This window comes from Saccopteryx leptura, chromosome 5 (genome assembly GCF_036850995.1).
Source record: "Saccopteryx leptura isolate mSacLep1 chromosome 5, mSacLep1_pri_phased_curated, whole genome shotgun sequence".
Classification (NCBI taxonomy): Eukaryota; Metazoa; Chordata; class Mammalia; order Chiroptera; family Emballonuridae; genus Saccopteryx; species Saccopteryx leptura.
The window spans coordinates 172,763,117-172,907,295 of record NC_089507.1 but is presented as its reverse complement, the minus strand read 5'-3'; the positions used below and the strand labels follow the sequence as shown (position 1 = coordinate 172,907,295).

The 144,179-nt window shown below is 44.7% G+C and overlaps 1 protein-coding gene across 1 annotated transcript; it reads right to left on the bottom strand.

The window, feature by feature from the left end:
- Positions 1 to 53,741: 53,741 nt before the first annotated feature.
- On the bottom strand, positions 53,742 to 143,935 carry ABHD12 (abhydrolase domain containing 12, lysophospholipase). Its single transcript, XM_066386927.1, has 13 exons — positions 143,628 to 143,935; positions 89,178 to 89,302; positions 81,047 to 81,152; positions 77,279 to 77,398; positions 74,624 to 74,654; positions 72,708 to 72,753; positions 69,170 to 69,299; positions 67,860 to 67,897; positions 67,288 to 67,367; positions 66,296 to 66,378; positions 56,482 to 56,560; positions 55,254 to 55,381; positions 53,742 to 54,385 (listed from the first exon to the last, which is right to left on the bottom strand). The coding sequence occupies exons 1-13, from the start codon at positions 143,792 to 143,794 to the stop codon at positions 54,346 to 54,348; spliced, it is 1,173 nt and encodes a 390-aa protein (XP_066243024.1). The 5' UTR covers positions 143,795 to 143,935; the 3' UTR covers positions 53,742 to 54,345.
- Between the last annotated feature and the right edge of the window lie 244 nt (positions 143,936 to 144,179).

The following is a 144,179-nucleotide window of genomic DNA, read 5'->3' as shown; positions in this document are numbered from 1 at the left end:
ATACGAATAAGTGGAGGCATATACCGTGCTCATGGTTAGGAAGAATAAACATCATTAAAATGTCTATATTACCCAAAGCAATTTATAAATTCAATGCAATACCAATGAAAATACCAATGACTTACTTCAAAGACATTGAACACATATTCCAAAAATTTATATGGAACTAAAAAAGAACACGAATAGCCTCAGCAATCCTGAAAAGGAAGAAAAAAGCGGGAGGTATCACACTTCCAGATATCAAGTTATATTATAAAGCCATTGTACTCAAAACAGCATGGTACTGGCATAAGAACAGGCACATAGATCAATGGAACAGAACAGAGAACTCAGAAATAAACCCACAGCTCTATGGACAACTGATATTTGACAAAGGAGGTAAGACAATACAATGGAGTAAAGACAGCCTCTTCAACAAATGGTGTTGGAAAAACTGGACAGCTACCTGCAAAAAAATGAAACTAGACCACCAACTTACACCACTCACAAAAATAAACTCAAAATGGATAAAAGACTTGAATGTAAGCCATGAAACCATAAGCATCTTAGAAGAAAACATAGGCAGTAAGCTCTCTGACATCTTTCACAGCAATATATTTGCTGATTTGTCTCCACAGGCAAGTGAAATAAAAGACAGGATAAACAAATGGGACTTTATCAAACTAAAAAGCTTCTGCACAGCTAAAGACAATAAGAACAGAATAAAAAGACAAACTACACAATGGGAGAATATATTTGACATAGCGTCTGACAAGGGGTTAATAACCAAAATTTATAAAGAACTTGTAAAACTTAATACCAGGAAGACAAACAATCCAATCCAAAAATGGGCAAAAGAAATGAATAGACACTTCTCCAAAGAGGACACAAGATGGCCAATAGGCATATGAAAAAATGTGCAACATCACTAATGATTAGAGAAATGCAAATTAAAACCACAATGAGATATCACCTCACACCAATCAGAATGGCGCTCATCAATAAAACAACACAGAATAAGTGCTGGCGAGGATGTGGAGAAAAGGGAACCCTCCTGCACTGCTGGTGGGAATGCAGACTGGTGCAGCCACTATGGAAAACAGTATGGAGATTCCTCAAGAAATTAAAAATCGAACTGCCTCTTGACCCAGCTATACCACTGTTAGGAATATACCCCAAGAACACCATAGCACTGTTTGAAAAGAAGAAATGCACCCCCATGTTTATGGCAGCATTGTTCACAATAGCAAAGATTTGGAAACAGCCCAAGTGTCCATCAGAGGACGAGTGGATTAAAAAGCTTTGGTATATATATACTATGGAATACTACTCAGCCATAAGAAATGATGACATAGGATCTTTTACAACAACATGGATGGGCCTTGATAACATTATACTGAGTGAAAGAAGTAAATCAGAAAAAACTAAGAACTATATGTTTTCATACATAGGTGGGACATAAAGATGAGACTCAGAGACATGAACAACAGTGTTGGGGTTACAGGGTGGGGGGAGGAGAGGGAGGGGGTTGGGGGAGGGGAGGGTCACAAAGATCATGACTTTTCAGCATTTGCCATATTCCCCCCTTAATCTATAGACAGACAGCAAATATTTACATATGGTGTTCCCACTACAAAGACTGCTGTCTTAGGGACAAATGCTGATAAACTACTTCAGCAGTTCCTCCTTCTTCAAAGACTTATATGTAAACATAGAGCTCCATGTTTCATAGGACATACTCAAGCTCACTCCATGCTCCCTGGAGCTTTAGCACAAGGGAATGCCCCCTCCCTTTTTTTTCTTTTTTTTTTTTTTTTCTTTTTTTTTTTTAGTATTTTTTCTTTTATTTATTTATTTTTTGTATATTTCTGAGGATGGGGATGGGGAGGCAGTCGGACAGACTCCTGCATGCGCCTGACTGGGATCCACCTGGCATGCCTACCGGGGGGAATGCTCTGCCCATCTGGGATGTTGCTCTGTTACAACCCGAGCCATTCTAGCAACTGGGGCGGAGGCCGTGGGGCCATCCTTAGTGCCCAGGGTGGATTTGCTCCGGTGGAGCCTTGGCTGCGGGCGGGAGGAGAGAAACGAAGAGGAAGGAGAGAGGGAGGAGTGGAGAGGTAGATGGGCACTTCTCCTGTGTGCTCTGGCCAGGAATTGAACCCGGGAATCCTGCACACCAGGCCAATGACTCCAACGGGTCTACCATATCATGCTTTTTACTTAAAAAAAAAAAAAAAATTTACATTTCTTTTGAATGCTGATGAACAGGAGGCACCAAATCTTTTTCGCCTGCAAACTACTACCTTCTTTATTAGATCTAGCTAATAACACTGTTCTGTCTTTTTTCCAAACAGCTCCAGATATATGGAAAAGATTTATATAGGCGGATGGGGATCCTCAAACCCCTCAGCGAGATCTTCTGAGAATGGCTTTTAAGATACCTAGAGGCAGAAAAAGCCCAATAGAGATCAGGGAAACTACCAGCTTTTAGGATACACCCTTAAAGGCTCCAACACCCCAAAGGGGTCTCATAGGATGCCATCTGGGTCCTGCTTCAATAGTGGAAAGGAAGGTCATTGAGCTAAAGCCTGCCAGGCTTACACGCCTCTGCTGTGAGGAAACAGGGACACTGGAAGTTAGGCTTCCCCCTCGCTCCTCTAAGGGAGGGATCAGTCTCTTCCAGTCCTGCTCCAGCCACCTATGACCTAACCTTGCCCAGAAAGCTGGGGTTTGCCACTGAAGGCTGAAGGTGCCCAGGGCCGTCGGCCCCATCTACGACACTGTGGACGAGCCTAGGGTATTTCTTCCAAGAAGCAGGTAAACTGATCTCATTCGCACAAGGGCCACTTAACTATGTCTTGCCTGAATAGTCAGGTTTTTTATTCTTCCCTCAAAGATCTCTGTTGTGGGTGTTGATAGTCCTGTTTTCTGCTGCTTTGCTTAATATATAGTGTTTCCTTTATCCCTCCTACCTAAATGCCCCACTCATATTTCAGGCTGGGACCTACTCCTAATTTAGAGCTCTCTTTCCTCCTTTTGCCAACTTGTATTATGAATTTACCTTTGCCACCCAGCTTAGTATATCCCAAGGCTCTCTTTACCATGCCACAGTCGCAGAGCTCCAGGGAAGAGCAACCTGGTCTCATCTCTCCAGGCAGAGGAGAACAGAAGCTTCATATCCACGCATGCTGCAAATGGCTTTTTCCAGTCTACCTGAATCATTACCAGCTAGAAGCAGCGGTCATTGGGACTTGGACATGAGCTGCAAAGTATAGAATGGTGACAACAATTCCAGTGCCATGCGGACTTTTCCTGTGGGGAACTTTCCTGGACTCCTGCTCCCTGTGACAGCTCCTAACAGACTGAACTGTGGTTGGGTTGCATTTTTCAGGGACTTGGCATGGTGATGGGGCCAACTTGGACTTGGGGAACATGTTAAGGACACTACTCTTTTAGGGATTCTTGCTGTATTGGCCAAGAGTTTGCTTAAAGGCTTTTAATCACTGTAAAAAAAATAGAGGACTGGATGAAGAAGATGGGGCACATATACACCATGGTATATTATTCAGCTAGGAGAAATGGTGACATTGGATCACATATAGAGGAATGGTGGAGTCTTGGTAGCACTGTGCGGGGTGAAATAAGTGAATCAGAAAAAAACAGGAACTGCAGGATTCCATACATTGGTGGGACATAAAAGCGAGACTAAGAGGCATGGACAGGAGTGTGGTGGCTATGGGGGGGTGGGGGGAGGGAAGGAGGGAGAGGGGGAGGGGGAGGGGTACAGAGAGAACTGGATGGAGGGTGGCAGAGGATGATCTCTCTTTGGGTGATGGGTATGCAACAGAACTAAATGACAAGATAACCTGGAAATGTTTTCTTTGAATGTATGTACCCTGATTTATTGATGTCACCCCATTAAAATAAAAATTTATTTAAAAAAACAAAAAACAAAAAAAAAACAAAAAACTAAGCCATAGGCTATAATAACTTTGCCGTCTCATAGCCTGTCTCCCACACCCAATGCAAACTATAAGTGAGCAAATATATACAGTGGTACCTTGAGATACGAACAGACCAACATATGAATTTTTTTTAAGATACAAGCTGCTCAACATCAGTAATCATTAGAGAGATGCAAACTAAAACCACAATGGAGATATCACCTCACACCAGTCAGAATGGCTCTAATCAACAAAACAACACAGACCAAGTGCTAGCATGGATGTGGAAAAAAGGAAACCCTCCTGCACTGCTGGTGGGAATGCAGACTGGTGCAGCCACTGTGGAAAACAGTATGGAGATTCCTCAAAAAATTAAAAATCGAACTGCCTCTTGACCCAGCTATCCCACTTTTAGGAATATTCCCCAAGAACACCGTAGCACTGTGTCAAAAGGAGAAATGCACCCCCATGTTTAAGGCAGCATTGTTCACAACAGCGAAGATCTGGGAACAGCCCAAGTGTCCGTCAGTGGACGAGTGGATTAAAAAGCTGTGGTACATATATACTATGGAATACTACTCAGCCATAAGAAATGATGACATCAGATCATTTACAGCAACATGGATGGACCTTGATAACATTATACTGAGTGAAATAAGTAAATCAGAAAAAACTAAGAACTATATGATTCCATACATAGGTGGGACATAAAAATGAGACTCAGAGACATGGACAAGAGGGTGGTGGTTACGGGGGTGGGGAGAGGGAGGGGGTTGGGGGAGGGGATGGGCACAAAGAAAACTAGATAGAAGGTGACGGAAGACAATTTGACTTTGGGTGATGGGTATGCAACATAATCAAATGTCAAAATAACCTGGAGATGTTTTCTCTGAACATATGTACTCTGATTTATCAATGTCACTCCATTAAAATTAATAATAAAAAAACATGAAAAACTAATAGCAAACAAAAAAAATTTAAAGCTGTTGTTTCTTTGTTGATTTTGTCTGAAGGATCTATCCATTGATATCAATTGGATGTTAAAATCCCCTACTATGACTGTATTGCTGTAGAACACTCCCTTTATGTCCAAACCTGGTTTATGTATTTAGGTGCTCCTATATTGGGTGCATAAATATTTACAATGGTAATATTCTCTTTTATATTTTTCCAAAGTGAGAAGGGGGGTGGGGAGGCAGACAGACAGGCTCCCACATATGCCCGACCAAGGTCCACCCGGCATGCCCACCAGAGGGCGATTCTCGGCCCCTCTGGGGTGTTGCTCCCCTGCAGTTGGAGCCATTCTAGCACCTGAGACAGAGGCCATGGAGCATCCTCAGCGCCCAGGCCGACTTTGCTCCAAAGGAGCCTTGACTGCAGAGGGGAAGAGAGAGATAGAGAGAAAGGAGAAAGGGAAGGGTGGAGAAGCAGATGTGTGCTTCTCCTGTGTGCCCTGGCCAAGAATAGAACCCGGGACTTCCACATGCGGGGCCAACGCTCTACCGCTGAGCCAACCAGCCAGGGCCAATATCCTTTATTTGATTGTTCCCTTTATCATTATGTAATGACCTTCTTTGTCCCTTACTAGGAACTTTGTTTTAAGGACAATATTGTCAATTGTAAGTATTGCTACCCCACTTTTTCATTTCCATTTGCATGGAATATTTTTTCCCATCCCTTTACTTTTACTCTATGTGTATCTTTTGTTCTGAGATAGGTCTCTTGTAGACAGCATATATATGGGTCTTGTTTTCTTATCCATTCAGTTACCTGGTGTCTTTTGATTGGAGCATTTAATACATTAATATATAAGGTTATTATTGATATGTACTTATGTGTTGCTATTTTATTCTTTAAGCCTATAATCCTTTTTTTCTTGATTTTTTTTCTTTCTTCTTCCAATAGCAGGCCCTTTAACATTTCTTATAATACTGGTTTGGTGGTAGTGAATTTCTTTAGCCTTATTTTGGTCTGGAAGCTCTTTATTTCTTCTTCAATTTTATTTTACTTTATTTTATTTTTTAATTAAAAAAATTTTTAAGACTTTATTCATTTTATAGAGGAGAGAGAGAGAGAGAAAGGGAGAGAGGAAGGGAGGGAGGGAGAGAGAAGAGGGGGAGAAGCAGGAAGCATCAACTTCCATATGTGTCTTGACCAGGCAAGCCCAGGGTTTCAAATCGGGGACCACAGTGTTCCAGATCGATGCTTTATCCACTGCACCACCACAGGTCAGCCTGTTTTATTTTTAAAGATTTTATGTATTGATTTTGCTGAGAGAAGAGGAGAGGAGTGAGAAGTATCAACTCATAGTTGCTTCACTTCAGTTGTTCATTGTTTGCTTGTTGCTTGTCATTTGTGCTATAACTGGGCAAGCCCAGGGTTTTATACTGGAAACTGCAGTGCCACCACAGGTGAGGCTTCCCTAAAATTTTAAGTGATAGCTTTTCTGGATAGAGTAGTCTTGGTTGTATATTCTTGTTTTTCATCACTTTGAATATTTCTTGCCATTCCCCTCTGGCCTGAAGTGTTTCATTGAGAAGTCATATGACAGCCTTAGAGGGGTTCCTTTGGAGGTAATTTCTTTTTTCTTTCAGCTTCATCTTTTAGAATTCTTTCTTTGGCATTTTAATATGATGTGTCTTGCTGTAAGCCTCTTTGGATTCATCATGAGTGGGACTCTTTGTGTTTCCTGTACTTATGTGACATTCTCCTTCACCAGATTAAGGAAGTTTTCAGCTATTTCTTCAAACAATTTCTCTATCCCTTGTTTGTTCTTTTCTCCTTCAGGAACCCCTACAATGACGATGTTGTTTTGCTTGATGTTGTTGCAGAGACCTCTTTGAGTTTCTACAGCCTTGAGCCTCTTCTTTTTGCTGCTCTGCTTCTGTGCTTACATTTATCTTGTCTTCTATGTCACTGATTTGATTCTTCAGTTCTTCCAACTGGCTATTGATTACTTCTAGTGTTACATCCCAGGAGACAGACCACAGCAAACCCAAAGTGAATTTTATAAGTTTTATTGCAAACCTGCACAGGGACTGCAGGCAACCCACTCAAGGGAACACTGCAGCCCCGAGCTTCTAAAATGGCTCCTTTTTATAGGGTGGCTATCTAGGTTGAGCAAGCAAGCAGCGTTTACAAGGGCAGAGGAGGTGTGATTAGCTGACCTTATTCTTGGCTAAGTCTCTAGGGTAGGGGCTTCCTTGATCTGGGTACATAGAGTTCAGTGGAAAATATTGCTACATTTCTAATGGTTGTTTATCTTTTGCCTCCAGCCATGTACTGGATGTACTCAGTTTTCATGGCTGGTGGCCTGCACCACTTGTCCTAAGATGTCACATCTAGTGCAGTCTTCATTTCATATATTGTATGCACTGTTTCTTACTGGTTCTTTTCTATTATCTCAATGTCCTTTTTAGTGCTTACTATCTCTTTGTTTAAGTTCTCACTGAGATCATCCATTCTTACTAAGATCATTGAGCATCTTAAAAACCTGTTTTAAATTCTACGTCTGGTAGTTTGGTTGCTTCCGTTTCACTTAATTCTTTTTCTGGTGATTTCTCTTGTTGATTCATTTGGGGCATATTTCTTTGGCCATTTTGACTGTGTATTAGGTAGCTCTGCTCTGACTCCCATATTTGTTGTGATGTCTTTATGAAGAAGGTGGGCTCAGTAATACTAACTTCCAACAGCCCTTTTCACATCTCTGCCTTTCCTACCTGCTTCAATGTGGCTTCCTCTGTGAATTTAGTCCTGAGTTGGTTTTTCAGGATGATTGTTCTTAGATTTAGATATAGTCCCAGTTTGGTACTAGGTGGAGGTGAGTGGAACATCTGCCTACGTCATCACCATCTTGGCTCCTCAACAAATAGGTTTTCTTAGCTTTTCAATTCTACAGATTTTAAAAGTTATTAAATAAAGCATTTTTAATGTTTACTGAAAAATCTCTGAATAAATCTCTACTTAATATTGATGTAATTTATATAAACCACTGTCACCTTTTTATACTCCAATTTTTTCTTCAAAATTAGAGTAAATTTGCTTGATTTTTGATGGTGCAGTGGATAAATCATCAACCTGGAATGCTGAGGTTGCCAGTTCAAAACCCTCAGCATACCTGGTCAGGGCACATATGAGAAGCAACTACTATGCTTCCTATTCCTTCCTCCCCTTATCTCTCTCTCCTTTCTCTAAAAACATCAATAAGTAAAATCTTTTTTAAAACATAGAAGAGCCTGACCAGATGGTTGCACAGTGGATAGAGCATTGAGCTGAGATGCTGAGGACCCAGGTTCAAAACCCCAATGTCACTGGTTTGAGTGCGGGCTCAGCATCGTGAGTGAGGTGTTGCTGGCTTGAGCGTGGGGTCATAGATATGACCCAATTGTCACTGGCTTGAGCCCAAAGGTTGCTGGCTTGAGCAAGGGTTCACTGGCTCAGCTGGAACCTCCTGGTCAAGGCACATATGAGAAAGCAATCAATGAACAACTAAGGTGCTGCAATTATGGGTTGATGCTTCTCATCTCTCTTTCCTTTCTTGTCTGTCTTTCTCTCATGCAAAAAAAAAAAAAAAAGAATAAATTTTAATTCTAAAAAGATAATAATTTCAATGAGTGTAGCTCTAATTCATGAGATTTAAACTTATTTATTTAGTAAATATTTAATTTAGTAAACAAATTGATGTGTATCAAACAACCATAAAAAACCTTACAAGATTATGATAGTTTAAATATTCATGTTGATTACAGATTTGAAGGCAGTTTTTCTTTCTAAGGTTACTGCATGTAGTCTATTTAACCCACTAAATTAACATCTGAATATCAAGAAACCCAAAACAAGAGATAATACTTTTTTTTTTTTTTTTTTTTTTTTTTTCATTTTTCTGAAGCTGGAAACAGGGAGAGACAGACAGACTCCTGCATGCGCCCGACCGGGATCCACCCGGCACGCCCACCAGGGGGCGACGCTCTGCCCACCAGGGGGCGATGCTCTGCCCATCCTGGGTGTCGCCATATTGCGACCAGAGCCACTCTAGCGCCTGGGGCAGAGGCCACAGAGCCATCCCCAGCGCCCGGGCCATCTTTTGCTCCAATGGAGCCTTGGCTGCGGGAGGGGAAGAGAGAGACAAAGAGGAAAGCGCGGCGGAGGGGTGGAGAAGCAAATGGGCGCTTCTCCTGTGTGCCCTGGCCGGGAATCGAACCCGGGTCCTCCGCACGCTAGGCCGACGCTCTACCGCTGAGCCAACCAGCCAGGGCGAGATAATACTTTAAAAAGAAAAAAATGAGCTTGACCTGTGGTGGTGCAGTGGATAAAGCATTGATCTGGAATGCTGAGGTCACTGGTTCAAAACCCCGGCCTTGACTGGTCAAAGCACATATGAGAAACACCTGGGAGGTTTGTGTGTGTGTGTGTGTGTGTGTGTGTGTGTGTGTGTGTGTGTGTGTGTGTGTGTGTGTTTTACAGGAACAGAGAGAGAGTCAGAGAGAGGAATAGACAGGGACAGACAGGAATGGAGAGAGATGAGTAGCATCAATTATTAGTTTTTCTTTGTGACACCTTAGTTGTTCATTGATTGCTTTCTCATATGTGCCTTGACCGTGGGGCTATAGCAGACTGAGTAACCCCTTGCTCAAGCCAGCAACCTTGGGTCCAAGCTGGGGAGCCTTGCTCAAACCCAATGAGCCCGTGCTCAAGCTGGCGACCTTGGGGTCTCAAACCTGGGTCCTCTGCATCCCAGTCCGACGCTCTATCCACTGCGCCACCACCTGGTCAGGCAAGCACCTGGGAGTTGATGCTTCCCACTCCTCCCCTCACCCCCACCTTTCTCTCACTTTCTTTCCTTTCTCTAAAATCAATAAATAAAATCTTTAAAAGTTAAAAGGAAAAAAACAATAGTTCTAAAGTGAAAGTGACTCTTCCCCTTATTTTAAAACATAAGTTTTTTTCTAAAATATCAAGTAGAAAGGGACATCACGGAAATGGCGCTGTGAGCAGCGTGTCCGACAGATCTCCCCAAAATCTCAACAAATTTATCAACTAGAAACAGAAAAATATATCCTCGGAGCATCCCGGAGTTCCACACACACACTGAAAGCGAAAGGACTGTTGCCGAGGAGGGAATACGCCTGTGGTGAGTCAACCCACACATGCAGCTGCCCGCGCCGTAGTCCGGAGAGTCCCGGCTACCGGCGTGCACTGAGAAGCCACGCGCATGCCCCGTGCTGCGGTCCGGGGAGTCCCGGCCACCGGCATGCACTGAGAAGCCGCGCGTGCGCCCCTGTGCCGCAGTCCGGGAGGGGCGCCAAACCTGTCTTTCCTAGTCAGGAGATTCTCTCCGTGGGCGGGGCACCTCACCCAGCCATTCAAGCTAACAATCAAGCATTGGGGGAGGGGCGCGCAGGCAGCCTGAAATACTCTCTGGAGCACAGCTGCGGATCCAATCACTGAAATTAGCTTAACCCACGAAATCTGCGCACCAACGGGGTTCTAATTGATAAGATCTCTCCCAGTTCAGCGATCTAAGACAAGAGGCATAATATTTTTCAGTGCCGTTCACTAAAGGGGCAGGGGCAACTTCTGATTGACAGAGCCTCCATATTCAGGGATATACCTAACAAGAGGGACTTGGCAGATATTAAGATCTATACAGCAAGCAGCGAATAGTGCATCTTCTTCCCAGCCAAAACAGGCTACAAAGTGTGGAAAGCCTGGGTTGAGTGGTCCAACTGAATGGTAGGCGCTGAACAGTCACCTTGACAACAATTGACTCCCAGCCCCACCTGATTACACTGGAGGCTCTGACTGCCAGAGCCTTACCCAGAGCCTTGTGCTGAGTGAAGATAGAGTGGGGATTTCCCAGCTCTTTGAGCCTCTTACTCCCCAGACAGAAGCAGTGGCAGCCTCATAGCTGGATCACCAGGCTGCTAATTCAGGAAGGGGAGACTAGGGGAGAGACTCCAGGAAAGCAAACTCTCTCATTGTTGGACTCTGCAAATGCCAACAAGCCTTGACTACCAGCGAGACTAAAGCCAATTATATGACATTGCCATAGAATCCCATCAACTGCAAATCCCTACCTAAGCATGACACAGGGGCAAAACCTGGGGTACAAAGTCACCGACCAGGAAGAGGGAGAGAAAAGAAAAAGGAAGAAGTTAACCTCTCAAAATCAAGAAAAATCCACAGACTTTATAACTTGTTCCACTAATTCTTTGGTGTTGTTGTTTCTTTCTTCTTTCTTATTGCCTTTATTATTATTTGTATTTCCTCCACCTCAGTCCTTTTATTCTCTGCCCATCTTATGCTACCCTTTTCTTGAACTACACTACCCATGAGTGTTACATTTTATTTATTTTCTTCACCCTTACTACCCTTTAGGGTTACACTCCAAAACCCTTAACTCTCACTCTCTCCCCTTTTGTTTTCTTTTGTTTTTTTTTCCCTTTCCTTTTTTTTCTTCGTTCGTTTCTCTCTTTTTCTTATTTTTTCCTTTCTATTCATTTCTTCTTTTCTCCTTTTACTTTTCCTCCCAGTTAATCCTCAATCATGAACAAATTATTTAATTTGGGACTCAAGTTTTTTTTGTTTTTTTTTGTTGTTTCTTTTTTTTTTTCTTTTCTGCTTTTGTTCTTGGTTTTCCTTTATTTGTTTGTATTTGTGGCATTTTGGGTACTTTTTACATTGCTTTTTAACTCACTAGCATTCCTCCCAACCCAAAGTCTCCATTGTATTTAGTCTTCGCTCCACTTAATACAACAGATTTTTACTTATTATTTTTTTTCTTCTTTAAATATTATTATTTTTTCTCTCCTTTTTTCTGTTTCCCTCTTATCCCTCTCATTATATATCTTAGTCGACGATCACTTACAAGCAAATCATTTTATGCTTGTCTAAGATATTCTCCCTTTTTTTTTTTTGCATTTAGTAGGTCCCTACTCCCTTTTTTGCCCCTTGAACTCTTCACCCCAAATCAGGCCCTCAGTTATAGGCAGTTTTTGTTCCATTTAGCATAATATAATTCACAGGTCATCACGATATTTCCCTAAAGAGGTGAGAGGAGGAGAGGAGAAGAAAGAAAAAAGGGGGAAATAATAAATTATTATTTTTTGTGTGTGGGGAGTGTTTTCCCTTTTTTTCCCCCTTTTTATTCTTTATTAATTCTAATTAACACTATCAACAAGACCACCTTCAGATGCCAATAAGAAAAAGGAAATCGAATATTATGGATACAAAAGATAGAGGTAACACAAATAGATGTGGAAAAATCTATGGAGAAAAGATTTAACATGTTGGAAGCCTTGGAGCCAAATGACAGAGAATTTAAAATAGAAATCTTAAAAATACTCAGAGATATACAAGAAAACACAGAAAGGCAATTTAGGGAAATCAGAAAACAACTCAACAATCACAAAGAATATATTACCAAGGAAATTGAAACTATAAAAACAAATCAAACAGAAATGAAAAACTCAATTCATGAACTGAAAAACGAAATAACAAGCTTAGGTAATAGAACAGCCCAGATAGAAGATAGGATTAGTGAAATAGAAGACAAGCAACTTGAGGCACAACAGAGAGAAGAAGAGACTCAAAAATAATAAAAAACGAGAAAGCCCTACAGGAATTGTCTGACTCCATCAGAAAGAATAACATAAGAATAATAGGTATATCAGAGGGAGAAGAGAAAGAAAATGGAATGGAGAATATACTCAAACAAATAATAGATGAGAACTTCCCAAGCCTGTGGAAAGAACTAAAGCCTCAAATTCAAGAAGCAAACAGAACACCGAGTTTTCTTAACCCCAACAAACCAACTCCAAGGCACATCATAATGAAGATGACACAAACCAATGACAAGGAAAAAATTCTCAAGGCAGCCAGGGAAAAGAAGAATACAACATATAAAGGAAGACCTATTAGATTATCATCAGATTTCTCAGCAGAAACTCTACAAGCTAGAAGAGAGTGGACCCCAATATTCAAAGCCCTGAAAGAGAGAAACTTTCAGCCAAGAATACTATACCCATCAAAGCTATCCTTCAAGTACGAAGGAGATATAAAAACATTCACAAATACAGAAAAGATGAGAGAATTTATCATCAGAAAGCCCCCACTCCAGGAAATACTAAAGGGGTTTTTCCAACCAGATTCAAAGAACAAAAGAAAACAAAACCACAAGTAACAGCTCCACCAAGAAAACAATAAAACCAAACTTAAACTGTGACAACAAAAGAAAAAAAAAGGGAGAAAAGATGAAGATTAACAGTAGCAAAGGACGATGAAGCGCAGAAATACTCATAAGAAAGGGTACTACAATGAATATGGTAGGTACCCTTTTCATTACTTAATTGTAACCACCCTTGAAAAAATCACCACAAAAACACTTGACTTTAAAAAGGTAGCAGCAGAAGAAAGAAGTATGGAATACAAACAAACAAAAACAAACAATAGAAAAACAAAAGAGAAGAATCAAACAAGATACAAAACTAACAGAAAGCAATTTATAAAATGGCAATAGGGAACCCACAAGTGTCAATAATTACACTAAATGTAAATGGATTAAACTTACCAATAAAAAGACACAGAGTAGCAGAATGGATTAAAAAAGAAAATCCAACTGTATGCTGCCTACAAGAAACTCATCTAAGCATCAAGGATAAAAAAAAATTCAAAGTGAAAGGCTGGAAAACAATACTCCAAGCAAACAACACCCAAAAAAAAGCAGGTGTAGCAATACTCATATCTGATAATGCTGACTACAAGACAGAAAAAGTACTCAGAGACAAAAATGGTCATTTCATAATGATTAAGGGGACACTGAATCAAGAAGACATAACAATCCTTAATATATATGCACCAAACCAAGGAGCACCAAAATATATAAGACAGCTACTTATTGACCTTAAAACAAAAACTGACAAAAATACAATCATACTTGGAGACCTCAATACACCGCTGACGGCTCTAGATCGGTCATCCAAACAGAGAATCAATAAAGATATAGTGGCCTTAAATGAAATACTAGAACACCTGGATATGATAGACATCTACAGGACACTTCATCCCAAAGCGACAAAGTATACATTTTTCTCTAGTGTACATGGAACATTCTCAAGAATTGACCATATGTTGGGCCACAAAGACAATATCAGCAAATTTAGAAAAATTGAAATTGTACCAAGCATATTCTCTGATCATAAAGCCTTGAAACTAGAATTCAACTGTAAAAAAGAGGGGGAAAAACCCACAAAATTGTGGAAACTAAACAACATACTTCTAAAAAATGAATGGGTCAAAGAAGAAATAAGCGCAGAGATCAAAAGATATATACAGACAAATGAAAATGAAAATACGACATATCAGAATCTATGGGATGCAGCAAAAGCAGTAATAAGAGGAAAGTTCATATCACTTCAGGCCTATATGAACAAACAAGAGAGAGCCCAAGTAAACCACTTAACTTCACACCTTAAGGAGCTAGAAAAAAGAAGAACAAAGACAACCCAAAACCAGCCAAAGAAGGAGGTAATAAAAATCAGAGCAGAAATAAACGAAATAGAGAACAGAAAAACTATAGAAAAAATCAATAAAACAAGGAGCTGGTTCTTTGAAAAGATCAACAAAATCGACAAACCCTTGGCAAGACTCACCAAGGAAAAAAGGCACAGGACTCAAATAAATAAAATCCAAAATGAAAGAGGAGAAATCACCACAGACATCATAGATATACAAAGAATTATTGTAGAATACTATGAAAAACTATATGCCACCAAATACAACAATCTAGAAGAAATGGATAAATTCCTAGAACAATACAACCTTCCTAAACTGAGTCATGAAGAAGCAGAAAGACTAAACAGACCAATCAGCAGGGAAGAAATAGAAAAAACTATTAAAAACCTCCCCAAAAATAAAAGTCCAGGCCCAGACGGTTATACTAGTGAATTCTATCAAACATTCAAAGAAGACTTGGTTCCTATTCTACTCAAAGTCTTCCAAAAAATTGAAGAAGAAGCAATACTTCCAAACACATTTTATGAGGCCAACATAACCCTCATACCAAAACCAGGCAAGGATGGCACAAAGAAAGAAAACTACAGACCAATATCTCTAATGAATACAGATGCTAAAATACTAAACAAAATACTGGCAAATCGAATACAACAACATATTAAAAAAATAATACATCATGATCAAGTGGGATTCATCCCAGAATCTCAAGGATGGTTCAACATACGTAAAACGGTTAACGTAATACACCATATCAACAAAACAAAGAACAAAAACCACATGATCTTATCAATAGATGCAGAAAAGGCTTTCGATAAAATACAACACAATTTTATGTTTAAGACTCTCAACAAAATGGGTATAGAAGGAAAATATCTCAACATGATAAAGGCCATATATGATAAACCACCAGCCAACATCATATTAAATGGCGTAAAACTGAGGACTTTCCACCTTAAATCAGGAACACGACAGGGTTGTCCACTCTCTCCACTCTTATTTAACGTGGTGCTAGAAGTTCTGGCCAGAGCAATAAGACAAGACAAAGAAATAAAAGGCATCCATATTGGAAAAGAAGAAGTAAAGGTATCACTTTTTGCTGATGATATGATCCTATACATCGAAAACCCAAAGGACTCCACAAAAAGATTACTAGAAACAATAAACCAATACAGTAAGGTCGCAGGATACAAAATTAACATACAAAAGTGCATAGCCTTTCTATATGCCAACAATGAAATATTAGAAAACGAACTCAAAAAAATAATCCCCTTCACGATTGCAACAAAAAAAATAAAATACCTAGGAATAAACATAACAAAGAATGTAAAGGACCTATATAATGAAAACTACAAGGCATTGCTAAGAGAAATAGAAAAAGACACAATGAGATGGAAAAATATTCCTTGTTCTTGGATAGGAAGAATAAATATAATTAAAATGGCCATATTACCCAAAGTAATATATAAATTTTATGCAATTCCCATCAAAATTCCTATGAGATTTTTTAAAGAAATGGAACAAAAAATCATAAGATTTATATGGAACTATAAAAAACCCTGAATAGCCAAAACAATCCTAAGGAAAAACAATGAAGCTGGGGGCATTACAATACCTGACTTTAAACTATATTATAGGGCCACAATAATCAAAACTATATGGTATTGGCAGAAAAATAGACACTCAGACCAATGGAACAGAATAGAAAGCCCAGAAATAAAGCCACATATATATGGTCAAATAATCTTTGATAAAGGGGCCAACAACACAAAATGGAGAAAAGAAAGCCTCTTCAACAAATGGTGTTGGGAAAACTGGAAAGCCACATGCAAAAGAACGAAACTCAACTACAGCCTGTCCCCGTGTACTAAAATTAATTCAAAATGGATCAAAGACCTAAATATAAGATCTGAAACAATAAAGTACATAGAAGAAGACATAGGTACTAAACTCATGGACCTGGGTTTTAAAGAACATTTTATGAACTTGACTCCAATGGCAAGAGAAGTGAAGGCAAAGATAAATGAATGGGACTACATCAGAATAAAAAGTTTTTGCTCAGCAAGAGAAACTGATATCAAAATAAACAGACAGCCAACTAAATGGGAGATGATATTTTCAAACAACAGCTCAGATACGGGCCTAATATCCAAAATTTACAAAGAACTCATAAAACTCAACAACAAACAAACAAACAATCCAATAAAAAAATGGGAAGAGGACATGAACAGACACTTCTCCCAGGAAGAAATACAAATGGCCAACAGATATATGAAAAGATGTTCAGCTTCATTAGTTATTAGAAAAATGCAAATCAAAACTACAATGAGATACCACCTCACCCCTGTTAGCTATTATCAATAAGACAGGTAATAGCAAATGTTGGAGAGGCTGTGGAGAAAAAGGAACCCTCATACACTGTTGGTGGGAATGTAAAGTAGTACAACCATTATGGAGGAAAGTATGGTGGTTCCTCAAAAAACTGCAAATAGAACTATCTTATGACCCAGCAATCCCCCTACTGGGTATATACCCCAAAACCTCAGAATCACTGATACGTAAAGACACATGTAGCCCCATGTTCATTGCAGCACTGTTCACAGTGGCCAAGACATGGAAACAACCAAAAAACCCTTCAATGGAAGACTGGATAAAGAAGATGTGGCACATATACACTATGGAATACTACCCAGCCATAAGAAATGATGACATCAGATCATTTACAGCAAAATGGTGGGATCTTGATAACATTATATGGAGTGAAATAAGTAAATCAGAAAAAAACAAGAACTACATGATTTCATACATTGGTGGAACATAAAAACGAGATTAAGAGACATGGACAAGAGAGTGGTGGTTACCAGGGGTGGGGGGAGGGAGGACGCAGGAGGGAGGAAGGGAGAGAGTTAGGGGGAGGGGGAGGGGCACAGAGAAAACTAGACAGAGGGTGACGAAGGACAATCTGACTCTGGGCGAGGGGTATGCAACATAATTTAATGACAAGATAACCTAGACATGTTTTCTTTGAATATATGTACCCTGAATTATTAATGTCATCCCATTAACATTAATAAAAATTTATAAAAAATAAAAATAAATAAAAATAAAAATAAAATATCAAGTAGAAAGGGTAAATACTTGGAAACAACACTTTATGAAAGAAAAGAGAAAAAGAAACACTTCACACCTTAAGTAAACAAACTTGAAAATGTTTACTTATGTGCAGAACTAAAATGAATCAATGCAGAGTTCTAAAAATTATAACCACTTTTACCTTTTGTCTTTTAATTAATATATATTTTCTAATATATGTTCAGGAAAGGTAATACTTTCAAAGGATATAACATACAGTGTGTTCATAAAGTCATGGTACACTTTTGACAGGTCACAGGAAAGCAACAAAAGATGATAGAAATGTGAAATCTGCACCAAATAGAAGGAAAACTCTCCCAGTTTCATACCTATTAAGTGCAGTTCGATGTGGGCTCACGCACAGATTTTTTAGGGCTCCTTAGGTAGCTATCCCGTATAGCCTCTACAGACTCATCACTGACTGATAGCCTACCAGAACGGGGTTTCTCCACCAAACTGCTGGTTTCCTTCAACTGCTTATCCCACCGAGTAATGTTATTCCTATGTGGTGGCACTTCGTTATAAACGCGCTGATATTCACATTGCACTTTGGTCACGGATTCGAATTTAGTGAGCCACAGAACACACTGAACTTTCCTCTGTACTGTCCACATCTCAACTGGCATGGCCGTGGGCTGCTCCGCTGTATACACAGTGTTATGTCATCATCTGTATATGCGCACATGCTGCCACATCATCCTACAGAAACTGGGAGGGTTTTCCTTTTATTTGGTGCAGATTTCACATTTCTATCATCTTTTGTTGCTTTCCTGTGACCGGTCAAAAGTGCACCATGACTTTACGGACACAGTGTATAAAGCAAGATCAGTAATTTCTCCTAAAGGAAGCAGAAGAAAACATAAGGTATAATACTACAGAGAAACAAAACAAGTTGTGAAGTGAAGAATAATCACCATGTTCTCAAAGTAGAAGTGTGTGACTTTAAACTAGCAGGCTGCCTAATTAACCCAGACAGTAGGAAAAGCAGCCTGGGGCAGGCAATGACAGCTGGGATAAAACAGAATAGTAAGACTAAAGAATAACTGCTATGAAGATAACCTGCCTTGTCCTCGGTTTCTGTTTTGACTGTTCAGAAAGTATAATGTCAAGGAATGACTACCGATTTCCACTGCAGAGTCATGAAGAATAAAATGGAAAAACTTACCCTCACTATATTCCACTAATGTTTTACCCATAAAAACCGAGAAAGAATGTATCCACCTCTGCACCTCTGTTTTCTTATATTTAGTATGTTTTAGGGAAAAGTGGACAAGGCATTTTTGCTCTTCATTATTCCAACTGGAAGTATTCTATTTTATATACAACTTCTATTTTGCTGTAATCTGTCAAATTTTTGTACTATTTTTTTTGCTAACAGCTTTAATGTGGTAAAAGTCACATACCATACAATTTCCCCATTCAAATATACAGTTAAGTTGTCTTGGTATATTCACAGAGTTGTGCAGACATTGTCACAATCAGTTTTAGAGATTTTCATGATCCCAGAAAGAAACCCCACACTTTTAGCTGTCACCCACACGAAACTCCCTATCCTCCCAGCTCCAGGCAACTACTAATGTGCTTTCTGCTTCTATAGATTTACCTATATTCTGTATAAATGGAATCATACAATATGTGGTCTTCTGTGACTGGCTTCTTTTTATTAGTGTAATATTTTCTAGGTTCATTCTTGTAGCAGATGTCAGTACATGATTCCTTTTTATGGCTGAATAATAATATCCCATTGTATGGATACACCACATTTTATTTATACATTTATCGACTGATGGACTTTAGACTTATTTCTATCATTTGACCATTATGTACAAGTTTTTGAGTGGACTGAAGTTTTAATTTCTTTGGGGTATATGCCGAGGAGTGGAACTGCTGGGCCAAATGGTGACTTGATTTAGAGGAACTGCCAGATTGGTTTCTAAAGTAGCTGTACCATTTTACAATCCCACCAGCAGTGTATGAGGGTTCTGATTTTTTCATTTCTTAGCTAACATTTATTATTATCTGATGACTTTCTGATGATAATTGTCCTACCAGATGTGAAGTGGCATCTCATTGTGTTTTTGTTTGTTTGTTTGTTTTAGTGAGAGAAATTGAGAGAAAACGGGACAGACAGACAGGAAGGAAGAGATGAAAAGTATTAACTCATAGTTGCAGCACCTTAGTTGTTCATTGATTTCTTTCTCACATGTGTCTTGATGGGGGGGGGGGGGCTCCAGCTCAGCCATTGACCCCTTGCTCAAGCCAGCAATCATGGGCTCAAGCCAGCAACTTTGGGCTAAAGCCAGTGACCATGGGATCATGTCTATGATCCTGTGCTTAAGTTGGCCACCTCAAGGTTTTGAACGTGGGTCATCAGTGTCCCAGGCAGATGCTCTATCCCCTGTACCACCACCTGGTCAGGCTCATTGTATTTTTTTAATGTTTATTAATTTGTTGTTTTTTTTTTAAAAAAGAATAATCCCATTACATGTTAATGTCAATAATGTTATTACAAAATAACTATTATTTTAACTCTTTGTGTAGTGAGTTTTTTTCATGCTCGCTGACCCCTGGGAGTGAGTTTTTTTCAAAAAGTGAAATTAGTTCCAGTTCCAGTTTTATTAACTTAAAATCATGTTTGTTTGATAACCAATTTTTGGAAACAAGAAGAACATACATTTGCCTTTTTTTAATGTTGCCCTACACATTTTTAAAATAAAAATTTTTGTACGATCATACTCTGGATGGTCAGGAGGCACTAGGGCATATGAACATTCGTACTACTCAAAGGGTTAAACCAAAAGTAAATTAATGAACAGTTACATTTTAAAATTTTGAAAATATTTAATTTTTAAAATTATTTTTCAATTACATTTGACATATACTATATTAGTTTTAGGGTACAGCATGGCGGTTAGACATTTAAATAATTTACAAAGTGATGACAACAATAAGGCTAATACCCATCCGACACCACACATAGTTATTACAGTATTATTGACTATATTTCCAATGCTGCCCTTTATATCTCTGTGACTGTTTTTATTTATTTATTTTATTATTATTATTTTTTTTTTTTTGTATTTTTCTGAAGATGGAAACAGGGAGAGACAGTCAGACAGACTCCCGCATGCGCCCGACCGGGATCCACCCGGCACGCCCACCAGGGGTGAAGCTCTGCCCACCAGGGGGCGATGCTCTGCCCCTCTGGGGCGTCGCTCTGCTGCGACCAGAGCCACTCTAGCGCCTGGGGCAGAGGCCAAGGAGCCATCCCCAGCGCCCGGGCCATCTTTGCTCCAATGGAGCCTTGGCTGCGGGAGGGGAAGAGAGAGACAGAGAGGAAAGAGGGGGGGTGGAGAAGCAAATGGGTGCTTCTCCTATGTGCTCTAGCCGGGAATCGAACCCGGGTCCCCCGCACGCCAGGCCGACGCTCTACCACTGAGCCAACTGGCCAGGGCCTATTTTTATTTTTTAATTACAGTTGACATACCACAGTATACTTGTTCCAGGTGTACAGCTCAGTGATTAGACGTTTGTATAATTTACAAAGTGGTCCCCCCAATAAGTATACTACATATCTTTTATCATACAAATTTATTACAATATAATTGACTATATTCCCTATGTTGTACCTTACTTCCCCGTGACTATTCTGTAACTACCAATTTGTACTTTTTTCTCTTTCTTTCTTTTCATTCATTTATTTTTTAGATTTTTAAGTTGATGTTTAAAAGAGGAGACACAGAGAGAGGGTTGGTGGGGTGGGAAGCATCAATTCATAACAGTTGCTTCTCTTATGTGCCTTAATCTGGCAAGCTGGTGGTTTTGAATTGGCAACTTCAGCATTCTAGGTCAATGTTTTATCCACTGTGCCACCACAGGTCTTTTTATTTATTTAATTTTTTTTAGAGAGACAGACAGGAAGGGAGAGAAGCATCAACTCATAGTTGCACCACTTTCATTATTTACTGATTGTTTCTTTTTTCTTTCTTTTTTTTTTTTGTATTTTTCTGAAGTTGGAAATGGGGAGGCAATCAGACAGACTCCCGCATGCGCCCAACAGGGAGCCACCTGGCATGCCCACCAAGGGGCGATGCTCTGCCCATCTGGGGCATCGCTCTGCCGCAACCAGAGCCATTCTAGCGCCTGAGGCAGAGCGGAACCAGAGCCATCCCCAGCGCCCGGGGCCAACTTTGCTCCAATGGAACCTTGGCTGCCGGAGGGGAAGAGAGAGACAGAGAGGAAGGAGAGGGGGAGGGGTGGAGAAGCAGATGGGCGCTTCTCCTGTGTGCCCTGGCTGGGAATCGAACCCGGGACTCCTGCACGCCAGGCCAACACTCTACCACTGAGCCAACTGGCCAGGGCTATTGATTGTTTCTTATATGTGCTTTGACAGGGGGCTCCAGCCCAGCCACTGACCCCTTGCTCAAGCCAACAACTTTGGGCTGAAGTCAGTGTCCCTGGGATCATGTTGATGATCCCATGCTCAAGCCAATGATCTCATGGTCAAGGTGGCAAGCCTGCATTCAAGCTGGCAACCTCAGGGTTTTGAACCTGGGACCTCAGTGTCCCAGTTTGTCACTCTATCCCCTGCACTACCATTGGTCAGGCCCAATTTGTACTTCTTTTTTTTTTTTAAGTGAGTGAAAGGGAGATAATGAGACAGACTCTTGCATGTGCCCCCTCCAGAATCCACCCAGCAATCTCTGTCTTGGGCCAATGCACAAATCAATCAAGCTATTTTTAGCGCCTGAGGCCAACGCACAGACCATCCAAGCTATCCTCAACTCCTGGGGCCAAAGCTTGAACCAATTGAGCCACTGACTGGGGGAGGGGAAGAGAGAGAGAAGGGGGAGAGGAAGGAGGAGAGAAGCGTCCATATACTGGCCAACACTATCCACTGAGCCAACCATCCAGGGCCTAATTTGTACTTCTTAATTCCTTCACCTTATTAATTTATCTCCCCGACTCCCCACCTTCTGGCAACCCTTAAAATGTTTCTGTATGTATGAGTTTGTTTCTGTTTTGTTTATGAGTTTACTTTGTTCTAAGATTCCACTTATAAGTGAAATCATGGCATTTGTCTGTCTCTGACTTAATTTACTCAGCACAACACCCTCTAGGTCTGTATCCATGTTGTTGCAGATGGCAAGATTTCATTCTTTTTTATGGCTGAATCATATTCCATTGTAAAGACGCACCACTTCTTTGATGGACATTTAGGTTGTTTCCATATCTTGGCCATTGTAAATAATGCTGTAATGAAAAATGGGTGCATATGTCTTTTCGACTTAATGTTTTGGGTTTCTTTGAATAAATACCCAGAGGTGGAATCATTCGGTCCTGTTTTGTCTCTTGTTATAGCCTTTGTTTTAAAGTCTATTTTGTCTACTATAAGTATTGGTACCCCAGATTTTTATTTGTTTGTGTCCATTTTCATGAAATACCTTTTTTAATCCCTTTACTTTTAATCTGTCTGTGTCCTTTGATAGAAAATGTGTCCCTTGTAGGCAACATATAGAAGGGTCTTATTTTCTTATTCATTCAGCTACACTATGTCCTTTAAGTAAAGCATTTAAGCCATTTGCATTTAAATAATTGTTGATAGAGCCTGACCTGTGGTGGCGCAGTGGATAAAGCGTCGACCTGAAATGCTGAGGTTGCCAGTTCGAAACCCTGGGCTTGCCCAGTCAAGGCACATATGGGAGTTGATGCTTCCTGCTCCTCCCCCTTTCTCTCTCCCTTCTCTCTCTCTTTCTCTCCCCTTCTCTAAAATGAATAAATAAAATCTTTAAAAAATTAATTGTTGATAGACATATTTATTGCCCTTTTATTCCTTATTTTAATTTTTTTTCTTCTTAAAGAATACCATTTAACATTTTATGTAATACTAGTTCATTGGTGATGAACTTTTTTTGCTTTTTCCTGTCCGGGAAACTCTTTATCATTTTTTTTAAGATTCTTTTGCTTATTGATTTTTAGAGAGAGAAAGAGAGAAAGAGGGAGAAGCAGGAAACAACTTGTAGTTGCTTCTCGTGTGCGCCTTGACCAGGCAAACTCAGAGCCTCGACCAGTGACCTCAGCATTCCAGGTTGATGCCTAATCCACTGCGTCACCAGAGGTCAGGCTGTCTTTAACCTAATTGATAACTTTGCTGGGTAGAGTAAGCTTGATTACAGTTGTCCTTCACCATATAACAGTTCACTTTTCACAGTCTCACTGTATCGCGGATTTTTAAATTGTATATATCTAATTTTGTATTGTGGATTTTTTCGCTATATTGTGGGTGGGATTTTGCAGTATACAGTGGTACCTTGAGATACGAGTTTAATTTGTTCTGTAACCAAGCTCGTATGTCAGTCAACTCATATATCACACAAATTTCTCCCATTTAAAATAACTGAAATAGATTTAGTCCATTCCAGCCCTGTGAAACATCCCCAAACCATCCTACATTATGAAAAAAGACATGTTTTTAATTAAAAAACACACATGTATACTTTACCAATGCATAACAGAATATATGAAATAAAAGAAAAAAGTGTTATTTAGTACTGTATTCTTACCTTGGAATCAGACAAGTGCAGCTAATGGAGGTGAATGGCGGAGGAGGGGGGAGGGAGGGATGCAGGCACTGTAGACACGTAAACTAAAACTGCACTTTCTTAACACTAAATGTAAACTAAAACTGCATTTTCTTTACTTTAAACAAAACTAAAACTTCACTTTCTTTGCTTAAAATGAAACCACAAAAACTTAATTGTAAAAAAATGCACTTTCTTAACTTTAAACTTAACCTAAGCTTAACATTATGTATTTTTCATTTAATCATCACCTATTTTTACCTTTTTGGCTACACTTTTGGCACTTTCACTTGCAGGACTTTTGAATAAAAATCTATCCACAGAGGTTTGCTTTTGCCTGCTTTTAAAATGTTGCGGAAATGTGACAAACAAATGTCATTAAAAAGTGCTGAAGCATAACCAGTTGAAACTTTTTCTGAGTGTTTCTTTTCAATGAAACTTGCAAGCTTCTCCCACATTGCCAGCATGTCTTTAATTTCACTTGTAGAAATCACTTCCTCCAACTCTACCTTCTCCTCACTACTAATCTCTTGCAGAAGCTCCGTATGTTGCATCATCTGTAGCTCCTTCAACTCCTCAGTTGAGAGTTCCTCCTCATATTCCTCAACAAGCTCATTTACATCACCCTCATCTACCTCCAGACCCATTGACTTTCCGAGGGACACAATCTCCTCCAACGCTTCTACCTCGATCTCGGTCTCTGGTTTGAATCCTTCGAAGTCCCTGTCTGCAACAACATCAGGCCATAACTTTTTTCATGCCGAGTTTAAGGTTCTTCTTGTAACCTCTTGCCATGCCAAGTCAATAATGCATATACATATCATGATGTTTTAGTGATCTTTCCAAAACTCTCAAAGGGATAGAATTATATTCTCAGTCACCTCAAAGCAGCAGCGAAACAAGTGCTTTGTGTAAAGCTTTTTAAAGTTGGAAATGACCTGCTAATCCATAGGTTACAAGATTGAAGTCGTGTTGGGTGGAAGGTAGAGGACTTTCACAAATTTGAACTCATCAAGAATGTCATCTTCAAGACCAGGTGCGTGGGCTGGAGCATTATCAAGGATTAGTAATGCTTTCATTGGGAATTTATTTTCTTGAAGATATTTCTTCACTGCAGGACCAAAGATGAGATATACTCATTCAATGAAAAACTGCTGCATAACCCATGCCCTAGCATTGGCACGCCACATAACCTGTAGTTTTTCTTTAAGAATCTTGTGAGTCTTAAAGGCTCAAGGATTTTTGGAATGATACACTAGCAGCGGCTTTACTTTACAGTCACTGCTAGCATTTGCACACAATGGAAAGGTCAGACGGTCCTTGTGGGTTTATGGCCTGGCAGCTTCTTCTCCTCTGTGGTGATGAAAGTCCTCCGGGGCATTTTTTTCCAAAACAATCCTGTTCCGTCACAGTTGAACACTTATTGGGGGATGTAGCCTTCCTTTGTAATAAGCGCAGCAAAACATGCGATGTACTCCTCAGCTGCCTTAACATCAGCACTCGCAGCTTCACCATGCCTCACCACCGAGTGGATGTCAGATCTCTTCTTGAAATTTTCAAACCAGCCGTGACTTGCCTTAAACGTATCTTCTGCTGCCTCTTTTGAGGTTGATGATTCTTTCTTCTTCAAGTCGCCGTAAATAATACGTGCCTTTTCACATATTACAGTCTCTGTTACTATATCTCCTGCCAGCTCTTTCTCTTTCACCCACACCAGCAGAAGCTAATCCATTTCTTCATGGATATTTGTCCTGAATTAGGACAGAATTATAGTTCCTTTCATTGGATTTGTGCTTTTGATGGCATCCTTTTGTTTAAGGATGGTACAGACTGTAGATGTATTGCAGTCGTACAGCCTTGCCAGTTCAATCACTCGTACACCACGCTCATGTTTTTCTATTACTTCTTGCTTTACTTCTATCAACATCTTTCTCTTCTTCTTCTCACCACTGTTTTTTACACTCACTTTCTTCAGCTCCATGATAGCACACAAAAAAAGTTAGTAAAAAATGCAAAAATGATGCAAGAACAAGTACAGCACACGAGATTCGACTTGATTCTGCGGGTAACACGTGAGAAAGAATAAGATGCTAGTGTTGTGCTGCCAATACTGGACCTGTGTGCCAATGCGCCAACTAGCAGCAGCTTCCCGAATCAGACCCATATCTCAGAATTTTGCTCAAATCTCGAACAAAAATATGGACAGAGTTGCAGCTCGTATCTTAAAATATATATATATATATTTATATATATATAAATATACATACATATATGTTGGTCTGCTCATATCTCAAGGTACCACTGTATGTGGCCTTGATTAAAATTGGAAATCTTTGTATTGTAAATAGGCTGTAGTTCTGTTTCAGTGTTGGGGAGCTGAGGAGAGTCATCTCTCTCTCTCTCTCTTTTTTTTAGCAAGAGAGACAGAGACAGAGAGAGGGACAGATAGGGACAAACAGGAAGGAAGAGAGATGAGGATGAGAGATGTCAATTCTTCATTTGCAGCACCTTAGTTGTTTATCGATTGCTTTCTCACATGTGCCTTGAGGGGGGTGGGCTCCAGCTAAGCCATGACCCCCTGCTCAAGCCAGCAACCTTGGGCTTCAAGCCAACAACCTTGGGTTTCAAGCCAGTGACCTTTGGGCTCAAGCCAGCAAAACTGTTGTCATCTCTTTGACCCCACGCTCAAGGTGGTGAGCCCATGCTCAAGCCAGCATCCTTGGGGTTTCAAACCTGGGTCGTCTGCATCCCAGACTGATGCTCTATCCACTGCACCACCACCTGGTCAGGCCTGGGGAAAGTTATCTTAACAGCATGATTAGTTCAGACCGAGGACAGGGTCAGCCTGGTGCCAAGGACTGTCCTTTCCTGAGAACTCAACATGCTGCTGGCTGCATTCCAGGTGGAGGAGGCGGATGACTGGCTGCGCTACCGCAACCCCCGGGAGAAGGCCTGGCCAGAGTGCCTGCTTCCTGTACACTTCTACGGAGCACTCCTCTGAGGGCGCGAAGTGGCTGGACACACCGGAACCCACCGCAGTTTCCCAGGAAGCATAAGCTGAGTGCAGTGACCACTGGGTTTCGTTGCTGAATTGGCTTGCTTTGAGGAGTGGGAGGTATGCACTCCTATGAGCCACCATAAGCTTTCCTAGAAGACCTAACTCAAGGCAGAAGCCTGGAGGTTTTCTTTTCATGTATCTGATTTCTTAGTTTTCGTCAAGAACTTTTCAGACAGTAGAAAATGCCACATGTGAAGTACTGTGTTGTTTACCAGGAGCTGCGTGTTGGGGAGAGACTAGCAATTGTTTAATGGCAAGCAGGACAGTGTTGTGATGGGGACAGGGCATTGGTCCCCTGGGGGATGTGAGCAGCTGCCCAGCAGGTGCTCAGTATGCTCTCCTGCCACGTGCTACTGGTTCCAGGTGTGGCCCCTGGCTGTCAGTGGTGCCCATGGGTGTAGGGGCCTCAGTGGGTATCCTAGAATAGGCACAGGCCCTCTTTCCTAGCTGGTACCTGATAGTGGACCAGGGCAAGAGCGTGATGTTCTTGGCAAAATGTGGTGCCAGTCATGGCAGGGTGCGATTGTGGAGAGACCATTCAGTGTTCAGAGACAGCAGAGAGCACACATCTTGGTGTTTGATGGGGTCGGGGGATGGGGGAGAGACCTCGTGGGAGGGAGTGGTTGCTATGGTTAAGACACAGACATCTAGTGGTGTGGGTAGGCTGAGATGGAGACTGGGGTAGTTGCGACCATGCAAAAGTGAGTCCTCAGATTTTCTGAAACATGAGTTTTAAATAGAGTACTGAGGTTAGAACTGGCTGGAGGCCTGAAAAGTCATAGTAAGTAGTATTTAATTTAAAAAGGCAGAGAAGGGGATTTGGTTTTCTAAATGTGTATGCTCGTAGAAGATGAACATGTCTGTCTGTGTGGAGGTCCAGAGACTGTTGGGGCGCCCCGACTGAACGTGATGGGGGCCTCTCTCCAGAGGGCTGGCCCTGGCGAGGGCAAGAGGGGAGTTGGGGGTGCCTTGCAGGGCTTGTCACATGCTCGGACAAGGCGTGGGTGGGCAGGGAGCAGATCGGGAGGGATAGATGACACTGGGGCTTTAACCCGGTGGCACCCTTACCCGGTCCTGTGGTCCTTGGTGGCTGCCGGAGCCGACTTCGTCTTGTAAAGCCATACAGTTGCACTTGTATGAGTGTGAGAAGCCCCATTGGAGGGGCTGGGGGCTGGAAGAGACCTTCAGATTTGTGCACTTCTTGAGCTTCCCAAGAGCAGAGCTGCCAGGGAACTGGGAGGGGGTGCGCGGCTATCCGCTGTGGGCGGAGAGCAGGGCTTGTATTTTCTGTTGAGAGTGGAGCGTGCGGGCTGGTTTGCTTTGGCCGAGAGTTAGATTATCAAGGTACACAACAGGAGGACCCTCACTGCAGATGTGGGACTGGAGTTCAGAAGTGGAAGTCGTGTCTGGGGGAAGTTAGTTGAGTGAGAAGAGGGAAGGTGTGGAGGGCTGTGGACGAGGGCATGGGAGGAAGGTGTGGCTGTGGATCGAGTGTGAGCAGGTTAAGGCAGCAGCCCCTCAAGGAGCTGAGCTGGGGAGAATCCTTAAGTGGTGTCAGCACTGAAGCAGTGAAGCTACCGAGACAGGATGACCTCGGGAGTGTATTCGGGGGCTTCCCTGTCAGCCTAGTGGAGGAAGATGTCTGTGAGCGGGGCTGCAGGGCGGGTATGGTCCGGGTGGAGAGAAGACGGGCAGGCGGCCTTCAGCAGGGAGGTGGTGTCCTGGAGGCTGGTGGGGCTGCGTGGTTGGGCCCGGGCCTGGAGAGTGCGTCTGGCTGACTCAGTCCTCACCACAACCATCTCTTCCTCGGCCAGGTGGTGCCGGCCATGCCGTACGACACCCCAGTGCCAGTCTACAAGAACAACGCTGTCAACACCATGAGGCTGTGGTCCGCCAAAGCACCCAATGGCTTCAGTCTCCACAGCTGTGCATTCTGCCCTTTAGTCTCTGCTGGGTGACCTCCCCAGCCGTGCTTGCACAGCTCCTGTCCCCTCTCTGCGCTCTCATTGCTATGGGCAGAGGGCAGGCTCCTTGTGAGCAGGGGACTTCCCAGAGACAGCCCACAGGAGGCGCCACTACTCCATGCCCGGCCCTCAGGAAAGAGCGATGGGCCTGGGCCCTGCAGGGTGCCTGGGGGGTGTGGCACCCAGCACCGGTTTGAGTTGTCCTGCGTGGGGCCCGCAAAGCAGCAACTCTGTGGCGCCTTCTGTTCTGGAATGCAAGTGCGACCCCAGGCGCCAGGGCACACGGAGAGGGGCAGGTCCTGACTCTGCCGTCTCTTCTCTGCGCTCAGTCAGCACGGCGGCTACATCGAGGCGTCCGGGACAGGAGTCTGGCCGAGAACGTCTCCAGGTCCTGCACCCAAATGACAGTGTGAGTAGGGTCCATGGTTGTTTGTGTCTGTGCCAGGACCTGTTTGCTGGTGAGACCGTGGAGCTGACGTCCAGGCAGTTTCTGCTTTCTCGATGCCACCTTCCCAAGAATAGGTGACCCATTTGATCAAGTGGGGACAGCCATCCCTATTTTACAGTGACCCCTTGAGACACCCGACAGTGTGGTTTGAAAAGTTCTTTGCCAGCACCCACCTCACTAAATGAAGGCCACAGCCACATTCTCCATTGCAGTTGAATTTAGTGTCTTTCAGTGAATTTTCGTGGCTGCCAGAAAAGTGCCCTTGAAATTTGCCTTTCTCAGTGGGTTGTGTGTCTTTTTATTTTACCAAAGAAATATGTACACATAGTAACAAAGGCCACTGGTGTTTAAAGGCTCACAGTAAAATGCCTCCTCCCCCGCCCTTGAGATTTTGAGCAGATTTCTGAAGTTTCAGGTGCAAGAGAACGGACTTTGGAGGCTGCAGTTCTGGGTGGCTCGGTGTTCCTGGCACTCAGCCTGTCACAGTTAAGGGTCCTCACTCGGGCCTTTTGCTAGCTGCCCGTGTGCTCCCGCCCTCTCTGAACATCACATGCGGTTAGGCAACTTGTGACCTTCTACCTGTGCCCTTGAGCTTCAGGTCACCGACATCTGGGCCCCAGGATTGTGGGGTTCTGGCCACCAGCACCATGTTAGCACTCTTGGCCTCTCCTTTCATCCACACACATACCTCTGCAGCCCCTGGGGCCAGACCTCCCCACACCCCGCCTGCCCGGGGTCCTAGGGGCACCCTGAGTGGTGCCCTGCCTGCCCTGGGTCCTAGGGGCACCCTGAGTGCCTGTGGTGGCCCAGTGGCTGAGCTGGTGCTGGGGCTACTGTTTCCACAGTTCTCGAGGGGAAGGAGCTCCGCCTGAAGCAGGAGTGTTTTGTGGTGACCGTCACCCCTCAGGACACTGTCCGCCGCTTTAAGTCCTCCAAGTTTGGCTGCCAGGACCCAGTGAGAACCTGTTTTGAGACATTCCCAGACAAGGTTCGTTTGTTGACTTGGACTGAGCTCAGTGTGGAAGGACAGGGTGTTCTCAGGCTTGGTTTCTTCCTCAAGGTGGGGCGTGGGTGGGACAGCAGCATCCCGTAATCTTGGTCTCCTCGTCATGATTGGGGGGCCCGTCTTCCTCCTTCTCCAACCAGGGTCACACTAGGCCTCACTAGGGGTCAAGGCAGCAAGGATACTGTAAAAAGGCTCCCGTGGGCAAAGTTGGATATGTTTGACAGGTTCAGCTCAATGATTTTAAATAAACCCAACATATCCTCGGCGAGAGGGCCTTGGGCAGTGGAGGCTGGGCATCCTGCAGCTGCTGGACCCCCACTGCAGATATGCTGCAGGACCAGCCCATGGGGTCCTCCTGGCCCCCCTCTGTGGTCCTTGGACCATGCTCCTGCTTCTCGGCTGGTTTTCAGGCTCGGCCTAACATCTGTGCAGTGCTGTCTGCCCTGCTGCCAGCCCTGGGACTCCACAGGTGGGCGGCTGAGACCTCAGGCCTGCACAGGCCGACCACATGGGACCCCCAGCACAGGTGCAAAGTGGTTGAAGGTCTCACCCTGTGTAAACTCCATGTTGCCATTCAGCTCAATGACACCCACCCAGCCCTCGCCATTCCTGGGCTCATGCAGATGCTGGTGGATGTGGAGAAAGTGGACTGGGACAAGGTGAACATGAGGACAAGGGTGTGAGGTAATGGCATCTCCTGTAGAGCTGGACATGAGGCTCACTCTCCCCCTGCAGAGCTGGACATGAGGCTCACTGTGTCCCCCTGCAGAGCTGGACATGAGGCTCCTGTCCCCCTGCAGAGCTGGACATGAGGCTCCTGTCCCCCTGCAGAGCTGGACATGAGGCTCACTCTCCCCCTGCAGAGCTGGACATGAGGCTCACTATCCCCCTGCAGAGCTGGACGTGAGGCTCACTGCCCCCCTGCAGAGCTGGACATGAGGCTCACTCTCCCCCTGCAGAGCTGGACATGAGGCTCACTGTGTCCCCCTGCAGAGCTGGACATGAGGCTCCTGTCCCCCTGCAGAGCTGGACATGAGGCTCCTGTCCCCCTGCAGAGCTGGACATGAGGCTCACTCTCCCCCTGCAGAGCTGGACATGAGGCTCACTGTGTCCCCCTGCAGAGCTGGACATGAGGCTCCTGTCCCCCTGCAGAGCTGGACATGAGGCTCACTCTCCCCCTGCAGAGCTGGACGTGAGGCTCACTCTCCCCCTGCAGAGCTGGACATGAGGCTCACTGTGTCCCCCTGCAGAGCTGGACATGAGGCTCCTGTCCCCCTGCAGAGCTGGACATGAGGCTCCTGTCCCCCTGCAGAGCTGGACATGAGGCTCCTGTCCCCCTGCAGAGCTGGACGTGAGGCTCACTGCCCCCCTGCAGAGCTGGACATGAGGCTCACTGTGTCCCCCTGCAGAGCTGGACATGAGGCTCCTGTCCCCCTGCAGAGCTGGACATGAGGCTCACTATCCCCCTGCAGAGCTGGACATGAGGCTCACTGTCCCCCTGCAGAGCTGGACATGAGGCTCACTATCCCCCTGCAGAGCTGGACATGTGGCTCACTGTCCCCCTGAAGAGCTGGACATGAGGCTCACTGTCCCCCTGCAGAACTGGGCACATGTGGCTGATGATTTTCCCTACAGAGGTGGGCATGGGGGGACAGTATCGCCCTGACCTTGGAGTCTTCCCAGCAATGGTTGTGAGTACTAAGCTAGTCCTACAACACTGAGGGAGGCTTCTCCCCTGCAGCCTTGACAGAAAGGAGGGACGTTGTCCCTGAGAAGACAGGGCCTGTGGGAGGAGAACAAAGTTCCAGGAGTAGGTTTGGTGTTTTCCCAAGGACCTGGACACAGTGAGTGGGAACAGGGGTGTAGGGGCACAGAAGAACAATTTTTAAGAAGCCAAGAAAAGGATTCTGATGCTTGTTAGGGCTTCTAATATATATTATCTTATCATAGTTTAGTGGAGTACATCCTTTACATCTTAATAGGTGTATTTTCATGGCTTATTTTGTTCATAGAGTCTTTAGTGATATATTTTTCACCTACTCTAATCAGATCAATGTGTGAAACCATAAAACAGAACTTACCCTAGTTTTTAGAACCCAGAGCCTCTCTGTTGTCTTGGGGTGCACACAGAGGGACTAGGCGCCACATCTGCGATCCTGTCCACGCCCGGCCAGTAGAGGGCAGGGCCATACAGTTTATGAGTGTTTTCCAGACCATGAGTGTGAAGTCAGTTTAATGGAAATAAAACCGAAAACTCCGAGTTCTGTTTTGTTCACCAATAAAATACAGTTTACAGAGAAACCTCATGCACTGTTGGTAAGAATGCAGACTGGTGCAGCCACTGTGGAAAACAGTATGGAATCACCTCAGAAAATTAAAAATGGAACTGCATTACAACCTAGTTATTCTACTTCTGGAAATATATCCAAAGAAACCCTTAACACCAGTTCAAAAGAATATATGCATGCCTGTGTTCAGTGTAGTGTTATTTACCATAGCCAATATTTGGAAGCAAACCAAATGTCCATCTGTAGACAAGTGGATAAAGAAGAAGTGATACACACACACACACACACACACACACACACACACACACACACACACACAATATAGTCTTACTCAGCCATAAAAAAGAATGAAATCTTACCATCTGCAACAATATGCTAAATGAAATAAGTCAGAGAAAGAGAAACACCGTATGATTTCACTTACTGTGGAATCTAAAGAACAAAATAAGTGAACAAAGATTTAAAATTGAAATAGTCTCATAGACACAGAGAACAAACTGATGGTTGCCATGGCGGAGTGGGGTTGAGGGACTGGGCAAAAAAGGTGAGGGGATTAAGAGGCACAAATTGGCAGTTATGAAATAGTCAGCAGGATGGACAGGATAGCACAAAGAGTATAGTCAGTTGTAGTGTGATAACTGTGTACGGTGTCAGGTGGGTGCTGGAAATACCGAGGGAACGCTCTGTAAATAAAGTCTATAAAGTCTATGGCTAGCTAACAACTGTGCACACCTGACACTGATACAAAGTAATATTGAATGGAAACTGTGAATGAAAATTCAGTAGTTTACAGAAGGGAAATGAGGTGATTAGGTAGTAGGGTAAGCTTTATTCATTTGTGTGTGTTTGCTGGGTCAGGATGAAAGGTGTTTGTGGATTGTGTCAGGAAGGTGGAGGGCACAGGGCTCATTTGCAGTTTTGAGAAGGTTTTAGACAGGCCTTGGGTGGCAGAGGCCCCTTTCTGGTAAGATCTTAATGTCGGTCTTTGTTCCTAGACTTTCCCCTTGCTTAGGCATCTGGCAGGAGAGCTGCTTATTTCTGAACAGAACAAACTGGACTGTTCTGGAATGTTCTAGGCCTGGAAAATCACAGAGAAGACTTGTGCGTATACCAACCACACCATGCTGCCAGAGGCCTTGGGGCGCTGGCCAGCGTCCATGTTTGAGAAGCTGCTGCCCCGGCACCTGGAGATCATCTGCGCCGTCAACCAGAGACACCTGGACATGAGCATGGCCGTGCGGGGTGGGCTGAGGCTGGCAGGCTGCAGCCGTGCCGTGTGGTCCTGAGTTCTCCGCATCACTGCTTGAACCAAATTGCCTCTGTCCGCCAGAGAACTCTGAGGTCGGGGGGTCATGGATTCGGGTCTTTTTTAGATGTTCCTATTCCCTTGTGGGGTTTAGATTTAAGTGCCTGCTCTTAGAATGCCAGAGACCTTTATCCTGAGATGACATAGCAGTAGTTTGCTGATTTGGAAACAAATCCCTGGTTGTATTTGGCGCAAGAACAGGAGGGACCTGGAATTTAGGTATGATATAGTTCATTTTTTTCACCTTTTGGTGGAAAGGCAGCCGTTCTCACTGTGTAAATGTGACTGAAGCCTACTTAGGCCAGTGGGGGCGCCATTCCTGTTTCTTCCTTGGCCCTCAGCTCCGCCGAGTCCTCCTGGGCTTTTCCCCGGGCTGAGCGCAGTGCGGGAGGAGGGGCTGTCCCAGGTGCATCCAGGGTGTTTGGGTGCAAGTCTGGGTGCAGCAGTCCCAGGGTTTTCTTGGAGGAAACTGAACTTCCCCCAGAGAGTCCCTGGCCCACTGTGGGACCTTCTGCACTCCTGCTCATAGCTGCCTGTCTTGGCAACAGCAAGTGGCTGCCCTGTTCCCTGGGGATGCGGACCGCCTGTGAAGGATGTCTGTGGTTGAGGAAGGGGCCTGCAAGTGGGTTAATATGGCCCACTTGTGTGTCATCGGATCCCATGCTGTCAACGCATGGCAAGGGTCCACTCGGAGATCCTGCAGCAGTCAGTGTGAGAGACCAGGCTTCCCTGAGTCAAGGCATGCCTCGTTCTGACCCCACGCCTGCTTCTAGGGGCTGGCGGCTGCTCATTTGTACAGTGGTCGAGGCACAGGGCCCATGCTCCACTCCATTATTGTGCTACCTTTGTGGGGAATGGCTGGTCCGCCTGAAGCACCCTAGTGATGTGGAAGAGCTGAACCTTCTCCTCCCCGGAGGCTCCTCCTGTTTTCTGCATTGTGGATCTGTCCAAGCAAGACTCTGCTCCTAGAGCCATCTGCCACTAGCCAAGTACCATGAGCCCCACCCCAGCCCACCCCGGGGATGTGTGCCCAGGACAGAGATGAGGGTGTGATGGGCGGGGGCTGCTCACTGTGAGAACGGGGGAATTCTTAGGTCAGACCTTGTGTTTCTCTCCCCTGCCGGTGGGATGTGCTCTTAGAGCTCCTTCTCCCACACTCACACTTCTGAGAGCACACGGAGGCCGAGGGCAGGGCTCCCTGTGGACTTCTGTGTCCCAGGGCCAGCCCGGAGACTTTCACCCACAGCAGACGTCTCAGTGGTGTGTGTGGGAGGCGGTCTCCATTTCATAGATACAGACACTGAGCCCCTGTTTCTCCGCTGTTGTGACTCCTCTAGAGAACGGCCAGGTCCTGCGCCCCGTGAGGCCCTAGCGAGCCCCGGGCTGAGCAGCCAGCTGTGGGGTGCGTTGTGCGTGTGCTGTTCTCCAAGCATGCAGCCATGCTGACGGCTCTGCACTCCTCAGAAAACAAAGCAGGTTTCCTTACACGGCCCTTCTGCTCTTTTGGCCCAGCCTGTTCAGAACACAGCCTGTCACCATTGCCTGTTTTCTGTGGTTTTAGTTTTAAGGACTTTCATGAGCTGGAGCCAGAAACGTTCCAGAATAAGACCAATGGCATCACGCCCCGACGGTGGCTGCTCCTGTGTGACCTGGGGCTGGCTGACACCATCATGGAGGTGAGACTGGCCGCCTCTCAGGCCCCTGGGAACTCGTGGCATGGTTGGAGCCACAGCCATTGCCTACCTGGTGTCATCCAGCCCATTGCCAGGGGTGCTGAGCAGGCAGGAAACTGCTCCTGTGTGTGGACCGGCAGTGGGGTCCAACTGCCGCCTTGGGCATGGGAGCACCGGGCCAGGCAGGACAGTACGTCAGTGGTCTCTGGGACCTGCAGGGGGGTTGGGGTTCAGAATCAAAGTCCTGGGGGTTCGGGTAGGGCCAGGATGGGGCCACCCGGCCAAGCAGTGGCCATGGCCAGCAGCTGAGGAGGTTTTGTGAGCCAACGACATGGTCATTTATTGACCTGTTCACATGCTTACTCAAGTGGGTCAGAAATGAGCCTTCGTTCATGTCAGGTGGTGCTTGGACTCAAGGACACAGCTGGCAGCTGTGGGGGCAGTGCCTGGTGGGGTCCTGCAGTGAGGACACTCCGGACTGGGCTGGGACCACAGAGCTGGGATCTGAATGGTGGGAGGGAGCCAGGAAACAGGCACGGGCAACAAAACAGGAGAACAGGTCTCAAAATGAGGGAAACCATCTGTCTCTTTCAATTCTCCTGAAAATCGGGGAAGATTTCCTGACCGACCTGAGCCAACTGAAGAAGCTCCTACCCTTGGTCAGTGATGAGGGGCTCACCAGGGACGTGGCCAAGGGCAAGCAGGTGGGCCCGCGTGCGGCTGGCCCTGCGGCCTCGGACCTCGTGTGGGGCAGTGTCCTGCCTGTTCTGTGTCGGGAGCCCAGAGGCAGAGTCCGTTCTGTCCACTCAGCTTTTCAGGTGAGGACCCAACTGACCTCCGGCCACGGTCACGCCGCAGACAGGTGGACGGGCGGGTGAGTGCAGCCCCGGGGCAGCCCTGAGCACACCTTCCCCCGAGTTCTGCAGGGAAAGCTTGTGCAGAGGGAAGCGCTCAGAAAGCCCGTTCAGACCCGTGCGCCCGCGCCTCTCCCACATACGCGCCCCAGCGGCCAGGCTTGCCTAGACGGGTCAGACCACACCGGCAGCCTGGTGCAAAATGAGGACTGACCCCAAGACACCACGTGCTCCCTGCATGCCTCTGTGCTGTGCCCAGAAATAGCCCCTCATTTTGAAGTCTCACCCCTGCCTCCTCTCTCCCTGACAGCCCCCATCTATCTCTTTTTATGCCACACTCACTGGTTTCCCTGTATTCTGCTTTTCTTATCCTTTGCTTTCCTCCAGGTTTGCTTTTTGGTCTGGTTTCCCATTTATTTCTGCCATTAGTGGTGTGTTCACTTTCAGGATCATGCTCCCTGCCCCGCTTTTTCTCACATGGCAGCTACCCTTTACTCCAGAGGTTGGGAACCTATGGCTCGCGAGCCAGATGTGGCTCTTCTGATGGCTGCATCTGGCTCGCAGACAAATCTTTAATTAAAAAAATAATAATAATGTAAAAATATAAAACATTCTCATGTATTATAATACATTCATTTCCTACCTCTCATGTTCATGGTTGTGGGTGGCTGGAGCCAATCACAGCTGTCCTCTGGGACAATACCAAATTTTTATTGGATAATGCGTAACATACACGGATCATTGTATGGCTCTCATGGAATTACATTTTAAAATATGTGGCATACATGGCTCTCTCAGCCAAAACGGTTCCCGACCCCTGCTTAGTCCCTCCACACTGGTCTTCAGGCTTCACGCCCCTCCCCTGGGGCCGCAGCAGACGACTGGGAGCCCCTGTGCCATGTTTCTGACAGGGGCCAAGACCCTTCCAGCCCAGGCAGGAAGCCGGGCATTGGTTGGGGTCTGGGGAGCTAGTGGGCTTCGTTCCTGTGAACCGTGCAAACCTCCAACCCCTTTGTTCTACCAGGAAAACAAGCTGAAGTTCTCTGCCTTCCTGGAGAAGGAGTACAAGGTCAGAGTTAACCCCTCCATGTTCGACATGCATGGGAAAAGGACCCGTGAGTGCAAGTGGCAGCTGCTGAACTGTCTGCACATCGTCACCCTGTACAACCATGAGAGCAGCCTCACGCTTGCTCACTAGCTTGTCCTGGGGCCTGGGCCTTTTCTCATGCAATTGGGCAGCGAGGGGGCTGTGTGTGACATTGCACACTCATTTTAAGCAATAGTTTTATGTTTGAGTGCTCAGTGTAAAAGTAGTTACAAAGGAATGAAAGGCAAGTTCTGTCTCCAGTCTGGTTTGGGTGCAGGCCCGAGGTGTGAGAGGCCGGCAGAGCTCAGTGCCTCAGGAGGGCCATGGGTCAGTGCCAGGCCAGTGTGGGAGCTTCATGGGGGTCAAAGGCTAGGCTTCATGTTCACGTCAGCTTTTATTTATTTATATATTTATTTTGTGGGAGAGACAGAGAGAGGGGGACAGATAGGGATAGACAGACAGGAAGGGAGAGAGATGAGAAACATCAATTCTTCATTGCAGTTCCTTAGTTGTTCATTGATTGATTTCTCATATGTGCCTTGATGGGGGGGGGGGGCTACAGCTGACCGAGTGACCCCTTGCTCGAGCTCGAGCCAGCGACCTTGGGCTCAAGCTGGTGAGCCTTGCTCAAACCAGATGAGTTCGCGCTCAAGCTGGTGACCTCGGGGTCTCGAACCTGGGTCCTCCACATCCCAGTCTGATGCTCTATACACTGCGCCACCACCTGGTCAGGCGTAGGCTTTTATTTTAAATTTAGTTATTATCACCCTGGCCAGTAGCTTAGTTGGTTAAAGCATTGTCCTGATACGCCAAGGTTGCAGATTCGATCCCTGGTCAAGGCACATAAAGGAATCAACTAATAAATGCAGCAGTAAGTGGAACAAGAAGTTGATTTTTTTTCCCTAAAATCACTATATATTTTTTTTCTTTTAAGTTAGAGAAGGGAAGATAGACTCCCTCATGCACCTCAGCCGGGATCCACCTAGCATCCCCCACCCCCACCCTGGTCTGTGGCCAATGCTCAAATCAACCGAGCTATCCTTAGCACCTGAGGCTGATGCTTGAATCAATCAAGCCACTGGCTGCTGGAGGGGAAGAGGGAGAGAATGGGGAGAGGGAAGGGAAGAAAAGCAAATGGTCGCTTCTCCTGGTGTGCCCTGACCAGGGATCAAATCTGGGACATCCATACTCTGGGCCGACACTATCCACTGAGTCAACCAGCCAGGGCAATAAAAAATATTTTAAAAATCTTTATTAGACTTACAGATTTAGAAAGATCTTACTTATTAGAGACATTTAAGTTATAGAAAACAAAATAGTATATATTAAATTTATATGTATATATACTTTATGTGCCATAAATTATTTAAGCTGCATTTAAATATGAGGAAATAGGAATAAAAGACCCCCTAAAAGTAAATATGAATATTTGCTAAGTTTATAAATATGATCATAAAACCTTAAGGAATAACTGAGTTTTTTAAATTTTGTGCTATAATAAAGTGAATATTAATTTTGAAAACCAAAGAAACCACACATACTCTTCAAGGCAGAAAGCTTGTCTCAAGAACATTAGAGTTCCTGTTACCAGTACGGAAGCCTCAGTCAGGTGGAGGGGCCGTTCCTGGGAGACGCGTGAGTGACAGGAGAGACGCTTAGGCTTCAGTGCTTCTGAGACTTCTGACCCTAAACCTTCGGAGAAGGCTGCAGGCGAGGACCCTCCTGGGTGTGGCCGAGGCGGTACTTTACCACATGCTTCCCTGGCCAGAAATCATCATTCATGGAGAGCTTGTTCTGTTTTATTTGCCTTGTTTTCTTTTGCAGTCATGATTTTCTGCATTTTATTTGTCATTTCCTCAGGGGTGTCCTTGGGTCCCCTCCTGGAACCCAATTTACGAGCAGCAGAGAAGTCACTGGGTAACCCTTTCTTCCTCCCCCTGTAGCCCCACCTATAGTCAGCAATCTGTCACCTCTTCTGGTGTGTGCCTTTGTGCCTCCACTGTGTGCCTTTCCTGCTGGGCTTGCCACTGTTGGTGACACCTGTGGTCCCCAGCTGTGCTGCTGCAGCAGTCAGGGGCTTGTGCTCATTCCTCCTCATGCACCCGCCTGTGCACGTGTGTGCATGCGTGTACACGTGCTTCCTCCACGGTCACAGCACACAGCACTGGCGCTCTGCCGTCCTCACCCTGCCTGGATTTTGTCTTAGTCTGCAGATGAGCACATTTCATACCCCCATCCTTCTCCAGAGCTGTCCTGCCTGCTTCTCCCTCCGGCTCACAGCGCCGCTCCCGTAAGCTGCGCTCCCCAAGGACTTGCTTGTTGTTTCAGCATGAAGGACAGCTGGAAGGTGACACTCCTGGCTCACTTCCTTTTGCTGAGCATCTTTTAGATCCCTATGCTGCTCTGTCGAGAGGGTGGGTTCTGGGGATAATTGTACTGCGCGTGTCTGGGTGCTGGTCCTATAGCTCAGTTTCCCTGATGCCCAGGCTGCTCTTAGAATATATCACTTGCTATCTTGCATTATTTCTGGGAAGTTTTCTTGAAGTGTATTTAAAACCTTTCTTGGTGCCAGTGGTGGTTTTCTTCTCCTGGGATTCCAGCTAGGTGTGTGGGGTGGTTTCTTCGATGTCTGGCTTCCTGCCTGTTGATTTCTCTGAACATTTCTGAAGGTCTTCCTTTTCTGGGGGGGTCCTTTGTTTCTCGTGTTTCCCTCGTGTGTGTGTGTGTGTGTGTGTGTGTGTCTGTGTGTGTCTGTGTGTGTGTGTGCGCGCGCGCGCGCTCGGCTGCCTGCGACTCTTCTCCCTCCTGGCATCCGTGGTCAGGCTGCGCTTCCCTGTGGCACTCTGGCCAGTTCTCACTGGCCTGCCCTTTCCTGAGGTCTTGCAGCTTGGCTCTGTGGTCCCCTTTCCATGTTGACGGTCATCACAGGTTGGAGATTGTCACGGAGTTTTGTCCATTTTCCCATTTCCCCTTGTCTGAGGGAAGCTCTGCCCCTAACTGAGTGAGCTGCACTGCTCGGGGTGCCCAGTGGGAGCTGGGTGAGCTCGGGGCAGCTTCGGGCTTCCTTCCGCAGCTGCAGCTCCTCCATCTCTTCCGAGTTCTGCTGGCTCAGGAGGCCCCCTGACCTGACTGTCACAGTTCCCGCCCTGTGGGCCCCTGTCCACAGCATATGCGGCCCCTTCGAGGTTTCCCTACGGGAGAGGTTCTGCTGAGGTCAGCCTGCCTGGCCTCCCAGGGCTCTCTGCCCGTGTCCCTGGCTCAAGGCCCGTCTGCGGAGGTCAGGTCTCGAGACCCTCGACCTGACAGAACTGTCTCAATGGTCTGGAGTTCACATGTTTTACCCCTTTCCTTGTTTTGGTGAAAGTCTAGTTTGTGTTTTTATTTTATTTTTCTATACTCCAGTTATTCTGGCTAATTTCTGGAAGTGGGGAGATTTGGAAGTTAGAGATAGTCATGTTCCTACCAGCACATGCAGTCACATGGTACAGATCAGCCACAGCTCTATTTTGCTATGGCTCGTCCCCAGTTCTCTCATGAATGCTATCTAGGGCTGCCTCTCATGCCTGTGCAGACCCCCCCCTCCTGTGCCCGACATTGAAAACTTGCCCTGGCGAGGACACGCAGTTAGCTGGGGTTGAAGATGAGCCGCCAGTGCTGATCCCCCATCCACTGCCGTACAGGAGAGCTTCAGGAGGAGAGGGGCAGGCTTGGGGTCTTACCTGACACCTCTTGAGGGCTGACAGCGTCATAACCACAATCCTGAGGTCACCTCTTTATTGATTGCCAGTCATGTCCAAGGGCCTGGAATACTGGTCACCAGACCCAAACCAGGCTCCGGTGTTGGGCTGTTCTGGAAACAGGTGCAGCTTTTCCTGTGGGCCTTTGGGAGAGTCTTCCCTTTGCTGGCTACCCTCCTGCCCCTGGGACACCAGTGCAGGATCTAGAGGCCTCATTCCTCTTCTCTCAGTGGAGTTCATGGTGGGTGTGTGGGGCCCAGTGGCCATGCCCTACCGCCTGTGTTGGGTTCACTTCTGAGGACATTGGGCATCACGACTCACCTGAACCTCTTGTTTGTCCTACAGGAATAAGAAAGGACCCTGCCAAGGCTTTTGACCCAGGACTGTTATAATCGGGGGTAAGGTGAGGTGATATTCTATTTGCTTGGTATTTGGCAAGAATGCACAAACCACCACATTTCTCAACAGTGGCATGGGGTCCTGACATGGGCACCAGCTGCCCATTGGGCTGGATGCTGGGGATGGCTTGGAGCCAGCCTGCACACACACCAGACGGTATCTGCCCCCAGGTGAGTCAAATTGGTTCAGTCTTCATCAGTTCAGCAAAGGAGGGAGCTGGATGGGACCCCTGCCTGCCCAGCACTTTGGATTGGGGAGTCCCCTGCCTCATCTGATGGGGCGGTACTCTTTCTCTGCATAACCGCCACCCTTCCACTCTGGACCTGACTTCGGGCCCCAGCTTGCACACCCTGCCCCCCGCACATACTCATGATGAGAGGGTGCAGGCCACAGGCTCCTTCATCCACCAGGCTGGAACCTGCTCTGAGCTCCATCTGACTTTATTTCATTTTATTTACTGTGCCACTTGCTTTGGACACACCATTGTGGAGTCTGTTGTATCACCATTAGGCATTGACAGGTCTCATCACTGTGCTCTCGGGCCCACCCACTGCCACTTCTTCCCAGCCGCCTGGTGTCATCGGGGAGTGTGAGGAGCTCTGAGCACAGCTTGGCTGTGGGAGCCGCGGGGCGGGGCCGAGCTCCGTCCTGTCCTCAGACTGCAGCACACACACCGTGGACGGACGGGAGGCGCAAGCCAGTGGGTGAGCCCACTGGCTTCAGACAGCAGCCACACTCACCTTCTCTGGTCTCTGCCCACTCCCCTCAACTCCTGCGGCTTCTAAAGTTCATTGTAGACATCATGGTGTTTTATTTTCCAGCATTTCAATATACATATCTTAAAAATAGGGACTTTCAAATGGTTATAAAGATTCTAATTAGTAAAAATTTTGACCTAGAGAGAAACTGTAGAACATTTGTAGAGCTGGACTTGTGCCAGACTGTTCCACGGTAAACCACAGATGCTAGAACACGCTAACCTTGCTAGAAATGCTCACGGTGGCATTTCCCTGCACCGCAGTGCAGGCAGCACCACACAAGACCATTGTCATACCCAGATGTTAAAGGTACAAATATCTTGAGCAGTTTTCATCAGGGCCTAGCATGGCTGCCTTTTAAATCTGTTCATCTGTAGATTTCCTTCATGTCTTTCTCTTTTTCTTCCTGCAGTCACTTTTGTACTAGAAATTGGGCAGCGTGTCTTCCCCAGCTTGCTTCTTCTGACTGCGTGGCTCTGCTATATTTCAGTATGTCCTTTAGTTCTCTGTATTTCCTGTAAGCTGGTCGTTAGTTCTGACAGTCCTGTTCCTTTTATCTCTTCGTATCTGAAAACTGACTAGAATCAGAAAACAAGTTTGAGGTGGACATATTTCTACACAAAGGTGAGGGGGCTGTCGTGAGACACAAAGACAAGGGAGAGCAGGTGGGCGCCACACCCAGTAGGGTTGTAGGTCCATCTGTCATGAGTCCTGTGTGCCAGACTGAGTGGGGGACACACAGGCCTCAGCCCCTCAGGAGAGCCACCCTTCCCGGACACAGGGGTGCCGCTCAGCTGGTCTAAATTCAGTGTGTCCAGCACCAGGCTCCATGACCAGCAACCATACTGGCCCCAAGCACATGTGTGTTCATGCTTAAACTTCCTCTTTCCAGGCAGCCCCTGGTTACCACGTGGCCAAAATGATCATCAAGCTGGTGATGTCACGTCCATCGGTGATGTTGTCAACCACGATCCCGTTGTGGGCGATAGGCTCACAGTGATCTTCCTAGAGAACTGCTGAGTGTCCTTGGCTGGAAGCGTTAACCCTGGGGAGGCCGTGTTAGACTGGAAAGCCGGCCCCTGTTTGGGCGCCGTGTGGGTGGTCAGTGCTGGTCAGGGGTTAACTCTGCCCTGGATGCCAGGCTCCCCCGCCAAGGGGGGTCTTCAGTTAGCATTGAACGGCTTTGGGGGGCTCTCTGTCCATCCTCAAGTGGGGAGAATTACTCTCCACCTTGGACATTCTTTGTCTCTGTCCTTTCTTGCTTCTGCTCTGACCTCATTGTCCCTCCCCCTTCCTGCTTCCGCGGCGCCTCAGCTTTGCCATTCTGCTGCTGGGCTTGCTCATGCTGGCAGATGTGCTTCTGTTTGGACTCCCCCTCCCTCACCTTCACAGGATGCTTCTGCTCATTACCACCTGTTCACTCAAGAGCATTGCTGCTTCCCATCTGGGCCAGCACCAGCCTCTTCGGTATTCTGAGGGTGGCTTGGGCCTGACATCCTGCCCTGCTCTTTTGATTGAAGAGTTCAGCCTGGGCTGCTCCACTTAGAGGTCCTGGGAAGCCTTGCTCCGGGTGTGTGCTGCCCTCTGGAGGAGGGACTGAAGAATGTCCTACAGCCGACTGTGCGCCTGCACATGGCTGTTCTGATTTGGATTGGCCTTTCTAACTGGCTGCTTCTGGAGACTGGCAGGAAAGTATCTGCCCAAGCAAATGGTGCAACACCAAGCCTGGCACTCTGGTGCTGAGTAGCAGGCACCTCCGTGGTTTAGACAGACCCCTTGCTGCTTCCTGGGCTTTGTTGGGGTAAAGACACACAATCTGATGGGCTCTCCCTCCTGCCGTCTCAGCTGGCTCATCAGAAACATCCCTGTGGTCCCCATTGCCATGGACCATGTGTGGTTCAGTTGGTGTGGTTCATCCTTCACTGAGCTTCTAATATCTTTTATGGCTGTTTGCTGCCTGGAGCCTCCTCCCACACATACACCCCAACTATTATTTTGGGCTGGCTCCTGAACATTTTTTAGAACATACCTAGGGGTTGGCCCTGGCCAACTGGCTCAGTGGTAGAGCATAAGCCCAGCATGTGGAAGTCCCAGGTTCGATTCCCGGCCAGGACACACAGGAGAAGCACCCATCTGCTTCTCCACCCTTCCCCCTCTCCTTCCTCTCTATCTCTCTCTTCCCCTCCCATAGCCAAGGCTCCACTGGAGCAAAGTTGGCCCGGGTGCTGAGGATGGCTCCAGGGCCTCCACCTCCCGTGCTAGAATGGCTCTGATTGCAGCGGAGCAACACCCCTGGTGGGAATGCAGGTTGGATCCCGGTCGGGCACATGCAGGAGTCTGTCTGTCTGCCTCTCCCCCTCTTCTCACTTTGGAAAAATACAAAAAAAATAGAACATACTTTAGGGGTACCCAGTCTGGGGCCTCAGACATGAGGTCAGGGTCCCCATATTCTCCTCCAGCTCTTAGTCTTACTCTGGCAATATATTTACTGTATCTGCCTGTGGGGAGGATCTGCATGGGGGCCGAGGCACCTGTGTCACTATGCTAACACCTGGGCTTGACCTTGAAGATGGGCTTGAGTACCAGTCATTGGGGTAGGGAAGTGTCAGATTCACAGATGAGCTGAGGATGTGGGAACAGGGATGCTAAGGCAGGTGGGACAGGGGAGGCACAAGGAAGCCAGGCTAGGGAGAAGCCGCAGGGCCCAGTCTGCGTACAGCAGAGTGTGAACAGGAGAAAGTCCCCACATACACTCTTCTTTAATCTGGTTCTATAAGAGTCCAGATTCATCTTCAAGTGATCTAATGAGACTTGTGAACTTTTGAATAAGACAATAGTTGTTTAGGGATAAAAGGGAGTGCTCACACCAACAGGTCAGGACCAGGGTCCTCACCCCAACAAGTTTTGGTTGGGTTCTGGTGCCTCGAAGGTGGTTTCAGAGCAGAGGTCCTTTGCCATCTGTGAGACTTCTCCTCAGATATCCCCTCTTGGACCCTCTGCCTCAGGCTGCCCTGGATCAAGAAGGGGAGCCCTTACAGGTGGGGTGGGCAGTGCCCAGCCTTGGCCACCTGCAGGGGTGCCCAAAGACTCTGTCTTGTCCTGGAGTCAGTGCCAGCATTGGGTTGGAACAAGAGAGCAGGATGTTTCTTGTACTTCCATGGCTCATGCTGTGAGTTGGCTGACACGCCTTCTTGTGCTCCCTTCCTCAGTGATCCCTGCTGCTGATCTATCGCCGCAGATCTCCACCGCAGGCACTGAGGCCTCAGGTATGGGCAACATGAAGTTCATCCCCATCGGCACCATGGATGGTGCCAACGTGGAGATGGCTGAAGAAGCCGGGGCCGAGAACCTTTTCATCTTTGGCCTACGGGTGGAAGATGTCGAGGCACTGGACTGGAAAGGGTGTGTCCCTGCCCAGGCCATCAAGTGTACAGCATCATCCTGGGTACTTCCCAGAGCCCAGGGAGAGCCATGAAGGGCTCTTGGGCCAGGCCTCTGCTTGCCAGGGTGAATGCCCGCCATGGGGGGAGTGGCTGTGGGCACTCTGGCCTTGTCTGCTTACCTCCAGCTTGGGCTGAGCTGGCTGCTCTGTGCTGATTGTCCACAGCTCAGTCCAAGGGGCCACACTGAAAGTTTCCACAGGGTAGAAGGGGGCTCGGGGCCAGGGCTCTGAACACTCGTGTCTGACATGGAGGTTTGAGCCTGGCCCACTGTCGACATTCCCTAGCTTAACACTGTAAGATAAACCTTTCGTCTAGGAGTAGTTTTAGAGGTAGAGAAAAGTTGCAAAGACAGTACACAGTTCCACATACCCTTCCAATTTTTTTTTTTTTTTTTTTTTTTTTACAGGGACAGAGAGTCAGATAGAGGGATAGATAGGGACAGACAGACAGGAATGAAGAGAGATGAGAAGCATCAATCATCAATTTTTTGTTGTGACACCGTAGTTGTTCATTGATTTCTTTCTCATATGTGCCATGACCGTGGGCCTTTAGCAGACTGAGTAACCCCCCGCTCAAGCCAGTGACCTTGGGTCCATGCTAGTGAGCTTTTTTGCTCAAGCCAGATGAGCCCACGCTCAAGCTGGCTATCCTGGGGTCTCGAACCTGGGTCCTTCCGCATCCCAGTCCGACGCTCTATCCACTGCGCCACCGCCTGGTCAGGCCAAACCCTTCCAATTTTACCTGTTGCTTGCATATTACTAATTAGTGTAGAACATTGTAAAAATTAATTAACCAATAGTGGTATGTTGTTATTTATTAAAGTCCATGCTTTATTTCACTGTTTTCTCATGAATGTCCTGTCCTTTTCTGTCCCAGGATCCCATCCGGGGCATTCCTCTGTTCTGATGGTTTCTCAACCTTTCTTTGTTTTTCATGACCTTGACAGTCTTATGGAGTCTTGGCCCCAGCCTAATGCTGAGCAATAATTAAAAAGAAGACAGTGTTGCCTAATTGCCAAAAAGCTCACTGGGGAGTTGGTGAGGTCTCAGGTAACAGCCGGGTGAAAACCCGAATGTCAACTAAAATGTCAGATCTTTGTCCTTATCAGTCCGAGGGGACATACCCAGTACCCTTTTCTGCCCTCCATTTGGATTCTTCCTGCCCTATTCCTGTGTCCTAGGATCTGCCAGATGCCTCCCTTTATGACTTCTGGTGGCCACAGGTCTGTTGTGTCCCATAGAGTGGGGCATGGTGGGGAGTAGCAGGGGTGGTTAGGGAGACACCGAGTTGCAAGTGTTTGAGCAGCCCTCCTGTTAGACTAGGGAGCCACGTGAGCCCTTACTTCATCAGGGACCATGGTCCTATAAACAGTGCAGGGAGCGGATGGACTGACTTTGTGCTCACAGCACCTCACTGTCTCTCCAGGCCCGGAGCCTGGGGTAGTGCTAGGCCAGGGCTGGGCCGACCGCCTGCCCCAAGGCTGCCATCTGAAGACACTGGGGTGATAGCTGACTTAATCCATCTCCCACAGGTACAATACCCAAGAGCGCTACAACTCTGCCCGGGCTAAGGCACACTGTGGACCAGATCAGCAGCGACTTCTTCTCTCCCAAGGAGCCAGGCTGTTTCAAGGACATCGTCAATATGCTACCGAACCAGGACAGGTGCGACCATCCTCCCCTTGGTCCTTATGCCCATGGGCTGAAAATTGCACAATAGGGGTGAAATCTGCCCTTGGAGAGGTTTGTTCCCACCCCACCCCCAACCGTGGCCCATGGGCAGACCTGACCCTCAGGCCACCCACCTTGACAAGTTCCACTACCACCCAGGGCTAGAGCTGGCAGTGGCCTCTGGTGGTGCTTGGTGTGCTGTGGGGGTCCTGGCAGTGGGACCTGCCAGCTGCACAGTCCAGCCCCAGGACTCCAGTGCCAGCATCAGTTGGATGTGACAAGCCAGTGATGTCACACAGGGCCAATAGGAAGCTATTCCTGAGCCCTCTGTTCTCCAGTTGGAGACCTGAGGGTGGGCAGGACTCCTGGGAAAGCATGGTGACACAAAGTAATTAAAATGGAATTAACTTGTGACATAACTGCAGTGCAGGCAGTATTTTACTACAGTGCAGGTGACACATGTTTGCAACTCACAGGCTAAGTGCCATTTGCCATCATGACAGCTCTTTGCTCCAACTTATTGGTAAAAGTTGAGTCCGGCAAATGCTGAGAATTGACACCTGTTCTACTTTTAGTTGCTTTTGGGTTAGTTTTGTTTGCTTTTTAATGCATGCTGTCTGCTGGCTTGCCCAGACCACATTGTAACCACACAGGTACTGGGATGGGAGCTTGGCCCTGGCCCAGGTCTGTGATGAAGAAAGGACTTTTAAGTTTTATGAATTGTGTTTCTGACTCAATTATAGACAGAAATGCATTCTGTATTCATAAATTCTGCACTTTTTTTGTCCCATATTCCCAGTTCTTGGCCCAGTTAGACCTGAGGATGGTGACAGAGCCTGTGCCCATCCCCTGGGAGGGGAACAGGAAGAAACCTTTCAGCTGTGCAGCTCTGACTGATGTGCATAGGGAAGGTGCATTATAAACACCAATTTAAAGGAACACTGCGTTAAAATAAGGTTTTCAAGAATAGTGTCCCCAGGACAGAAGTGTTGCTCACAGAGTAGCCCCTATGGCCAGGTGGACTCCAGAGCATGAGGACACAGATAGCCATGGCCTGGTGGCTGGTTTCGTCATCTCCTGTCTCTTGTTCCAGGTTCAAGGTGTTTGCAGATTATGAAGCGTATGTGGCATGCCAGGCCCACATGGACCATCTGTACCAGGTAAGGCTCTCAGATCCAAGCTGGTAGGGACAGCCATGCCGGGGGAGCGGCAGGGCGCACGAGCATCCTGCTGTCTCGGCCGCCCCGGGAGGTCACGGTGTGGCTTGTCCTGCACAGTGCTTCTTTGTTGACTCCCATGCAGGGGCTATCTTGGCCGACCCTCTGCGCTCCTCTGCCACGCTGGGGCCTTGTGACTTCGTAGGGTCAGGCTGAGGTTTCCCCTGCAGAGCAGGGTGGAGACGGGCTGTTCCTTAGTCTGATCAGCCAACCTGGGTGTGATGGGGTGTGGGGGAGTGGTGTGGAGCTCAGCCTGAGAGGAGGAACGGGCCTGGTGAGCAGAGTGCACAAAGAAATTGTGTCTAAAATGAGAACGTAAACACTCTCTTGGAAAGGCAAAAGCTTGAGGATCAGTAGAGATACTGTAAGGAGCAGTGCCTGTCAGGGGTGCTGGAGCCAGCTCCCCACTTGATGGTGAAAAACAGGAGAGAACACGCATCCCAGGTTTCTGTGTAGAGCATGTGCCTGGCCACAGCTCGGCAGCCCAATGAGGCTGGTATCCTCACTGTGGTGTGGCCTGTCGGGAGTCCACAGGGGTCTCATGGAAGCACAGGTCCCAAGCTGGGGGAGGTGCGGGAGGGTGTCCCTAGGGGTCTCATCTCTTGCCAGCCCCCTCCCTTTTGGGGGCTTTCCGGGTGTCCACCTATGCACCCCTTGGAGGATGGCAGTCAGAGCGGATGCTGGTGATAGTAGTGAGTATGCAGGATTTGGGCTGAGATGAATAAGCAGGTTCTTGGATGGGGCCTGAGGGATCTGAATATCTCATTTGTTGCTGGTCTCGGCCTCCTGCCCTTACGTAGCTGCTGTCCTGCCTGCACCTGGGGAACTAGCTCCAGAGGTTCCCTTTTGCAAAAGAACAGGATGGGGCCTGGAAAACAGCGACAGATGTGGCCTGCGAGGGAGGTCTGCTACCCTTCAACTGGGTTTCAAGTAAAGTGGCCCTTTCAGAGAGGCCCTTCCACGTGAGGCTGCCGTCTGGGGACAGCTTCCAGGCTCTGGGGGGCTCTCGGCAGGAGACCACCTGACCATTTCCCCCTAGGAATTGGATCCCCCTGGTGACACTCACTCACATGGTGGTATTTCTGTTTTTGTTGTGTAGGCTGGGCCCTAGTGGGATGTAGAGCATTTCAAGGGCCAGAGCCTTTTCCGGCTCCTGGCCCCTTATATCCAGTTAATTGGTAGCTTTTCTGGTTTGGGCTGCTCTTTACTGAGCTATGGTTGTCATTTTCTCATCTCGCATCTATCTGTCCAGGTGAGAGCGAACAGCTCACCTGAGAACATCTAAAGCTCTGGAAGCGTGGGTTCTTGTGCTGAGATGACTCATCACCGGTTTCTCTCTACAGAAGCCCAGAGAGTGGGCCAAGGTCATCAGGAACACTGTCTGCTCGGGCAAGCTCTCCAGTCACTGGACCATCACAGAGTATGCTGGGACATCTGGGGCACGAGCCCTCTGACCTACAGATCCCGCCCCCCAACGTCCCCAGGGACTAGGCGCTAGCACAGTGGGGACCAGCGAGCTTTTGTTTTGTTGACACCTCATGCCATTTTCCAAGCACTGAGCCAGCAGTCAGTCTCTGCTTTTTTCAGTCCCATGTTTTAAGGGGGATCAGATGGGTGGCTTGGGTTGGGGGGTTGAGGGGGTGGATGAACAAGAAAGCAAAGGTGCTAAGTGTGAGATGCTGCCTGGTTTCTGGCAGGAAAGCGGAACTCATAGCACTGGTCCCACAGCTTCAATCCACCTGCCTCTTCGGCCCTCCCACCCAGAGGTGGGAAAGGTGAAGCCACCTACTGGGCTTCTCTGTGACCTTACACACACCTTGCTGTGAGCTTGCTGTAAGTTCTGAGCATCTGTATTCTGGGGTCTGGGCAAGTGCTCATGGCGAAGCCTGAAGTATGTTTCTACAGCACCTAGGCTGGCCAACCAGTGCTGACCCAGCTCTGTCTCCTGGCCATGTTGTGAAGGTCCAGTGCTCCAAGCCATCTTTACAGCTGCCCTGTGGTTGCTGTGGCCCAGAGCTTCCAGAAGGATCAGATAAAAGGAGCATCAGGATGACTAAGGATGATGTCGAGGAAGATACCTGTGTCTGGCATCGAGGGGGATTTGGTTAGGATAAGGCTGGCTGATGCAGTTAACTTGGTTTTGCTTTTTTTTTTAAAGTAACTTCTCAAGGAAATGAAACTAACTGAAGCCTGTTCTTGTTTTAGTAACTAAAAATTGCAGTTTTGAAGTTTCGTGTCAGCAGAGGTGATTCTGGGATGTACTCGCCCAGCCGTGGGTTGCTGCCTCTGCTGAGGGCGGCAGGATGCCTGGTCCCTGCTACAGATCTGCACCTTCCGTCCTGGAGGGTGCACTTCCTGTCTTACACACAAGGCTGGTCTGTCTTCTTCCTCCTTTTGCACCAGTGTGAGGACCTGGTCTGACAAAGGACCAAGTGAGCCCAGAGGGCCACCCACTTTCCACTCTGCCCAGGTAGCAGGCTGGTACCAGGAAGGGCAGGAGAGCACCTCAGCTGCCAGAGGAGAGAGCTGGGAGCAGGAAGTACCCTACCCTGTGGGCTGTTGGCAATGTTGGATGGAAGCCCCCTTTCTTGTGTGCTGGTCTGGGCCTCAAAGGCTCCGCTCGCCCTGGGTCCTGACCGCTTGCAGAACCAGGTCATGGTGGGCTTGCTCAAGTACACGCTTCATCAGAGCCACTGGCATCTGGTCGTACTGCCAACACCCTCTGTTGCCCTGTCCCTTAGGCTGTGTGTGATCATCACAGTATGACTTGCTGTTATTGTCTCGTGTTTGAGAAACTGATTAAACCTTCCTGCCATGCTTAGTTGACCTGGTCTCTGCATTCCATTACCTGCCAGCCTATGGCTGGCTCACTCCCTCCAACAAGGCACTAGACTAACTTACAGCCCATTATTCTGGGGTTAAAGGCAAAAGGTTCTCTCACCCCAGCTGTTGTGAGACTTAGAACTATGTATGTCCTCAAAGAAGTCACTTGGTAAACTAGTCTCTGGCACTAGCATCTTTGCTATGAACTGTACTGGCTTCTTTTTTACCTGTCTTCTGCCACCCACTCCTGGTCCTGGGAGTAGAATGCCCTGGGGACCAAAATATTTCCCCCAAATTGTATAGTTGCAAGTTGAGTCAAAACCAAGGAGGGATATGAACTTGGGGCTCAATGTTACCCAAAGACCCTGAGAACTGTGGGGCCTTGGAGTAGAGTGGACCCCTACTGGGGGCAGTGGCATTGTGAGCTCTCCTAGGGTGGGGTGAGCTGTTCCCTGGGGATGCATGCCCTCCATCCCTGTCTTGTGCCTCCCAGGACGCATGCATGGAACTGGTTTACAGCTATACACATCGCCATCTTTTCCTGTTTCCTAAGGACTAGTCCTGACCATTGATTTTATAGCCCAAGGGTCGGTCCTTAACCCACAGTTTAAGCTTAGCTGCCTGGACCCTTGGCACCTGATTGAGACAACAGCCCAGCAGCTGCCCACACACCGCTCCTTCTTCGTCTTCAGCCAGCCTGCCCAGCACCTACACAAACACTAGCAGCTTGTGTTTCTACTTGTATCCTGTCTCATCCTCCCCCATCCCCCAAAGGATCTGAAGCAGCTATCATACGCAAAAAGTTAAAAAAAAATAATGAAGAGCCCAGGCAGGTCTGAGACAATATGAGCAGATCCCACCCATTTTCTTGGCTGAGAACTTGACTTTGAGCCTCGGTGACAAAGCCAGAACATGCTAAGGAAGGAGTGGCCCAGCCTGGGGGCACACTGTGTTTTGGTGGTCCTTAGAGCCTGTGACACAAGGTCGCCACTGGGCTGGGTGACCCGAGTGTCCCATCTCTGATGGATGTACAGCCAGGGACAGCTGTGTCTGTGTCTTACAGAAAGTGATCACATCTGAAATACACAGACTTTAGGGTGTTCACATTTCAACCCCAGTTTAAGAAAGGCCTGCAGTTTTCTAGATGTGACAATTGCCACAGGCAAGCTCTACGGTGCCGCAGAAAGGAGTGTAACCTGCTTTGGCCTCTGGGCTCCCAGTAAGCCCCAGATGCTAACACTGGCCATTATGCCTTGGAGAACAGCCAGGCAGGTGATAATTTCTGAGCTGCTAGGACTGCGTAGTTCCAAAACCTTCAGACCAACAGGAGAGGCTGCAGTCCCAGGTGGACGTATATCCTCTGAGTTGGGATACACATTTGTATCTGAACTGCAGTGGCAGAAAAGACCTCCGTGAGGGCAGCTCAGGGCACCACTCTGTCACAGGTGTCAGGGGAGGGGAGAAGCTGGTTTGATAAAAAGCCGAACAACACAAGAGGCACCACCAGTTAAGCAGGTGATGCTCATGAGCCAGAATTCAAGCCCCTGCACTCAGGAACCTATCCTTTCAGCAGTCAGGGGCTTAGCGAGGGTCTGTGGTGAAACTCCAGTGTCCGTCCCATTGATACAGCCACATCCAATAAGCATGCTAAGCATGAGGCTGAGCATGCTCATTGGATGAGCATAGGGCCACCTATGTAGACCTCTATTTCAGGAAAATGACAACTTCCACATTTGAAGAAGGTTCCTTCCTGGAAGGAGGGAGAAAAAGAGGCCCTCTTCCTCCAACTTAGTCACCCCTCCACCCATGTGGCCAGGCTCTGAGAGTGGCCTGGGGCTGGGGACAGCACTGAGAAAGCAATGAACAGGCCACCACCAAGATTTTATTAAATAATGCTCAGTCTAGGGCCCAGTTAGGCAGACGGATGGTCAGGAAGCAGAGGAAGTGCAGGTTATAGGCACTCCCCCGCTGTGAGTGGTGGGGCCAGACTAGGAAGGCAGGACACCAAAGAAGGCAAGCGGAGTATGCAGGGTAGGAGGGGACAATGGGACCATTAGAGTCCATTCTGTGTGTGCTGGGAAGGGACAGAAGGACCAAAGTCTCTCCATATTCTCAGGGGTGGTGCTGGAAAGCTCAGAGTGGTCCCAAAACCTCCTGCCCCTTCTCCATGCCCAGTTCAGGAAGTGTGGGATTGACGGTGGCTGGCCTGCTGTGTCCCTGTCTTTCCAACAGAGCTTAGGTTATGTTGCAGCAAGGAGAGAGAGCCACATGCCTGCCACTCACATTTTCCACAAAGATCTATCCTTCTGGCCACCAGTCTGCTGGGGCCTCTTCCACCTGCCCGAGCTGGCATTCTAGTTCTCTCCGGGTGCATCGCAGACGCTGGCACGCAGGCTCCAGGGTGCTGGGTTGGCCAGAGGAATGGGGAGGAAGGCAGAGGTCTTCATGCTCCCTCAGGTAGTGAGCTCAGTGCTGGAGCTCAGGTTCCGACTTCCCCAGGAATTCCCTAAACCAGAGGACAACTGTCAGCCAAATCCAAGACCGAACCCCGTATCCGCCCCGCGCGGTTCTCGCAGCTGGTGGGAGGAAGAGGAGCCCGGAGGGCAATGAGCGGCACCAGCAACATCACAAGTCAAATCCTGACCCGCAGTAAGAAAGACTAAGCTACAAGATCTTTATTCCACACTTGAGAGCTATGCTCTGGTCTAAAATTTCTGTAACTCCTTTTATGATGGGGAGAAATTATATCAGAGCATTACCCTTTCAGCTCACTGTTCCCTCTTCACAACCCAGGTCTGTGCGGCAAGGAACAGCAAACTGCTAAAGAGATGTAGCTTTGCCTCTGGGACTCTGAAGGCAGCCAGAGAGCTGAAGTGTGAAGTCGAGGGACACATGGATGAAAGCTGCTGAGGGCTGGTGTGAGCACCCCCAGGTTCAGAGGCCCCACGAAGGTGAACACATCCAGCAGCACAGCCTCCCTCCATGAAGCAGCTGGGGACAAACGGTTTGGAGGAGCCGGCCCAGGCCACAGTGCCCGTGTGCAGTGTATGCGGGGCAAGACCTGACAGGAATGTGGGGCGGGACCAAGGCCTGGCCCACAGTGGTGAGGGGGAGCTCCTGCACATGGCGGTCTGTGCTGGGCACACCCGTGCTGGGTGTCTGTGTGGGCCTGTACAACCTGTAGTGCCACGAGATCATCATGGGAACGGTCTGTGAGAGAGGGGCGATAAACACTCTCAGCCCCTCTTTGTGGGAAGAAAAGGCTCCAGAATCATGGTGCCTCTTGAACCCCACGGAGGCGGCTTTAGTGAATGAACCTGCTGTACGTCTGACCTGAGCTGCCGCACCCAGGACGTCTGGTGAGAACACCTCACCTCAGTATCCGAGGCAGCTCGGGGCTCTTGTAGATGTACTTGTGCCTGTAGCCGAGGTCTGAGTGGAAAGGGATAAACTGAACCTTGAAGTCTCGGAAGCTTCGAGATGGTGCAGCGATGTTGTAGAGCTGGGCAAGGAGAGATAGGTCAGAGCCCAGAGATGGTGGTCTGGTGGCCTCCCCTTTAACAGAGGCCCATCAGTGGCTGCTGCCTCTGCAGAGCAAGCCACAGCCCCTCAAACCGCACTGATGCCCTGCAGCTTACCATGGCCAGGGCCAGGGGTGCTGGTGCTGGCAGGAGCCTGGCCCAGGCTCAGTCTCTTAGCCTGCCATTGAGACCCTATCTGTCCCCACACCTGTTTCTCAGACTGCCCTCCTCCCTTGCCTTCCTCAGGGAGCTAAGTGAAGTGTGTGAGCCAGCACCACAGAAAGAGTCACATGCTATGGATGGTGTGGTGGTCTAAGAGCCTGAGGCAGCCCTGCTGGCTCGGTCCTGGGACTGGGATGGGTCAGGCACCTCACACTTTGTTGTGTGCCTGGGTCAAGGCCAGTTAACAAACTGGCTCAAGTTCTGTCCTGGTGCAGCATCTCCCTTCCACCTCCACGATGGCCAGGTTCTGTGCCCGGACCCACTGGAGGGAAGAGGCCTGGCACTAGCAGACCACCTGTACCTCGGGCCTATTCTGAGGTGGAAGTATCTCAAGCGTCAGGCCCTCTAGGCAGCCCCTACCCCTCGTCATTGCCATGGCCAGGCAACGCCGTCTACCACCTCATGTTCATCTACAAATCTAATTCTGCTTCCTGGCAAATTCATTCAGCAAAAGCAAATGCACAGACCCCATGGCAACATGGTACTCCTCTGACATCACTCCAATCCCAAAGGCAAGAGAATGAATGAGAGGTTTTGTGCCAACACTACTGACTAGGACTCCGGAACTGGGGCTGGAGGATCCCCATTATTGAAGAGTCCTATCCTCCAGCCAGTAACTGGTGGGACTCTTGGCTGAGTACCCTCCAGTCAAGACTCTCTGTCAGATCAGGACCATATGCTGGGATGCGGGAGACATTTGCTTATTTTTCATGTTTCCTCTTGTGGATGGCATTAGCTGTCTGGCCCCTGCCCCTACTCTGCCAGTAACAGGTCCCTCCTGCACATCTGCCTATGCCCAGTCCAGCCTGAACATGGCCTGTTAGATGTCCCCCGCGACAAGGGCTGCACCAACACCCACCTTTCTCCCAAGCTGGAAGGGCACGACAGGATCATCTTCAGCGTGCAGGATGAGCAGGGAACAGGAGATGTGCTTCACACTGTGGAGGAAAAGGGACTAGAACAAGCCCCAGGGAGATGCCTGGGGTCTCCTGGCACCCTGGCCCCGCCCTCAGTAGGAACCTGGGCTACAGCAGAGTTTCACCATGGTGTTTAACAGCTCTAATTCTGCTGGGCTTCTTTCTACTAGAGAACTGCAAGTTGACTTCTCAGATGTTTCTATCAGCATCTATTCTAGGCCTGACCTGTGGTGGTGCAAGGGATAAAGCATTGACCTAAAACACTGAGGTCGCCAGTTCGAAACTCTAGGCTTGCCTTTTCAAGGCACATATGGGAGATGATGCTTCCTGCTCCTCCCTCCCGTCTCTCTCTCTCTCCCCCACTCTAAAATGAATAAAGTCTTAAAAAAATGAAAAATAAACTTCATTAAAAAAAATTCATTAAAACCATCTAGGTGATAGATGTCAAATCTAGAAGTCAATTCAGTCACTAAATATAGCCCCTGTATCTTTTCTGAAAATTGAAAATGATTATTTTTGCCAATAGACATATTTTTTAAAAGTTACAAAACAATATTTGCAAACAATATTTTAGGTGCACCAAGAAACTTACTGCAAATGAATGTTACTAGGAATCTATTGGTAAAAACGTCTATACCCTCTAATTTTAAGGTCATTCTTGACTAATTACAAGTAAATTAACATTTTCAATAGCTTCACTCAATCCAAACCCTTCAGCAAACCCCATAATAGGCTGAGTGTCTATTGGCCTCGCAGTGAGCTGGTAGACACGCCACCCACCTGGTCCTGGCAACTCCATACTGATCTGAGGGCTCCATGACGGCAGTGCTAGGGCGAGCCTGGCACCTGGGAGAACCTGGGAGAGGCTGATCACCCAGAGGAGGCAGTCTGCCTTCTGTAGTGGCGCACAAGCACAAACACTCCCCTCATTCTGCTCCCAGGGATCAGTGTTCCTAGCCTGGGAGTCAAAGTTTGAACTGCTGACTCCAGAGTTCCCACTGCAGACAGTCTGTCTTTCCTCTACCTGCTCTGGAAGAGGCCTAGCTCCTATGTTTCACCTCGGCAAGTACTTGGCAACAGATCTGCCCACCAAGAGGGGGTCCTGAATTCCAGTAGAGGAGGACTAGGCAACATGGGGGTGCAGTGCTGCTGGACCACACAGCTGGGCGGCAAGGCCAAAGGCAGCTTGTGGGGGAGGGTAGCACTCATTGCTGTTGTTTAGAAGGAATCCAGTTTATTGAGCTAATTTTTTTAAGTCCAAAACAAATAATACATATTTACAAACAGGCAGGTATTTTGCTTACAATGTTTACTCAAATTTTAGTTTGTTCTGTTTTTATAATCAATATAATTGAGTGGGAAAATACTCTATTTTTATACATTGTTTCAAAATGCAGATAAAAAATTTTTTTTCTTCTTGCATTTTATTCATTTTTAAAATTTTTTAGACAATTTTAATGGGGTGATATTGATCAATTAGCGTACATAGATTCAGAGAAAACATCTCCAGATCATTTTGACATTTGATTATGTTGTATACCCATCACCCAAAGTCAAATTGTCCTCCATCACCTTTTATTTGGTTTTCTTTAAGCCCCTCCCCTTTCCCTCACCCCATCTCTCTTCTCCCTTCCCCTCCCCTTATATCCACTGCACTCTTATCCATGTCCATGAGTCTCAATTTTGTGTCCCACCTACATAGGAATCATACAGTTCACAGTTTTTTCTGATTTACTAATTTCACTCAGTATGTTATCAAGGTCCATCCATGTCGTCATAAATGGTACTATGTCATCATTTCAGCTGAGTAGTATTCCATAGTATATATGTACCACTTCTTCTTTATCCAATCATCTATTGAAGGGCTTTTTGGTTGTTTCCATGTCTTGGCCACCATGAAAAATGCTGCGATGAACATGGGGCTGCATGTGTCTTTACGTACCGATGTTTTTGAGTTTTGGGGGTATATACCCAGTAGAGGGATTGCTGGGTCATATAGTAGTTCTATTTTTAATTTTTTGAGGAACCACCATACTTTCTTCCATAATGGTTGTACTACTTTACATTCCTACCGACAGTGAATGAGGGTTCCTTTTTCTCCACAGCCTCTCCAACACTTGTTACCTGTCTTGTTGATAATAGCTAATCTAACAGGTGTGAGGTGGTAACTCATGTAGTTTTGATTTGTATTTCTCTAACAGCTAGTGAAGATGAGCATTTTTTCATATATCTGTTGGGATTTGTATTTCTTCCTGGGAGAAGTGTCTCTTCATGTCCTCTTCCCATTTCTTTTTATTGGACTGTTTGCTTGTTTGTCATTGAGTTTTGTGAGTTCTTTGTGTTTTGATATTAGGCCCTTATCTGAGCTGTTGTTTGAAAATATCATCTCCCATTTAGTTGGCTGGCTGTTTTGTTGTCAGTTTCTCTTGCTGTGCAAAAGCTTCTTAGTCTGATGTAGTCCCATTCATTTATCTTTGCCTTCCCTTCCCTTGCCTTTGGGATCAAATTCATAAAATGTTCTCTATGGTCAAGGTCCATGAGTCTAGTACCTATGTTTTCTTCTATGTAATTTATTGTTTCATATCTTATATTTAGGTCTTTGATCAATTTTCAATTAATTTCGGTACAAGGAGACAAACCGTAGTTAAGTTTCATTTTTTTGTATGTGGCTCTCCAGTTTTCCCAGCACCATTTATTGAAGAGGCTTTCTTTTTTCCATTGTGTGTTTTTGGCTCCTTTATCAAAGATGATTTGACCATATATATGTGGTTTTATTTCTGGGCTCTCTATTCTGTTCCATTGGTCTGAGTATCTATTTTTCTGCCAATACCATGCTGTTTTGATTATTGTGGCTCTGTAGTATAATATGAAGTCAGGTATTGTAATGCCCCTAGCTTCGTTCTTTTCCCTTAGGATTACTTTGGCTATTTGGGATTTTTTTATAGTTTCATATAAACTTGATTTTTTTTGTTCCATTTCTTTAAAAAATGACATTGGGGCCTGACCTGTGGTGGCGCAGTGGATAAAGCGTCGACCTGGAAATGCTGAGGTCGCCGGTTCGAAACCCTGGGCTTGCCTGGTCAAGGCACATATGGGAGTTGATGCTTCCAGCTCCTCCCCGTCTCTCTCTCCTCTCTCTCTCTGTCTCTCTCTCTCCCTCTCTCTTTCCTCCCTAAAAATGAATAAATAAAATAAAAATAAAAAATAAAAATTAAAAAAAAATTAAAAAATGACATTGGAATTTTGATGGGAATTACATTAAATGTGTATATTGCTTTGGGTAATATGGTCATTTTAACTATATTTATTCTTCCAATCCAAGAACAAGGAATACTTTTCCATTTTATTGTATCCTCTTTGATTTTCTTTAACAATGCTTTGTAGTTTTCATTATCTAGGTCCTTTACCTTCTTTGTTATGTTTATTCCTAAGTATTTTTTTGTTGTTGCAACCGTAAAAGGGATTATTTTTTGGAGTTCATTTTCTGAAGTTTCATTGTTGGCATATAAGAAGGCAGTAGACTTCTATATATTAATTTAGTATCCTGTGACCTTACTGTATGGTTTATTGTTTCTAATAGTCTTTTTGTGGAGTCCTTGGGGTTTTTGATGTACAGGGTCATATCATCTGCAAAAAGTGAAACCTTTATTTCTTCTTTCTCAATATGAATGCCTTTTATTTCTTTTTCTTGTCTGACTGCTCTGGCTAGAACTTCCAGCACTATGTTGAATAAAATTGGAGATGTGGGCAGTCTTGTCTTGTTACTGATTTTACAGAAAAGGTTTTCAGTTTTTTGCCATTTAATATGATGTTAGCTGATAGTTTGTCATAAATGGCCTTTATTATGTTGAGGTATTTTCCTTCTATACTCATTTTGTTCAGTGTTTTAAACATAAAATGATGTTGTATTTTATCAAATGCTTTTTCTGCATCTGTTGATAGGATCATATGGTTTTTGTTCTTTGTTTTGTTGATATGGTGAATTACGTTAACTGTTTTACGTATGTTGAACCATCCTTATGATTCCAGAATGAACCCCACTTGATCATGATAAATTATTATTATTATTATTATTTTGTATTTTTCTGAAGCTGGAAACGGGGAGAGACAGTCAGACAGACTCCCGCATGCGCCCGACCGGGATCCACCCGGCACGCCCACCAGGGGCGATGCTCTGCCCACCAGGGGGCGATGCTCTGCCCCTCTGGGGCGTCACTCTGCCGCTACCAGAGCCACTCTAGCGCCTGAGGCAGAGGCCAAGGAGCCATCCCCAGCGCCCGGGCCATCTTTGCTCCAATGGAGCCTTGGCTGCGGGAGGGGAAGAAAGAGACAGAGAGGAAGGAGGGGAGGGGGGTGGAGAAGCAAATGGGCACTTCTCCTATGTGCCCTGGCCGGGAATCGAACCTGGGTCCCCCGCACGCCAGGCCGACGCTCTACTGCTGAGCCAACCGGCCAGGGCGATAAATTATTTTTTTAATGTGTAGTTGTATTCAATTTGCTAGTATTTTGTTTAGGATTTATGGCCTCTGTAATTCATTAGAGATATTGGTTTGTGGTTTTCTTTTTTTGTATTGTCCTTGCCAGGTTTTGGTATAAGGGTTATTATGTTGGCCTCATAAAATGTGTTTGGAAGTATTGCTTCTTTTTAATTTTTTGAAGACTTTGAGTAGAACAGGAACCAAATCTTTGAATGTTTGATAGAATTCACTAGTATATCCCTCTGGCCCTGGACTTTTATTTTTGGGGAAGTTTTTGATAGTTGCTTATATTTCTTTCCCGCTTATGGGGCTGTTTAGACTATCTACTTCGTGACTCAGTCTAGGAAGATTGTATTGTTCTAGGAATTTATCCATTTCTTCTAGATATTTAAATTTGGTGGCATCTAGTTTTTCATAGTATTTTATGATAATTCTTTGTATACCTATGATATCTGTGGTGATTTCTTCTCTTTCATTTTGGATTTTGTTTATATGAGTCCTTTCTTTTTTCCTTAGTGAGTCATGCCAAGGGTTTGTCAATTTTGTTGATCTTTTCAAGAAACCAGCTCCTATTTTATTGATTCTTTCTATAATTATTTGCTCTCTATTTCATTTATTTCTGCTCTGATTTTTATTATTTCTTTTCTTCTGCTGGTTTTAGGTTGCCTTTGTTCTTCTTTTTCAACTTCCTTAAGATGTGATGTTAAGTTGTTTACTTGGGCTCTCTCTAGTTTGTTAATATAAGCCTGTAGTGATATGAACTTCCCTCCTATTACTGCTTTTGCTGCATCCCAGAGATTCTGATACATGCTGTCATTTTTGTTTGTATATATCTTTTGATCTCTGCTTTTATTTCTTCTTTGACCCAGTAGTTTTTTAGAAGTATGTTGTTTAATTTCCACATTTTTGTGGGTTTGTTTACTTCTTTTTTGCAGTTGAATTCTAGTTTCAAAGCTTTATGATCAGAGAATATGCTTGGTATAATTTCAACCTTTCTGAATTTGTTAATGTTAGTTTTGTGGCCCAACATATGGTCAATTTTTGAGAATGTTCTGTGTATACTGGAGAAAAATATATACTCTGGCGTTTTAAGATGAAATGTCCTGAAGATGTCTGTCATATCCAATTGTTCTAGTGTTTCATTTAAGGCCAATATTTCTTTATTAATTTTTTGTTTGGACGAACAATCTAGAGCCATCAGCGGTGTATGACTGTATTTTTGTCAGTTTTTATTTTTAGGTCAGTTAATAGATGTCTTATATACATTGGTGCTCCTTGGTTTGGTGCATATATATTAAGAAGTGTATGTCTTGATTCAATGTCCCCTTTATCATTATGAAATTACCATCTTTTTCTGATTATCTTTGCTGCCTTGTAGTCAGCATTGTTAAATATGAGTATGGTTACACCTGCTTTTCTTTGGATATTATTTGCTTGGAGAATCGTTTTTCAACCTTTTACTTTGAATTTGTTTTTTTCCTTGTAGCTTAGATTTATTTCTTGAAGGCAACATACACTTGGATTTTCTTTTTTGATCCACTCTGATACTCTGTGTCTTTTTATTGGTGAGTTCAATCCATTTACATTTAATGTAATTATTGACACTTGAGGTTTTCCTATTGCCATTTTATATATTGCTTTCTAATAGCTCTGTATCTTGTTTGGTTCTTCTCTTTTGTTTTTCTGTCATTTGTTTTTGTTTGGTTGTATTCCATACTTCTTTCCTGTTTTCTCTTTTTTAAGCAATGTGTTTCTGTAGTGTTTTTTTCCAGGGGTGGTTACCATTAGGTAATAAGAAGGACATATATCATAGTCATTATAGTACATTATCTCATAAGTGCTTCTGAACTCCTCCTTTGCTACTGTTAATCTTTGTCTTCTCCTCTTTTTTGTTTTTGTTGTCACAGATTAATCTTGTTTTTATTATGATCTTGTTGGAGCTTTTACTTGTGATTTTGTTTTGTTTTGTTCTTTATATCTGGTCGGATAACCCCCTTTAGTATTTCCTGAAGTTGGGGTTTTCTGGTGATAAATTCCCTCATCTTTTCTATATTTTTGAATGTATTTATTTCCCCTTTGTATTTGAAGGATAGCTTTGATGGATATAGCATTCTTGGCTGGAAGTTCCTCTCTTTCAGTACTTTAAATATTAGGGTCCACTCTCTTCTGGCTTGTACAATTTCTACTGAGAAATCTAATGATAGCCTAATGGGCCTTCCTTTATATGCTGTATTCTTTTCCCTGGCTACCTTGAGGATTTTTTCTTTGTCACTGGTTTATGATAATTTCATTACAATGTGCCTTGGAGTAGGTCTGCTTGGGTTAAGGTACCTCAGTGTTCTGTTTGATTCTTGGATTCGAGGCTCTAATTCTTTCCACAGGCTTGGGAAGTTCTCGATTATTTGTTGGAATACATTCTCCATTCCATTTTCTCTCTTTTCTCTTTCTGATATACCCATTATTCTTATGTTGCTCTTTCTGATGGAATCAGACAATTCCTAAAGGGCTTTCTCATTTTTTAAAATTCGTCTCTCTCCTCCTCTCTGTAGGATCTCTAGTTGCCTGTCTTCTATGTCACTAATTCTTTCCTCTATCTGGCCTGTTCTATTAGCTAAGCTTGTTACCTCATTTTTCAGTTCATGTATTGAGTTTTTCATCTCTGTCTGGTTCCTTTTTATAGTTTCAGTTTCCTTGGTGACGTATTCTTTTTGTTCATTAAATTGTTTTTTGAGCTCTCTAAATTACCTTTCCGTGCTTTCTTGAATTTCTCTGAGTATTTTTAGGACTTTAATTTTTAATTCTCTGTCATTTAACTCCAAGGTTTCCAAGTAATTGAAAATTTTTTCTAGAGATTTATCATCATCTATCTGAGCTACATCTCTGTCTTTTGTATCCATATTTGATTTCTTTTTCCTTAATGGCATTTGAAAGTGGTACTGTTAATAACACTAATAAGAGATAATTAAGAAAATAAAAGTTGAAAAAATATAGTGAAAAAATGAAAATTCTATAATGATAAGTGGAACAAACACTACAGAGAACAAGGAGCAGAAACTGAGGAAAAATGACAAAAGAGATAAGAAAATAAAGTCAAAGACATGCAAAATGCCACAAAGAAAAATATGAATCCAAAATATAATCATTTGTTGATAAATTATCAAATGAGAAAAAAAAGAAAAAAGAAAAAGTAATGGTTTTTAAAATAAAACCCTCATAAAAAACAAGAATGAAAAATGTAACCACTATGGATAATGAAGTTCAAATGAAGAAGAAAAGACTAAAAAGGAAAGAAGATAAAATGACCAAAATGGGGAAAAAAAAGTTCTAAAAACGTATTTTTTCCTGGTTTTGAGAGGTAGCTTCTTCCTTTTTTTTGACAGGTGGTGCTGTGCTACAGGTTTTGCCCCTATAGGGCTCTTGGATAGAGGTTTGCTGTTGAGTCACTGTGGCAATGACGTAGGCTGGGCCTCAGTCCTGTTGGTAGGCAGGGCTTATTAGGGCTTGGAGGCTCTGACAATGGGAGTCTCAAGTTTTCCAGGTGCCTCACCCCACGGCTCTCCCACCTGAGCTAGCAGCCTGGGGACTTAGCTGTAAGGTTTGCTCCAGCCACTGCTTGCAGAGCAAGAGGTTCTAAGAGCAGCCAGGTCTTTGCTCCAGTACTGTTCAAAGCACAGTTCTGAGTAAGGCTGTGCCAACCAGAGCTGCCAGTGAGAGCAGGCAGGGCTGGGAGCTGATTGCAGATCAAGCGCCTTTCTAAGGGCCCCGGTCATGTCTAGTACACCTCAGTGCTCTGTGGGTCATCTCCACAGGCTTCTCTCTTGTGCTCCACGGGTCTAATCTCCACAGGCTTTTCTCTTGTGTTCCGCGGGTCTAATCTCCACAGGCTTCTCCCTTGTGCACTGTTTGGTAGCCCACAGCAATCCACATGTGCGAAGAGCCCTCACGACTTCAGCAGTGCATACAGACGCCTGCACCCACCCCCTTAGATGCACAGTGCCTGTGATCTCAGTCATAGTTGGGAATGCAGAAATGTGCTCAGAAGCCTGTATAGGCCTCACAGAGGTACCCTGCCCGGGCAGTTCCAGGACCAAGGATCCCAGCCCTCGAGCACATCCCATGCTGGTGGTCGTGAAGCTGGGAATGCACAAAGACGCTGGCAACAGCCCACACGAATGTCTATTGCTGATAATCTCAGGCTAAGCCCTCCAGCATGTGTGCGTGCCCACACCAGTGGTCGCAGGTGGAGCCACTTGCACACCACTCATGATCGCAGAGCCAGGAGCTCACAAAGCTGCTGGCTCAAGCGCCGGCTGCCATGAGCACCCCACACAGGTAACCTTTGTCGGAGCCTGCCACCCATATATGCCCCTCATCCACGATATCAGGCAGAGCTGGCGTGTTCTTTCTTCTACTTGATCATCCACCCTCACCCAGCAACTTCCCTCTGCCTCAGACCCTCCGCTTCGCTCGACTCCAGACAAAACTGCCCCTTCCTCAGATCAGTGAGGAACGCAAAATACCCTGTTCTCTGTCTTATTTCCTTCAGAGTGGATTATATGTTCAGCCACCTTTTCGACCAATCATACCTTTGTCTGGTGTGTGTATATTTCAGATGCTCCTGAGATTTTTTCTCTCTTTAGTTGTTGAATTGGTTGAAATTTCAGGGGAGATATCAGGAGCATCCCTCACGGCACCATTTCTCTGACGTCACTCTCCCAGATTTTAAAATTTTAATGAAATATTTATATAGGGATTATATAAATAACTGAATATTAAATGAGAATTTTTCCCCTTTTTTGAAAAAATTAAAACATGAAATAAAGACATCACAAAGACACTGTCAACAGAATATGATATTTGTTATTCAAAGAATGAGTCCTTAACTAGAATATTTATTTTTGTTTACCTAATAGAAATATTTTAATAATAAACTTTGTAACATCTTTTCATAGTCAATATCAACCAAATGGCTAAGTAAAAGTCATTTTTTGAATAACAGTTACTATTACTACTTTAATACCCTTGCCAAACTATTTTTAAATAAAAACCATGTGGAAAAAACACTGTTTTCATATAACTTTAATCCTACAGTCCCTCCATGCTCCTCTTCCTTTCAGCTGCAGCCCTCCACCTGCTTTCCCTGACATATTGTTCAGAGAAGAACCATGGTCTTCTCAGAATTCCGTCTTATTCGGTTAATGTGACTGAACAGTGTTATCCTGGGGGTTCTCAGTGTTTTTCTAAACTGAAAAATTAGGTACTCTACCACAATACTCACTTTTCATCATTTGCAAATTTAATTCCACTGCTTGTAATGGGATCAAGGAAGAACCAGTCAAACCCAGGGAAGTATCGATATATCTGAGGGAGACATAAAACAATGTGCAGACACATCAATTAAAATACCCACATGGAAGGCCAAGGTCAAGGGTTCAGACAGAGGGTGCTGAATACCCTGGATACACACCTGCTTCCTAGCATACTGACCTGTACCCCCAATAGCTTTACTGGGGCACCCCTGCCCCTCTGTGCCCTAATCACAGACTCTTCTTGAGGTCTCCTGACCGGCTGTAGCAAGGGCTGCCTGCAAACAGGGTTCCCAAACCTCACAGCAGCAGCCTAAAGACCAGACATCCCACAGGCATCAGGACCACCACCCCAAGGACAACAGGCGTCCATATGACTTGGGAGAAAAGCAACATCAAAGAAGTAAAGAGGACTCTTGGTTTGCAACAGAGCAGCATGAGATCAGGTGGTGTGCTGACACAGCTCCCCAGAAAACACAGCCAGCTAGAAAGCAGTGGAATGGAGGAGGAAGTAACAGGCCACGAGGAGCCCCTCTGGGCAAGGCATCACCCTGAGATACAACCCTGAGAGCCTGGCTGCTGAGCACTGTCTGTGGGGATGGAGAGTGAGGGAGCCACCAGCTCACCCCTGAGGATGCAGCTGGGGCAACAGCTCCCAGCTGGGTTGAGCCCCATGGAGCAAACAGTGGGCAACCCATACCATGAGGGCAAGGCTTCCTGTGGGTCCTACCACGCTAGATGACCCAGCTATGAACCCATCCTACCTGGCCATAAAGTCATAAACTTCCTGGGCAGCTCTGGAGTCAGGCCAATGCCCAGAATTAAACAAGGTTTAATTTTTAATAAATCTGTATTCATTAGAATATTTAAGTAATTTCTATAATCATTGCTTTATTTTACCCTTATTTATTATAGTTATTTTAATAATTAAAATAAGTCAATTTTTAATAAGATCTATACTTGCCACTGAGAATGGATGACTCTTGGCTTCTTCGCGGATATTAGTGAATGGAGATTCCAATATAAGGGCATCTGGAGGAGTCTCTAGATAAGTAAAAAAAAAACCAGGGAATTGTAAAGTAGGCAAAAAGCCCAGACAAAACAGGGTTTGTGGGAGGGGCAGCCCTCCAGAAAAGACAGTGAAACCTGGGTGCTGGCCGAGCCACCCCCCCAGACTCTCCTACAGTTCGCATGAGAGAAGCACCCACACAGAGGACCCTGAGGTGGCCGTCAGTCGCTTCCGAGAACAACATCTGCTGAAGCCATTTATCTGGAGCCTGTTGCCTGGTGAGGCTGCACCAGCTGTTTGACAACCCAGGCGGAATGCAGGCTTAGGCCAGCTGAGGGTCTGCCCAGGCCCTGCCCTCACTATCCAGCTCAAGAGGCTCCATGAGGACACTGAGCACAGTCACTGTGGTGCTTGCCCACAGTACCCACTTCACAAGAACTCCCAGCAGGGACCAGAACGCAGTCAGCACCTAGGGAGCCCCAGGACCACGAGGAGCCTGTGCCCACACATGCCACATGAGCCCCTACCTCGCTCACAGAGGCGCCGTGCCAGATTTGTTGCCACTCTGAAAAGAGAAAAGAAAACAGTTCAGTTGCATTTTGACAAAAAATTGTTTTATATGAGACTGTTCTAATACTAGAAAGTGCCATGGGATCTGTAGGAAAGGGGTTTGGGTAACAAAAATGCTCCAGGACTGGGCCTGGCTGCCCCAGCCATCAGCCAACCCCTCTGACAAGGACAGTGTCCTTCACGTCCCCCAGGTGTGTTCTGCAGCCTCACCAGGAGCAGACTCCTTCAAGCTGCATAACAATGCCCCTCAGCTGACACCTGGTTGGAGTGCTGCTGAGATGGACAGAGGAACAGTGGGGACCAGGGCCACCCTATCAGCTGAGAGGAAGATGCAGTCTATGTGCATAGTTCTCAGAGCCTCTTCTTGTCCCAGGTCTACATCGGGCATGTCCTGTAAAAATATAGCAGGATGGCCTGTTCCCCTCTGTCAGGGCACCATTTCGGAGAGCACACGGCTATTCTCCCCACAAGGACATGACAGGAGCACTGTCCCTGATAATGAATACCTGGCCTGCAGGTCCTGTCCCAATGCAGCAGGCTGTGTTCACTTCAGCAACAGAAACACCAACTGAAGCATGCTACCAAGGTGAGCAGCAACCCGAGAAAGGGGTCGCAGCCACTGCACTTCAGGGAAAGGCAGCAGGAAGAGGCTAGGCTGCTGAAGGTCTTGGGACTCTGTGCTCTGATATCAGCTGCTCCTTTTAGACACACTCTGGACCTCACAGCAGCAGAAACAACTTAGGTGACCCCAAATGGAACAATAAAGTACTTCCTGCCTTGGCACTGTTGCTTTCCCCAAGTGCTCTGGTAAGCCAAGTACGGGCTATGTGGCCTAGCTGTTATCAGGGCCTCTGGTCTGCAGTGATCAGAGCCTGACCCTGGAGCTTGTTGGCAGCACACACAGTCCAAAACCAGAGGATGTGATGCCCAGGTACATCTGGAACTTGAACCCTATCTGCTCTGCTCTTCTCTGGGCACAACGTTGGGCTGCAGAGAGTCTGCCTGTCCTCTCTGCGGAAGGGAGACCCCCCACAACTTGTTCATGTGTGTCCCTAGTCACTTCTTGGGCTTAGGGTTAAAGCACGTCAAACGCTTCTGTTTTCTGGCACCTCACCCCCGTCCCGCATGCAGACAAGAGAGAAAACTTATTGAAACTAAGGTGCTGCAGGATCCACATGCCACCGGGGCGCCCGCAGGGAGTCCAGGTTGGAAAGTTGCCCCATAAAGACCTGCTCCTCAAAGGCCACGTCATGCTGGGAACTCTTACCCAGTGCCTAGGGAGTGACCCCAAATATACACAGGGTTATCTCCACTTCTCGCTTTGATCCAATCAAAAACATGGAGTGCATCATAGGTCATGCCCCGCTCTGATGGTGTGCCTAGTGAGTCACCCCAGCCTGCGGGAGTTAAGCAGAGAGAAGGAAGTCAAGCTCAGCTCACTGAACCTCCTGAGCTGAGAGGCAGGCCTACCCCCTCTCAAGAGGCAGGCCCAGGCCAGGAGGGGCAGTGCCAGTCTCCTACTGCCACAGCCTCATCCACAGTGCCACACACAGGGTGTCCTGACAAGCCTGGTCCTACTGCTCCCATCTCCTCACTCAGTTACAATCCCTGAACCAAAGGCTATCACATGCCCTGTCTGAGTCCCGATGAGCAGCAGTGCAGAAGGTGGGTGGTCCTGCTGGGACATCAGCCTCCCCACACTGGGGGCTTGCTGGTGGCTGGCCCAGAATGAGGAGCCAATGAGAGCCAAGCCTGCATAGGGGCCCCTGAGCCCAATCCAGACTCCATGGCCCAGCTTGAATAGGCAAGGGAGTCAGGAGACGAGGTTCTGGGAAACAGGGTGGGTGATAGGGTTGGTAGGGGGAAGTCCAGGCTCCAGTCAACTCTGACACACACTCTGACACACAGAGGCAAGGGCTCTAAGTATCATGTTTGCATAACAGAGGAAAGCCAAACCCATCTGCCCCAACACTGGGTCCTCCCCAAAGGCCCTCCACCCAGTCTCAGGGAGAGGTCAAGTGCCCTTGTCATTGCTACCAGCTCAGCAGTGAGTCATCATCAAATGATCTGAAAGCACCACAAGGCACTTTCAGAATGAGCAGGTTCTGCTGCATAAGCAAAAGCCCACAGAGTAAGTGGGCATAAAAGCCACCTCCCCAGGACGTCCCAGATACCAGATTAGGGAAGAAGTCATGTGAGAAACAAGGCAAGACTGAAAGGCTCAGGGCACAAGTGGGAGGCAGGGACAGAGAGGGACAAAGACAAACACACAGAAACAGGGAGAGATGCTTAGAAGCCAAACTCTGTCTTGCAGTGCTTAAAAATACAGATTCACTAAGAACAGGTAAGAAAAAGTGCTATACTGGACTTCATTTCCTGCTAGAAGCACAGAGAGGTGAAGAAGGAAGAAGGCTGCCCCTTCTCATCATCGCCAAGGCGCAGAGCACAGCAGCAACAGAAAAGCATTTTTAGCATGGGGAGAGGACGAATGAGTCAACTACTTTGTAGGTCCTCATTTCAGGATCCTTCCCCACCCAGAACTTTCAACCTGATAAAACAGTCCTCTGTAAAAATACCATTCCTCTGGTAGGTAGAATAATGATCCCGCCACCCCGTACATCCTTACCCCTGGAACTTATGAATATGTTATGTGGAAGTGAGGCAGTTAGCAGGAAACTAGGAACATACCCTGGGAAGCACAATGAGGAGACGGACAAGTGGCTGAACAAATGGCTGCATGGGCAGAGCAAATGAACAGCCAGCTGCTGAGTCACCAAACCCCACCCTCCCTATCTGAAGATGCCTAAAAGCAGGTGGTTTCGATTAGTGTTTTTTGAATTTTTGTGCTGGTCCAAGAAAGAGTTAACACTGAGTTTATATGAAGATTATAGACCTAGTGATCTTAGTCAAATTCACTTATGCTCAGGGTGATTTCTGCCTTAGAGGTCCTTGAAATAACTCTATTTTCACCAGTCCCCACATGTAAAAAGGTTGAAAACCACTGTTTTAAATCACTGTAGTCAGGGACACAGATAACAAAAAAACCAATTACCGCAATACTAATAATCCAAGATAAAAGTAAAAGTAACCAGAAAAAGAATCCTCAAATCTATTATACACTCATTTTAATATATCAGCATACTAAATGACACACCTGGGAATCTAATGACTATTGTGTTGAGATCCTCCCCTGGGACCACCCCTAAAATTCCCACCTATAAAAACCAGATAAAACCCTCAGGACAAAGAACACCAGCGCACTCCCTTCTTTGAGAATGCCTGTGCCCCCCTCCTTTGCTTCTTCTATCCTAAGCTGTAAGGGTCCCAAGGAGACTTGCACCCAGAACATGGGCAACAGCAGATTACTCACCCACCCGGTCCCCAGGGGCGCTTCCTTTGCCTCACTGTCCCAAGCTTTAAAAACTTACTCACACCTGGACTTGTGTCTTGAAAAAAATCAATAAATAAAAATTAAAAAAAGAAAAAAGAACCTAGAGGTCACCTGACATTCGAAAGGTCCAGGACCTTGCCAGGCACAGAAGTGGTTTTGTCACAGAATGAGGAATTAGGCTGCGGACAGCTCACCTGGAGATGAGAGTATCCTGGCTTATCGTGAGGGACCAAAGTAATCACAAAGGTCTTTGTAAGTAAAAGAGAAAGACAAAGTCAGAGTCAGAGTAACGCAGATGCAAGAGGCCAATAGTCAAGGAATAAGTGCCGCGTCAAGAGGCTGGAAAAGCAAAAAACCACAGAACCCTCTGAAGGAACCAGCCCTACCAACAGCTTGATTTTAGCCCAGAGGCAGAGGCGGATTAAGGTCGTTGAGGCCCCGGGTGCAGAAGAAAATATTGAGCCCCTTAAGAAGAGAGAGAGAGACCGGGAAAATAAAAATACATGTTACCTATATTTTTATATAAATAAGAAATAATGTATTATTAATGTTAAAATTACACATATGAAACCAAACTTGGTGCCATTAAAAGAAAGTGTAAAGTTGGGGTTTTGTGAGGCCCTTCAGAAGTCGGGGCCCAGGGCGTGTGCCAGGTGCACCCGCTGTTAAATCTGCCTCTGCCCAGAGGTTAAGATTTTGGACTTCTGACCCCAGAACTGCAAGGTAATAAATTTGTGCTATTTTAAGACATTAAGTTTGTGGTAATTTGTTACAGCAACAAGAGGAAACTAACATAACATGGGTCTGGGGATATGGACAACACTGCTATCCAAGAAGGTCAAAGTAAGCCACTCAAGCGCGTTGAGCCCTTTGCTCTCTCCACCTGAGGACTGGGGAGGCATACACTTCTCACACAGCTCATCACTATTAATACAAATATTTTCTATTTCCTGGCTCACTGAGGCAGAAGGATCTCCTCAGTGGCAAGCCCTGGTTTATTCAAGAAGGAAGAAATACTGAGGGGGCAAGAACAAGAATCTTCTCTCTTAGCAGTTCTTTTTCCTGCTTTCATAACTTCTACTAGACAAGTTTTCTTAAGTATAAAATGTGTCTGATGTCCAACTACAGAGAAAGTCTGAGTCCAGTACAGAAAAAAGAATCCTCCACATTTAAGATGCTGCTCACAGAAGACCCATGCTGGGGTTCTAGGCACCGGTGCCTCCGTGCAGGAGGGATGCCCCTGGGGGCTGCATGCGGGACACTCACTGAAGAACCTGCCCCGCCACCACCTCAACAGTTACCACAGGTCAGGCACGCTAGCTGAGCCTGAGCCTCTCAGAGTGATGCCTGCACATCCGACATTAACTGGAGGGGGTGGGAAATTCGGGAGATGCAATTTCAAAAGAACCCTCACCTCTGTAGTCAAAGGTGACCACGTGATAACCAAGGGAACTCAGCACCTGTAGAGTGAAAAATAAACATCTGGGCAAAAATTCTCACATCCTGGACAGAGGGCAACTTGCCCTTTACTAAACCCATTCTGATTTCTGTCTTTGTGCCGTATACAGAGGGGTAACTTAATAAAGACTTAACAGAGCCATCATGTTGCTCCATTCCCAGTAGCAACTGCTGCTACTAGATAAGCTGATGCCTTCCACCTCAGCAACGTGAGCAAGAAGCCAGTCCCCTGGCTCAGAGCCACACCTGCACCTCTGAACTCAGGGGCTCAAAGGCAGCCGCCAGGGGCAGACAGCGGGGACTTTGCTCACCCAGCAGCCCAGGACGAGGAACTCCATCTGCAACCTAATAGATCTCAGATTTTAAGCTTTCACGGAATCATTTTTGTTATTAAAAAACCCTCTAGACTAGGTAATTTCTCTCATTAGATCCCAATTTACAGCCTTCTTCCCACCCCCACCCCTCAGGGAAGCTTGGGTCTGCCCAGAGCATAAGCCAAGCAGCTGGCCACCAAGCCACCCAGAGTCACTGTCTGGCCCTGCCTCCTTTCTCCTTAGGCTGCCCTGGGCAGCCTGCAGTGCTTCCTTCTAGCTCCCAGCCTCTTGCAGGTCCTACACTTTCCAGAGCCACACCCACTCCTGGAATGAGCCATTCCAGGAACAGAACCTCAGCATGGTTTTCCAACCATTCCCTTCCCTGACTTCAGCTAATCCAAGAAGGAAACCAATGCTCCACGGCCTGGAGCTGTCTGCTCAGTACATGACAGACAGAGCAGTGCCCACTTGGCACAGATGTTCCCACATATCTGCTTATGTCCCTTTCTGCCCTGTAGCAAATGCAGATGCCTGTCTGAGAGGAGGAGGACGAGGAGGAGGGGGAGGAGGACGAGGAGGAGGAGGAGGAGGAGGAGGGGAAGAAGGAGGAGGAGGAGGGGAAGGAGGAGGAGGAGAAGGAGGAGGGGAAGGAGGAAGAGGACGAGAAGGAGGGGAAGGAGGGGAAGGAGGAGGAGGAGGACGGGAAGGAGGGGAAGGAGGAGGAGGAGGAGGAGGAGAAGGAGGAGGAGGAGGAGGAGGAGGACGACGAGGAGGAGAGGAGGAGGAGGAGGGGGAGGAGGACGAGGAGGAGGAGGAGGACGAGGAGGAGGAGGAGGAGGAGGAGGGGAAGGAGAAGGAGGAGGGGAAGGAGGAGGAGGAGGGGAAGGAGGAGGAGGGGAGGAGGAGGAGGGGAGGAGGAAGAGGAAGAGGAGGAGAGACAGGCTAGGTGGCCCCAGACACCGGTAGCAACTGCACATTTCAGGCTCCTAGACCCAAATACCTGATGAAGATGAAAGCCACATAGAAGGGGAGGTCTACACACCCGCCTGCAGCAGCCCCCGTCACCTGGGAGACCAGCTAGGCTGCCACTGAATGGCCCAGTGGAGGTGAGAAACTTCTGTGCTGGCCCAATTCCTGAGCCTGCAACTTCGCAGTCAAGTATAGTTGTCTGACCCTTTGCCCTCTCCATTCCTTTCATAGATGAGTAAAGCACAAACAATTTCAAATGACTTTTATGCAATCAGCCAGTATCTGGCATGAGATCCATAAGGCCCATTCATCCTGATTTTGGAAACTATTCTTGGAGGCAGCACTGTAGGAAGCACTCCACCGAGGCAGCACCAGAAAGACTCCCTTCTGCTCATAACACCTGGAAAGAACAGACAGGAAACACCTGGGCAATGCTCCCTCTGTCACAGACCGTGCAGACACTGTTCTGCCCATCATACCCCATCTGGACACTGCTCTCTCAGTCATATACCGTGCAGACATTGCCCAACCCATCATGTATCGTGTGGGCACTGCTCTTTCTGTCATACTCTGTACCATCCTCACCTACCTTGTAAAGCTCCACTCGATGATCACCTCCTCTAGAGTGTCAGGGTAAAGGAAACAAGAATAGATATTAATGCATCATCTCAAAGAACCAGGCCTAGGGTCAGTACTGGAACATCTGGGCCCTTACTGACTTGGTCCCTAAAACCATACAGGAGGTTGAAGGTAGACAGGTGACCTTCTCCTTGGGATACCCTACATGGCCCAAGCTTGTCTCCAGCAGTCCTGTGCCAAGCAGAAGACAGTCTTAGAACCCTGGGGATACTTGTTAATTATTATCTTACTTTTATTTTTGACAAGGTAAAGGATACGTATAGTACCAAATTCAGAAGGCACACACAGAGGATGCACAGCAAGCCCCACCCACTCTTGCCTCGGCATCTAGCCCTTCCTCAGCTCCCTAGTGCTCAGGGACTACGTACAGATAGAAGCAAAGGCACTTCCTTACCTGCAGACACACCCACAGGGGTCTGCCACACACACCTGCCTCCCACACTGCTCACCCTCACCACATTCTTTCTTAGCAGTGGTCGCTTTGCTCATCTCATGGTCATTTGGCTCTTTTCCACTTGCTAATGACTTTAAGTTTTGCTGCCATGGCCAGACTGTGATGTCCTTTCACATATAGGAATGTGGGGCACATTTCTATACAAGGAACTTATTAGTTGAAAGTGTACAATCGTCATCTTGACAATCACCGCCGAGTCCTTCTAGAGGACCCTTGCCTTTTACTCTGAGTGTGTGAGAACGCAGTCTCCCATCTCTTCACCAACAGACTAGTGTTTCTGTGGGCACTGATTACTGAAGAAGAATAGGCTCTCACACATCCGAACTATTTCACATGTTTGCATACTTTGTCCAAGGACCATCTATCCCTCCTCACTTTGTGTTCAGTTGTTGGTCAGTTGTTACTGTGGACAGACAGACTCCAAAGTGTGTCCCCTGCACAGACCTTCTGCCCAGACACCCACTGTGACCTGCTTTGCCCTCCAGAACAGACCATGCATTGCTCTCCTTGCTGGTCCTGCCTAAAAAATGACCACCCCTTAGCCTGCCATGATGGCCAAGGCTCGAGGCAGTAGCCCTGCCTCCTGTCAGGTCCCAGAGGGCTCTCTTTCACACGACCTAAGGTAGCTGCAGCAACCGTGACCCTCTTGAGGGTTTCAGGTAATGCTTTAGATAGTACTCATTCATGAAATGCACCTCCTCCTTCATCCTCCACCTGCTCTCCCATAGACTTCTGAGCAAGGCTGACCAGATGGGGTGAAAAGAGCCCTCTTTAAACAAAGGGTGGTGGTAACTTCAATCCAGCTAATCTGAAGAACATGCCGTCAAAGTCACTCTTGAAAAGCACCTGGGGCCCAGGCCGGTTGGCTCAGCGGTAGAGCGTCGGCCTAGCGTGCGGAGGACCCGGGTTCGATTCCCGGCCAGGGCACACAGGAGAAGCGCCCATTTGCTTCTCCACCCCTCCGCCGCGCTTTCCTCTCGGTCTCTCTCTTCCCCTCCCGCAGCCAAGGCTCCATTGGAGCAAAGATGGCCCGGGCGCTGGGCATGGCTCTGTGGCCTCTGCCTCAGGCGCTAGAGTGGCTCTGGTCGCAACATGGCGACGCCCAGGATGGGCAGAGCATTGCCCCCTGGTGGGCAGAGCGTCGCCCCTGGTGGGCGTGCCGGGTGGATCCCGGTCGGGCGCAGGCGGGAGTCTGTCTGACTGTCTCTCCCTGTTTCCAGCTTCAGAAAAATGAAAAAAAAAAAAAAAAAAAAAAAAAAAAGCACCTGGGATAAACCTGGACAAGGGCTTTAGCTGCCTTAGACAGTTGACTTTCATCACCTGCCAGCTGGACGCACTGGCACCGCTAGCTTACAGCTGGAAGCAGAGAGCTCATGAAAGTCATCCTGACCTGACAGCATTGTGGGGCCACCTCAGAACGTGAGCCTGTCTGTACACGCTCAGCTCAGCTGGGGTTTCTTTGCTGGCCTTGCTCTGTCTTAAGCTTCCCTCCTTCAATGTCACCCCCGTCTCTTCTCAGCACTTGCTGCCCTTTCTAGGAAGTGTTCCTCCACCTCCAGCAGGGCGTGCGTGACAGCAAGAAGTTCTAACCTGCCTGCAGTCCTCAAACAGGGCTGACAGACACTGCCAGTGAATAGGAGGCAACTTTCCTCAGTGTCCCTGAAGAGGACACTCTTCTTACCCCTCTGAGGGACCACCACTTCCTTACCGGCTAAGAAACCTTGTTCCTTCAATCACGGACCCTCAGACAGTTTGTCCTTTAAATTACATTAAGAAGAAAGACATATCCCACTGTGTCTGAGGATCTGAGTCATGCATACAGAGACACAGCCCCCTCCATCCCACCCCAGTCAGTGTGAGCTTCAGATAAGGGATTTCTGGACAGAACTTCCAATACCTCCTTAATTGGTGGTTCTCAAGAAACGGGATCTGGGCCTACTTTGCACAGCCTTCCTTGTCCTGAGCCTGTGGCAACACTGCTTCATGTAAGTTTCACCTAGACCACCTCCCTTCCAGCAAACATATAGGAATTCTGTCTTTTCCTCTGTTCCCCTGTGCGCCCGCTCCCTCACTGTAGTGGGTTAAGACACTCTTGCCCGCAAAGGAGCCAGCACTGTAGAAAAAACACATGTGTGGGCTCTTTGTTCTCACCGGGTGCCTGCATTCCCATGCAGGTAAAGGATGATAGGATAACTGGAAGCCAAGGCATCCTCATACCACATTTGGTCCTTCCCTTGGGCAGTCTTCCACCAGATAGCAGGGACAGTGTGCCTGGACACAGAAGCAGAGGGGAACAGCACAATCAGATGATGATGACTGTTGAAGGAACAATGTAGAGCTCAAGTCATAACTGAGCAGACAGCAGGGGATGGGTGGGCAGAAGAGGCAAACTGTCCCCATCAACAGAATAAATAACTACTGAACTGTGTAGGGATAGTTTTTGACAGCTTACATAGGAGATTTCTTAACTTGCAAATAAACTTCACTGAGCCTCAATGGTTCACACCATTAGAAGTCACCACAATGTAGGGCCAGCTATACAGCTCTCAAAAATTAAGGGATATTTTCAAAATGAGTATGAAGCTTATAAAACAGGGGCCAGGAACCTTTTTGGCTGAGAGAGCCATGAACGCCACATATTTTAAAATGTAATTCCGTGAGAGCAATACAACGACCCATGTACATTACGCATTATCCAATAAAAATTTAGTGTTGTACCGGAGGACAGCTGTGATTGGCTCCAACCACCCGCAACCATGAATATGAGCGGTAGGAAATGAATGGATTGTAATACATGAGAATGTTTTATATTTTTAGTGTTATTATTTTTTTTATTAAAGATTTGTCTGTGAGCCAGATGCAGCCATCAAAAGAGCCACACCTGGCTCACGAGCCATAGGTTCCCGATCCCTGCTATAAAATATCCCCTAATTTTTGTGAGCAGTATATTTCTCCAGTAGGAAGTGGAAACTCCGTGAGTAAAGATACCAGCTGGATAAGTCACCAGTCCTTCACCTGGGACTAGAACAGAATGAGCACTTAATACATTTTAGCTGAACAACAGCATTTCTCCTCATACGTATCCATATTTTTAAGCTGTACACAATTTAACTCTCAGTGTACTTGGGATAGTATCATGTCACATGTGTTAATTCAGCAACACTTGCCTCTGTGAGCTGCACTAGAAACCTGGCCATCCTTAAAGTAGCATTTCTATGTATGGCACATTCTTGAGCCTGCTCACAGCTGTCCTACGGCAGACTCAGCCCTGCAGGAGTAGGTACGGCAGACCGCCCTATGATGTGGGTGAGCTTATAGTCAGCCAACTCATTCCACACAAGGCCACACTCTTGCAGACGCAATCTATTTGGCCAAACCCTCCTTCAGAGAGATGCTCCAGTCAATCTTAAATCAGGCCACATCAAATACTGTTGTTAATCATTGAGGGGTCTGAATTAAAAAGGTTTCTCTGTAAAACTTATTTAAATTAATTATTGAGAATCCTTAAAAATACTGTAGTAAATGGCCAATTTCTTATTTTCTAGCTTTAAGTTTCAGCATCTCAAAGAGGGACCAAATATACAGTGACAAAATGATTTGACTTTGGGTGATGGGCACACTACATAATCAACAGTTTAAATGCTATACAAATATTCACCTGAAATCTACATTGATCAATGTCACTCCATTAAACATAACTTTCTAAATAAAATTATTAAAAAATTAAATTGCAGTATCTCATTTCTTTTTTCTTTTTTTTCAGAGACAGAGAGTCAGAGAGAGGGATAGATAGGGACAGACAGATAGGAACGAAGAGAGATGAGGAGCATCAACCACCAGTTTTTCGTTGCAACACCTTAGTTGTTCATTGATTGTTTTCTCATATGTGCCTTGACCATGGGGCTACAGCAGACTGAGTAACCCCTTGTTCAAGCCAGTGACCTTGGGTCCAAGCTGGTGAGCTTTTGCTCAAACCAGATGAGCCCACGCTCAAGCTGGCGACCTTGAGGTCTTGAACCTGCGTCCTCCGCATCCCAGTCCTCCGCTCTATCCACTGCGCCACCTCCTGGTCAGGCAGCAGCATCTCATTTCTAATGTATCTTTTAATTTTTTTAATTTATTGATTTGGGGGTGGAGAGAAAGAGAGAAGAAGAAGAAAGAAGAAGAAAGGAGAAGAAAGGAGAAGGAAGAAGAAGAAGAAGAAGAAGAAGAAGAAGAAGAAGAAGAAGAAGAAAGGGAGAGAGAGAGAGAGAGAGAGAGAGAGAGAGAGAGAGAGAGAGAAACAATGATTTGTTCCTGTATGTGCCCTGACCAGGGATCAAACTGGCAACTTTTATGCTTGGGCCAACAATCAACCGAGCTATCTGGCCAGGGCAGATAATGTATTTTTCAATCACATTTTGGGTGGTTCTGACCACTGCAATTTTCACTTTCCTACGATTATAAGCCCATGGAATAAAAAGGTATATTTTAAAGGTGCTAGGGGCTGATACACTTCCAGTAGCCAGCCTACATCCAAACTTGGGTCTCCTGACAAAGGCCCAGGAAGCTCCAAGCCAGAGAAAAGAGGACCAATTCCTGGGGCTCTTCTTCCTTCTGCCAGGTGGACAACTATGTCCACAAATAAGCAGCTGAGAACAACCTGATGGCCAAGCACATCCTCAGCTTTCCTCTAAGCATTTGCAACAGGGCAGTTGGTGAAGCGGCCTACTGCTGCCCAAGGCCCACACTGTCTCAACAGTGCAGGTCACAGATATGGACAGGCAGCTGGTGCCCACCAGCAGGCAGCCTGGCTGTCATTACCTAGAGACTCGTCACTGTTGTCAGTAAACACAAGTTTTTTGGCTAACTACCATGAGAGTTTTCAGTCTAAGTATCAGTATTACAAATACCCCTCCACAAAGAAAAAGTCCTGACTAAATCCCCATGTCTTCAAAGCACAAACCTCCATTAACCAGCAGGAGGGCCAACCAACTGCCCCCAAACAGCTCTCAGCAAAACAGATCAAGCTTATGACTAAAGATGGAAAAGCCAAGAGACCCACGTGCACACAGTGTTCAGGAAATGCTAGATTACATCAATTCAGAAATGACAAAAGACTCTCGAGTCCCAGAACCAACTCCTAAGAACAAAATCTCTCTTCGCATTTTATGTTCTCTACTCAGGACCATTATTAGAAGTGCCTGAACTTGCTAGCAATCCACACTGGGAAGCTATTCACAGCATTTCATTTAGAAGCTTCTCACGTACACAGAAGGGAGAGACATTATGTGACTGAAAAAGAAATCCAGCTAGATCATGGGACAGTGAATCAGTCATTCTGGGGGGAAAAAAGAAAAAAGAAACGGCCACTGAAAGGTTGGTCAATTTCACTTTAATTGTTTGAAAATACCCACCCGTCACAGGAAAAAAAAACATTCTAAGTTAGACAAAGAAGTCACAGAATTTAAATCCAATTCAAATTCATGGCTACAAAAAGTAAAAACTAGGAAGAGAGCAAACACCACCATTACCAATTGCCAAAGTGCTAAATGTGAAAAGAAATCAAGCTGTTTTCAATATCTAGACTTTCCTTTCTCTGAAAGATGGTGTATCTCAAATCTGTGCTGACAATTGTGTTTATATTCTGTTTCTAGAGTTTTCTTTCCCCCTAGAAATCAGGCTCTCTACAGAAGCAATTTGGTTCACAAAGCTGTATGAAAAGCTCAGAATAGTTTGGTGCCATCTCATCGTGCTCCATCAGGACCAAATTTAGCAGAGCTCTCTGCTTTAGAAATAGGTGAAGATAAAAATGGATGTGCATCAGTTTCAGAGACAGCTGCCAAGAACAGCACTGGCCACACTGCAGGCCCCTCCTGCCTCCTGGAGAGCCCACAGAGTGGGTATGTTGGTCTTGTAACCACCTGGCCAGACACTCACCAGACTCCAATGGTCACATCTTCCTCTGGCTGGAGGTAGTAATTACAGGTGTGATTCAGACCTTGATCCTGTGGTTTCTTCAAGTCAATGAAATAGGGAACCCTCACTGTGGGGCACAAAGAGATGGAAACCAGGATTAGTGAGGGTGGACACACACACACACACAGCAGCAGCAGCAGCAGCAGCAGCAGCAGCAGCAGCAGCAGCAGCAGCAGCAAAAGCGAATCTCTCAAAAAAGTGCCAAGTCTTTTCCAACACAATACTGCCTCCGGGACACCATGAGTGAATCTACAGAACTTCCAGCAAGGGTGAGGTCTGAGTAGAGACTGACACACTGAAGATTGTTCAAGGTGTAAAAAGATACAAATGAGCCTGACCAGGCGGTGACACAGTGGATAGAGCGTCGGACTGGGATGTGGAAGACCCAGGTTCGAGACCCCAAGGTTGCCAGCTTGAGCGTGGGCTCATCTGGTTTGAGCAAAAAGCCCACCAGCTTAAACCCAAGGTTGCTGGCTCCAGCAAGGGGTTACTTGGTCTGCTGAAGGCCCGTGGTGAAGGCACATATGAGAAAGCAATCAATGAACAACTAAGGTGTTGCAACGCGCAATGAAAAACTAATGATTGATGCTTCTCATCTCTCTCCGTTCCTGTCTGTCTGTCCCTGTCTATCCCTCTCTCTGACTCACTCTCTGTCTCTGTAAAAAATAAATAAATAAATAAAATTTAAAAAATTTTAAAAAGATACAAATGATGAAGGAAAGATCCCTGAGAAAACAGGATCAGCCTGGCCTGGTCAGGCTTGAGACAAAGAGGCCAATGAGGCCTCCAGAAGCAGCTCAGGTAAGCTGCAACTGAGGGCTGGAGCAAGGGTGTTGGGAAGGAAGGTGGGAAAGGAGACAGATGATGGTGTTCCACAGCTGCGGCCACAGGACATGACAACGAAGTGAATGTGGTTGTGAGCCAGTAAAATGGGATTTTAAAGTTTCTAGTGCTGTCAATGCAGAAAGGATGGCAGAAGACAAGGTATGGATGAATCCACACTACCCATCCACACTACTGTCAAGCGGGCAATAGAGCAGGAGTCCTAATGTTATAAGTGGTCTGCCAACAGAGCAGAATTCTGTGGTGCATCCATACTATGGAAAATCCTGGGGTCATTACACCGAGATTCATTAGATCCACTGATGAGGATTACAGGTAAGTGCGAGGAGCAGGGAAGAAGCATTAAGATCACAGTGTGTGCTACATAATCCCACATTGTTACTGTAAAAAGAAGCAAACAGCAACAGCAACAACACACATGTGTGACTGGAAAGAAATACAGAAAAACACATGCCAGGCTGTTCACAAAGTGTGTGCGTTTGTCTGTGTGTGATACTCAATCTTCCCCTTTTATATCATTGTATTTTTATTGCCTGTGGTGAACATATTTGAAGATATAATCAGTTAAACACTAAAAAACTTATAAATAAAAACCCTAACCCAAAACCTTGAGGTGGGATATATCAAAGGGGATGATGAGAAAGAGCAGTATGGTCCTGAATTCTAGCTGATATTGATACCACTTTCTAAGGAATCCAGGCACATCTTTAGCTTTCTTTGGTGAAGAGAATAGTTTCATTAAATATCCTCACACATCCATGTGGTGTAAACGTCAAGTGTGCTTATCCCCCAGTGCTGTGTCCTTCCTGAGTACTCATCAACCTCTTGCACCAGGGCCTCTTGCACTTGCTCTCCTCTTTGTTGAATGCTCTTCCACCACATATCCTGCATTTCTAGCTCTTACTTCTAAAAATGTCACTGCAGCTCAGAACACATTTGCTGAAGAAATCAAGTGTACAACTCCTAATGATATGGGAATATGCACATGCTTTTTCCCTCAGAAATTTGCGTAAACATTTCAGAACACATGGGGAGATAAATCCTCACACCACGCTTTTTGTTATCTCCAGTATTTTTTTTAAGTGAGAAGTATGGAAGCAGAGAGACTCCCACATGGGCCCAACCAGAATCCACCTGGCTAGCCCCCTATGGGGTGACGCTCTGGCCATCAGGGGCCGTTGTTCCATTGCTTGGCAACCAAGCTATTTTAGCACCTGAGGTGGAGGCTACATGCAGCCATCCTCAGTGCCCAGGACCAACTTGCTCCAATCAAGCCATGGCTGTGGGAGAAAAGAGAGAGAGAGAGAGAGAGAGAGAAGGGAGAGGGGGAGGGGTAGAGAAGCAGATGGGCGCTTCTCCTGTGGGCCCTGACCAGGAATCAAATCTGGGACATCCAAATGCTGGGCCAACACTCTACCACTGAGCCAACTGTCCAGGGCATATCTCCAACTTCTTAATTAATCTCTTCTCCAAGAAACAGGCTAAAATTTTTCTTTCTTTTACTGAGAGAAGGGGGTGGAGGGAGAGAGCGGGATACAGGGACAGAGAGAAACAGGAAGGGAGAGAGATGAGAAGCATCAACTCACTGCTGCAGCACTTTAGTTGTTCATTGATTGCTTCCTCATACGTGCCTTGACCAGGGGGTTCCATACAAGCAAGTGACCCCTTGCTCAAGCCAGTAACCATGGGATCATGTCTATGATCCCACACTCAAGCCAGCAAGCCCACACTCCAGCTGGTGAGCTCGTGCTCAAGCTGGTGACCTCGGGGTGTTGAACCTGTGTCCTCAGTGTCCCAGGTCAACATTCTATCCACTGTGCAACTACCTGGTCAAGCAAATTTTTAAAACTTAGAGGTGGCGTCACATTTCCTGGTGCTTCCACCGCACCAGTATTGTATTGTTCATGCCCTCACCACAGCACTTCTTGTAATCTGCACACCATCCTAAGACAAGACCCCATTTAAGTTACCAGCTCACATGGAACAGAACTAGGATCTGCACCCAGGCAGTTCAACTCTACGGCCAACATTCTTAACTAACTGAACAGGAAGTGAGAAAGGCAAACTGGTTCTAATCCTCACTGGCCCCAAGTGCCCTGTTATGGGTTGGTTTGTGTACTCCTCAACCAAGGATACACTGAAGTGCTCAGAATGTGACCTTATTTGGAAAGAGGGTATTTACAGAGGTAATAAAGCTTATTAGATAGATCCCGACCCAATGTAACTGCTTTCCTTATCAAAAACAAAAAACAAAACAAAAAACTTGGGACACAGAGAGAGACAAGGACAGAAAAAGACAATGTAAAGACACAGGGACAAGGCAGCCATGTGGCAACAGAGGCTGAGACTGAAGTGACACAGCTACAAACCATGGAATGCCACAGACTGCCAGCCACCATCAGAAGCTGGGAAGAACCACCTGCAGTCTCAGGGAGTATGGCACTGTCAACACTGCTTTCAGACTTGAGTCTCCAGAACTGGGAGAGAGTCAATTTCTGTTGTTTTAAACCCGCCAACCAGTTTGTGGCATTTGTTACGACAACCTGGGAACAAATGCAGCCATGCTACGGAGTTCAGATTTTACTCTCGCAATGGGACTCAGAGAATCTTGGCCAGAGAAAGGCCTTATGTTTCTCGCACTGTTTCAGATGCAGGAGACACCTACTCCTTCAGTTTCCATTCTGTGACTTTGTTCCATGCTGTGGAAGCTGAAGGCTGCACCTGGATAGGACAGGTCTTCATCTGACAACAGTGAGGTGAAATGACTTCCTTCATAAAACTCTGATTATCCAAACCTGGTGGTCACTGTCAAGCCCACACCAAGACTCACTTAAGTCTGCTCCTAAGGCAGGAATTACCCACTTTCAGACCCAGTGCCAAACAGAAAATGAGTGTCATCAAGGGCTGGGGGACACTTGGCTTCCATTGGCTCAGCTTCCAGACCTTGACTGGTTCTGTGTCTGGAGAGCAGGCAGCCAAGCTATGTGCACACTATCCCAGAGCTCAGAGGACTGCCCCCTACAAAGTATTTACAAAGATTAGCAGCTAGCTAATCCCCAAAGCATCCAAACCCTAGTAAACTAGGAGCTCAGGAACCAGGTTCTACTCTAGAACAGATCATTCCATGAAGTTTGTCTTCCAGTTCACTTTTGTGTTTTAGAAACAATTGTGAAAAGGAGGCAGTGAATGCGCCAAGTCCAGCAGATGCTGTCCATACACATCTTCCTTCCAGCTAATGGGAAACCCCTGGTCAGTCCTGGGGTCAGACAGCCCTAGAGAGCAGGGGCAAGGGGAACCACCTGACCATTAATTGTCTAAGTAAGCAGAAATACCACAAATAAAAGGAATGGGGTTAAGGGGTACAGGCAACCGAGGCTGGCCTGAGAAGGGCCATGGGATCTGGCTGGGCAGGAACACAGCTCACTCCTACTGCCCATAAACAGGTAGGCCCAGGGCCCTCTAACTTCCCACGTGATCATATACCTTGACCTCACTGACTCCAAGATGCCCACTGTTAGCCTACTTTCCAGGCCCCTGCATTATATACAGGGCTGGAGCAGGACAAAGCAAATGGCCAGCAGGGTTACAAGTTCTGCCTCACACAGAGCTTGACTGCATGGCCCAGGAACTCAATACACATGCCCCTGTGCCAGTGGACCAGGAAGGACCAACCGGCTGCTGGGACTCAGGTCTCTGGCTTTTCCTCCTTCTCATTTTCCTCATTTTGCATTATCCACTCTCAGGCCACATCCACCATTTAGCAGCAACCACAACCATTAACAGGCATGATTTAGAAAGGATTAAATGGCTCTCAATAAATAATCAATCAGTGATCAATATGTGAATGCAAGGAAAAACACTTTTTCTTTTTAAACTAATCTGGAAAATATTTGATAAGAAAAGAGGCTGAAACCTCTTAGCTGCAAAGGACATTTCTGACTGCCTGAAGATTTTAAATATCAGGGCTACAGGTCATCCCAGCTGCTGAGAAAGGAGCAACCCTGAAACACTGGAAGATGTGCAGAGCCAACCAGGGAGGGCCCTCTGGGTTTTATCAAATTCCAACTGCATGATGCATAAGAAGAAAAAGAATAGAAAAGAAAGCTATCAGAGGTTAACAGGAACTGCTACAGAAAAGCGAAAAGAGGCTTAAGGATTGTTGTCCCAGCGATTGTTGAAGTGAGTGAGCTGGCCTTCTGCTTTGAAAACAAATATCAATACATAATTCATTTGGCTTTGGCTCTAACTTATTTCTAAGAAAGGCCCAACGCTGCCTGACCTGTGGTGGTGCAGTGGATAAAGCATCAACCTGGAATAGGTTGCCAGTTTGAAACTCTGGGCTTGCCTAGTCAAGGCACATATGAGAAGCAACTATGAGTTGATGCTTCCCACTCCTCCTCACCCTCATTTTGCTCCCTAAAATCAGTAAATTAAAAAAGAAAGAAAGACAGACCCAAGGCAATGTGCACAGAGGAGCAGTGCACATCAATCAAAACATTCCTTTTTTCCCAGGAGACAGTTCTAGATCTGGGGCAAAAGAACTGCTGTGAGGATTAAGAAGCACATACGTTTATGTTTATGTGTAAGGCAGACAAGAGACTAGCAGAAATAAATGGCAATGTTAACAACTTTCTCAGAGTGATTTTTATTTTATTCTTCATTGTACAATAATTCAGGGATTTTCAATTAATCTTTAGTTTCAGAATGATTGTGTACTTTTTGCTTGTGAAACTGTATGTAAAGTAGAATAATACCTTAACTCATAGGTGTGAAATTTCTTCTAAAGCTTATTTATCTGATTTATAAATTTGGTTTCAGATAGATTTACTGTGACTTAATATATTCTTTAATCATATTTTGAGATTCAAAAGATTGTTACACTTCCTTTGATATCCAAACGGAAATCCACAGGCTCATGATTCACTTTTTGAGTACACAGAATGGGGTGCTACCCCAGCAGCACGAGGTGAAACTGCCAAGTCACTACAGGGCAGTGTTAGTCTCTGCAGGGAAAGGGGGTACAGACAACTAACTAAAAACCTCCTTTAGAAACACCATTGTAGACGATCCCACTTCTGTGCAGCAGACATGTGGAAGACAGAGTCAGGTGGCTCTGACCAGCTGGCTCAGTGGTAGAGCATCCGCTCAGCGTGTGGATGAACGGGCTTCGATTCCCAGTCAGGGTACACAGGAGAAGTGCCCATCTGCTTCTCTACCCTTCCCACTCCTCCTTGCCTCTCTTTTCCCCTCCTGCAGCCATGATTAATTTGAGCATATTGGGACTGAGCACTGAGGATAGCTCCCTGGAGTCTCTGCCTCAGGTGCTAAAAATAGCTCGGTTGTAAACATGGTCCCAGATGGGCAGAGTATTGGCCCCAGACAGGGGTTGTTGGGTGGATCCCAGTTGGGGTCCTGGTTGGGGCACATTCAAGAGTCTATCTCCCCTCCTTTCACTTAGAAAAAAAGAAAAAAAGTTAGAGATAGGCACTAACTTTGGGGGGATACACAAGTCTAAGCTGTGGGGGCTGAAATAGGAGAGCTCAAAGTTCTGCTCCCACAGAACATCTGGCAATTTCACTGGGAAACCAACACACACCAGTCTATATCTAAAGTAGCCCAATAGTTGCTCTGAAGAAAATCACTTCAATTCAAATATTTGCTGAGACCTCACTGTGTGGTAGGCCCCAGAGACCAGCACACCATACACACCTGCTTCCACAAAGGTACCAGCCCAAGATACCTGGACACCAGTAAGTTGGAAGTTGCAGGGTCAATTCTAAGATCTGCCATCAGGAAATCTGCAGCCCTATGTATTTGTGTTTGTATGTAAACTCACTCTTTTCTGTGAAGGATGGACTGTGGATATTAAGGGACATTAAAGTCAGAAAAACAAAATTCCCTTGATTTTAGTACGTTATTAGTCCCTTTTAAATTTGAGCTTCTCACAAATGGCAAAAACTTAGAGATGATAAATTCCCAGAAGTTCAGCTATGTTTCTATCAGGAAAATCAAATGCCTTTTAGTAACTCTATGTATTTTACAATTAAAAAAAAATTTTTTTTTAAGTTCTGGCTAGTTTTATTTAAAAGAACTTGCACAATTTAGTTTTCACCAGTCTGTTCTGGCTTCTAATGATATCAGAGTGAATAATAGTTCATGTGCATACTCTCATCTTTTGGGCACTCAAGTGCTCAGAATGTGACCTTATTGGGAAATAGGGTATTTACAGAGGTAATAAAACTTGTTAGGTAGACTGAAGGAGACCACAACACCTATAAAGTCAGCATGTTAATTCCACAAAAACCAAAGTATGTCAGGGTTTTTAAGTGGAAAAAAAATTTTTTTTAAAGAAAAAAGGCCTAATAGTTATTTTTTAAGTGGTCATCTTTTCCAAGGACAGAACCGTCTAGACTGCACAAGTGGCAATGCACCTCCAACATGACAGCTTTACAAGGCTCTCCATGTTGTCAACATTTTTACCCACCTCAACTAAAGAAAAAACCCTCCTCACCATGCAATTTCACTGTGTACACAAATGTCAGCCCTGGAGAGCAATGCACTCCTTACAGCTTTTAAATGGGAGGGGACACAAGGGAACTCTCTTGGTAACAAAAATGTTCTGTCTCTTGATCTGGGTGGCAGATATATAAATACAGAGTGGGCAAAAGTAGGTTTATAGTGGTGAGTATGTGAAACATAAGAGTTTAATCTTATATTAGGGATTACTGTATTATTTTCTATATGATCAACTATACCTACTTTTACCCCACTCTATATATAAGCCACCACATGAAAATAAATTCTTACTAACTAAAGTTTAAAAAAACAGCCTGACCGAGAAAGCAATCAATGAACAACTAAGGTGTCACAATGAAAAACTGATAATTGATGCTTCTCATCTCTCTCCGTTCCTGTCTGTCCCTATCTATCCCTCTCTCTGACTCTCTCTCTCTCTCTCTCTCTCTCTCTCTCTGTCTCTGTAAAAAACAAACAAACAAAAAAAACAAAAAATAAACACACAAAGCAGCCTGACCAGTGGGGCTGCAGTGGATGGAGTATTCAACCCGGAATACTGAGTCCAAAACCCTGGGCTTGCCCGGTCAAGGCACATTTGAGAAGCAACTGCTATGAGTTGATGCTTCCTGCTCCTTCCCACCTCCTTTCTCTCTCCTCTCTCTAAAATCAATAAATAAAATCCTGGGGGGAAAAAAGTGAATGAAAAAAGAAAAAACAGATACATGGCACTTACCAAAATTTAAGAAAATCAGTTTGGCCTGTATCCCAGGACACAGTTTGATGAGAAACGGAATTGCAACATACAAGCCCAAAACACAGAGAAGTATCTTCCTCAGTCTGAACCACATTCCCTTTCGCCTGTAAGAGAAAAGCAATTAACACAAAGGCAGTAGGTGTAATTTTGCTAGAGTTTATTTATTAATAGCATTATTAAAATCACTGAGATCCACAAGTGTCTTTTCCCATAAGAACACTATCAATTAAAAGAATAGCTTTCCATCTACTTTTGTTAAAATAATTATTTAGGTAGTTTTTTAGTCTGATCTTAGAACACTACTTTAAAACATTTTTTCTGAAAGCCAAAGGAAGAGTGCTAATGATTTCCTATGCTTGCCCTGGGATCAGAACACAGCACAGATATCAGATCTTCAGAAAGTACCTAACCTAGTATCAGACCATGGCTGCAACTTCATGTCAGAAGACAGTGGCTGCCTCTTGGCCTTGTGATCACCCTCCTGCAAGCCAGTCACAGGCCTGGGTTACCCATTAGTTCCTTATAGGAACTGCATATATCAACAGAACCTGCCCAACCAGATCCGGAGGGAGCAGGGAGCTGAGAACATGTGACCATCACAGCATGTTCTCCCACTGCTGTCCTCATCCCCTCACTACCAATGGAGGCCTCTTCTCCAGGAACCTCAGGCCAGGTCGTCATCCCAGGGCCTCAAGATCCTCTTCTCATCTCTAGCCAGCTCCAAGAGGGCCTCATGCTGTTCCCTATTCCTTTCAAAAATGTCCCTAGCCCAGATATTCTCTAACTTCCAGGACTAAGGGCCTCTCTACAACTAAAACATTGAGGAACCCAAAGAAGTTCTGTTCATATGGTTTATATGTATTACTACTTGTCATAGAAGTTCAACAAAGAAATTTTAAGAATATCTATTAATGTATATAATATATAAACAACTCATTACATGTTAACATAATTAATATGTTATAAAAAGTGATTATTTTTCAATACAAAAACTTTAAGTGAGAAGATTGGCATTAATACTTTTACAAATTCTTTAAGGCAGGCAGTTTACTAAAAGACAGACTGGTTTCTCATATCTGTTTTTACATTCAAACTTGCTGCAGTATCATACACATGATTTAGTATCTAAAAAAAACTATAGTACACTTCATGAAAGAATGAGGGTAAAAAAGGCAAATAACATCTTGGTGTTATTATGAAAATCATTCTGACTTTATGGACACTCTGAAATGGTTTTGGGGACCTCCTATGACCCCCTAGAGCAACTTTGGGAACTACTGTTCTAATTTATCATACAAGTAAAACTTTAGTGGGGCTAGTTAGTTATATCTGGACTGTTTCAAAAATTATTTAAGGTGGCTGTAAAAACATACAGATGAATCTCAAAAGTATTATGCTAAATTAATAAGACAGACACAAAAGACTATATACTATATGATTCCATTTATCTAAAATTCTAGAAAAAGCAAAACTATATAGACAGAAAAACAGAACAGTGGTTGTCAGGGGTTGGGGATAGAGGGAGGAGGTTGCAAAGGGGAACAGGGAACTTTTTGAGTGGTGAAATATTTTTAATTTTGATTGAGGTTACACAACTGTACACATCAGTAAATTTTACTCTATGTAAATAATGCCTTAATAAAGCTGATGACAAATATTCACATCTCATAATGTAATTCACTCATTTATTCACCTGCTTTATTCAACAGTCACTACTGAGTACCTAGTACTCTCAGACAGTGGACAACAGGGCAGCAAAGGAGGGTATCCACATCTATGTTATCCTCTCAGCTCAGTGGAGCAAATATAAGGGCTCTGAAAAAGGCACTGTGAGTTACTAAGAGCTATCAAGTATTTTTGGACTCCTCAGGAAACCTGAAGCCTAGGATGGGAAATGAGGACAATGCAGGAACGGCAGTCTGTGGTTAGTAATTTTAGATAAAACCAAAAGTAAATATACTGCTCACAAAAATTAGAGGATATTTCAAAATGAATATGAAGCGATAAAAAAGTATTTGATTTTTTATATTAAACAAGAACATCAGAAAAGCAACGATAAGTCAAAGGAAGTTGTTTAATTATGCAAATGAAATGTAAAACCAACTCATTTCATTGGTGAAAATGCACTATACAAAACCTGAAAGTACTGGAGTATCTGCATGTTCCCTGATCCCCTAATTTTTGTGAGCAGTGTATTAGAAAACTATTCAGTTTTGAAAACTCCATGGACCTTATATTAAAATTTTTTTATCATTTTTATCAGAAAATTCTATACTTACAGATAAGTTCTGCAAGCAAGCATTCCATAACTAAAGGACAAGGTTTCTGTACTCTAGAAATATAACCAGAACAGTGTTCTCAGCAGGGTACTCCCCAGAACCCTTTTGCTCCTGGACAGCAACAGTTATCTACGGTATTTACCTTTAAAACTGCATCTGGGTAGTTCTTTCAGGTATGTTTCTTTCTCTCTCATTTTGGGAATTATTTCTTATATAGGACATGAGTTTCTTTCTTCTTATTTTTTTATTTAATTTATTTTTAAAGAGAGTGGAGAGAGAAAGAGAGACAGAGACAGAGAGAAGGGGGAAAGGAGAAGGAAGCATCAACTCTCATATGTGCCTTGACCAAGCAAGCCCAAGATTTTGAATTGGAGACCTGAGAGTCCTAAGTCGACACTTTATCCACTGCGTCACCACATCTCAGGCATGAGTTTCTAATTTTATCACTTGATATGTATATTTAATAATGAAATAATGGCCCTGGCTGGTTGGTACAGAGGTAGAGCGTCAGCCCAGCGTGTGGATGTCCTGGGTTCAATTCCTGGTCAGGGAACACAGGAAAAGAAACCACCTGCTTCTCCATCCCTCTCTCCTTTCTCTTTCTGTCTCTCCTCTCTTTCTCTCCTGCAGCCATGGCTCAAATGGTTTGAGCAAGTTGGCCCCAGGCACTGAGGATGGCTCCGTGGCCTTACCTCAGGTGCTAAAACAGCTTAGTTGCAGAGCAATGAAGCAGTGCTCCAGATGGGCAGAGCATCACCCCAGTAAAGGGCTTGCAGGGTGAATCACAGTTGGGGCGTATGTGGAATTCTGTCTCTGCCTCCCCATCTCTCACTTAATTAAAATAAATAAGTAAGTAAATAAATAAAAATGAAATACTCAATTTTTTTAAGACCCGAGAATAGAAGTTTCTAAAATATAATTTTAAATTTAATTTCTCTAGATTCTATTTCCTTTTTTTTAAGTGAGAGGAGCGGAGACAGACAGACTACCACATGCACCCCAACTGGGATCCACCTCACAACCCTCATCCAGGACTGATACTCAAATCAACTGAGCTATCCACAGTGCCTGAGGCAGATAATTGGACCAGCTGAGCTATCCTCACCATCTGGGTCTGATGCCTAAACCAATCAAGCCACTGGCTGCAAGAGGCAAAGAGAGAGAAGGGGGAGAGCGAGGGGAAGAAAAGCAGATGGCACATCTGCACACCGAGCCAATACTCTATCCACCAAGCCAACAGGCCAAGGCCTAGATTTTATTTCAATCATTTCAATCACTATTATACAACAGGAGTAAATCTTGTCTGCAAGTCTGCAAATCTCTCTAAAAGGCACACGGGGAAGGCAAAATTTACAAGTCTGGCCTGACCAAGAGGTGGTGCAGTAGATGGAGCGTTGGCCTGGGACGCTGAGGACCCAGGTTTGAAATCAGCTTGAGTGTGGGCTCATCAGCTTGAGCATGGGATCATACACATGACCCCACGGTGGCTGGCTAAAGCCCAAAGGTCACTGGCTTAAAGCCCTAGATCTCTGCCTTGAGCAAGGGGTCACTGGCTCAGCTGGAGCCCTCCAGATAAGGTAAGAGAAAGCAATCAATGAATAACTAAATTGACATAATTATGAGTTGATGCTTCTCATCTCTCTCCCTTCCTGTCTGTCCCTCTCTCTGTCTCTCTCACACACACAAAAAAAAAAGAGAGAAAAAAAAAGAAAGGTGTGGACCCTGAGAAAGAAGACACCTACTAAGAAGTGGCTAACCAGCCTTTAATTAGGACTTCCTAGAATCCTTTCAACCAACAGGACTGGGTCATCACAGTCTAGTATCTTTACCGACCAATCAGAGCAGCTCCATCCTGACCAATCAGGACAGTTGATCCAATCAAACTGAGAGGTGATGGAGTCTTCATTTGCATAGGACTGACTAATCAGGAACCCAGGGGCAGGGGCTTCTGTCTATGTAAACCAGCTCCCCTGCTCAAAGAGCACACTTTCCCTTTCCACCAAAAACTGAAGACTGCTTTTTCCTGGCTAGAGCTGGTATAGACAAGACCGGGGCAGAGCTGCCTAGCTGAAGAAGGGCCTAGCCCCAGGGCCATCTCACAGCCTCCCAGTATCACAATTGAGCTGTTTTGCACTGAATAAAGTTTCTTTCTTCACCACATCCCTCAATGCAACTCCTGTTGGTACTACTGACCAAAGGCGAGATAACCACAAATGAGTTTCTAAAAGAATAATATGTTCTTTGCTAAACTAATAAAATTCTTATAATTTAATGATACAGACCATTTTGTAAGAAAATATAAATGGTGAAAAATCAAGTTTTTAGGAAAAAATTAATAAAACCTATATCCAAAGGAGATAACTGTATAAAGCTACCAAAATTTTACATCTCTGAAGGACACTAAGCCCAGAAAAACTGACAGGCAGTTATTTACCCCTAACTTTTAAGAAACAGATAATTATATCATATCACCTGTGGCAGACATGGAAAACAAGGGAGAATGTTCAGAGTCAAAGTCGGTTTTAGTATAATGGACAAACAGAATCAATACAGTAGCACACACTCACAAAAAACTATCAATGAATTTCAAATATGAAGAGAGATACAAAAATCCTGGAACTGTAAGTACAACTCAGGTAGAGATGTATGTCCATAGCGCACATGCTATGGAAAACAGTTTGGCAGTTCCTTAAAAAGTTAAACATAGAATTCCCATAATCCAGTAACTCTAGTCCTGGGTAAATACCCAAAAGAACTCAAAGCAGTGATTCAAAGATATCTTGTAAAGCAATGTTCACAGTTGCCATTATTCACAGTAGTCAAAAAGAAGAAATAACCCAAGTTTTCATCAGCAGATGGAGGTATAAATGAAATGTGATATACACATACAATTGAATATTATGCAGCCATAAAAATGAAATTCTGATACATGCTACCCTTAAAACATTACGCTGAGTGAAATATGCCAGACATACTAAATACTTTGTGATTTTACTTATACATGGTACCTAGAATTAGGCAAATTCCTAGACAAAGAAAGTGGAATATTGTTTACCAGGGGGTGAGGTGGGGTAGGAGGAGTCCATGTTAAATGGATACAGAGTTTCTGTCTGGAATAACAGAAAAGTTCTGGAAATGGACAGTGGTGATGTTATACAATGTAAACGTATTTAATGCCACTGAATTACACACTTAAAAGTGGTTGAATGGCACACTGTAAGTGGTGCTGGCAAGGGTGTGGAGAAAAAGGAACCCTCCTGCACTGCTGGTGGGAATGCAGACTTGTGAAGACACTGTGGAAAACAGTACAGTTTCCTCAAAAAATTAAAAATCTAACTGCCTTTTGACCCAGCTATCCCACTTCTAGGAATATAGCTTAAGAATACCAAATCACTGATTCAAAAGAAGGTATGCACCCCCATGTTTATTGCAGCATTGTTTACAATAGCCAGGATCTGGAAACAGCCCAAGTGTATGTCAGTGGACGAGTAGACTAAAAAGCTGTGGTACATATACACAATGGATTACTATGCCACCGTGAAAAAGAAAATCTTACCTTTTGTGATGGCATGGATGGACCTGGAGATTATTACGCTAAGTGAAATAAGCCAGGTAGAGGAAGAAAAATATCATATGATTTCACTTATATGTGGAATCTAATGAACAAGGTGAACTGAGAAATGGAATAGAGGCAGAGGCAGGGTCACGGGGAGCAGAGGGACAGCTGTCAGAGGGAAAGGGGGATGAGGGGAAGGGATCAGTGAAAGTGAAGAGATTAGTGAAATTATATCTATATAACACATAGATACAGATAACAGGACAGCAAATCCCAGAGGAAAGGGGGGAGGGAGTAAGGGGGAGGGGGCAAAGAGGGTATAATAGGGAACACATGGTTGGGGGGTGAGGGTGTTATATTGAGTGGGGCAATTGAATCCATGTAAACACAATAAATTAAAATTAATTTTAAAAATGTAAAACAAAAACAAAAAAAGTGGTTGGTAAATTCTATGTTATGTATATATTGTTCCAATTTAAAAAATCAAATTCTGGAACAGTAAAAGATTAACATAACATTCACATACATCATACTTTAGGAGATAAGGATCAACCAAGAGAAGAGTCAAAGAATAAAAAAGCAGGTGCTATAAAGGTTAATAAAGTTCAACAGGTAGTCCCAATAATAAATACTTAATAAAAATAGAAATAGAAGGCCTTTCTTTAATGTAACATTCATACTTATCTCAAACCAGTTATCAAAACCAAGCAGTACTCAGGGAAAAACACTAGATAAAATTAGGATCTTCATTGTAATTAGCATGATTTAACATTCTGGAAGTGTAATTTAAAATAATAAGGCAAAAGAAAATACAAATCATAACTATAAAAATATGAAGAGAAAAAACAGTTAATAGCTGGCTTTATAAAAAACCCAAAAGGCTCAACTGTAAAACTGCAAACAATAAATGACTAGCCCTGGCTGGTTTGCTCAGTGGTAGAGCATCAGCCAGCGTGTGGATGTCGAGGGTTCGATTTCCAGTCAGGGCACATGAGAAGCTACCATCTGCTTCCCCACCCTTCCCCCTTCGCTCTCTCTCTTCCCCTCCTGCAACCATGGGTTGATTGACTTGAGCGAGTGGGGCTTGGGTGCTAAAGACGGCTCCATGGCCTCTGCCTCAGGTGCTAAAAAATGGCTCCAGTTGCAAAGAAGCAACAGCCCCAGATGGGCAGAGAATCGCCCCCATGGGCTGGCCAGGTGGAGCCCGGTCAGGGCACATGCAGTAGTCTGTCTCTCTGCCTCCCTTCCTCTCATTAAAATAAAAAAATAAAAAAGAAAGTATATAACTAGTTGCCAAACAAACTCCAATAACTTTCCTACTACCATATTTACAAGTTAAAATGTGCTTTGGGAAAAGGTCTATATCACAATAGAAAACACTTTTTTAATTCCCCAAGAATCAGCTTAACAAGAAATAAGAACACCTAACCAGGTGGTGGCACAGTGGATAGAGCATCAAACTAGGATGCAAAGGACCCAGGTTCAAAACCCCGAGGTCATTGGCTTCAGCACAGGCTCATCCAGCTTGAACACAGGCTCACCAGCTTGAGCATGGGTCACTATTTGAGCATGGGATCACAGACATGACCCCATGGCCGCTGGCTTGAGCCAGGGGTCACTTGAGCATGGGTTACTACTTGAGCATGGGATCACAGATATGACCCCATGGCCGCTGGCTTGAGCCAGGGGTCACTCACTCTGCTGTAGCCCCCCGTCAAAGCACATAAGAGAAAGCAGTCAATGAACAACTAAGGTGCTTCAATGAAGAATTGATGCTTCTCATCTCTCTCCCTTCCTATCTATCCCTCTCTCTTTCTCTCTCTGTCACAAAATAAAAAAAGAAATGATAAAACTATGGGGTCTTTTTTTTATAGTAAGAGAGAGACAGAAAGAGGGAGACAGACAAAAGGGGGAAGAGATAAGAAGCATCAACTTGTTGCAGCATTTTAGCAGTTCATTGATTGCTTCTCATATGTGCCTTGATGGGGGGCTCCAGCTGAGCCAGTGACCCCTTGCTCAAGCCAGCGACCATGGGGTCTCATTGATCCCATGCTCAAGTTGGCAACTCTGTGCTCAAGATGGTGAGCCTGAGCTCAAGTTGGATGAGCCCGTGCTCAAGCTGGCAACCTCGGGGTTTTGAACCTGAATCCTCAGTGTTCCAGGTCGACTCTCTATCGCCAGGCGTCCCCAAACCACGCATGCAGCCCCCTAAGGCCATTTATCCGGGCCCCCGCTGCACTTCCGGAAGGGGTACCTCTTTCATTGGTGGTCAGTGAGAGGAGCCCTGTATGTGGCAGCCCTCCAGCAGTCTGAGGGACAGTGAACTGCATGCGGGAGTCTGACTGCTTCCCCGTTTCCAACTTCAGAAAAAAAATAAAAAATAAAAAAAAAGGTTGCTAGCTTGAAGCCCAAGTTCACTGGCTCAAGCAAGGGGTCACTCATCTTCTTTGACTGTGATGGTATGAAAACTAGAAATCAATCACAAGGAAAAAACCTAAAAAAACACACAAATAGATGGAGGCTAAATAACATGTTACTAAACAATGAATAAGCTAACAATGAGATCAAGGATGAAATCAAAAGATACCTTGAACAAATGTAAATGAGAACACAACACCCTAAAAACCTATGGGACACACTGAAAGCAATACTAAAAGGGAAATTCATAACATTACAGGCCTCTCTCAAGAAACAAGAAAAATCTCAAATAAATACCCTAACTTTGGCCCTGGCTGGTGGCTCAGTGGATGGAACGTCAGCATGGCATATGGACATCTGGGTTCAATTCCCAGTCAGGGCACACAAGAGAAGCAACTGTTTCTCTCCCTCTACCTCTCCCCTTTCTCTCCCTCTTCTCCTCCCACCAGTAGCTTGATTGGTTCCAGTGTCAGCCCAGGCACTGAGTATAGTATAGCTTGATTGGTCCAAGCATCTTCCTCAGGTGTTAAAAATAGCTTGGTTGCGGCAATGAGATACCACCTCACACCTGTTCGATTAGCTGTTATTAGCAAGTCAGGTAATAGCAAATGTTGGAGAGGCTGTGGAGAAAAAGGAACCCTCATACACTGTTGGTGGGAATGTAAAGTAGTACAACCATTATGGAAGAAAGTATGGTGGTTCCTCAAAAAACTGAAAATAGAACTACCTTATGACCCAGCAATCCTTCTACTGGGTATATATCCCAAAAACTCAGAAACATTGATACGTAAAGACACATGCAGCCCCATGTTTATTGCAGCATTGTTCACAGTGGCCAGGACATGGAAACAACCAAAAAGCCCATCAATAGATGACTGGATAAAGAAGATGTGGCACATATACACTATGGAATACTACTCAGCCATAAGAAATGATGACATCGGTACATTTACAGCAAAATGGTGGGATCTTGATAACATGATACGAAGCGAAATAAGTAAATCAGAAAAAAAAAACAGGAACTGTATTATTCCATACGTAGGTGGGACATAATAGTGAAACTAAGAGACATTGATAAAAGTGTGGTGGTTACGGGGGGGAGGGGGGAATGGGAGAGGGATAGGGGGTGGGAAAGGGCACAAAGAAAACAAGATAGAAGGTGACAGAGGACAATCTGACTTTGGGTGGTGGGTATGCAACATAATTGAACGACAAGATAACCTGGACTTGTTATCTTTGAATATATGTATCCTGATTTATTGATGTCACCCCATTAAAAAAATAAAATTATTTAATAAAAAAAATAGCTTGGTTGATTCGAGCATCAGCCCCAGATAGGGTTGTGGAGTGAATCCCAGTCAGGGCACATGTGGGAGTCTGCCTCACTATCTCACCTCCTCTCAAAAAAAAAAAAAAAAAAAAAAAAAAAAATTACAAAAGAAACCCAACAATGTAACTTCACACTTTAAGAAACCTGAAAAAAAAACAAAAAAACAATAAACAAAGCCCAAAGGGAGTAGAAGGAAAAAAATAATAAGATCAGGGCAGAAATAAACAAAAAAACTACAAAAGATCAATGAAACCAAGAGCTGGTGCTTTGAAACCTTTAGCCAGACTCATCAAGAAAAGAGAAGAGCCTGACCAGGCGGTAGTGCAGTGGATAGAGCATCGAACTGGGATGTGGAGGACCCAAGTTTGAGACCCCGAGGTCCCCAGCTTGAGCGCGGGCTCATCTGGTTTGAGCAAAAGCTCACCAGCTTGGACCCAAGGTCACTGGCTTGAGCAAGGGGATACTTGATCTGCTGAAGGCCCGCAGTCAAGGCTCATAGGAGAAAGCAATCAGTCAACAACTAAGGTGTCGCAGTGAAAAACTAATGATTGAGGCTTCTCATCTCTCTCCGTTCCTGTCTGTCCCTATCTATCCCTCTCTCTGACTCTCTCTCTGTCTCTGTAAAAAAAGAAAAAAGAAAAAGAAAAGAGAGAAGACCCAAATAAATAAAATAAAAAATGAAATAGGAGAAGTGACCCCACAGGAATACAAGGGATTACAAAAAAATATTACGGCCTGACCTGTGGTGGCACAGTGGACAGAACTTTAATCTAGAATGCTGAGGTTGCCGATGTGCAACCCTGAACTTATCCAGTCAAAGCACAGACAGGAAGCAACTATGAGTTGATGCTTCCTGCTCCTACCCCCTGCCTTTCTTTCTCCTTCCTCTCTCTAAAATCATTAAATAAAATCTTAAAAATATATATTACGAACAATTATGTTAACAAATTGGACAATCTCAACAAAATGGATAAATTCCTACAAACATACAATGTTCCAAAACTGAATCAGGAAAAACAGAGAATCTGAATAGACAGATTACAACTAGTGAAAATAAAGTAAAACAAACAAACAACAAAACAAAGAAATCCCAGCAAAAAAAAGTCCTATACCAGATGGCTTCACAGGTGAATTTTACCAAACATTCAAAGAAGAACTAACCTATCCTTCTCAAACTATTCCAAAAAATTCAAGAGGGGGGAAGATTCCAAAGCTCCTTTAACCAGATCAGTAATATCCTAATTCCGAAACCATATAAAGACACTACAAAGAAAGAAAACTATATGCCAATATCCCTGATGAACATAGATGCTAAAATCCTCAACAAAATATTAGCAAACCAGATTCAGCAATACATAAAAAGAGCACACACAATGATCAAATGAGATTTATTCCAGGGATACAAGGTTGGCACAGTATCTGCAAATCAATAAACATGATACATCGTATAAACAAAATGAAGGATAAAAACCACATGATCATATCAATAGATGCAGAATAAGCATTTGATAAAATCCATCACCCAGTTATGATAAAAACTCTCAGTAAAACAGGAACAGAGGGAACATTATCTCAATGTAATAAACACCATATATGACAATTCCACAGCCAATATCATACTCAATGAACAAAAACTACAAGTGTTTCCCTTAAGATCAGGAACAAGACAGGAATGTCCCCTTTCACCACTCTTATTCAACATAGTTCTGGAAGTCCTGACCACAACAATAAGACAAGAAGAAATAAAAGACATCCAAATTGGAAAGGAAGTAAAACTGTCATTATTTGCAGATGAAATGATACCATATAGAGAGAACCCTAAAGATTCCACCAAAAAAACTACTGAAACTGATAAATGAATTCAGTAAAGTAGCAGGATACAAAGAAAATATTCAGATATCAGTTCTATTTTTATACACTAACAATGAACAGGGAAACTAGGAAAACAGTCCCATCCATAATTGCTTCAAAAAGAATACTTGAAAAATTATATAACACTTAAGAAACTGAACAAGACACACAAAAAAATGGAAGTATATACTGTGTTCATAACTGGAAATAATTAACATCATTAAAATTTCCATACTATCCAAAGCAATCTATAGATTCAATGCAATTCCTATCAAGATATCAATGGCATACTTTACAGAACTAGAACAAATATTACAAAAATTTACATGGAACCATGACAGACCCCAAATAGCAACAGAGATCTTTAAAATGAAGAACAAAGTTGGAGGAATCATGCTCTCTGATAGTAAACTCTACTACAAAGCCTTAGTAATCAAAATAGCATGACACTAGCATAAAAACAGACATATGTATGAATGGAATGAAATAGAGCGCCCAGAAATAAACCTACACCTTTATGGTCAATTAATATTTGACAAAGGAGGCAAGAACACATAATGGGGTAAAAGATAGTCTCTTCAATAAATATTGTTGTGTAAATTGGACACGAGCAAAAAAATGAAACTAAACCCACTTTCATATACCAGAAACAAGAATAAACTCAAAATGGATAAATGTTAGACTCGAGCCATAAAAATCATAGAAGAAAACAGGCAGTAAAATCTCAGATATGTGTCACAGCAATATTTTTTCTGATATATCTCCTCAGGCAAAGGAAACAAAAGATAAACAAATGGAGCTACATTAAATTTGAAAGTTCCAGAGCAAAAGAAACCATCAACAAAATAAAAAGAAAACCCACAGAATGGGTGAACATACATTTGATAGGAGTTAATATCTAAAATTTATAGGGAACTTATAAAACTCAGCACCAAAAAATACAAACATTTCAATTAAAAAATGGACAAAGGAAACTGACCAAGAGGTGGTCATAGAGCATTAGACTGGGACACAGAGGACCCAGGTTTGAAACGCCGAAGTCACCAGCTTCAGCACAGGCTCATCTGGTTTGAGCAAAGCTCACCAACATGAGCCCAGGGTCGCTGGCTTGAGCAAGGGGTCACTCGCTCTGCTATAGCCGCCCCCCCCCCTCAAGGCACGTATGAGAAAGCAATCAATGAACAACTAAGGGGGCCGCAACGAGAAATTGATGCTTCTCATCTCTCTCCCTTCCTGTCTGTCTGTCCCTACCTGTCTTTCTCTCTTTCTCTGTCTGTCACAAAATAAACAATTAAGTAAATAAATATGGACAAAGGACATGAATAGACACTTCTCCAAAGACATACAGATGGCCAATAGACATATGAAAAGATGCTCAACATCACTAATCATCAGAGAAATGCAAATTAAAATCACAATGAGATATCACCTCACACCTGTCTAATTCAACAAACAAGAAGGGCTGGCGAGGATGTGGAGAAAAGGAAACCCTTGTACACTGTTGGTGGGAATGCAGATTGGGGTAGCCATTGTGGAAAGCAGTATGAAATTACCTCAAAAACTTAAAAATGTAACTGCCATATGACCCAGCGATTCCACTTCTCAGAATTTATCCAAAGAAACCCAAAACACTAATTCAAAAGAGTATCTGCACCCCTATGTTCATTGCAATGTTATTTACAATAGCCAAGATTTGAAAGCTGTGTTTATCAGTAGATGAGTGGATTAAAAATCTGTGGTACATTTACAAAATGTAATACTATTCAGCTGTAAAAAAAAAAAAGAAGGAAATATTGCCCTTTAAGACAGCACGATGGACCTGGAGAGCATTATGCTAAATGAAATAAGCCAGTCAGAGAAAGACAAGTAAGAACCATATAATCTCACTCATATGTGGAATCTAATGAACTAAGAAGCAAAACAGAGAAAGACTTGTAGATAGAGAAAAGGCTGATAGCAATTGGGGGGATAAGGGGTAGAGGAATTGAGCACAAAAGAAAAAAGAGCCTGACCAGGGAGTGGCGCAGTGGATAGAGTGTTGTACTGGGAAGAGCATCAGACAGGGATGTGGAGGACCCAGGTCCGAGAACCCGAGCTCACCAGCTTGAGCATGGGCTTACCTGGTTTGAGCAAGGCTCACCAGCTTGAGCACAAGGTTGCTGGCTCGAGCAAGGGGTTACTTGGTCTGCTGTAGCCCCCTGGTCAAGGCACATATGAGAAAGCAATCAATGAACAACTAAGGAGCCCCAACAAAGAATTTATGTTTCTCATCTCTCTCCCTTCCTGTCTGTCTGTCCCTATCTGTCCTTCTCTCTGACTTTCTCTGTCTCTGCTGTCTCTGTCACAAAAAAAAAAAAAAAAAGAAAGAAAAAAAAGATAATTTCACAGCCATGGGCAACAATGCAGTGATTGCCGGGGAAGGGGGTGTGGGGTGAGATGTAAGACAGTTTAGGGGGAATAAATGGCGAGAATGCAGACTTGACTTAGGGTGGTGAACACACAATACAGTGTATAGATAATGTGTTGTAGAATTGTGAAACCTGTATAATTATGTTAAATAGTGTCACCCTAATAACGTTAATAAAAAGAAAAAACATATTGATAAGTGTTTGGCAAATGAGTTTGTAAAATTTTATTTTCTGGGTTTGCTCACTTTTATTGTTAAAAATGGCGGCTGCCAAATGGTGGGATCTTGATAATATGATACGAAGTGAAATAAGTAAATCAGAAAAAACCAGGAACTGCATTATTCCATACGTAGGTGGGACATAAAAGTGAAACTAAGAGACATTGATAAGAGTGTGGTGGTTACAGGGGAGAGGGGGGAAAGGGAGAGGGAAAGGGGGAGCGGGAGGGGCACAAAGAAAACTAGATAGAAGGTGACAGAGGACAATCTGACTTTGGGTGGTGGGTATGCAACATAATTGAACGACAAGATAACCTGGACTTGTTATCTTTGAATATATGTATCCAGATTTATTGATGTCACCCCATTAAAAAAATAAATTATAAAAAAAAAAAAAAAATGGCGGCTGCCCAGATATGTGATCTGTGAAACTGCTAATTACCATCCTGCTTGGGAAGGGCCATTGTTATGCTAATGTTGCTGGAAGAGGGGTTTTCGTGCCTAGAAAAGTCTGTGAAGAAGCAGAAGAGTTCTGAGAAGGAAGCCAAGATGGCAGGGTGCTGAAAGAGAAGCCAGTTTGTGCAGAAAGGAGAAGGGAGAAGGTGTACAGATGGGAAACAGAGGTGGGCCTTTGCTTCTAGGAAAAACCAGAGAAGATTCTCCTGGTTGTGGAACCAGAGAATGTGTGAATGGGTTTTGGAGCCCTGGTGTTTGTGTTTACTTGCCGGCTGGGTGCGAGGCTAGAATAAAGGAATGGCCCACCAGTTTTTGGCTCTGCTGTTTCTTTACTATCTGTCCGAATCTAATGGGAACCTGCACCTCCATGGACACGACCACTGGGCCTACAAAAAGCTAAATAAAGGTAATGCTAATTAAGAGACTACCTGTATCTCTCAAGCTCAGGATACGGTTTTTTCAAATAGGGTATTTATTCATTATGCATATCTATAAAAAGTATTTCTTAAAATTACAATTACAGTGATACCTTGAGATACGAATTTAATTCGTTCTGTAACCGAGCTCATAAATCAGTCAACTCGTATATCAAACTGCCGATACTGGACCCATGCACCAATGCGCCAACTAGTGACAGCTTCCAGAATCACAACTCATATCTCGGAATTTCACTCGGATCTCAAACAAAAATATGGACCGAGTCGCATCTCGTATCTAAAAACAAAAAACAAAACAAAAAAAACCCCACGCATGTTGGTCTGTTCGTATCTTAAGGTACCACTGTAATTTTAATTCAAATATTGTAGGCCCTGGCCGGTTGGCTCAGTGGTAGAGCGTCAGCCTGGCGTGCAGAGATCCCGGGTTCGTTTCCCGGCCGGGGCACACAGGAGAAGCACCCATCTGCTTCTCCACCCCTCCCCTTCTCCTTCCTCTCTGTCTCTCTCTTCTCCTCCCACAGCCGAGGCTCCATTGGAGCAAGGATGGCCTGGGCGCTGGGGATGGCTCCTTGGCCTCTGCCCCAGGCACTAGAGTGGCTCTGGTCGCAACAGAGCAACGCCCAGGAGGGGCAGAGCATCGCCCCCTGGTGGGCAGAGCATCGCCCCATGGTGGGCGTGCCAGGTGGATCCCGGTTGGGTGCATGCGGGAGTCTGTCTGCCTCTCCCCGTTTCCAGCTTCAGAAAAACACACACACACACAAAAAAAAAATTGTAGGGAATCACCCATCCAAACTCAAACCCTCTATAACTTGGATTGGGGAACTTTAGTTAAAAGCCCTGCCGGAATGTCTCTTGGATAAAAATACCAAGAAACTGTGTGAGTGAGTGACCTTTGTGCAGACACAAAGGAATGAATTAAATGGTCTTTAGAAAATTAGCATAGAGGTTCTAGATTGCCCCTTCCTTTGTGCTTGTTAATTAGCAAAAGAAAAAAAAATGTACTGACCCAAATTAGCCCTTTCTCCATGTCAGCAAAATGGCCATTAGTCATTCTTTCCCCTTATCACCTGGCCTTCCTCCCTTGTTACCTCTATTCTGCTTCTGATCAATAAAAGCTAAGGGAGCAGGAAATTGGGTCTTCTTTGCCTCCCTTGGCAGGCCTCCCCCTCTTCCTCTTGACATAAGTTTGTGTCTTGAGTAGTTTTTTCCACACGACACTGGTAGTTCCCAGAGGGCTGGAGAACTACAAAATATGTATTCATTAAAATGTATATATGTAGCCTTTAAGACTGTTCATTAAAAAAAAAAAGATTGCTCATTAAAATAGCTCTATCACCTTGCAGTTCTCTGATAATCAAGTATATAGGTCAAATTTAATGAATTAGTAGGTAAAAATAAGCTAAAAACTGAATCTACCACTAATACAAAAACAATAATCAAAATAAATCAGATATATCATGTTTTTAATGCTTTGCCCAAATTCTAGGGATGAGAACAAGCCTCGTTTCCTTTCTGGAAAACAGATACCATGGTTAATATATTTTTAAACTTAATTCTCAAAATTTGAACAAGTACTTGTAAATTAAATAACTCAAAGTAAAAATTCAAAAACTAAGTAAATTTATTATAAGCAAAATATGCAAACTTACTTTCTAGTTGTTCCAAACCCTCTCAAAACATGTGCTTGAGAATATGGGGAATTCTTTCTGCACATTCAAAAGTGCACAGATAAAGAGTCCAGAGGTGAAAATACAGCCAAAATCACAGCCTGCCTCATACATCCTCTGTACATGCTGGGTGGTCATTGGGTCTACTCAGAGCAGGACTGGAAACACTACTTTCATTTTTTTTTAAGTTTTTTATTTGTGGATTTTAAAAAGAGAGAAGGGAGAGAGGAGGGAGAGAGAGAGCAACAGAGAGACAGACAGAAACACTGATTTGTTGTTCCACTTATTTATGCTCTCATTGTTTGACTCTTGTACATGCCCTAACTAGAGATCAAACCTGCAACCTTGGCATATGGGGACGTTGCTGTAACCAAGCAGGGCCTGGGAACATTACTTTTTTTTTTTTTAAATGAGAGAATGGGAGATAGTGAGACAGACTCCCATATGTGTCCCAACCAGGATCCACATGGCAACCCCCCGTTGGGAGCTAGTGCTCAAATCAACCTAGCTATCCTCAGTGCCCAAGGCCGATACTTGAACCAACTGAACCACTGGCAGTGAGAGAAGGGAGAGAGGGAGAGACAGAAAAGCAGATGGTCACTTCTCATGTGTGCCCTGACCAGGGGGATCAAACCCAGTATGTCCACACACAGGGCCAACACTCTATCCACTGAACCAACAGGCCAGGGCCACATTACTTTCTATTTCTAGTCATCAGATCCTGAGCTCTTGCTGGAAAATAACTGTGATCACACAAAGTTTGAGGAAATAAGTAAATGACATAGGTGTGCCAACACGTCATATTTGCCCTGGGCCTAGAGACTGCAGCTCACCTGCCCAGCCAGCAGCTCAGGACTCACCACCCACTTCACTTCACCTTCAGGATCTTTCCATCTATATCTGCAGAGCCAATCTCAATGCCATCATGATCATAATGCACCACACCCACACTTCAGTTTCATGCGGTATCTTCCTTCCCCTGGCATCTGGGACAGGTTAGTAAGAGTGCTGAGGACACTGCACTCCTTCCCGCTGGTCTATGTATAAACCTTGAAAGGATGGAGAATTTGGGGACAAAGGAAGTCATCCTAGAGTAGTTAAATGAACCTTTAATCTCTAACAAAAGAATTTGAGGGTTATTTCAAGACTTAAACCACTTTCATAAGAAAATAAACACAGGATAGGAGTTTCTGGCCTCAACAAACCAAGTAAGTTTAATGAAGCAGGAAATCACATTTGGAAGTAAGCAAAAACCAACAACAATCAGAGTTTGGCCCAAAAGGCTGATCCTACCTGCAGTGCTAGTTCACAGCTGTGGAGCTGCAGAAACCAAACACAGAGGTGCGTGGCTGTCCAGAAAGCAGGAAAGAAGCAGGCAGGAGGGGAGTCTGGAGCAGCAAGGGCTGGGAAGGAGCTGCATTGCACCTACAGGATCACAACTCCCTTCAGCGCTGGCACCAGTACACTCTCAGAACACTCCTTCCACTAAAGTTCATCCATACTATATGGCTCAGAGGTTTCTTTGTGTGTGTTTTTTTTCTAGAGGTTACATTGTTTCTTATTTTAAAATAATTTAAAAGACTTTATTCATTTTAGAAGAGGGAGAGAGAGAATGGAGAGGAGCAGGAAGCATCAACTACTATTATGTGCCTTGACCAGGCAACCCCAGGGCTTCGAACCGGAGACCTCAGTGTTGCAGGTCAACACTTTATCCACTGCATCACCACAGGTCAGGCTGGCTCACAGGGTTTTTTTAAGCATTCTGATTTTTCAACACTACTTGGTAGGTCTCATGCCATCTCAGCTAAAATGCTGTATAAAAGTTACATGTTACATATGAAAAACTGAGCCTTGTGAACTGAATGAACACAGCCCACCTTTCCTGATGTCCAAGAGGAGGACCCTCTTGGGTCACGCCATTCACAGACATGCAAAATACCAAATGGCTTGGAGTACATGGCAACACCACACAAATCCAGCAGCCAAACTACTGACTCCATAAAATCCTATTCAAGACAGAATTATATTTCAGGAAAATATTAAGGTTATACAGTATTAGAAAAAATAAACTCGTCTGGTCTGCTCAGCTTCTGCCCATCCCTTCCATCTTCTAAGAATGTCAATGTTCAGACTCACTCTGGCAGTTCAGAAGAAACCTGTCCCAATCTCAAGTCCATCTGTTCTCTTATCAGACTTTGCTTTCCCTTTCATATCTCTTTCTTCTCCTTCTGTGCCTTCTAAAGAGATACTCAGACACAAACTGTATTGAACAATGAAGACATACTATATTTCCCCATGTATAAGACGCACACTTTTCCAAAAAAATTGGGGTCTAAAAACTGAGTGCGTCTGATACAGTGGTTGTAGATTTTTTTACTTGCATTTTGCACTTTTTTGCAATTGTTTTTGTGCTCATTGTTGAAGACAGTGATTTGTCATCAGACTCAGACGAGGACAAGTTAATGGATGGGAGTTTTGACAGTAATGAGGAGTTGTATGAATTTTATGATGAATAAAACCTGAGGTCAATAACTTTATGTAACACTTTTTTCAAATTTCGGGCTCCAAAATCAAGGTGTGTCTTATACATGGGGAAATACGGTATTTTCCTACGAGATATGAGCTGTCAAAGACTCTATTTGGAATAAGAAACTGGAAAAATAATGATCTGGACATTCCCAAAATGGTCCCACCCTCAAATAAATGCTATCACATCCTTGCTAAGCCATAGCTGGGTCTTCTGGGAATGATACTGAATCAACTGGTATTACAAAGTGAACCGGCTTTCTATCCTGTCCACTTGCAGCCTGGAAAACACTTAATGCAGGATGTCAAGACTAGCAGAGATTCACTTTTATGCTTTGCTATTGCCTATCAAAACAAACAAACAAACAAACAAAAACAGGCAGAAAACAAATTCAGATTTTAAAACACAGAAACCTATCCTTGATTTTAAGGGCAATACAGCAAAAAAAGAATGAGGCTGAGCTTGGATAGAGTTATTTTGTTTTTATTTTTACCTATTCCTGCTAAAAATTTATATTTCCTTTGTTGTTGTTGTTTTGTGTGTGTATGTGTGTGTGTGTGTGTGTGTGTGTTTTGGTGAGAGGAGGGGAGATAGTAAAAAAGACTCCTGCATGTGTCCCAACCAAGATCTACCTGGTAACCTGTCTGGAGTAAACGCTTGAATCAACCGAGCTATTTTTAGCCCCTGAGGCTGATGCAGTCAGACCAACTGAGCTATCCACAGTGCCCCAGCCAATGCTCAAACCAAGAGAGGAAGTGGGAGAGCAAGGGAAGGGGGAGGGGGAGAGAAGCAGATGGTCACTTCTCCTGTGTGCCCTGATGGTTAATTGAACCCGAGACATTTCAAAATTAATATGAAGCAATAAAATATCCTCTAATTTTTGTGAGCAGTGTGTATATATCTACAGTGTGTCCGTAAAGTCATGGTGCACTTTTGACCGGTCACAGGAAAGCAACAAAAGATGATAGAAATGTGAAATCTGCACCAAATAAAAGGAAAACCCTCCCAGTTTCTGTAGGATGATGTGGCAGCATGTGCGCATGCGCAGATGATGACATAACACCGTGTATACAGCGGAGCAGCCCACGGCCATGCCAGTCGAGATGTGGACGGTACAGAGGAAAGTTCAGTGTGTTCTGTGGCTTGCTAAATACGAATCCGTGAACAAAGTGCAACGTGAATATCGGCGCCTTTATAACGAAGCGCCATCACATAGGAATAACATTTCTCGGTGGGATAAGCAGTTGAAGGACATCGGCAGTTTGGTGGAGAAACCCCGTTCTGGTAGGCCATCAGTCAGTGACGAGTCTGTAGAGGCTACACGGGATAGCTACCTAAGGAGCCCTAAAAAGTCTGTGCGTGAGCCCACATCGAACTGCACTGAATAGGTATGAAACTGGGAGAGTTTTCCTTTTATTTGGTGCAGATTTCACATTTCTATCGTCTTTTGTTGCTTTCCTGTGACCAGTCAAAAGTGCACCATGACTTTACGAACACACTGTATATGTCTATCTATCTATCTATAGTCTAGATATAGATAGATAGATTTATTTTATTTTTTTACAGACAGGGGGTGGGGGACAGACAGACAGAAAGGGAGAGAGATGAGAAGCATCAATTTTTTTTTTTCCTGAAGTGAGAAGCAGGAGGGAAGAGAGACAGACTCCTGCATGCGCCCAACAAGGATCCACCTGGCATGCCAACTAGGAGGCGATGCTCTGCCCATCTGGGGCATTGCTCTGTTGCAACTGGAGCCATTCTAGCACCTGAGGTGGAGGCCATGGAGCCATCCTCAGCGCCTGGGCCAACTTTGCTCCAATGGAGCCATGGCTGTGGGAGGGGAAGAGAGAGATAAAGAGGAAGGAGAGGGGGGAAAGTGGAGAAGCAGATGGGTGCTTCTCCTGTGTGCCCTGACCAGAAATCGAACCTGGGACATTCACACACTGGGCTGACGCTCTACCACTGAGCCAACCAGCAAGGGCCGAGAAGCATCAATTCTTTGTTGTGACATCTTAGTTGTTCATTGATTGCTTTCTCATATGTGCCTTGACTGGGGAGCTACAGCAGAGCGAGTGACCTGTTGCTCAAGCCAGCAACTTTGGGCTTAAGCCAGAGGCCTTAGGCTTCAAGCCAGAAACCTTTGGGCTCAAGCCGGCGACCACTGGGTCATGTCTATGATCTCATGCTCAAGCTGATGAGTTCGTGCTCAAACCGGATGAGACTTCGCTCAAGCCAGCGACCTCGGGATTTCGAACCTGGGTCCTCCACGTCCCAGTCCGACGCTCTTTCCACTGCGCCACTGACGGGTTAAGCTAAAAGGTATATTTTTAAAAAAATCTTTCATTGCCTGTCACCAAATAAAAATTATCATTTATACTGTAAGAAGCCCTATCTTCTTTTTACCCACTTTGAACTGTGAGACTACTGCAATAATATGAACCACCAATAGGCAGATAAAGAGGGTCCTTTCCTAAGAGAACAGAAGCTAAATTTATGGAAGTCCAAAAGAATCTATTAGGAACCTGTTGGTGACCAAGCTTGTTTATATAAATGTAGTTCCTGCACTTGAAGTTGAAAAAGAAAAGTATACCTTCAGTGTGTTATCTAGAACCTTTCATTCAGGTAAATGGCATCTGTAAAACTGAAAGGGAAAAACGACACCCAAGGGCAGGCCACCACAGTAACTTCTGCTGGTTGTCTCTGCACCTAAAATTTCTAAGGTTTCACTTTCCATGGGCCCTCTGTGGGGCAGCTGGCACAAGCCCTGAGACTCCCCTTAAAATGCCATGTATCAAGAAACACTTAGTAAGTGCTTCCAAACGGTGGTTTTCCAATACCCTGATTCAGCACACCAGGGTCTAAAACTATTGGGAACTGCCACCTTCACTTCTCCTGGGGGCATGATCTCAGCCAGTGCACCCCTGCTGCAGGGAACATACTCACCTCTCCAGCATCAGGAGCAGAGCCCTTTATGCTCTAACTTGGTGACCAATTGCCTGCATGATCCTTCCATGAGAATCCCTAAGATGTGTCCAGAGGAGGGACACAAACTCCTCTGGAAAAGGGTTGGAGTTATGGAAAGAGTGCTGAGAATAAGGAGAAGGCCTTGCTGAGTAGGGAGGTATGGGATTGGTGTCTATTTCCCCTTTGATTCCCAATTTGAGAGTGATTTACTTTTCATCTATCTGTTTCTAGGGTAGATGATTCCTCTATCGGGAGAGGGAACGGAGTGATGGGTAAAAACTCAGAACAAGGCTCCAGTAAGACAGCCCCCTCAGGCAGCTGAGGCCCCAGTGTGCACCTCCCTCTAGAGTGAGCATGGGTGGAAGTGTGCAGCATGTGGTTCTCAACCCTAGGCTCCTGTGTGAGGGAAGGGCTAAGTGACTGGACCCCTGGGCAAACCGACTCTGAGCCACTTTCTTCTATAATGGAATCTACCTGAAAGGCCACTGTGCAAAGCAAATGAGCAATAAAGTAAAATGCTGAGCACACAGTCTTGTACATGGAGCAAGCAACATTAAACTCAACTGAAAGAGCCTTCCTCAGGTCTGGGAAAGAGGCAAACACACCCTGGCTTTATCCAGTCCTCACCAAACACTGGCCCCTTTCTTGGCCAAACCAACCAGATAAGCTCTAATTTCTTGCTCTGGTATCTTAAATTACAATTACTCCTCAACCACATTAGTGCTTAAAAGCAGCTTGATGCTTCAGAATGACTCCAGTAATGAATGCCACATGCAATGTCAAAGGGTACGCTAAGTTGCAAGCAGGCATTGGGCTGACAGCGTCCTCAGGGGACTCCACCCAGCCCTGGCAGCTCACTTTTCCTGCAGCCCTCAGTCCGGAGGACAATGACACCTTATAGCCAAGTTAAAGGACCTTTCTGGAATTGATTGAATGTTTTCTGTCCAAGGTCCCCCAGGGAATGCTCTAACCCAAGAAAAGGCAGAGACTCAGTGTGGCCGACCCCTCCGTTCTTCTGCAGAGTTACCTGGCAGTCACTCGTACAACTCACCAGTCATCTCTGGTTTTCTTTGGGCCTATGATAGAACAGCCTGTCCCCTCACCTGCCAAGTTAGAAGCAGCCAAGTCACTCAGTTTGGCTAAGGAAACAGAAGGGCAGGGAACAGAACTCTGCCACTTCTGGGTAGATATTTCAGGAGTAACCACTGCTGATGAGATGGAGCCCCCACCTGGCTGGCTTCCTGAGTGACCACAATGAGCAGAGCACACATTGTCATGTTTTTTAAGCAAGAAACAGACCAGAGATCAGGTGTTCTACAGCATGACCTTCTCCACTCTGACCTATATTCATTTCTTAACTTGAACTGAGGGTCCTCAAGTAAAATCAACCACATTAAGACCTGAAAAGGACTGGGCTGCAGATCCCTATATCCAGACCCTTCCTTGGCATTTCCGTTTGGAGTTTCACTGGCAACTCAAAAAATAACTTGTCCAAAATCAAATTCTTGATCTTCCATGCTTTCCCTATCCCAAACCTGCTTCTCCTTCGGCTCTCCATTTCACCAAACACCATATGATCCAGACCCTAGGACAGACTGCTAGGAGTCATTCCCTTCTTGCCTCTACCTCCACTTTCAATCCACACTGAGTCTTCAAAATATATTTCAAATCCATCTACCTCTAGTCACCTCAACTGCTGCCCCTCTAGTCCAGGCCAGCAACACGTTGGCTTGCCCAGACCAGAGCAGTCCCAAACCATTTTAATTATACATTTGATCAGTAACATTTTGGAGCATACCCACAATATACTTATTAATACACATGTATAATTTCGTGTGTATGTTGGTTCATTTCTAAGTACAAATACAATTAGAAGTCCCAATATTTCCTATATTGTGGTGACTGTTTCTTATATAACCCCCTGGGTGAACTCTCCTCACTCTAGAGACCACAATACCTGGGCCTTCTGAAAAGACCTAAATGGACCGCACCTCAACACCCAGCCACTTGAGATCCTCTAGGCCCTGGGGTTCCTGTACTGAGAATAAAGTGAAAACCCTATCCTGTTGAACCCAACAGCCCAGGTATCAAGGAGAGACCAAATGCCCCAGGACCGTGTCATTCAGCCCTCTGGATTAAGGCCGCCCTGAGATTGTAATGAAATATCTCTTTAAATCATTCTCCTTCCATTTTGGTTAGAACAAAACAAAAACTCACAATGAGGTAATAATTGGAAATTATCTTCAGATCTACAAAGCTATTTTGAGATATTTCCTGTTACCATACATGTAGCATTAAGTTAAGATGACATGTTGAAATACAAATTAATAATGAATTCCAGGCCTGACTTGTGGTGGTGCAGTGTATAAAGTGTCTACCTGGAATGCTAAGGTTGCTGGTTCAAAACCCTGGGCTTGCCTGCTCAAGGCACACATGGGAGTTGATGCTTCCTGCTCCTCCCCCTTATCTGTCTGTCTGGCTCCTCTCTGAAATGAATAAAAAAAAAATCTTAAAAAATAAATGAATTCCATCTTCACCTACATTATTGGCAAAAGAGTTAAGAATACAGTACTGACAAAACGGTATGAGCAAACACTTTCCTGTTGCCAGTGAGACCTGCTCTCTGACCAAGCAATTTCACTCTGAAGGGATTCACCACTCAAATGCGATCACCCCAGTATGTCAGGAAGGCTCTGCAGAGATGTACTCTCTGCAAGACAGTCTGAGAGGAAAATGGAATATATTTTCAATATTCATCAGGGATTACTTTTTCATAGCTATTTGCCCTCACTGATAACAGATAAATGTAGAAAATTTGTATGTTGCAAAATGGCTTTAAAAAGAAAATAAAAATCACCTCAAATTACATGATTGTAAACAAGCCACTGTTAGTCAATACACTAGTATGATATGTCTTTATAAGCTCTATTCCATGTTGACTATATCTTATAAAATTAGGTTCTGTGGTACAAATGGCTAGCAGATCACCAGATTTATACTTGATCTTCCTGAGCAAAGAGCTGGTGATGGGAAGTGGCTACCCAGTTGGGACTACATTTTCAGCCCAGCCAGGAGCAAGAAGGGTCTTTTGAGTCAGGAGATATGTGTCTGGTTGTAGGTACTGATTTGGTAAAGCAGCTAGTGTCATCCTAACAAATATGATACTATATTCAAGAAGGGTCTTTTAAGTCAGGAGATGTATGTCTGGTTGTAGGTATTGATTTGGTAAAGCAGCTAGCGTCATCCTAACAAAAATGAGATTATATTCAGCTACATACATATTTTTCTTTTTAGCCTACCAATTATTTTTTAAAGGTCCTATGTTCACATAGTTTAAAAAATAAAATATAATTTCACTGCCAATTTGTTTTCATGCGTCGTGTCCCCTTCTTGCTCAGATAACTTTTTTTAAGAGAAAGACAGAGAGATGAGAAGCATCAACTCATAGTTGCACCACTTTCATTGTTCATTGCTTGCTTTTCTTTTAAGTGACAGAGACAGGCAAATAGGAAAACAGACAGGAAGGGAAAGAGATGAGAAGCATCAATTCTTCATTGCAACATCTTAGTTGTTCACTGATTGCTTTCTCATATGTGCTCTGACGGGGGTGGGGGTGGGGGCTCCAGCAGAGTGAGTGACCCCTTGCTCAAACCAGTGACCTTGGGCTCCAAGCCAGCCCAGCCTCCTTTGGGCTCAAGCCAGTGACCATGGGATCATGTCTATGATCCCATGCTCAAGCCAGCAACTCTGCCTCAAGCCAATGAGCTCAGGGTTTTGAACCTGAGTCCTCTGCGTCCTAGGCTGACGCTCTATCCACTGTGCCATCGCCTGGTGAGGCCATTGATTGCTTCTCATTCGTGCCTTGACTGGGGGGCTTGAGCCGAACCAGTTACCCCTTGCTCAATTCAGCGACCATGCTCAAACTGGTGAGCCCACACTCAAGCTGGAGACCTTGGGGTTTCAAACCTGGGACCTCAGCATCCCAGGTCAATACTCTATCCACTGTGCCACCATGAGTCAGGTCCAGATAACTATATTTATTAGCTATTTACTTATCCTTCCAATGTTTCCTTATGGAAATATATGTACATGTTCTCATTCCTTCCTTTTCCTTCATACAAAAAGTGGCACATTATACGTTATAAACTATTTTACACCTTGATTTTTCTCTCAACAATATATACAGGCATTTTTTCTTTTTTTACAGGGACAGAGAGAGAGTCTGAGAGAGGGATAGATAGGGACAGACAGACAGGAATGGAGAGTGATGAGAAGCATCAATCATCAGTTTTTATTTGCAACACCTTAGTTGTTCACTGATTGCTTTCTCATATGTGCCTTGACCACGGGCCTTCAGCAGACCGAGTAACCCCTTGCTCGAGCCAGCAACCTTGGGTCCAAGCTGGTAAGCTTTTTGCTCAAGCCAGATGAGCCCGACTTGGGTCCTCTACACCCCAGTCTGACGCTCTATCCACTGCGCCACCGCCCAGTCAGGCCAGCCATTTTTTCATATCAATTCATAGCCTCTCCCCAGGTCCACAGCATTTCTTTGGGTTATTTCACAGGTTTATTAAACCAGTTTCCTATTCCTGGACACTCAGGTAACTGTTTCCAGCAATCAGTGTCACCATGAATCATTATGTCCAAAAATGATTTTTTATAAGCAAGTTCACACAGGATAGTCCTAGAATGGAAACTTTTGGATCAAGAAAATCACTCTGGCCCTGGCCAGCTGGCTCAGTTGGTAGAGAGTCGGCCCAGTGTGTGGAAGTCCCAGGTTCGATTCTCGGTCAGGGCACATAGCAGAAGTGCCCATCTGCTTCTCTACCCTTCTCTCTGTCCTTTCTATTTCTCTCTTCCCTTCCCGCAGCCAAGGCTCCACTGGATCAAAGTTGGCCCAGGCACTGAGGATGGCTCCATGGCCTCCCTTCAGGTGCCAGAATGGCTCTGGTTGCAATGGAGCAATGCCCCAGATGGCAGAGCATCACGCCCTGGTGGGCTTGCCTGGGGGATCCTGGTTGGGCACATGAGGGAGTGTGTCTCTCTGCCTCCCCACTTCTCATTTCAGAAAAATACAAAAAAAAAAAAAAGAAAAAGAAAAGAAAAAGAAAATCACTCTGTTGCCCTGGCCAGATTGCTCAGTTGGTTAGAGTTTTGTCCCAAAGTGCAGAGGTTGCCAGTTTGATTCCTGGTCGGGGCACATATAGGAACAGATCTATGTGCCTGTCACTCACTCTCTCTCTTTTCTCTTTCCCTTCCTCTTTCTGTAAAATTAGTAACTAAAAAAGAAGAAAATCACTCTGTCAAACCCCTAGTCCCCAAAAAGCTTCATTAACAAAGTAATGACTGTTAAAGATGACAACATGGTTAACAGATGTCTGCCTGATAGGTGAGAAATGGCATTGTGGAATGGTTTTAATAGGATTCTCTCATTATGAATAAGTGTGGTTGCACCCTTTCACACACTGAAGGCTTATGGTATTTTTTTTCTATGAATTATGCATGTCTGCACAGTTTTCATTAAGCTTTGATCTTTTTCCTTTCAATTCCTAGAAGTTCTTTATCTATTAAAGAATGTAGCTCCTTATATATGAATTGCAAATATGTTTTCTTTTGTCATGCAGATGTTTTTCATATTTACAAAATCAATTTATTTTAAAACTTTTAAATAGAATTTTGACTTTGAGTTCTAGTTAGAAAGGCCTCTTCCATTTCAAGACTATATGGAATTTCACTCATGCTTTCTTCTAGTACTTCTTAATTTCATTTTCACATTTAATTCTTCGATCCATTTGGATCTTGATCCTGTATAAGATACAGATTTATTTTATTCCTGATACTAGTTGCCCCAAATCTTTTATTGGAAATCTAAATCAATCTTAACACATTTCTGATCCCATCTTTATCATATAATAAATTCCCAAATGTATCTGCGTACACTCCTGGGCTTTTTGTCCTGTTTCATTAAAGTTATTGCCATGCTACCTAAACTGAGCACTGAAGTGTGGACCACTCTCTGCTCACTACCTTCTTTCTCCAGAGGTCTCCTGGCATGCCTGTATGTCACATTTTCATTGAACTTCAGAATCAGCTTATGTAGAACCCAAGAGAAACAGATGAGCATTTGCTTCTGGAATCTTGTTAAATGAGTAAGTTAGGGAGCTTAGGCAGTTTCTGATGTTGAGCTTCCCTATTCAAGAATACACATTTCCTTACATTTGTCCAAGTATATTTTTGTGCCCTCTGAGAATGTTATAATAATTTTCCTCTCACAGAGTTCACATATTGTTTCTAAGCATTGCTATAAGTATTATTTTTTTGTTATTTGCAGGGGAGTTCTCTTACATTATATCTCACAACCAATTGTTGCTGTTTGTATATACAGAAGCTATGGATCACAGTAAACTACTTTTCTATCTAATAGGGAGAGCATCCACAGACTGGATGGATGACATGTAATTGTTAAGAGCAAAGAATGGCCCTGGCCAGATATCTCAGTTGGTTAGAGCACTGACCCAAAGCGCAGAGGTTGCTGGTTCAATCCTCGGTCAGGGCACATGCAGGAACAGATAAATGTTCCTGTCTCTCTCTCTCCCCATTCAACCCCCTTTCTCTCTCTCTCAAAAATCAATAAAATAAACATTAAAAAAAAAAAAAAAGGAGCAAAGAGCAAATAATGGCCTGACCAGTGGTGGTACAGTGGATAGAGTGTTGACTGGATAGGCTGTTGATCTGATACACTGAGATCCCAGGTTCAGAATCCTGGAGGTTGCCAGCTTGAGTGCATGGCTACAGCACAAGTTCACCAGCTTGAGTGCAGGGTCATCAGCTTGAGCATGGAATCATCAACATGATCCCATAATCACTGGCTTGAGCCCAAAGGTCATTTTTAAAATGTGTAATGCCTTAAATGCATTAAAGAAAGGCAAATGTATGTTCTTCTTGTTTCCATAAATAGGTTATCAAACAAACATGATTTTAAGTTAATAAAACTGGAACTGGAACTAATTTCATTTTTTGAAAAAAAAAAAAAAAAAACAAAAAACCTCACTCCTGGGGTCAGCAAGCAGGAAAAAAACTCACTACTCAAAAGGTTAAAGCCCAAGGTTTCTGGTTTGAGCAAGGGGGTCACTGGTTCAGCTGAAGCCCCCTGGTCAAGTCATGTATGAGAAGCAATCAATGAACAACTAAAGTGCCACAAGTTGATGCTTCTCATCTCTCTCCCTTTCTCTCTCCCTCTCTCTCCAGGAACAACAAAAAAATTACATATTTTTCTTTTATATTAATAAAAAGATTTCAAAAATGGAAAGTTGCATTAGCATGAACAGGCTACGCCATGCTACAGGAACAAACCACCACCAATCCAGTGGCATACTTTATTTCTTGCTTTGGCTATGTGTCCAGCACAGGTTTGCAGGGGCTTCCACTAATCCTATTTACTTAGGAACTTGTGAGTAAGCTCCATCACTCTGTGATGTTGCCATCTCCACACACAGCTTTGGGAAAGAAGGCAAAGAGAACCACAAATCTGCTATGAAATGCTTCTATCTAGAGATTCACACGTCACTTCCTTTAGACTGTGAGATCATGTCTCATTTAAATTACGCAAAGTCCTGAACTGGGAATTTGGTGAGCAGCAGTGATGTATCCACAGGTACACATCAGCAACAGTGATGTATCCACAGCACTTACAAAATGGATAAAGTGAGACATTTCACAGCTTCACACTGGAAAAATTTACTCTTTAAAGGAACTCTAAGTAAATTTTTTTTTTTTTTGACAGAGAGAGTCAGAGAGAGGGACAGACAGGAAGGTGGAGAGATGAGAAGCATCAATTCTTCACTGCAGCTCCTTAGTTGTTCATTGATTGCTTTCTCGCATGTGCCTTGACCGGAGGGCTTCAGCAGAACGAGTGACCCCTTGCTCAAGCCAGCGACCATGGCGGTTCTGCTCAAGCCAGATGAGCCCGCGCTCAAGGTGGCAACCTCGGGATTTTGAACCCAGGTCCTTCGCGTCCCAGTCTGATGCTCTATCCCCTGCGCCACTGCCTGGTCAGGCCTAAGTAAATTTTTAACCAAGAACTATTTTTAGATGTTAGTGACCCTGCCCTTCCCCCTTTAATTTTCCTATCTGGGAAACCTCAGTTTCAGGGTTCTTTATTTTATTAAAGCAATGCATACTAGCGCTGCAGGAATCCCTCCTTAAACCGATTACAGTAAACCTGGACGTGTTCACCCTTCGTGTATGGTCCTTCCTGTTGAAGGCTTGCGGTTCCCATGATTTGCAATGACACATCAGAAAGCTAGCAGGGGCTAATAAGGATGGCTTCATGTGAAGCTCTCCTCAGAAGCCCAGCTCCCCCAAGACATCTGTGGCAGGCCTGTGATCTCAGAAGCCCACACACCAGCACTACACCATACTCACAGCAAAGGAAAGTGATATCCTGGTTAACTCAGTGGTTTCTCTCAAGTGACACTATTTTCCAACTAAGAGTATTTTCCTCTTTTAACAGTCAGGATGTGTATGACAGCCCTAACAGAGACAGGAAGTACAATGGTTATAGCACAGACCCTGGAGCCTGACCAGCGCTGCTTCCAATGGCTGCCTGACCTATCTGACCCTTGGTTTCCTCATCTGTGAAATGGGGATAACAGTACCTACCTCATAAGTTAGCTGTAAGCATTTAGTGATACATGTAAAATGTTAAGAGAATGTATTTGTACAAAGCATTTGACATCATTTTTAATACTTCCTGTGCCGACTTTTATGGACTCTTTTCCCTTTTCCTTCTCTTCCTTTTGATTGCTTTGCCTCTACCACCCTCCTTCACTTTGTTTCGCTCCCATCATTAGCAAACATCAACTGTCAGAAGCTTTTTTTGAAAGACAATGGGGAGTCCAGGATACAAGAGATATGGACTAACTAGGAAACTGCTGCTTTAAAAGCACAACAAAACAGGCTTCCTATTCTTGAGGGACGGAGACCTGGAGCAGTAGCCTTGATTCCTACATAAAGGTCCCCTTGGGTGAAACAGGCATTTTAGTGCAGTGGACCTGTACCAAGTCAATGCACCGAAGTGGCAGCCTGTATCAGATTTCACTGTGACCAGCTCTCCTAAGCCCAGTTATAACCTAGAATCAGCAGCAGACTCAAATGCATAGTGGTCTGATTTTTAAAAATCAAGTCTGCCGTTATAAAATACTTAGCAATTTATCTTGATAGCTTCATCTTTAACCCTAATTCATCTGTCTCCAGAAGTGGTTCCTCCCTGTTGACTCCAACCCTTCCTTCCTCTCTGACTCCCAAAAAAACTATCTCCTAGATTTTTGTATTTCTCTTTATTTATTTGGATTTTTATATTTCATGGACCAAATTTTTCACCAAATGGAGACTGACATAGTGTTGCCAACTTTTTATTTCATCAAGTAAAGATTTTTAAAATGAGCTAATCTGATGAGAGAACATTTTAACACCAAAAAGAGAAAGAGACATTGTCTCAGAATTCAAACATATAAATTTCCCTTTATGAGAGATTCTCTACACTGTCCTTATGTTTTATTTTATTTATTTATTTTTTGAGAGAAAGACAGGAAGGGAGAGAGATGAGAAGCATCAACTCGTAGTTGGGGAAATTTAGATGTTCATTGTTTCTCATATGTGCCTTGACCAGGGGCTCTAGCCAAGCCATAACCCATTGCTGAAACCAGAGATCTTGGGTTCAAGCCGGTGACCTCAGGGTTTCGAACTTGGGTCCTCAGCATCCTAGGCCAGCTTTCTATCCACTGTGCCACCACTAGTCAGGCTGTCCTTATATAGGTATTTTATTTCCCTTCCAGATAGTAAAAATTTAGTCCAAAAGTGCCAGTATTTGACACTCTCATTCTTCAGGAATAGTAGTCTTTCTCCCTCTTTCCTCCCTCTCTCTTTAGCACTCATGGTTGTGTTTTCTGTTCACTTTGGTGGCCAAGAAGGACCTAGCTTCAGAACACAGCTGTCTCTGGAAGCCCCTAGATCCAACTTAGGGGCTTCCAGTCCTGTACTCCCCTTTCATTTAAGGAAGTAGTACTGATTATAGGCTAGAACATAAACCCCTGGCCTCAACCTACAAAGGGGCTGGGGTGTTGACAACATCTTTTTAGCACCTTATATGGAGTTTTGTTCTTTTGATCGAAGTCAAGACAGCGCAGGTCCTGGATTTTTGGTGACATAAGAGGTAGATGCACAATCAATGAACAGCTAAGGTGCCGTAACAAAGAACTGATGCTTCTCATCTCTCTCCCTTCCTGTCTGTCCCTCTCTCTCCATCTCTGTCAAAAAAAAAAAAAAAAAAAAAGAGGTAGGTGCACAAATGGTAGGAAGGTATACACTAATAAAACCAACACAGTGCTTTTTAAAATTTTATTCATTTTTTAGAGAGGGAAGCAATGGGGAGGGAGAAATAGAGAAGGGGGGAGGATCAGGAAGCGTCAATTCTAATATGTGTCATCAATGGGCAAGCCTGGGGTTTTGGACCTGTGACCTCAGCGTTCCAGGTGGATGCTTTATCCACTGCACCACCACAAGTGAGGCTACAGTGCTTTTCTATTTTATCAATAGTCAAGTTATGGAAACTGATATTTTTATTTTCCTTATCCCTAATAAGTCCATCTTAATGAAGAGAAAAACAAATTGTGGTACATACATCACCCAGCCTTAAAAAATGAAGGAAATTCTGAAACATTCTACAATTTGGATGAAACTTTAAGGCATGCTAAGTGAAATAAGACATACACAAAAGGACAAATACTCTGTGATTCCACTTATATTAGGTACCTAGACTAGTTAAATTCATAGAGACAGAAAGTGTAACAGTGATTATCAGGAGCTAGAAGTGGGGATAGGGAATCAAGTGTAACAAGTACAGAGTTGCCTGACCTGTGGTGGCGCAGTGGATAAAGCGTCAACCTGGAAACACTGAGGTTGCCGGTTCAAAACCCTGGGCTTGCCTGGTCAAGGCACATATGGGAGTTGATGCTTCCTGCTCCTCCCCCCTTCTCTCTCTCTCTCCCCTCTATATAATGAATAAATAAAATCTTAAAAAAAAAAAAAAAAGACAGTGTGACTTGTTAAAAAAACAAAAAACAAAAAACAAAAAAACAAGTACAGAGTTGCAGTTTGGAAAGACAAAAAATTGAGATGGGTAGCTGTAATGGTTGCACAACTTGTGAATATGCTTAATGCCACTAAATTATACACTTAAAAATAATTAAAATGGCAAATTCTGTCTTGTACATTTTACCACAACAAAATCTTTTCAAAAGGCTGACTCATTTCTTAACCAATGCATGCATAAATATGTACAACAAACTGGTGCTTCTCTCTCTAAAAATCAATCAATAAAGAAAAAAATTTTAAATATATGACTGTCTCCTGCTTGATCCGTGGTGGTGCAGTGGACAAAGCATCGGCCTGGATTGCTGAGGTCACCAGTTCAAAACCCCGGGCTTGCCAGGTCAAGGCACATAAGAGAAGCAACTACTATGAGTTGGTGCTTCCCTCTCCTCTCCCTGCCCTTTCTCCCTCTTGATCCTCTCTCTGAAAAATCAACAAATTAAAAAAATAGGGCTCTCTCATTTGGGAAATAATTATAGCTCCTTTTTCATTTAGTTCAATCAGAAACATTCTTTTCTGTAGCTCTAGAATTTTAAGAGACATTATGAATCTTTAAGAAAATAACTAAGCACTCCTTGCCAACTAGAACAAGAAACTACCTGCTCTTCACTGCTATCTTCATAGCAAAAAAGTATCTGAGAAGGGTTTAAAACCTGTGAGAATACAAAGAAAAAATACAAGAACTTAACATATATTAGCAATATAGGTAATTTAATATCTCTTCAAAAAAAGTACAAAAACTAGGAAAACAATTGACATGTAAAGTAAAATAGATGCCTCCTGCAAACTTCTTTCAAATTAAAAGAAAAAGTAAGAAATGCACCCCTATGTTTATGGCAGCATTGTTCACAATAGCGAAGATCTGGAAACAGCCCAAGTGTCCGTCAGAGGACGAGTGGATTAAAAAGCTTTGGTACATATATACTATGGAATACTACTCAGCCATAAAAAATGATGACATCGGATCATTTACAACAACATGGATGGACCTTGATAACATTATACTGAGCGAAATAAGTAAATCAGAAAAAACTAAGAACTATATGATTCCATACATAGGTGGGACATAAAAATGAGACTCAGAGACATGGACAAGAGTGTGGGGGTTACGGGGTGGGGGGGAGGAGAGGGAGGAGGATGGGGGAGGGGAGGGGCACAAAGAAAACCAGTTAGAAGGTGACGAAAGACAATTGGACTTTGGGTGATGGGAATGCAGCATAAGCAAATGGCAAAATAACCTAGAGCTGTCTTCTCTGAACATACATATGTACCCTAATTTATCAATGTCACCCCATTAAAATTAATAAAAAAAAATAAAAAATAAAAGGAAAAGTAGATGGGGTAAATAGACAGGAAAGGAAAAAAAACCCCCAATCTACCACCTTATACTTGTATAATGTTGATATGATCTTATTGAAATCTTAGTTCAATTCCGTGGAATAGGCAGAACAGATAACACAACCATTACAGATTATATGAAAACAAAATTCATAGCTATTAAGTACTTGCTCAAGGTAACACCTCAGCTGGGAATGAGCTCACATCCTGGACCTCTAAGTCTGGCCCATTTTATACAAGTTACGTAAACATTTGTGAAACTATCAACATAATGAACAGAGCCTGACCAGTGGTGGCACAGTGGATAGAGCACTGACCTGGGATGCTGAGGTCAGCCCCAGGTTTGAAACCCCAAAGTTGTCAGCTTGAGCATGGGATCACTCTTTTTTCTAGTTTCTTAATATAGAAGCTAAAGTCATTGACTGAAGACCTTTCTTCCTCTCCACTATAGACATTTAGTAGTAGAAATTCCCCGAGGATGCTAGTAGAGGCATGTCTTTATTTTCACTTAGTTTGAACTACTTTCTAATTTATTGACCCATGGCTTATTCGAAAGCCTGTTATTCAGTCCTCAAATGCTTTTGGAACTTTGTATTTTTTATTTCTAATTTAATTCCTTATGGTCAGAGAACAGACTTTGAATGACAAATTCTTTTAAATTATTGAGATTTGTTTTATGGCTTAGAATATAGAGTGTATCTGGTAAACATTCCATATGTGCTTGAGGAGAACGTGTATCTGCTGTTTCGGGGAGAACCGTCAATCAAGTTAAGTTGGCAGATGATGTTGGTCAAGTCCTCATTGATCTTCTGCTTCCTACTTCTATCAGTTACTGAAATTTCTTTTCTTTTTTTTACAGGGACAGAGAGAGAGAGAAAGAGAGAGGGATAGACAGGGACAGACAGACAGGATCGAAGAGAGATGAGAAGCATCAATCATTAGTTTTTCTTTGCGAGACCTTAGTTGTTCATTGATTGCTTTCTCATATGTGCCTTGACCACAGGCCTTCAGTAGACCGAGTAACCCCTTGCTCGAGCCAGCGACCTTGGGTCCAAGCTGGTGAGCTTTGCTCAAGCCAGATGAACCCACGCTCAAGCTGGCAACCTCGGGGTCTCGAACCTGGGTCCTCTGCATCCCAGTCCGATGCTCTATCCACTGCGCCACCACCTGGTCAGGCCTGGAATTTCTAACTATAAAAATGTTAGAATTATTATATTAGGATTATTATATCCTATTGATTAATTTATCCTTTTCTTATAAAATGATTTGAAATATTATAAAATGTTCTCCTTTATCTCTGGTTATATCTTGCTTTGAAATCTACTTTGTGTGATATTAATATAACTACCCAAGCTTCCTTTTGACTAGTGTTAGACTTTTTTTTTTCTTTTAAGATTTTATTTATTGCCTAACCTGTGGTGGCATAGTGGATAAAGTGTCAACCTGGAACGCTGAGGTCGCCAGTTCGAAACCCCAGGCTTATCTTGTTAAGGCACATATAGGAGTTGATGCTTTCTGCCCCCCCCCCCTCACTCTCGCTCTCTTTATCTCTTTCTTCTCTCTAAAAAGTGAAAATCTTAAAAAAAAAAAATGAAAATGGAAAGAAAGCAACCTTGTCTTTCTCACCAGCCTTCAATCCCCATCTTATATTCACCAAGCCCTAATGGTTCCTCTTCATCCTAATTCATCTGCATCTCAACATTAAAAAAAAAAAAATTACAGATGTTTTCATAACTGAATAGCTGGGTACTCTACCCTGAAATGGCTTTATTCTCCTGGCAGAGATAAGACTATTTTAACACTACAGTACAGCTCATTTTCAGGTGTTTTACACACAACTGCATTATCTACTGTTAAATAAAAATTTGGCAGAGTATATTTTGAAAATCTTATTGGCTTTATTCAGCAATTCATAAATCAAGCAGCATCCAACCTAGCAGACAATAAAGGAGCTCTGAGAAGCTGTACAAAATGAAAGATTTTACAGGCAGAAGGAAGCAGGACGTTGTAGCAGGCAAAAAGGCTGGTTGGTTATTGCAAGGTCACTTTCCTTTGAGGGACAACAGCAGGGTCTGTCAGGCCGATGACCTGACTAGCGCTATGATACAACTCCCAACTCGTTTCAGATTCCACATCTGGGAGAGCCCAAACTGTAATTAAATATTGTTTTGGAGATACAGGGCCATTTTAGTCATGTTGCCTTGTATTAACACTGCTTTATTTTTCTTCACAGTGCTTTACCAACCTTTGAAATTTTACTGAATATTTACCTGCTGGCTTTTCACTGTCTCTCTCCTTCATGAGAATGTAAGCTCCATAAAGCTGGGACTTGTCCAGCTCTTGTGCAACATTTTATTCACATTCTCTAGCACACAGTAGGACCAAAGTATTTATTAGATGAATGAAAGAACAACATGCAAAAAATATCCCTGATATATACCACAATGTAAACAGTAATTATCCAGGGGAATTCTATTTTCTCAATTATCTTTTCTATTTTAAGTTTTTATTAAAAATCATTTTACTTTTGTAATCAGAAAAAAATTAAAATGACAGAGTGGCAGAGGGAGCAAGAGAGGGTGCCTCAGGGGCTGCCTTTCACCATGGCCTCATACCTGGAGATCCCTTACTTGATTCCAGCAGAATTTCCTTGGAGCTTTCTCTTGAGGCCCTGTGGCTATCTGGCAGGTTCCCAGCTGGCCCACACTGGTCTAACAGTCCTTCCTTCTGGAACCCTAAGCCTAGAATGGCAGTCTTCTTATTTTCCTTCCTGTAGGTTCTGCCAGGACATGCCTTGATAAAGTGTTCTGTGTCCCCAAAATACAAGAATTTTCCTTATTATCTAAAGACACTGAAATACTCCAGGGATGCACTGAAAGGATGCATTATATCCTGTCAGTGAAGTGAGAGCCTAAAATGTGAGAGACTCTGAAGATAAATCACCCCTCCAAAATGTCAGAACAGCAAAGGCTGAATGTGAGGTCAGACTAACCATCTCCAGCCACACCTGCCTTCTGTCCCTACTAGACATCATTAAAATTATTAGAGTATTAGGAGCTGATGGCTGCCATGCATAAAAATAGATAGTCAACAAACTACCTGGAGACAGGTACTGTCTTCTTTCATCTTTATATCCCCAATGCCGAGCATGGCCTCTGTTGGCATGATAACTTCTTGCTGAACACCTGGCACTGGCATGGCCACTTTCAGGTAAGAACAACATGATATTCCAAGACCAAGATGGCACAAATCTGGATAAAAGTGTAGGAATTCTCTGTTGCATACATTATTAGAAGAAAACAGATGACAGTTTAAAAAAACCATGTATCTCTTTTGAGTCCCTGAACTACAGCATCAAAATGACCTGCTTTGACTTTGAACATTCTTCCTTTCCCATTATGAATAATTCAGTCAATATATTTAAATTTTTAATTTTCATTTTTTATTGATTTTTGGAGAGAGAGAGAGACAGAGAAGCCAGGAAACATCAACTCATAGTAGTTGCTTCCTGTATGTGCCTTGACTAGTCAAGCCCAGGGTTTCAAACCGGCAAACTCAGCATTCCAGGTTGACGCTTTATCCACTGTGCCACCATAGATCAGGCCAATGTATTTAAATCTTATGTGGAGGCTCCACGAGTTTGATAAGAACTGAAAACAATTTGAACTTTCTTTTCTTTACCTTAGAGCTCAGGGTAGCTTCTTTCAAGCATCAAGAATAAACCCTGGCCCTGGTCAGTTGGCTCAGTGGTACAGTGTTGGCGTGGCGAGTGAAAAGTCCCGGGTTCAATTCCCAGCCAGGGCACACAGGAGAAGGACCCATCTGCTTCTCCACCCTTTCCCCCTCTCATTTCTTTTTTTTTTGTATTTTTTTTTTCTCTGAAGCTGGAAACGGGGAGAGACAGTCAGACAGACTCCCGCATGCGCCCAACCGGGATCCACCCGGCACGCCCACCAGGGGCGAAGCTCTGCCGTGACCAGAGCCACTCTAGCGCCTGGGGCAGAGGCCAAGGAGCCATCCCCAGTGCCTGGGCCATCTTTGCTCCAATGGAGCCTTGGCTGCTGGAGGGGAAGAGAGAGACAGAGAGGAACGAGGGGGGGGGTGGTGAAGCAAATGGGCGCTTCTCCTATGTGCCCTGGCTGGGAATTGAACCCGGGCCCCCCCGCACACCAGGCCAACGCTCTACCGCTGAGCCAACCGGCCAGGGCTCCCCCTCGCATTTCTATTTATCTCTCTCTTTCCCTCCTGCAGCCAAGGCTCTACTGAAGCAAAGTTGGCCTGGGCGCTGAGGATGGCTCCATGGCCTCTGCCTCAGGCACTAAAATGGCTCTGGTTGCAACAGAGCAATGCCCCAAATGGGCAGAGCATCGCCCCCTAGTGGACATGCCGGGTGGATCCCAGTCGGGCGCATGCGGGAGTCTGTCTCTCTGCCTCCCAGCATCTCACTTCAGAAAAATACAAAAAAAAAAAGAAAAAAAAGAAGAAGAAACTCTAAATTCTAGCATTTCTGAGATGTGCTCATTTTCCTTCACAGACACCTTTCTCTACCTTTATCTTTGCAAAAGGCAAAGTCTTAATCTTCTGAAACTCCTCACACTGATAACCATATACCTGCTCGTTTTTTTTACTGTCTCAGGACATTTCCATACCTGGACAATGAATGACACCTGATTAAGACACCTGAAAGTCCACAAGTACCATCTCAAGACAAATTGTACTTAGAAACTTAGCTATTTGTGTATTACCAAAACCTGAGAGGTATGAACTACCTAGGTCCCACATAATCACTCTACTTTTTCTTTTTTTTTTTTGAAAGAGAGAGTGAGAAATAGACAGGAAGGGAGAGGGTGAGAAGCATCAACTCCTAGGTGCTTTCACTTTAGTCATACACTGAGCTTCTTGTACATGCCTTAACCAGTGTCTCCTTGCTTAAGCCAATGACCTTGGGCTTTTCATGCCAGTGACTTGTGGGTTCAGGTTTCTGAGCTTTGATTGTGTGGACAATCACCTGCTCAAGCCAGCGACCCAGTGCTCAGAGCTAGCAACCTCGGGGTTTCAAACCCATGATCTCAGCATTCTGGGTCGATGCTTCATCCACTGTGCCACCATCATCAGACTAACCACTCTATCTAAACCTCAGTTCATGTTGACCTTTTCCCCACCTCCACCTCAAACCCACCTCTAACCCCCTCCTCACTGGGATTGTTCAGGGACCTCATGGAACCACTGCCTTCCAGGTCAGGCTTCCCAGAACTGGGCAGCACTGTACAAAACTACATGGTTTCTAAGACACACAGCAAGTCATAGATGAAACAACTTCTCATGGGAAGCATTTCTGTCATCCATTTTTGAAATGTTACATGTCAGAAAGATGAGTCCTTACTAAGCAGTTTGATTGTTCATGTTAATAAGAATTTAGCAAATATGGTAGAAAATGTATCATCAGGTTGAGAACAGAGAACTAAGACTGGGTTCAGGTAGAGAACTGAAAGGGAAAGACTTTCTCTCCCTTTGGCAGGTGATCCTGCTCTTACTTCACAGAGAGAACTAAAGTATCCAGAAGAGAACTTTCAATGCTTCCCAAACCAATCCCTAAACCTTCAGAGCATCTTTGGCCTGTCTTCCTGTCTGGGGACACTCTATTTGGCCTTGGGCACTGGATCTCAGAAATACCATGCCCACAGTGCCTGCAGAGCTAGTCTTTCCTAAACTGAACTGTCGTCGTGAGCACACTAAGTCCTCTAGCAACACTGGTCAGAAACCTCCTCCCATCCCAGCTTCCCTCTCATTTCTGTTCCCTTTTATGGCAAAACTTGAAAATACTCCACTTCTCTATGCCTCTCCCTCAAGCTATTCCATCAGGCTCTTACTCCCACCACTTCAGTTAGCCACACTTGTCAACCACTGATTTCCATGTCATCAAATCCAATGGTAGATCTTGTTTTCCTCTGGACAGGCTTTCTTCAAGTCACTGCCTCAACCCCTTCCCTCCTCGTTCTCTTCCAGCTCACTCCCTCCAAGTCTCTTTGACTTGAGGCCCCTCTTCTCCCAGCTGTTAACCATGCAGGGACCAGGGCCCAGCCTATGTATGACCCCTGAAGTAACTCTTGAATACCACCGACAGGCTAATGGTCAGATGTTACCCTAATTACCATAGTTCCCCATGTAGAACATGCAACCTTTTTCGAAAAATTGGGGGTCTAAAAACTGGGTGCATCTTATACAGTGGTTGTAGTTTTTTACTTGCATTTCCCGTTTTTTTTTTGTTTTTTTTTTCATTTTTCTGAAGCTGGAAACAGGGAGAGACAGTCCGACAGACTCCCGCATGCGCCCGACCAGGATCCACCCGGCACACCCACCATGGGGCAACGCTCTGCCCACCAGGGGGCGATGCTCTGCCCATCCTGGGCGTCGCCATGTTGCGACCAGAGCCACTCTAGCGCCTGGGGCAGAGGCCACAGAGCCATCCCCAGCGCCCGGGCCATCTTTGCTCCAATGGAGCCTTGGCTGCGGGAGGGGAAGAGAGAGACAGAGAGGAAAACGCGGCGGAGGGGTGGAGAAGCAAATGGGCGCTTCTCCTGTGTGCCCTGGCCGGGAATCGAACCCGGGTCCTCCGCACGCTAGGCCGACGCTCTACCGCTGAGCCAACCGGCCAGGGCCCATTTCCCACTTTTTCACGCAGATGAGGAGTTGTATGAATTTTATGATGAATAAAACTTGAGTTCAATAATTTTATGTAATACATTTTTTTCAAATTTCAGGCCCCAAAATTAAGGTGCATTTTATACATGGGGAAATACAGTAACCCCAAATTCCAATTCCTGCTATCTACTCCACTTGAACATTGAATAAGAACCTCACTATGACCAAACAAAACTCATCAACTTCCAAAGCACCAGCTCTTCCCATAATCACACATCTCAGCACATGGTAGCTCCCTTCTTCCTGTTGCTCAGAAGAGAACTGGTGAATCCTCTCTAACATGCCTCGCTCTTTCATACTAATTGATTAGCAAATCTTATTGACACCTACTTCAAAGCAGATCCAGATGCAATACTTCTCACCTCCACAGCTACCACAGGCCTAAGCCCCCATTAGCTGTTGCCTGGATGACTCCTAACCAGTCTCCTTGCACCTCTGTTCCTCTAGTCTGTCCTCATCAGAGTGACATGGTAATGACAGACATTACATCAAGGCATTCCTCTGCTCTAAAGCAGCCAGTGCCTTCCATTCAAATGTCTTCTTCTCAGGAAGGCCTCCTGCCACCCAAATCGTACACATACCATGGCTGATCCTTATTGGTTTTGCTTATCTCCTCCAGGCCCTAAGCACCTGATGCAGCATGTATTTATTTGTTTGTTACGTCTCCCCCACCAGAATGTAAATTCCGTAAGATATAACCTGCATCCACCACTGCAGCCTCAGCACTCAGGAGAGTTATTGTACATAACAAGTACTCAAACGCTGCTAAATGAACAAGTGAAAAGAAGTGTTGAATAACCAAACAATATTATTTAAAACTGTTCTAATATGCCTGACCAAGTGATGGCACAGTAGCTAGAGCATCAACCTGGGGCAGAGGACCCAGGGACAAAGTAGATAGAGGACCCAGGTTCAAAACCCTGAAGTCGCCAGGTTGAGCACGGGCTCATCCGGCTTGAGTGCAGGGTCGCTGGCTTGAGCATGGGACTACAGACATGATCCTATGGTCACTGGCTAAGCAAGGGGTCACTGGCTAAGCAAGGGGTCACTGGCTTGGCTGGAGCCCCCGGGTCAAGGCACATGTGAGAAGCAATCAATGGACAACTGGAGTGACACAACTATGCATTGATGCTTCTCACCTCTCTCCCTTCCTATCTTTCTCTCTCTCTTTAAAAAATAAAATAAAATGTTCTAATATAAATAGATGTTAATTAATCATGATGACAATTACAGGCACAAAAAGTGGCTGAGAAGACATACTGTCACAGTTTGGGGGCAAAAAAGATGGAGAGAAGTAAATGCTTTTAACCTAAGTTAGAGGAGCTTTCTCACTACTTTCAACTAATATCAGTAATAATCATGAAGTGACCATAATAGAAAATACCCCTGAATGAGTGCTGACTGTGTGATGGCTCTTTGATATATCCAAGGCTTACCCTAATGCTATAGGGAAGATATTTTTATTCCCATATCACAGAGGAAGTAACAAACTCAGAATGTTAAGAAACTCACCCAAAGCCACAGAACCTAACAGCACTCACTTGGGGCTTAGTTATCTATGCAAGCTTTCCTCTACAATGGTGGTAGTCAACCTAGTCCCTACTGCCCACTAGTGGGCGTTCCAGCTTTCATGGTAGGCTGTAGCAGAGCAACCAAAGTATAAATAAAAAGATAGATTTAACTATAGTAAGTTGTTTTATAAAGATTTATTCTGCCAAACTTAGCGAAAATCCAACATAAAGTATTTGGTAAGTAATTATTATTATATGCTTTCACTTGCTGTAACTCTGCTTTATAAATTTTATAAAGTAAAGTTACTTCCTTACTTTATAAATCACCATTACTGTGGAAGGTGGGCGGTTAGAAAATTTTACTACTAACAGAGATACAAAAGTGGGTGGTAGGTATAAAAAGGTTGACTACCCCTGCTCTACAATATCAAATAATATCACAATGGGCACCAAGTATAAATAATGAGCCTTTCTGCTAACTGGACATCTTAGTCAAGGCTTCCTAGCTATTATTCTTCCCTGTGCTGGCACCCCTATCCTCAATGCCACTCCAGGCTTCAGTTCAGGGTGACAAATGACTTACCCACTCTCCATGCTGAAAAGACTTCATTGCCAAAGCATAAATCCACTGATACCCACTTCTATAGGCACTGATACCCACTTCTATAAGGTGAAGAGCATTCACTTAATCTGTCAGTTTTCAAAAATCCTATTACAGGAAAAATTTTCCTATAGACTTCATTTTGGAAAGAAAAATGCTCTGATGGGAGAAGGAGAATTATTAGTCTGGAAGAGCATCCTGTCTTTGTCACTGTCAGCATAACCTGAGATGAGCCATCTTCCACACCTCTTTCCAAGGCTCCTATGATAGTGTCTTCAGGAGCTTTTAATCTACCCAAAAATATTTCCCACATTTGAGCAGTATCTGCCCAAAGTCACTGTAGAAGACAGACACTCCATTGAGAAGGGAGAGTACACACTGGCTGACAAGAATTGGGAAGCAAGTACAGATGAAGGACACAAACTCCCACCAAAGACAAAGATGCAAAGAGCCAAGTCCCAGAGTCCTGGATCCAGGACTAGAATCTGGCCTTGATAAGATAAACCATAGCTGGGAAGAGATGGGCCTAATCAGGCGCCTCTGCTGAGGCTCCACAACCAAGGCCGCCCCTTCACTTGTCACAGCCCAGGCAAAAATAATACTCTGGGGGAATAGAAGGAGAAGGAAGACAAAAAAAAAGCAGATCTTAACTACAAAAACTAGCTCAGAATATGCTCTCATCTGCTTGATGTATAAAGAAGGGATAAAGAAATACCATGCAGCCCCTGGCCAGTTTGCTTAGTGGTAGAGTGTTAGACCAACGTGTGGATGTCCTGGGTTCAATTCCTGGTCAGGGTACACAGAAGAAGCACCCATCTGCTTCTCTACCCCAACCCCTTTCACTTTCTCTCTCTCTCTTCCCATCCTGCAGCCATGGCTCAACTGGTGCAAGTTGGCCCCAGGTGCCGAGGATGGCTCTCCACCTCAGGCACTAAGAAGAGCTCAGTTGCTGAGCAACGGAGCAATGCCCCAGATAGGCAGAGTATCACCCCCTAGTGGGTTTGTCGCGTAGATCCTGGTCTGGGCACATGCAGGAGTCTATCTCTCTGCCTCCCCTCTTTTCACTGAATGAAGAAAAAAAACACAAAAACCAGGAAATACCATGCACAGAAGCTTAGAGCAGGGGTCGGGAACCTTTTTGGCTGAGAGAGCCATGAATGCCACATATTTTAAAATGTAATTCCATGAGAGCCATACAATATGTTTAACACTAAATACAAGTAAATGTGTGCATTTTATGTAAGACCAACACTTTTAAAGTACAAGAAGTCTCTGAATTCTTTTTAATAACGTTGTTATGCTGTTGCTAGCCAATGATAAAAAAAAAAGTACTTTTTACCATTAATGCGACTTCTGGTGCTGCATGGTTTTGCTGATGGCTTTGCAGTCTGGTTGATACATGGTGAGGTTAAGCTTCATGCACGCATTGAGACTTCCATCTGTTAAACATGATCGTAGGTTGGTCTTAACGTTCTTTAGATGTGAGAAAGACTGCTCACATGCATATGTAGAGCCAAACATTGTCAGTACAGAAATATGCACACGCTGCAGTATGTGGTATATGACGGGAAGCCCATTCAAAGTTTTGACAATCAGCTGGTCCATGGGTTGAAGTTTTTCATTTCTCCCCACTTGTGTTTGCTCGCCAACTCTGCTTGCTGTCATGCAAGTCTTTCCAAATCTTCATTCAGTGACTTGAACTTATTCAGCCACAGTTCTGAGGCCTTCAGGTCAGCAGCTTGTAGCTCAAAATCTCTGAGAGAGACACCGGGGATGTAACTCAGGTCGGCACTGTCCACTGCACACTCGGGTGGATGGGTGATGAACTTAAAAAGACGAGTGCACTCACGAAATTCTCCAAAGCACATTTTGAATGACTGCAGATTAGATGTGAAGCCCGCTAGCTGCTGGAGATCAAGATGTTGAGCAGGGTCACTTGCTGTGCATGCATCTTTAAACTCTCCCAGTTTTTCAAAGTGTAGTTAATGACCTGTTTCAATGTCAGTGATGAAGAGTTTCAGCTTTTTTTTCAAATGCAAACACTGCTTGTAGAAGGGATAAGACTGTATTTCCAACATCTTGCATTTTCACATTGAGCTGGTTCAGATGTTCAGTCATGTCCACGAGATAGTAGAACTTCAGGAGCCACTCAGTGTTAGCTAACTCAGAATGCTCAACGTTTTTCATTGCAAGAGAAGTCCGGATTTTGCTCAGACAAGCCGCGAAAAGGCTGAGCACCTTCCCTCTTGAAAACAAACACACATTGCTGTGCAGAAGCAGACCAGGATAATTATTCCCAACTTCATCCAGTAGTGTTTTAAACTGGCGATCATTTAAAGTTCGGGCAACAATGAGGTTGACCACCTGAATGACCAGCGACATCACCTCACCAAGCTGCTCACCACACATCTGAGCACAAAGCGCCTCCTGATGTAGGATGCAGTGAACACTTAGGATGGGTCTCTTTTCATGTTCATGAAGAAGCACTACGAATCCTCTGTTTTTCCCCACCATGCACAGAGCACCATCAGTACACACCGAAATAAGTTTATCTATTGGTAGATTTTCTTCTTTAGTGAACTCAGTGAAAGACTTGAATAAATCCTCCCCTCTTGTTGTCTCTTTCATAGGCAAAACAGCAAGACTTTCCTCACGTAGTGTGTCACCGACAGCATATCTTGCAATCACGCTGAACTGGGATAAATGGCTTACGTCTATTGACTCATCCAAAGCGAGAGAAAAGAATGGTGCTGCATTTATGTCCTTCACTTGTGTTGCCTCAATTTGATTTGCCATCATGATGGTACAATTGTGAACAGTTCTTGCCGACAGAGGCATGTCTTTTATTCGTTTGATTATCTTGTCTTTATCCGAAAAGTTGTCAAAAAGTTCACTGGCAACATCAAGCACGAACATTTTGGCATACTCCCTATCTGTGAATGGCTTTCCATTTCTCACAATTGCTAAAGCACCAGCAAAGCTAGCCAAATTCCAGTTACCTTGTTGGATCCAAACACGGAGTTGTTGCTGACTAGCTTGCACTCTGCACAGACCTTGACATGTTTTCTTCTTGCTGTCCCCTGCTGAATATTTCGATGCAAATGTAGTATGGCATGTGTTGAAGTGCTACTTTATATTTGACCATTTCGTCAATGCAATTTTATCATTCCATATTAGACACACTGCAGAACCTGCTATCTCCACAAAGGCGAATTCCTCTGTCCATTCCTGCTGAAAAGTACAATACTCCTCATCTTTTTTTTCTTTTAGCCATGTTCTTCGTCAAAAGGGTTTCTGCAATTAGCTAGCTGACTACTTGATTAAAAGGAGGGAAGTTTACTTCCTGACCTCACAACAACCCATGTACGTTATGCATTATCCAATAAAAATTTGGTGTTGTCCCGGAGAACAGCTGTGATTGGCTCCAGCCACCCGCAACCATGAACATGAGCGGTAGGAAATGAATGGAATGTAATACATGAGAATGTTTTATATTTTTAATGTTTTTTTTTTTTTTTATTAAAGATCTGTCTGTGAGCCAGATGCAGCCATCAAAAGAGCTACATCTGGCTGGCGAGCCACAGGTTCCCGACCCCTGGCTTAGAGGGTGAGCTTAAAAACGGTCAGGAAGGCTAATGTTGAAGGAGATAGATGTTAACCTCAATCACCCACCTTTCTGGATTATGGTTAAGCCATTAACAGCCCTAGATTAAATTTCTTCCTTTGGGTCAAGGAAGAAGCTTCGTGATGGCTCAGTTCTACATTTATATGTGAGGGTCATCACTATGGCAACTCCCCATTCAGCCCACTAATCTCAATCACCTGGCAGGTCTAACATGAGGGCTGGAAATGGAAGGATACAGACTAGTTGACTGAAACACACAGACTGTACATCTCATTACTGCCTTCCCAATAATTCCAGGGTTATAGAAAAGAATATGAAAGGCCCACAAAATCTCTCATTTGACAAGCCCTTCCTCATACCAGGCACTGTGCAAAGCAAAACTAGTATCTAGTTCCTCCACTCATGGAGTACAGGGTTGATGTATGAATTAGATAAACATTTATTATTAAAAATAACCCTTTAGCCTGATAAGAGTGTGGCACTGGAACACAAGGACCCTGGTTCAAAACCCTGAGGTCACCAGCTTGAGCACAAGCTCATCTGGTTTGAGCAAGGCTCACCAGCTTGAGCCCAAGGTTGCTGGCTTGAGCAAGGGGTCACTCAGTCTGCTGTAGCCCCCCGGTCAAAGCACGTATGAGAAAGCAATCAATGAACAACTAAGGTACCACAACGAACAATTGATGCTTCTCGTCTCCTTTCCTGTCTATCCCTATCTGTCCCTTTCTCTCTCTCTGTTACAAAAAATAATAATAAAAATAACCCTTTAGTCTAAATTAAAAAAGAAAAAAAACCTAGGGTTTTTTTGACCGCCAAAGTTGTTTTCATCTGAATTAGTTGCCAATGTTTAAAAAGTTAGAAATTATACACACACACACACACACACACACACACACACACACACACACAAAACCAGTTAGTCTTCTGGTGAGACTGGAAGATCTGGCCACCCTGGGCACATTCCTGCCAGGCAACAACAGGATAGAGTGCAGTAGCTGCTGCCTCTTTCAGATAAAACACATTCTTACCACTTCTCTGTAACCCTCAGCATCATCCTGGTCTCGCAGAATTGATAAACAAAATGATATTTTCTTTGGAAAAATTCTTTTCCTTGTGAAAAATCCACTTTGGTGCATGTAGATGTATTAGATATATCATTACCTAGCTTAAATCAAAAGGGGGGGGGGGGGTGACTATACACACAATGAGTAACAATACTAGGGAAATAGCCTCAGGTACAGAGGAAAATGTGGATATAATAAATGATTTTCTATGGACATATAAATCATTTAAACTGAGCCCAAAAACGAGATAACAAATGTAACAAAGTGTAAAAATTATTAAAGTGTTATATTCTAAAAAATACCAGGCTTAGGTAGTTTTATAACAGAATTCTGCCAAAATAGTAAAACAGAGCTCATTTCAAAAGAATTTAAAGTGGCTACAGAAGAGAAAGAGAAAGCTATTTATAAAGCTATAGAAAACACTAAATTAAAAAGAAAATTACAGACTACTCTTACAAATAATGGTGTAAATTAGCCAAGTAAAATAAATAAAATGTAATGAACTACACAATAAGTTATCACTCATGATTCAGTAATATAAAGTCTGTTACTATAACTGAGGTCAAAGAAGAAAATTTATATGGTAATCTCATAGATGCTAAACAGCATTTGATAAAATTCAATAACCATTTTTTATTAACAACAAAATGTCACGCCCCTTAGTAAGATAAGTAGTATGGCAAAAACACTAAAAGCATGTCCTATTCAAGTCAGGGACAAGACAAGGTACCCCAGTATCACCCTTATTATTTAACTTTGCTTTGGAAATACAACACAATCAAAAATGGGAAAAACAACACACATATAAATCAGAAAACAAGGTGGGGGGCTAGCATGACCTGTGACGGTAAAATGGATAGCACAGCAACCGGGGACGCTGAGCACCCAGGTTCGAAACCCCGAGGTTGCCAACTTGAGTGCAAGCTCACCATCTTGAATGCGGGGTCTTTGGCTTTAGCGTGGGAACATCAACATGATCCCATAGTCACTGGCTTGAGTGAGGGTGTCACTGGCTCAGCAGGAGTCCCCAGTCAAGGCACATATGAGAAGCAATCAATGGACAACTAAAGGACGACAACTATAAGTTGATGCTTCTTCTCATCTCTCTCCCTGTCCAACTATAAGTTGATGCTTCTCATCTCTCTCCCTGTCTATCTCTCTCTCGCTCACTAAAAAAACAGGGTGGGGGGCAAAATTATTATTCACAGTCAACAAAAAAACATACCTGGGATATCCAACAAAACCAACTGCAAATACTACAAGAAAAAAAGATTATGTGATTTAGTAATTATAAAATTATTAAATATAACTATAAGAATATGTAATATAAGAAAAGATTCGCCTGACCAGGCAGTGGCGCAGTGGATAGAGCGTCGGACTGGGATGCAGAGGACCCAGGTTCGAGACCCCGAGGTCGCCAGCTTGAGCGCAGGCTCATCTGGTTTGAGCAAAGCTCACAAGCTTGGACCCAAGGTCAATGGCTCAAGCAAGGGGTTACTCAGTCTGCTGAAGGCCCGCGGTCAAGGCACATATGAGAAAGCAATCAATGAACAACTAAGGTGTTGCAACGCGCAACGAAAAACTAATAATTGATGCTTCTCATCTCTCCGTTCCTGTCTATCTGTCCCTGTCTATCCCTCTCTCTGACTCTGTCTCTGTAAAAAAATAAATAAATAAAAATTAAAATTAAAAAAAAAAAAAAAAAAAAGAAAGGATTCTATTTTAAATCACAACTAGGCCCTGGCCGGTTGGCTCAGCGGTAGAGCGTCGGCCTGGCGTGCAGGGGACCCGGGTTCGATTCCCGGCCAGGGCACATAGGAGAAGCGCCCATTTGCTTCTCCACCCCCCTCCTCCTTCCTCTCTGTCTCTCTCTTCCCCTCCCGCAGCCAAGGCTACATTGGAGCAAAGATGGCCTGGGCGCTGGGGATGGCTCCTTGGCCTCTGCCCCAGGCGCTAGAGTGGCTCTGGTCGCAGCAGAGCAACGCCCTGGAAGGGCAGAGCATCGCCCCCTGGTGGGCAGAACTTCGCCCCTGGTGGGCATGCCGGTCGGGTGCATGCGGGAGTCTGTCTGACTCCCGTTTCCAGCTTCAGAAAAATACAAAAAGAATAAATAAATAAATAAAAATAAATCACAGCTAAAAAGATAAAACAGCCCTGGCCTGAAAGCTCGGTTGGTTAGCATCCTCCTGAAGCACACAGGTTTCTGGTTCGATCCCCAGTCAAGGCACATACAGGAACGATCGATGTTCCTGTCTCCCTCTTTCTTCCTTCTTCTCTCTAAAATCAGTAAAATGAAGAAGAAGAAGAAAGGAGAAGGAAGAAGTAGAAGTGGTGGCACAGTGGAAAAAGCTGGTTCAAAACCCTGGGCTTGCCTGGTCAAGGCACATATGGGAGTTGATGCTTCCTCCTCCTCTTCCCCTTTTTTCTCTCTCTCTCATCTCTAAAATAAAAATTAAATTCAATTTTAAAAAAAGATGAAACAGGTAGGAATAAACTTAATAAATGTACAGGATAATTTTTTAACAAGACACAGAGACAGAAAGGAATAGAAACGAGAAACGTCAACTCATAGTTGTGGCATTTTAGTTGTTCACTGATTGCTTCTTGTACATGCCTTTGGGGGGGGGTCGTCCAGCCGAGCCAGTGACCCCTTGCTCAAGCCAGTGACCCTGGGATCATGTCGATCATCCCACACTCAAGCTGGTGAGCCTGCACTCAAGCCAGATGAGCCCTCCGGGGCTGAACCTAGGACCTCAGCGTCCCAGGTTGATGCTTTATCCACTGTGCCATCACAGGTCAGGCAAGAAATGTACAGGATTTTATTTTATGTTTCTTAATTTTTTTTTAGCTTTTATTTATTGACTTTTGGAGAGAAGGGGAGAGAGATAGAGATAGAGGAAAGCATCTGCTGGTAGTGGTTGCTTCCTGTATGTGCCTTGACCAGGCAAGCCCAGGGTTTTGAACCAGCGACCTCAGCATTCCAGGTTGATGCTTTATCTACTGCACCACCACAGGTCAGCTGTACAGGATTTTAAAACAAATCAACTTAATAAAAACATTTCTGAGACAACTGGGAAGGTGTATGTAGATTGGATACTAGATATTAATTAAATACAATAAATTGTTAATTTTGGTAAATATGATAAAACAATGGGGAATAAACTTAAGAAATTTATAAGATTTTAAAACAATCAGTTTAAATAAGACATTTCTGAGACAATTGGGAAGATGTCTGTAGATTAAACATTAGATAATATTAAATTAACTGTATACAATAAGTTGTTAATTTTGATAAATATTATAGCAATGGGGTTGAAGACATAATAAAAAATATTTACAAATAAAATCATTTATTTTAAAAGTCTAGTCTCCCACCCTGCAAAAAAATGGAGGAAGGAGGGATAGATGATTCAAGATAGGCAAAATATGAAAAACTGTTGAATCCAGTGATGGATATATGGAAGTTCATTAATATCATCTTCTCTACTTTTGTATATTTGAACATGTACACAATAGAAAGTTAAAAAAAAATATTTATTTGAGTAAATAATCCCAAAGGTATTTAATAGTTTAGAAAAGCAAACAGAAAATTGCCACCTCACAATTAAAAATGCAAATTAAAACATTTTCTTCAAATAGAAAAGATCAAAATATCTGGTGCTATTCAGTATTCAGGAGGGAACTGACACTGCTGGAGGGAGTTACAAATCACAACTTCTTTGGAGGGCATTTCGGCATCACCTTTCAAAGTTAACAACACCCCACTTCTAGAAATTTATCCTAGATAGTCATTCATTCAACAGTATCTTCTTCTACCTACTATGTGTCAGGCACTGGAGATTAGCGATGGAAAAAATAATGTCCTTGCTCTCATGGGGCTTTCATTCTTGTGAAGGAGGAGACAATGCATAAAGCAAGTCAACTGTGCAGGCAATTACAAGGTCAGTTAAGGAACAAATGCAATGAAGAAAAAAATAAACAGAATAAGGGAGTTCGAGTGGCATAAAGGCTATTTTGGATATGCAAGTCTCGGAAGATCTGAGGAGGTAACAGTTGAGTTGAGACCTGAATACAGGAGAAAACAAAGCAGAAAAATGTCCAGGAGAGTTACAGGCTATAGGGAAGGAAGCCATGGTATAACACACAAATATGGCCTTTCTCACCAAATTTTTTAATTTAAATTTTTATTGATTGATGGATTTTAGAGAGAGAAACATGGGGAGAGAAAGGGAAAGAGAGGGGGAGGGGAGGAGGGAAGGAGGGAGGGAGGGAGAGAGAGAGAGAGAGAGAGAGAGAGAGAGAGAGAAACATCAATTTGTTGTTTCACTTATTCATGCACTGATTGGTTGATTCCTGTAGTGTCCTGACAAATTAGCAACCTTGGCATATCAGGACAATGTTCTAACCAAGTGAGCCACCCAGCTGGCTTTGCTTTTCTTTTTATTCCCCTAACAGCCTTTTGTTTATTCAAAGGACATGAGCACCACTTGAATGTCTCTCTTTGTTCCCCCATACAAAATAAAAATAATTAAACCCTTTTAATACAGTACATCTTTCAAGAAGGTGTCAGGTCAGTATTGTTTCTCCAAACATTACTGTGTGTATCACAACAGATTTTTTTTGAAGGAGGTACTTCCTGACCTATCTAAGTGTTATGACAAGCCTGTTAATAAAAATGCACTAAAGCTAATCATGAGTTTTTAATGCAGATAAACTTTTCCAGAAAGAGAACACATTTGTTTTGCAAACATAACTTTATACAAATACAAAAATATTGTCAGTCCCTACCCTTCTGGAAGGGTTGTGGGAGCACTTACTTAGAAGAGTCTATAGTTTAATTTCATCTTTTATTTTTTTCAGAGACAGAGAGAGGGATAGATAGGGACAGACAGACAGGAACAGAGAGATTTTCTGTTGAAATGAGAAGCACCAATCATCAGTTTTTCATTGCGACATCTTAGTTGTTCATTGATTGCTTTCTCATATGTGCCTTGACCGTGGGGCTACAGCAGAACAAGTAACCCCTTGCTCAAGCCAGCGACCTTGGGTCCAAGCTGGTGAGCTTTTGCCCAAACCAGATGAGCCGGCACTCAAGCGATGGCGACCTCGGGGTCTCGAACCTGGGCCCTCCGCATCCCAGTCCAACGCTCTATCCACTGCGCCACCTCCAGGTCAGGCTAATTTCATGATCTTTTAATAAAACAAAGTTGAAATTTTGAAGGAGCTATTCGGACATTTTTATTTATTCAAAGTCATATTTTAAATTTAATGGTCTTTTAGGTAGTTGATATTTTTAGGGGCTGTTTGGATAAATAGTTTACTCTGAAGTGGTCACTGTCAATTAAGGACATTCCAGTTTACACTGAAGGAAATGACTGTTACAACACTGAAAACACAGTAACTTCTTGCAACACCATGAAACATCAGGACTTCAAAACTGCGATGAATACGTTCTGACAGCCAGATAATTAAGAAACCAGCTCATGGGAGAGAAATCTGACCATGTGAAATTTGTTCCTTTCTCAATTCTGAAATCAGTTTTACATAAATGCATTCACCTACTCAAGGGAGAATACAACCAGATATCACGTCCTTACGTCGATTCCCAAGGAGACAACTCAGACAAATATCAAGCACTAGGAGCCAACTGCAGAGCGAACAAGTTTCCCTCCAACAGCTGAGGATACAGTGTCTTCTTCCTTTCCCTTGGACACAGCAGCCCGTTTAACTTTCCCCCAAACACCTGGCAGTTCTGAGCAGAGAATGCCACTTCTGACAACTAGCTACCCCAGAAGAATTCCCGAAGTGAGACACGGGGCACCGGTCAGCTTCCGTATACGCCAGCCCAGTGAGAGGGGCGCTGGAGTGAGTCCCCCGCGGAGGAGGAGATGCCCGGCGAGAGTCGAGCCGTAGACACCTGCCGCCCACCCTTCCGCGTCCCTCCCCCCCAGGGAGCGCTCCCCGCATCCCGTACTACCTCGCGGCTCCATCCCCCTGGGAGACGCTCGTTGGTGTTGGGCTCCCTACAGGCTCACCTGGGAAAGGGTAGGGGAGCGGGTCTGGGTTTGGAGAGCTGGTTGAGTAGGGACAGAAGAGGACACCGGAGAGTGAGGAGCCGGGCAGGGGCGCTCCAGCGGGTGGGGGATTCAGGGACAGGGGAGGGGAGGGGAGGGGAGGATGTCCGGAGGTCGGAAGGGGACTCCGGAAGGATGGAGGGTAGTAGGTGTGGGCGCTCCCGCAGGCAGGTAACTTACGGAGGGGGTGGAGGTATGGGGACGGCGAGCGGGCCAGGTCAGGGAGGCCCGACCCCGGCCCCAGCCTCACCTCACCTGCCCAGCGCTCGCTTCATGCCCGCGTCGGCGGCGCAGCACGGCTCAGCCGGCCCCTTGCCCGCCAGGCGCAAGTTGCGCTTCAGGCGGCAGTCGGCGTCCAGCACTGCGGCGGTCAAGCCGGAGGACGCCGAGCCCAAGGCGACGGGCTCGGTCCGCTTCCTCATCCCGCGCCCGATGGCCTTGTCCGCGCCGCCCTCGCCGCAGTCACCGCGGCTCAGAGGAGACTCCGCCGCCGGGACCCCGCCGCCCCTCACATTCCAGCCCAGGCCCCGGCAGCCGGCTACTGCCCCGCGCGGGCCAATCAACGCCCGGCTCCCGCCGGCCCCGCCCCCGGCCCGCCTCCTCCCTGGCTCCGCGGAGAGCGCACCCAGAATCCCTGGCGCCGACCGAATGCCATCTTGGAAGAGGGCGGGCGTAACCGCACAGTATAGCACGGGCAGGGGAAGACTCAGTGGCGGACCCGTTTCTCTGGGGTGTGGGCTTGATTCCAGAGCCGGAAGGTTTCCGTACTCAGCGTGTCCCGCTGATCTGTGCGTCAACCCGAGAGGA

Coding starts and splice junctions, on each gene's coding strand:
- ABHD12 (XM_066386927.1), bottom strand. CDS start 143,794: ATGAGGAAGCGGACCGAGCCCGTCGCCTTGGGCTCGGCGTCCTCCGGC. Junction 67,898..69,169: donor GGTCACTCCCTAGGCACTGG/GTAAGAGTTCCC, acceptor TTCTCTTTTCAG/AGTGGCAACAAATCTGGCAC. Junction 67,368..67,859: donor ACGGCGCCTCTGTGAGCGAG/GTAGGGGCTCAT, acceptor TTACTTATCTAG/AGACTCCTCCAGATGCCCTT.